The following is a 144,179-nucleotide window of genomic DNA, read 5'->3' as shown; positions in this document are numbered from 1 at the left end:
GATTAAGAGATTCCTGGGTTATTAAAACAACTACTCTATTAATTTAGATATATACTTCCAAATTGCCTGGCCAAAAAGTTGTGGCAATTTAACTTCTATGAACAGTATACAAACATGACAATTTTCCAACACCTACACCAACTCTGGGTAATTTCATCCTTTTTTACAAGTTGATGGATTGTTTTAATTTATATTTCTCTGGTTATTAATAGGGTTGGCCACCTGTTCATGTGTTAATATTGATGATATTTGTATTGAATTGTTTGATTTTTCTTGATTTGGAAAACCTTTTTACATGTCATAGATATTAAATATTTGTCGTTAAACTCTCCTTCCAGTATTTTGTATGTGTTTTGCCAAGTAGAATAAATTCTTGTCCTCTGATTTCAGATTCCTTTCTCTTTCCATTAGAAATCCCTAAATGTAAAACTGGATATTGATAGCTAAAAACCAGGATGTTTACTAGAGAAAAACAATACAAAGGCAATAATTAAATATATTTATACAAAATACCTACTAGTCCAAACTTAAAAAGAGAAAGTAAAAGTCAAATGCTTCCATGACTTCAGACTAAGAAAAAGAACTTTTGAGGTTGAATGTTCCTGAAACTTTTCTTTTCATACAACTACAGACATGATTCCAAAAGTTGATGTCACTAAAAATGTAAGATATGAAAGATATTTGAAGACTCAGAGAAGGTGGATTTTCATTTTAACGAGTCACATATATATTCTAGATATCCTCTTATTTGTAACTAAGAGAGTCAAATCAGATGAAAGAATCTAAAAATGTCCCTTTGACTGTGGTAAGTAGAAGTAGTGGAGGTGTATTGGCCAAACCTTGAGTGTTTGTGAATTAACTCTTAAGGCTATGGGCTGACACAGGCCATTGAAGCCCCAGCTTTTTATCTTTAATTTTAAAATCCCTGAACAATTTATACTAATTTTTCTTGTCCATTATTTCCAAATAATCTTGTTTAAATGCTATTACAGTGCTTGTTCATGTTACTGTTGTCTAACAGAAGGGTATCCGGGGCCTTAAAACTGAGAGACTTAGGATTAATGACTCCAATACCTATGCTTGGACTTCTCCAAAAGTGGGTTCCAACTTCTTGTCCTCAAGTCTGTATAGAAACTAGCAAACTTCCAGAGTTCACAAAAGGCTCAAAGAGAACAGATGTTTTATAGAAAATTCTTAGAGCAAGTTTCACGCATAATGTTGCTGATGTGTGTCTGCCTTTTCAATAAACATCACTATGCTTTATCACAAGATTTAATAAAGCAGCTTAGTTAAAAATGCCATCTGGGTCTCTGGACACATTAAACAAAGCTTAAAATAACCACTCCAGCAACTGGGAGGACCCAGCTGTTCTCACAACCTCTCCCACTCCTTCTACTTCCCCATAAAAAGAGTGAATGAAGACCACAGACTAAAAGCATCCAGAATGAACTGACACAAACAGGGAGATAGGTGGAGCCAAGGGCTCTAGTAAGTTTACTGTTGTTCACATAATAGATTTGCTAATTCCACAACTTGGGGATGGGGATTCAGAAAGGGAAGCAGAAAGAGGGAAGAGAGAATCATGGAAGGGCTCATTCAAGTTTTCTAATGTATCACAAACCTGTCCTCCCTAATGTCTGGACTATAGTAGCCCATTCCACTCACCTATTCTGTAGTGAAGTTCAGTAGAAAATACAAAGCAATCACCACCCAGTTCTTTCTCCCTTCTAGAGATGAGATGTTAGCCACCCAATCCTAGACTCTCAGATCCATTCCAGGAAAGAAGCCCTAGGTATTGAAGCATAGGTTTCCCTCCCTGCTGTCTTCTACCCTTCCTCCTTCTCTCCCTCCCCGAGCCACCACCACATCCCACTTTGCTCCACTTCCAAATCTTTGTTGCTTGGTTTGGGGGCCACGCCAAGATTTGTTCCCCAGATAGTTCTAGTAAACACCAAACCAAGTATATTCTCATTCTTTAGAGCAACCAGCTTTTCATGGCCAACTGGAATCAAATACAACCTGCACAAACATCTATCCGGAGGACAATCCAAGGCTCCGACTGAGCCAGCCTTCTGCATACCACTGTATTTCAACTTCCTATTCACAAGACACTGAGACATTCTTGAATTCTGTAAGGTGCACTGCATGTTAATACATTGCTGCTCATCATGTGGCCAATATAGGGCATGACTAGTCAACAAATTTTCTCTTGGCTAAAACTTGCAACAAAACTGTAAGTTGTTTACCAAGGGGCCCACTACAGGTTATATTCAATACATACAGTCAAATCATAATTATCTGAGGTATATTCGGTTGACCATACGCCTTTATATTTCAGTAAAAGTTCTTTACATTTCCCAGTGCTATCGATGTTACAGAATGCTTTCATGTGCAGTGCTTCATCTGATTCCCAGGATAATTAAATGATGCTGTCATACCTGATTTTTAGATGAGGAAGTAAGTGGTTTCTGGATATTTCAAGAGGCTAACGCATCTGCCCTCCAACTTGTATGTGTAAACCAAAAACAAAATTCCAAGGCCCTTCAACTATCTGAATGGACTTTGACTCTTTTGTTCAATATATGGCAGAGCTAGGAAAAGAAGGTGAGTCTTCCAGCTGCTGATACAGGGTTTTTTCTGCCATACTGCATTACCTCCAAGGCTAAAATCAAAAGACGGTGTGGTTATCACAAGAAAAAAATCTGGTTTGGATTTCCCAAATGTGTATGTAGTGTTTGGTGATTTATGTTAATTTAACCTATTGTTCTTTTGGGTTGTAACAGTCAGACTCCATTTTTGAAAACAAAACAGAATCGATTTTAAATGCTAAATTATTGATCATTGCTGTCTCGTATGGTAGCTACTAACCACTTATGGTTATTTGCATTTCTATTTTAATTAATTAAGTAAAATGCAAAATTCAGTTCTTCAGTTGCTCTAGCCACATTTCAAGTGTTCAGTAGTCACATATGGCTAATGGTCGGGACAACGCAGATTATAGAACAGTTTCATCATCAGAGAAACATCTATTGAACAGTGGTATTACATAATGTCATCTCCAGAGAAAGAAGACTTGTAGAAAAGGTCAGAAACAACTGGGCACAGCGGCTCACAGCTGTAATCCCAGCATTTTGGGAGGCCGAGGCAGGCAGATCCCTTGAGGTCAGGAGTTCAAGACCAGCCTGGCCAATATGGTGAAACCCCATCTCTAGGAAAAATACAAAAAATTAGCTGGGTGTGATGGTGCGCGCCTGTAACCCCAGCTACTCAGGAGGCTGAGGTGAGAGAATTGCTGGAACCTGGGAGGTGGAGGTTGCAGTGAGCCAAGATCGTGCCACTGCACTCCAGCCTGGGTGACAGAGCAAGACTCCATCTCAAAAAAAAAAAGAAAGAAAAGAAAATGTCAGAAACATCTTGAGGCAGGCACAGTGCTGTCATCTGTCCAATATTGAAGGTGATTTAAGAATAAGAAAGAAGAAGAGAACAAAGAAGAGGAAAAGAAGTTACCTTAGGTGTACCCACCCAGAAAAGGACAAAGGCATTCCTGTAGTCATTGTGTTGTATTTTAGCTCTTAAACTTTTTAAGAGATTAGAATAATTTGATACATAGAAGATCTAAACCGCTGAAGAGGCTCTGAAGCAGATAAAAATAGAAAGAAAATAAAAAACTAATTAGTTACCAATTAAGCTTAACCACAATTCATTTAAACTATACTATTTACTCTTTACATGATTGGTTTTTCCCTTGCTCTATAGTATGACATAGTTTATATTTTTAAAGGGGAATTAAAATATTTCTGGAAATTTTTAAATGTAAGTTCACATAGCCACATAAAAACTGCAGAAACAGATAAAAACTATCTTCTCATTTATTCCCTAATCCATTCAAATTAAATATAAAAATCCAAGCATCCACAGTGATATTTTAAAAAGCAAAAGTGAGACAAAACAAAATTCATTTGTCACCTGTGGAGGTGGTTAACTCACTAAATCTTCACTCCAAACACCAGTAATTTTGAAAAGACAGAAAAAAACATATGCTCTGCCTTTCCAGAAGGAACTATGTTTCAGGGTAGCCAAATAACCCAGTTGTGAAGAAAATGGTCTGCTTATAGAAAAATGCCAGCTAAAACATGTAGATAGAATTAGAGAATTAGAAATTCACCATTTTTAAACCCCTAATGAAATAATCATCTCAAGCAAGGATGATTAATAAATGCTAAAACAATCAAGTAGATATTGATACAGAATATAACTAAATATACACAGTACAAAGTTCACGTCACAGACTACTGACTTGACCCAAGGGGGAATATAATGGAGGAGATAGGCAGTGATCACCCTAACCTTGTGATCATCTCAGCATCACTAATGATGGGATATAAATACACATTATTGCCTATGAAATATTCTTTAAAAAAAGAAGTTGAACCTGAATCTAACTAAACCTTGCAATGGGTTGAACGTGTATGTCTTCCCAAAATTAATATGTTGAAATCCTAACCCCAAAGGTACTGGTATTAGAAGGTGGGGCCTTTAGGGGGTCATTAGGTCATAAGGACAGAACCCTCATGATTGGAATTAGTGCCCTTATAAAAGAGGCCCCAGAGAGCTAGTCTCTCTCACTATGTGAGGGCCCAGCAAGAAGGTCACTCCGTGAACCAGAAAGTTGGTCCTATCCAGATACCAAAACTGCGGATGCCTTGATCTTGAACTTGCTAGTCTCTAGAACTGTGAGAAATAAACTTCTGTTGTTTGTAAGTCACCCAGTTTTTGGTATTTTGTCATATCAGGACTAAAAGCCTTTAGAACTAACTTCCAGTTAACCAGAAAAACAGAAAACAGAGTGAAAAGTTAAATGACACCATAAAAAGCAACCAGAAAATTCCAGAAGGGGAAATATTCTACAGGACAACTGACTAGTTTTTCAACAAGTCAATTTCATTAAATAAATACATAAACAAAGAGTGAGGGTACTTTCTAGGTTAAAAAAGTATTGAGCTAAATAATCAAATGCAATGTGTGTCCCTTGATTAGAAGAAACTAATTTGAACAAACCAGCCACAAAAGATATTTCGGGGAGACCAAGCTAGAAGGATCACTTGAGGCCAGAAGTTTGAGACCAGCCTGGGCAACGTAGTGAGACCTCCATCTCTACAAAAACAATAAATTAGCCGGGCGTGGTGGTGTGCACCTATAGTCCTAGCTACTCAGGAGGCTGAGGCAGGCAGATCGCTTGAGCCCAGGAGTCTGAGGCTACAATGAGCTATGATTGTGTCACTGCACTTCAGGCGGTGTGAAAGAGCAAGACTTTGTCTCAAAAACTAAAAGGACATTTCATAATAACTGAGGCAATCTGAATGTGGACTGGGTAACAAATGATATAAAAAAACGATTTTTTATTTTGTTTGAAAAGATGATATTGTAACTATATAGGAAAATGTTCTTATTTTTTAGAAATCTGTACTAAGGAATTTAGGGGCAAAATGTCATTTTCTTCAATATATTTTCAAAGACAAGCAAAAAAATAATCATGACACAAATATAGCAAAATGTTTACAATCTATGTTCTATGTTTGTCTATGAGTGCCATTAATCTCATCTCTCTGCTTTTCTGAAAGTTTGAAAATTTCAGTTTTATAAATTTTTTTACATTCCATAATTTTATAATAAATTTTTTAAAGTTTGAAGCAAATCAACAACTATAGCTTCAAAAATATCCTAAGCCACAATAAACACTGAACAGGGTATATTCCTGCCACTTTCTAAAAAAGTTGGCCCAGGAAGGAGTATGAGAGCTGCCATAGCTCTCCCAAGGCTCATTATTCTCCATCACTCCTTGGGAAATCCCAAAACAAATTTTTTTAAAAATTGTTTAAATTTATGTTTTTTGATTCTACAATTTTATAATAAAATAATTTAATAATGTTTTAATTGTATATTTTAATTTATAAAAATTTTTATACATGTTTATATTTGAAATGTCTATTTCAAACTTTATGAGATATTAAAATATAAGTAATATAGTTCGTCATTTTAGAAATTCCATGTTTTTCTTCTCTCCCAGCAATTACATAATCAAAGAGTAACTATAATTTTTCATAGAACATCGTTTTGTAGGCTAGGCACGGTGGTTCATGACACTTTAGGAGGACAAGGCAGGCAGATCTCTTGAGATCAGAAGTTTGAGACTAGACTGGGCAACACAGAGAAACCCTATCAGTATTAAAAACACAAAAATCAGCTGTGCATGGCAGCGTGCACCTATAGCCCCAGCTACTCAGGAGGCTGAGTTGGGAAGATCACCTGAACCTGGAGAGGTCAAGGCTACAGTGAACCAAGACTGTGCCAGTGCCATTGCACTCCAGCCTGGGCAACAAAATGAGACCCTGTCTCAAAAAAAAAATAATGAAATTTAATTTAAAAAAAGAAAATTGCTTTGTAAAATTAACTTTTTCAATCAAAACCAAGATTTTTCAGATACAAAGAATGCAGCCCACTGGTCAGATTTGTCAGTTCAAAGAGAATAAATTCTAGTTTTCTATTTTTCTAGCCTGTTTATGACTATCCAATAGGATATCAAAAAAGACTAAAGCATTTGGAATACAAGTTCAGTACTCCTGAGTCTAACTCAACGTGCCAAATCAGGAGATAAGCACATTCTTATCAATTTTCAATCATTCAAGACCAATTTTGCTTATAATTATCCAGTTATTTTAGACCATCTTTCTCCTGAAGCCAGCCTTATGGCTATTCATTTCACTTTAGCATAAGACCCCAAGAAGGAGAACAAAATGAGGAAATGATTGGTTAAAATTGGCTGTTTGAAATTCTGAAACATGTCCACCATTCCCTTCACACATGCTCACCCCTCTTAGAAGTAGTACTTTCAGATTATTTAAGACTCGATGCTTCTGTGTGGATTTTAATTTGTCATCTGTCCTCTATAACAGCTAGTAGGTTAAATTTGACTCTATTTTAAGCATAATTGACCTATGCTAATTATCTGCTAAAATAAATTTCACTCTTAGAGTTAATAAAGTGTGTTTGTCATAGAAGACCCATTGAAGTAAGAAACTGAGGAGTCCTTATGGTAAAGTGGGCCAAGAAATAAGACATAAATTTTCCCATGCAAATCAACAACTGTAGCTTCAAAAATATCCTGACACACAAGTATTGGACAGGCCATGTTTCTCTCACTCCCTAAAAAAATTGGCCGGGGAAGGAGTATGAGAGCTCCCATAGCTCTCCCAAGGCTCATTATTCTCCATCACTCCATGGGAACAGCCTTGTCAGAAAAGAGTGAAAGACCATTTGTCAACCTCTCTTCAACTCCCTGATTCTAGCCAATCTTCATCAATCCCAAGAGAGCAGCCAGAGAGAAATGCAAACCCCGTATCTCCAGCATCATTGTCTGCTGGAGTCAAAAATCACAATTCCACCACCCACCCCAACACTACTGGCCCTGTTTCTCCCAATTGTTTTTTATTATGTTTTTTAAAAAATCATCTTTCCCCATCCCTGAGACACTGAGGAGGGGAAATTATAGTAGATAAATATGAAGCATGGAGATCCTTTAAAAATGTTTTTAATAATAAACGAGAAAATGAAAAGGAGAGGGTTGGAAGGAGAAAATTCAAATGCCAGGAAATTGTTCAGTTTTGCTTTTAAATATGTTAACACTCATTTATACATCTGCAAGAGACTTTCCATTAAAGAAAAATTCTATGAGTGTGGCTCTGGTTGCATGAATAAGGATGAAATTACTTTTTTAGACAATGTTTTCCACAGATAATTCAGCGACCCCTGAAATTAGGTATCCCTCTTGTAGATGTCCTTGAGATGCTGCCGGACTTGGGAAAGAGGAAACTGGGATATGGGGCTATACCAAAAGGTGCTTATAGTTATAGGACAGTGAGGAAAGGGGCAGTGGGAGAAAAATCCGAAGTCTGAGAATCTGGATTGCAAAAGAAGACTACGAGGTCGTGGGAGAAAGGAGAGGAAACAAGGATGAAAACCGAAAGAGGAAGAGGCATGAAATGTTGTCAAATGCCAAAAGGCATTTGGAGAGAAGTTGGGAATTGCATTAAGAAAACCACTGCAAATCTCATTTCAGACCATTTAGAGATATGCCTCCTGGGAACTGCGAGCTCAGGCTGTTTAACATCAAACAAATTGATCCACTCCATCCCTACCCTAATTAAATAAATCATTCAATAATTCTACCGGGTTAAAGAACCAAAATATTAAAAACCTTCAGGGCCCACTCTTGCCAAATATGTCAGGGATCGCGTGCGTGTGTGTGTGTGTGTGTGTGTGTGTGTTCTGTGACACCACTACTGTTAAATAAGCAGAGCTAAGACTTAGGGGATTGGGAGATTATTGCAAAAAGGGCATGGGCCGGGGGACTTTGTTGGGAGCCTACGAAAGAAGATTGTGTGGGGACGGTGGGCAGCGAACGTGTTGGGAACAATATGAAAACCCAGGAATTGCCTTGGAAATGACAGGGCCGGGCAAGACAATGTCCGAAAGAAAAATGAGCAGGTGCGGGATGTGGCCAGAGTCGGAGAAGAGTCCGGGCGCCCGGAGTGGCTCCAGGAACGACGGAGACCCCTCAATGTTTTTGGGGGCGGTGGGTACTAATAGAACCCGGCGTCCGGGATGCGCCAGGGAGGCTGCGGGTGCGGCGGGGGTGGGGCGCTGGAGGGTAAAGAAGCCGGAGTGAGGTAGCGGAGCCGGGCGGGGGCCTCCCAACTGGGCCCGGAGGCAGTCGGGGGACATGGGCTAGGAGAGCGCATGGCGGCGGCGAGGCGGGAAGCGAGGGGCATCCGGTCACTCACCCCGTTGGCCGCGGCCATCTGCACCACGATCTCGATGGCCGTCCTGCTAAAGTACCTGCCGTCGCTGCCCACCACCATGGTGCAGCCCTGGCGGTCGCGCAGGTCGATGGACGACAGCACGCTCTGGATGAAGTTGGGCAGGTAGTTGCGCTGGCCCTCGAAGAGGCCGGTGGGTCGCCGCAGACCCCCGCCACCGGTCGGCCGCTGGTCCTCGTAGGGCGCGGTGGGCACCGTCAGCACCGGGATGGGGCTCCCCTCCATGGCGCCTCCTGGCCGGTCTTGCTGCGGCTCCCTGAGCCGGAGGGAATCTGCAGCCTGCCGGGGGGCCCCCACCAGCCTGGCTGCGTGCCGGGACTCCGCCTCGTGCCCGGGCCCCCTCCCCAGCAGGTCGGCGCCCTGCGCCCTGCACCCGCCCGCCGGGGGACCGCCCGCCCCTCCTCTCCGCGAGGCCGCTCACTGACTCCCTCGGCAGAGTTTGCTTCTGGCTTCCGATAAAATTTTCTCCCGCCCACCTTCTCTGCTGCCAGACCGCCAGAGGTGCCCTCAGTTTCTTCCCAAGTTGGACTCACTTTCGGGGTGTCCCAAAAGCCCGATTCCAGGGCCTGCTAGCCCGACCCCGTTGACGCCTCCACCCGCGCCTGGCCCCAGCCTTCCCCCGCGATCGCCGCCCTCCGGGGCACACCCTCCGCCAGAAAACAGCCGGCGGGAAGGCGAGACTTTGGGCAGAGTCAGGGTTCCTCTCGCGCGCCCGGCCCCTCTCCAGGTCTCCCTGGGAGTGCGCAGCCTATACGCACCAGTTTCTCTTCAGAACAAGGACGGGGAAGGAGTTGGGAGGGGGCTGAAACCTTTTGCCATCAGCGAACAGCCCCAGCCAAAAATAACCCTGGAAAGGCGAGCTGAGAATGGTTATCTCCTGCCAGCGCTGAAATCGGAGGCTGGGAGCTGCGTGTGGGGTGTGTGTGTGTGTGTGTGTGTGTGTGTACCCTCCCACCACGACCATTTGTTGAAGGGAATCACCACTGTCAGACTTCAATCCAACAGGACCCACTGGAGCCATCCACACTTTCCCCAGCCTCTTCCAAAACAGCACACTTTCCGGTATGGACAATTCTTTTCTTTTTTTTTTTTTTCTCACTTGTTTGTTTGTTGTGGTGGTTGCAACAGCAGCAACACAGACGACACGTATTTCTCTATTCTTCCCGCCCTTCTCACCCTCCCTACCCAGCTCCTGCTTTAGAAACAGGCTTGTCCTACCCTGTATTTGTCCACACTGTCTGGATTTTTAACTGAATTAATCGTTTTCAATAGGAGGAGGCTAAAACCCTTATTAATGTCCTACCAGGAGTGAACGAATAAAACCAAGTTAAAAGAGAACTGGGTACCAGGTACTGTGCTAGGTTCCTTTGCATGTATCCTTTCATTCTGCTGGAGCTAAAGATTTTCTGCCTCCTCTCCATAAAACTCACCAAAACTCCAAAACCAGGAAATTCTCCATAGAAAATAGGAGTGAAGAGAGAAAAGACTAACAGGATAAAACCCAAAGCAGGAAGAAAGTTCTATCTCCCATTTCTCTCAAAGAATTTTTGGATCCACCAAGGCTACCATCCTGAAATATCTTGCTGCTTCTCCTTCCCCAAATATTGTCCACTTCCTGAGAGTAAGGCTGACTCGCCACAGGGTTATAAAGTGTTTGGTCACAGTAAGACAACTGTGAGTAATAACACACATTGTATACTGTTTTGCAATTGATAAAAGGCTTTGCATCTGTTTTTTCTTTGCAGGTTGAAGAAAAGAAGAATGGTATTCATGCAGTTCCCATTTTACAGATGAAAACAGGAGGACTTTTTCTGTGAAGTCAAGAAAGTGGTTACAATGGTACTTTCAGCCTGTCCTAATTATATATCGCCCCTCCCCTTTTTATTAATAACATTGAAATGTGATGGGGAAAACACTAAAGCTGTCAGTTGAAACCGGCTGGGACATTTTAGCCATTCTCTTCAACATAAAGAATGGGTGTTTTTGGAGGGGGTGAGAGGAATGGAGAAATGTTGTCAAAGAGTACAATGTTTTAGTTGAGACAGGAGAATATATTTTGTTGAGATCTACAGCACAGCATGGTTACTGTAGTTAACAGTGAAGCATTGTATATTTCAAAATTGCTAAGACAGTAAATTTCAAATGTTGTCACCACAAAAAAGATAGGTTTTGAGGTGAATATATTAATTCTCTGGATTTAATTATTCTACAGTGTATACGTATATCATAACATCATATTATACCCCCATAAATACATACAATTTTAATTTGCCAATTAACTTTTTTTTAAAAGAATGGTATGGCAAGTCGGGGGAGGTTGTTTTTGTTTTTGTTTTTCCTCTAGTCTCTACTCAGTCTCCAACATCCCATTCCCCATAAAGTTCCTGTCACCCAGCTGGAGTGTAGTGGCAGAATCATGGCTCACTGCACCTTCTCCCTATTGGGCTCAAGCGATCTTCCCGCCTACAGGTACATCCCACCACGCCCAGCTAATTTTTGTAGTTTTTGTAGACATGGGGTTTCACCATGTTGCCTAGGCTGGTCTCAAACTCCTCAGCTCAAGCAATCTACTTGCTTTGGCCTCCCACAGTGCTGGGATTACAGGTGTGAGCCACCAAGCCCAACCCATAAAGTTCATAAATTTTTATCTCCCTGGGAGTGCACAGCCTACACACACCAGTTTCTCTTTAGAACATACTTGAGAGTCTTGGTTTAGCACTCAACAGACAGAACCTGAATACTTCTAGGGATCTGTGCACATCTCTATGGTGTGGGGTTTTTAAGATCTCTTTCTAATGACATTTTATTTGCAAAGCAGGACAGTTTCATTCCCAGAAGAGCAGGCATGGTAAGTCCTTTGTTCCAGCAATGAAGACAATGATCCAACCCCTAAGCCTCAGAGATGCCCAGAAACCCTCCAGGCCTCCATCTCTCTGCTCCTAGCACCTGCCTCTCTGTTGACATCAACAGCATTCTCTGCTCTCACAGCCCAGCTCCTTCCACAGACCCAGGGACTAGGCATCAGCATCTCAGACTAGATTTTAGAGAATTACCATTCAAGAGGCAATCCTCTTCCCTTGGTTCCAATTTCAAGGTTCTCCAAGACTGGAACAGGGTTAGTTTGAGGCAATATGCCCCACCGCATAGCCAGAAAGAACCTCACAGTGAAAAGGAAAACAATTCTTCCCAAGTAAGGGGGTGCTGATCCTGAGGGAGGAGAGATGGGCAACCAAACAGTAACTGGGCCACCATGTACTTCACACTCACTGATCAAGGCTTTCTAAAACTATTTTTCTTTTCTCTGAATTTATATAGCACTTGTATCACTCATAAAGGAATGTTTTATAGGCTGATAACACCTTTCTATTCGTGCTTATACCTAACGTTTAAGTTAGGATAATTTCCTAACCTCAGAGTCCTCACTATAAAATGGGAATTATTATAATCCCTACCTCATACATTGTTGGGAGGATTAAAATACTTAGTAAAGTGCCTAATAGAAAGGCATTCAATAAATGTTAGCTATTCATGGTGCCATCATCATTATATTTACCATTATTACTAATCTCTTGTATTGCAAGAATTACAGTTTATATTTTTGTAGACCATCACTGTAGCTAAAGGGTCTTTGGGCATAGGTGATATTCCATAAAGGTTGGTTAAACTGATCTGTGGTTTTTGACTATGGAAACTCAAAATTCCCTTGAAATGTACAAAAGAGGTTTACCTGCTAAATAAATCTCTTCAAAACTGACCCTAGGTTTAATTGAATTAATTCCAATGAATTTGTCACAATGATGGAGAAAGGAAACTGAGAGGGCCCCACAGTTGTTTGCTGGTAAAATGAGAAGTTTGGATTAGATCAATGTTTCCCAAAGTATTTTCCTCAGAATATTAGTGCCCCTCAAATCCTGCACAAAGCGAGAGTTTCATGACCTAGTAGCTTTTAAAATTCCTGTATACTCTACTCCCACTCTTCACAATGCACACTTTCGTATTAAGAGTTCTGAGAGGTTCTCAGTAGAAGACATCTTTTTTTTTTTTTTTTGAGACAGAATCTCACTCTGTCACCCAGGCTGGAGTAAGTGGCCACTCCTGGCCTAAACATTTTTTAAACTGGTGCTTCCCAACCTAAACTCACAGGGACCAGTTTTCTTAGTGAAAGAGAATCACGCTGGCTTGTAACCACAGCTGGTGACACTCCCCTGCCCCACTCCTTGTATGTCCTCAGTGGACTAGGTCAGGAACAAATAAATTTTCCTGATTCTCAAGGGCTGGTCATTCCTTTGCACTGAGCTCAGAGCTTCTCTGTAGCATTGGGTCACAATGAATGGTAGCCCTGATGGCCTAGGGTAGCCTTTCAGCCTTCTCTGAGTCTCTAGAGACTGAGGATCCTTGGCATGAAAAAGGAGCAATTGATATATCCTTGCTTCCCCTGGGGACTCTCTTGCTCTCAAAAAGGCATCAGCCATCATCTCCATCTAGAGAATATACTAGCTGACTCAGCTTGACCAGCCCGTCCCAAAACGAGAATCTAGGTAAAGTAAGTGTTGAAACACCTCATTCCTTGTCTTGTAGATTCACAAAACACATTATCATATTAAAGACTGTGAAGTTCTGCAGGAAAAAAAAAAAAAAACCTATTTGACTTCAATCCAACATTGTCAAGTTTTATTTGACCATGGAGGATTTTTCCAAAACACTTACAAACAGATCAAGGACATTAATCTTTCATGAAACACTTTAGATACCCAGAGTCCTCTCCAGTTACATCATTCTGTGATTTTCTTTTTTATTTATGATGCATTAAAAGATTAATCTCTGTCAGACTTCCATTTAGAAATTCACCAGAATGTGCAAAGGCAGCAGGTAAAATTGCCAAAGGGCATTATAAAAATATTCTTCAGTGATTGAGACTTAAACTGAAATATTTATATAACTATGTATTTCAGTTTGTATATGTATGTATATGTGTGTATATAGATTTGTGTATGTATATCTATATCTATGTATATATGGCATTATATCCATTTTACAGATGCAGAAACTGAGCTTTAGACGGGGAGAGCAATTGGTCCAAAGCCACACAGCACACAGGTAGTCACTGATAAAGGTGAGAAACAAGGAGTTGAAACCTGAGGTGTAAGGACACAGAGACAAGTACACAAATGTTTACAAGTTACACATATGACACGTGCCTTTAACATGAAATTCTTGAACATTCATTTAGAGACCTTACAATGAAGGTCTCATTTAGAGACATCAGAGTGGCAGCAAGTTCTGTTGGAATCAGGGGAGCGTGTTCTTCCATACTCCCCTGGCTGACAGGAAAGCACATCGATTTGGCCCATGGTAGTTATACACTCCCATTGAGTCAGGGGCCACTTCTAGGCACACAGAAGGTACTAAAAATATGCTGTTGACTCATAGCCTCTAAAAGCAGAAGAAATGCCAAAAGTATAAGACAAGAGGCAGAAAATCACACGGAAAAATGTCACAGGGCAGTCCTCTAAAGAAGTGCTAGATCACTTTGAAATCTGTCCAAACACTTTCTGGTGCTGGGGAAAGTCAATTATATATTTCAAGCAACCCCACATGTCATACGAGTATCTTGTAAATGTTTGTGTACTTGTGTCTGTGAACTTACATCTCAGACTTCAACTTCTTGCTTCCCACCCTTATCAATGACTGCCTGCATGGCCTTGCACGAGCTGCTTTCCCTCTTCAAAGCTCAGTTTCTGCATCTATAAAATGGACATAATGCTACCTAACTCATGGGGCTTGTGATCACATTTAAAGAGCTAATATGTGGAAATTGTTTGCACAGTACCTGGCACATAATAAGCGTTTAATAAGTGTTTGATGTAATTGTTATGATTATTACTACTATTACTAAAATAATAATTATTACAATAATAATGATTCTTATTCTCTATATTAGTATTATCTTTGAAAATGGGCATGGATTATGTCTATGTAACCCTTTTGGCACAATATCTAGCATTATATCACATACAAATTAGAGAATTCATGTTATTAAGGATGAAAAAATATTTTTACTGACTCTTAAATGCTTTGTAAGTAACTGCAAAAGAAGCCATTATCCCAACACATGAAACAAACAAAAAAAAATCCAGTTCCTCTGGAGTTTGTTTTTGGAGGTAGGCACAGGATACCTAAATTTTTTTCTTTTCAGAGAGACCAAGGGGCTCACTATGTTGACCAGGCTGGTCTCGAACTCCTGGCCTCAAGCCATCCTCCCACCTCAGCCTCCTAAAGTGTTGGAATTACCGGCATGAGCCACCATATCCAGCCTACGTAAAATATTGAATGCTGTTAATAAATCTCCTGAGGCCAGCATAAGAAGTTGATGGGCAAAACTAATGCAGGTATGTTTTCCTGGCTTCTTTATGTATTGGGCCCATCTTTGAAAAGCACTTCCTGTTAATGGCTAACTTGCAAAATTTGTGATTTATTAAAAGCAGATTTTAATTGTTTTACCTAAAAATAATAGCCCTCTGGTCTGCCAAAGATGAAGATTTAATTTCTTGGTGTTCTCTACAATGCCTAGAAACATCAGTGTAATCGATTATTAAAAACTTTGGAAATATTCTCATCAAAGTTCTTTATTTTATAATACAGCAAAAGAAAAGTTTATTTTCTAAAGGCATCTCTATACTTTTTTAATAGTTGAATTTCATTTCTGAAGCCTCCTAAAAAGGGTATAATTTAGATCTTTATTAAAGAGGAAATATATTTTCCATGTTTAATTTAAATTATATTCCATCAGTCATTTGCAATCTTAGCCTACACAGAATTTTTTTTTTTTTTTGGTAGTTTTTATGTTTGGGCTTTAGGAGGGGATTCCCAATAATCTCTATATAAATATTTTAACATTCCAATGTAAATTAGTTTTTTAAAGCTATTTTATCCATAAAAATAATGAATTTGCATGGCTGAGAGTGAAATAATGTGTTATCAGGACCCCTCAGTTTTGGGAGTTGTGAGTAGATCCTATCTTTATGTTCCTCCAGCCCAGCCCAAGCCTGGCTCGGGTCCTCCTCCCCTATTTATCAGGAACTACCATCCCCAGGGATTCTATGTGGCCTGCCTGACCAGTGTTCTCCATCAGATTTTACCAATCTTTTCTTCATTCCCTCAGAGCACAGCTGAGCTAGAGTACACTAATTTGAAAAATTAACTCAAGCAAATAGAGGAACAATATTCCCAACACATTGAATTTTAACATAGGGTTTCCTGGACACACTGTTTCAACCCGAGTTGTGCCAATGGTAGGAGCTCCATCTGCTAAAATATGGCTATCAGCTTCAGAGGGAAATTCATGAACCTCTTCATAGTTTGTTTTTATGTTTCACTTTGCACTGTTTCTAAAATTTCCTCTGAAGCCAAAACATAAGTTATTTCCCAGCACATTGGTCACTTTTCATTTATCATTGGATTGATTTTTCTGACTTACAGTAGGAGCTGATATTGACCAGGAGGTTCTTATCCAACAGACAGCAGCAAAACTCTGTGTATCCGCCTTCCTCTCAACAAATGTGACTTCCTCAATGGCATCATTCATGAGAGTAACACAGAGCTCAGCAATAACATTTCTTCACTAACCCTACCAGGTATCCAACATAGGATGTTACTTCCTTTCACCGTTTTCCGACTCCTGGCAGATATTAATCATTGGGATTTGGGAACAAGGAAATAGAATTTCTGCAAATGCTTGGGAATTCCCAAATTCATATGATTTTCATAACACTTCAAGTTTTTGAAAAATAATATGTGACTATAATAACAAGCCAATAACTGTTTTTTCTGTAACAGGATTATATGAAAAGTTTTAGTAGTCTTCTGTTTTAAAAAGATATAACAAATGATGATTATTATTATGAGCCAATATATTATGACAAGATTATAAAATCCAACAACATTAAGATAATAGAGAAAACATTAAAAAGAAATGAATATTATCACCAAATAAATACTAAAGAAAAGTCCTTTAAAGATTGAAAGGTAACATCACAAATACTTAATGCTTTAATCATTGTTTACATGACATTGTAATACTAATAAGGCATCAATTATATCCTCCAATACTATTTAAATAAGATAATATTCTGATCTCCTGGCAAGACGAACAGCACCAGAATGAAGCAACTGTCAAAATTGCCGATTTAAGGGCATATTTTGTTTCTAAAACTTGGCATTTCTTAGAACACCTCTCATAGGATTTGTAAAACATATACTATGCCTATGAACACATGAAAGTTTATTTGCAGAAATGGTTCACTGGTAGCAGTGGACAAGGCCATGAACACACACTTATAACACAGCAACAGATACAAGAAAGTCTGACTGAGGCTCCTTTACTGCTGCTGTCCAGTTCAGCTTAACTTTCATCTCCACATGTCAGGGCTTCCTCATCTTGAAGTTAGTGCATTTCTTCAAGCCAGTAAGCTCTCTATACTGACTATTAAGCTGTAATTCTCACAGGAAAATTAGAATGTTTCTCGCCATTTTCCTAATTTCTCAACTGATTTTTCTCAGAATTCAGAATTCAGGAATCCATAAATATTGAAATGCCAGGAGAGAATTTCCAAATGGAAATGCTATTCCTTTAGTCCGTTTTCAGAAGAAATCGTAGCATAGTGTTATCCTTCTCTTCTCCAGTTTTTTGTTCTGCAAACTTATGGTTATCACCTCTCTAAGTGCATAGCTCACAATTTTCCTTCCTCTGCAAATGGTCCCAATACAGTGAAGTGGGCCCTCAGTAGCTGTGTCTTTACTATGTAATCCTGCATTTCTGACCATATACAGGGAGGGTGACCTAGGGAAGGATGCCTGACTCAATGCAATTTCTCTTGCTGTCTCTAGAATTTGAACACTGGAACCCAGACATACAGAGGCTGGGAGCCATTGTGGTATGCCATATTGATGACGGCAGCAGTGGGTGGTGCAGGGGCAGTTAATTGACAGCTACCTGTTGCTGATATCCCAGGAACTGCCTGAACCTCCTCTTTCCCAGCCACAAGATACCTAAGATTCTGCAGCATTCTTCATTAAATCCTACCATGGTTTAAGCTAGCCAGAATTAGGTTCTGTTGCTTTCAATCAACAGAACCTTAACTAATACATTATTTCCTAGTTCCTGTTCCTTTAATTTTCCAGGAAAAGAAGGGAAAATGGCTTACTGGTTTAAAAAAGGGACAAGTGACAACATCCCATTTACGCAAAATTTAGAAGCACTCAAAGGAATCTCTGGAAAGTTCCTGAGACACACATAGGTAGGACCAGCATAAAACTTGAACGGTCTGGAGAGGATGTGGAGAAATAGGAACACTTTTACACTGCTGGTGGGACTGTAAACTAGTTCGACCATTGTGGAAAACAGTGTGGCGATTCCTCAAGGATCTAGAACTAGAAATACCATTTGACCCAGCCATCCCATTACTGGGGATATACCCAAAGGATTATAAGTCATGCTGCTATAAAGACACATGCACACGTATATTTATTGCGGCACTATTCACAATAGCAAAGACTTGGAATCAACCCAAATGTCCATCAGTGACAGACTGGATTAAGAAAATGTGGCACATATACACCATGGAATACTATGCAGCCATAAAAAAGGATGAGTTTGTGTCCTTTGTAGGGACATGGATGCAGCTGGAAACCATCATTCTCAGCAAACTATTGCAAGAACAGAAAACCAAATACCGCATGTTCTCACTCATAGGTGGGAATTGAACAATGAGATCACTTGGACACAGGAAGGGGAGCATCACACACCAGGTCCTATTATGGGGAGGAGAGAGGGGGGAGGGATAGCATTAGGAGACATACCTGATGTAAATGACGAGTTAATGGGTGCAGCACACCAACATGGCACATGTATACATATGTAACAAACTTGCACGTTGTGCACATGTACCCTAGAACTTAAAGTATAATAATAAAAAAAAAACTTGAACGGTGTATCTAGATCATGTTTGCCATGGTTGCCTTGCCACAATGAATATCTCTATCAAGATCGTATTTTCTCGGTGGGAGAGAGAGAAAGTGGGCCAGGAAGAAGCACAAGGCAGGACTCACATTCACAGTACTCCTTGTTTTCCAGGAACCATACAACCCAGTTTGTCTAGAGCTGTTCATCTGAAGTTTGTTATCCCACCATAATTATCAATAGAGCCTCCTTTTTCTCTCAAGAATATCTCACTTTGGATGATAATTTCTATGACTACCCATTAAAAACATTTAATAACTAAAGAAAACTGCTTCTCTATATTTTTTGTATGTTTGAAACATTTTATAACAAAAATATCTTTAAAGTTATCACCTACATGGAATATAGCTGCCAAATGCTCCTACTCTGCTATGCTAACCATGAATCCCTTGGGGCCCCTTCCTCCTATGGCACTTGTGAGGATGAAATGAAATAAGCTCTATGAAGTGCCCAACAGTGACCCGCACTGAATAAAATACAGTCACCATACGGTGGCCTTCCTTTATGTTTACCAAACTCCTGATAAGTTATTCAGTGATGTTTTAATCTTAATATTTTATGTAGATTATACATTCATCTGATTCAAAATTCAAAAGGTACAAAAGGGTATACAGTTAAAAGTTTCCCAACCCACCACCATTTATCTCCCTGGAGGCAACTGTTTCCAGATTTTTGAATATCCTTAAAGAACATCCTAGGTATGGAAAAGAAAGATTACATATTTATATGCATCTGTATATGCATTTTCCCATGAGAGGCTCACAAAGTCCCCTTGAAGAGATATCATTATTACAAATACCCTTCAATTTACAATGGGGTTATATTCCAGTAAACTTATGAAAATATTGTAAGCTGAAAATGCATTTAATACACTTAACCTACTAAACACCATAGCTTAGCTCGGCCTAACTTAAACACACTCAGAACACTCACCTTAACCTACAGTTAGGCAAAATCATCTAACAGAAAGCCCATTTTATAATAAAGTGGGCTTTGAATATCTCATGTAATATACTGAATACTGTACTGAAAGTAGAAAACAGAATGGTCGTATGGGTACTCAAAGTACAGCTTCTGCTGAATGTGTATTGCTTTCAAACTCTCTTAAAGTTGAAAAATCATAAGTCAAAATATTGTAAGTCAGGGATTGTTTGTACTTCCACTTTACATGATGACATTGAGCCTTGAAAAGATTAAGTGACTAGCCCAAGGTCACACTGGCAGTTAAATAGTGAAACTTGTATTCAAATTGTTCAGTCACTACACGTATTGTCTTGAAATTTGAAAAAGAGGAAGAGGAATTAACCTACTAAATTGAAGGCATATTTTAGGCATTGAAGAAGCAGGTGCCTGAATGTCCAGGTGATTGTGAAAAGCTCCCTTGCCCCAAAATATGTCTCCTGGTCATATGAAATTCCACTATTTCAGATTTTTACCTGGGGATTTAGAGTAATCTGCTCTTTTCCTAGAGCTCCCCTAAAATAGAAATAGAAATCTTGGAAGGCTAAATATATGCTACCATTGGGAAACTCATTTTCTCCCCTTAGTAAGGCAAGGTACTGAAGGAAGGGACCCTACAGGCTGTGCAGGGACATCCTGGAGGCGTGGGAAGAAGAAACTGAAAGGCAAGGTTGGATGAAACAAAGAATACCGATCTCAGGACTCTCCCTTGAACCTGCCCTAACTTTGTTCTAATAGATTCAGCCACTGGCCTGCTGTCAAAAGACCACAGTCAATCTGACTTGTTTTCAATATAATGATGAATATTGATTTGGTCCCTTCATCCAATATTCTCAACTGAGTCTTTTTTTGACCAAGGATATACATTACTAGGAGAGTACAGGCAGTTAATTCTTCCACACGGGACTTTGGAGTTTCTGAGTTAACCAGAATCACCCACCTTAACATCTGCCAGTTTATATCCCAAGTCCTGAGCAGTGCCCCCTCTCTGCTATGCCTCATGTTTTCAATATAGCATAAAATCAGAAATGAAAGATGAAACATCATAGCCAATATCACAGAAATGCAAAGGATCCTAAGAAATACTAACCAACTGGATTATCTAGAAGAAATGGACAAATTCCTAGACACATAAAACCTACCAAGACTGACTCATGAAGAAATTTAAAAATCTAAACAGACAAATAGCAAGCAAGGAGGTTGAATCAGTAAGAAAATGTCTCCTATCAATGAAAAACCCAGAACCAGATGGCTTCCCAGATTAATTCTACCAAACATTTTAAGAAGAACAAATACCAGTCCTTCTCAAACTCTTCCAAAAAGTTGAGGTGGAGGGAACACTTCCAAATTCATCTTACAAGGCCAGCATTACCCTGATTCCAAAGCCAGACAAGAATATTACAAGAAAGGAAAATTACAGACCAGTATCCTTGATCAACATAGATCCAAAAATCCTCAACAAAATCCTAGCAAACCAAATTCAATAGCACATTGAAAGAATCATTCACCATAATCAAATCATGGTTCAACATTAGCAAATCAATACATATAATACACCATGTTAGAAAAATAAAGGATAGAAACTATATGGACATCTCAACAGATATAGAAAAAGCTTTTGACAAAATTCAAAACCCTTTCATGGTGAAAAAAAAAAAAAAAAAACCCAACAGACCATGTATTGAGGGACTGTATCCCAACAAAATAAAGCCCATATATGACAAACCCATAGCTAACACCATAATCAATGGTGAAAAGTTGAAACTTTTCCTCTAACATCAGAAACAAGACAAGGATGCCCACAGACACCCCTTCTCAGGGTAATTAGGCGAAAGAAAGAAATGAAAGGCATCTTAATAGGAGAAGAAGTGAAATTGTCTCTGCTGACAGCATGACCTTGTTATATGTAGAAAACCCTACAAACTTCACTAAAAAAAGGTTAGAACTCAACACAAAGATGGAAGGAAACAATAGACACTGGAGACTCCAAAGGCAGGAGGGAAGGATGGTGGGAGCAAGGGTTGAAAAACTATCTATCGAGTACTGTGCTCACTGCTTGGGCGGTGGGATCATTAGAAGCCCAAACCTCAGCACCATGCAATATACCTGTGCAAGAAACCTGTACATCTACCCCCGACTCTAAAATGAAATACACAATATTTAAAAAACAAAAACAAATAAAATTTGAAAACTGTTAGAACTGAACTAATAGGTGAAATCAGTAAGGTTGTAGGATACAAAACCAACATATAGAGCCTTGAACACAGCAGCATCCAGCTGTCTGATGTGAAAGTCTCAGGGGCAAGAAAACCTCCATATGAACTCAGAAACAATGAGCTAAGTTGTGTTTATGTCTGAAAGGATGTTAAGAGCTTCATTCATGTTACATCAGAGCCAATAGAAAGAACCAACAGGAAACCTATACCCAACAAGCAGAAATGACAAGATGAAGGGAAAGCAGAAGTGAGGGCTTACCTTAGAAAGGGTAAGTGATTAGCTCAATGTGCAATACAATGTTTGCTCCTGAGTAAAAAATTTGTATAATAATTTGGATCCTACTTGCACAACCAGAAAAAATCAGCCACTCATTAGGAAAATGTGTTTCTGTATAACTCTTAGGATTCAGCTATCTATGATAACATGAAAAGACAATATTTTCATCCAGAATGAATATTTTCATTTGTCTTGGCTGTTATTCTAATGTCAACAGCCTCTAAATAAACTGTTCAAGTACACGATATAACCACCTCTTTCTCCATCTTTCCCATTGCTCCCATAGGGTTTCAATTGTGCAATTTCACCATTAGCAATGCTTTTTGCTGAAATCTGGCTTTTCAAAGGGAGAGTATCCAGAAACAGAAGATGCTGATCTGGGAGGCTCTTCCTAATAGAACTGCTGCTTCAGTTTAACTAGAAAAAGCCCACACCCAGTTCCTAATGACAAACATCTGAACCACCAGGTCTTCCCATGAGCAAGACCATGCTATGCCTCCTGCTCGCTCTGTTCTATAAGCAACCCACAGATTGCTCCCTGTGAAGAGGAGCCTGCCAGGGGAGCAACATTCCACCAGACCCTGATTTAGCAAGATATTTCCATATCATTCCCCCAACCAGCTGGAAGTCCTCCACTGCTCTTGTGTAAAAATCTAACTCATCTCGCTGAGTTTCCTGATTTAAAAGTCTAATTCATTTCACCAAAAGTGTGACAGAAGGAAACCAAAGTACATCATCTCTCTCTTGCCAGAACACTCCAGACCAAAGCTATTGCATGTGCATTCTGGGGGAAAATGGTCCAAATATGTTATGGAGGGGGTGCCAGCCCAGTGTCATCCTCTTACTATTGCCATAGGACCTTGACTGATGGCATCGGACGAAAAACAAGTTTATCGATTACTTTCAGCCATTAAGCTCACTCCTCCATTAAAAATAAGTCACAAGTCCAATGTCTCTTATTAAAATAAGCATTGCAAAATATAAAGGAGTCACAGTTTTAAAATGGGACGCATGTTCTCTAAGCAGTGAGCCACTTTAGAGATGCGCTGTTTACATTGCATAAAGTCCCCTGGAGCCAGGGTTAGGAAGTGCATCTCTTCTTTGGTGTTCTGGGATGAAGGAGAAAGGAAAAAGGACTGCCAGGAGTGAGTGGGAAGGGGCCCATGAGATAAAGGAAGTAAATCCATTTGCTGATTGCAATAATGGTAATACATGGAGCTATACATACACACATACATACGTGCAAACTTTCACATTTTTTAAAAAAAGAACTGAAGGCTTTCACACATGTAATCAGCCCTTACGGACTCTCCTGATTGACTGTAAGGCAAATCTTCCCTTCTCCTGTTTCCTGTACCATCCTGGGCTCCCTTTTCGACTTTTTTTTTTTTTTTTTTTTTAATGTATAAACGATCAGCTCACATTCTGAAGTTTGTAGTCCCTTCCCGCCTCCCCTCTCTCTACACTGCTCATTTACACTGGCAGCTGTCATGCTGCTGGGCATCCTCAAACCCACCAGTTTCCCTTTTATGTTTGAGCAGACAAACATGATCGTGCACTAGGCACCACTGTGCCACTGAAAATGCTTTTTTTTTTTTTTAATTATTGCATCTGAGAGAAATCTCAAGGTTGCAAACCTAAAGGAGTCAGAATTGTCTCCATGTGTCTCAGTGGGAAGAGTATCGTGTGGAGAAATAAGTTGATTCTACTAATCAAAAGGAATTTTTTTTTGATACCAGGTCATCCTCTGAATGCATTTATATTACCCTGTGGAGGTTCACATGAAGAAAATGGTCAAACATCACCACCTACAGCAAGAGCTGAGAAGTGCAGAGGAGCCGGACTGAGTCAGGAAAGAAAAGCGAGCTGGGGCCTGGCTCTGCGGTCTCCCTTCTCCTCCTCTGTCTCCACAGAAAGATTAGGATGACAGTGGCAGGAAGCCTGTGCACCTCATATGCATCACTTGAAGGGAACACACAGATTCCAGCAAACAGTTGGAAGGAAATGTTAATATCAGGCTCTGCTAAACAATAGGAAATGACTCCTGGATGAGAAGGTGACTTTCATCAAAGGTCGGTGATACCTGAAAAGATAGCCCAGGGGATCCTGCACTACATCTGGTGTATGTAAATTAAGTGTTTTGTTTTGTTTTTCCTTTGTAATCAAGACCCAAACACAAACAAAATCACACTTTAGAACCGGCCTATTTCAACTTGTAACTAGCTTGCTTTCAGGGTCTCCAGGTAAAAAGAAATACAGCACAAAGACACTTTCTCCTTAGGGATCATACACAAATTCACTCTGTCCGTTTCTTTCCCACCTGGAGCAACAAAGCCATCAGACCTCTCCATCCTCCCGTTGGGTCCTTCCTGATTAAAGTGAGATAAATCACAGCCCTCTCTCTCCAGATGGCAGGTGACAAGAGGAGGATGCTTGCCTAAGAAGTCTTCCCCATCCCTGTGCATTCATGCAAGCCCGAGCAGAGAGACGCAAGAAATTATGGATGCATTTTAATTCCCCAGACCCTGCAATTAAAAATGGAAATTTTTTGGCCAGGCCTATTGGCTCACGCCGGTAATCCCAGCACTTTCGGAGGCCGAGGTCAGCGGATCACCTCGGGTCAGGAGTTTGAGACCAGCCTGGCCAACATGGTGAAAGCCTGTCTCTACTAAAAATACAAAAATGAGGTGGGAATGGTGGTGGGCGCCTGTAGTCCCAGCTACTTGGAAGGATGAGGCAGGAGAATCACTTGAATCTGGGAGGCAAATGTTGCAGTGAGCCAAGATCTTATCACTGCATTCCACTCTGTGTGACAAAGCAAGACTTCATCTCAATTTTTTTTTTTTAAATGAAAGTGTTATTCTTTCATTTGCAAATGTGTTTTGGTAAAAGAGGGGCAGTTTAAGCAACCCTTTTTATTGTCTACATTGTTTAAATTCATCAGACATGGACTCTTGACTCTATCTTGCCTGGGCAGACCCAATTCAAGCATTTATAACAGCTATAACCTTCTCAAATCAAAAAGAGGAATCAGCATTTTTGCTAAGTTCAAATAAGGTCTTATTTTATTTCATTTTCATTTTTTAATGCAACCATTCCTCCAGGTACTATCATCAGGTAAGATTATCAGTCCTGATTAAGTAAAGGTGTTGTTACAAAATGCAATTCTTAACAATTCAGTGCCTAACTACACTTTTAATAAGCCTTTCCCCCTCCCCTGTGTATTCTCCCTTAGACACCCCTTCTCAAATTTAAAATCACGGAAACTAAATTATGATGCCTAAAGAGAGCCTAGCGACTGCTCAGTCCGGTAATTTGATGAGTGGGAGTACTGAAGCCCACAGGAGGTCAAGTAATTTGTTCCCAATGTCTTAGATAGATAAGAAAATGACCAGCTGGGAAAACCCACTCATGTCAAGCCTGAGGCACAGGGCCACAGACTATGGTTGAATTGTGCCACACTCCTACATCCTTCTTTAGGAATCATAGAACATTCTTATGTTGAGCCAGAGTCACTGACTTCTTTTTCAGGCTCATTGAGTTTTGTCCTTATGGGCTGCGACAAGACGTTTTGGTATTATGCTACACCAAGACCATTTATCTAGTTCAAGAAATGAGCACAGGCCCTAGAGTCCAGCAATTTTCCCCGTGTCCAGTAAATTTAGCTTCTCCATTAGAAGTTGTCAGAATGGAGCCTTCCGACTCCTCTTGATTTTGATTTGTGCAAGAATGAATGGTTGTGCGAAGACAGCTTTCCTAGCTGACAGTGAGCAAAACTTTTTTCTCATAATTTATAGAAAAAAAATTAAATTAGAAGCACAGAGTTTATTTCAAAGCTTTTATCTTCCTGCAATTTTCTTGTGGGCATACATGATTTGTTTCTGTCCTGCCTGCCCCTCCCAATCCCTTTCCCAAGAGACTAAAAGGGTATCTAGTGCAAAGTAGACACTCAAATATTTTTGAATAAACAGTGATCCCAGCCACCTAGTGCATGCTGCCAAATGCCAACCCCATAAATGATCAAACACATCATCTCATTCAGCCAATCAAAATCAAGTGCTACCTATTTTAAGTTTTCATAGCCCTTGGCCATCTGCTTTCTCAGCATTTTCCAAACTTGAGTCATTCTCATCCTGCCTTCATAATTTTGCTCTGTCAATTACCTCTACTATTATTTATTTCATAATTTTTAAATAGCCCTACTTTTGAAACTTAAATACATGCCTTTTAAAAGGAAGTTTTATTACTACTATACATCAAAAGCCATTATTACTTGTTCTAAGTACTCATAACAACATGTTCACAACTATTAAAGTTTAGTAATGTGCATCCACATACTCTCTAAATTCACGGAGCATTTGCACACAATTTAAGAAACAATTCTGCATTACTCACTCAATTTCCTTGACATCCTTCTGAGGCAGGACAAACCCTGGGCCCAAAGAATTGAGGTAGGAGTCCAAGCAAGGTGCCAGCCACGTAAAGGCAGACCTTGGCTTGGAAGTCAGGACTACCAAACCCTAGGTTAATGGTTCATGGTCTTTTCTCTTCTCTCCAAAACCTCGTATCTCCAGGTGTGGTTAGCAGCCCAGATGCAGCAGCATCTCCTAGAGACTTGATAAAGATGCAGAAGGTCAGGCCCTGCCCCAGGCCTATGCAGACTAATTCATAGTAATTCACGTGCACATTAAAGTTTGAAAAGCCCTGATCTAGATCAGCGGTTCTCTAACTTGACAGCACATGAGAACCATCTGTAGAGAGTTTAAAAACATCAGTGCCTGGGCTTCACCTCCCAGAGAATCTGATTTAAGTGTCTGAGGTTTGCCCTGAGTCTAGGTATTTCTAAAAACTCCTCAGCTTATACAAAACTGGCGGGGCCGGGCACAGTGGCTCATGCTTATAATCCCAGCACTTTGTGAGGCCGAGGCGGGCAGATTGCTTGAGTCCAGGAGTTAGAGACTAGCCTGGGCTAAAACTCCATCTCTACAAAAAAAAAGAAAGAAAGTACAAAAAGTAGCTGGGCATGGTGGTGTCGCATACCTGTAGTCCCGGCTACTCAGGAGGCTGAGGTGGGGAATCACTTGAACCCAGGAGGTCACAGTCTGGTCAACAGAGCAAGACCCTGTATCAAAACAAACAAACAAAAAATGCTGGCATCTTACCAGCTAGGGAGGCCTGTACAGCTAAGTTTTCAACATGGGGCTACATTAGTGATTCCAGAACTTTAGCTGCATCAAAACCACCTGGATGGCTTGTTCAGCTACAGAGGGTCTGGCCCTGCCCCTAGAGTTTCCAGCTCAGGGTCTGGAATGAGGCCCGATGATTTGCATTTCTAACAACTTCCAGGTGATGCTGATGCTGCAGGTCCAGGGACCCCATTTTGAGAATCTCTGCTAAATGAACCTTACAAGATCAAAGCTCAAACTTATTCCAAGAACTTTTCAAAGCCCACCTGCAAGTTGTAGTGGAAGTAAGCAACTAAAGGTGAAAAAAAATTTAAATATAAACTAAGGCTTTTTACCTGAGCTCTCAAATGTTCACATTTCTCTCATCAACCTAAATAACAACAGAGAGAGGCTCTCCACAAGAAAAACGTATTCATTTGGAAACAGAGCCTTGCAATGGAAATAGGCAAGCCAGAGTAAACTATGTGCATATTCATGGAGGTAAAGGAAGACAAAAGAAAAAATGAGGAAGATTATATGATCATTTTGAAATGATTATCCTTGGCTACAAAGATCAATAACAAAGGTGATGCCAGGCCCAGGTTGGACAGGCAGTTGTTGGGCAAATATCCTTCAGAAGCATTGTTGTGTGTAAAGTTGCAATGGGCTTTGTGCAAGATTGTGTTTTTTGCAGTCTTCTGTGATAATTTTTTGTTAGCAGGCATACAAGCCCAAGAATACTTTTTTGCATGGCCTTTCCTGGCTCTGTTTGTCAGGGTTTTAGTTGCGGGGAGGGCAGTATTTTTAACACTCAATGTAAAAAATGCCATAAGGTAGGTACCCCAATTGCTTGTTTCATCTTCATAAAATAACTTTTCCACCAGAACAAAGTCTACACAAAAATTGTAAAAATGCCCTGGGATGCAGCCCCTGGAAAAGTCTGGAGTCATTCTAGGGGTTCCCACCCAGCTGGGCAAGCATAGCCACCACGGAGAAACACAAAGTGGGGGTGCCCGCTGGGGTTTGGTGGCAGGCAGTGGCCCTGGTTCTGATACTTGGCTAAAAACACAGTTCCTCTCTGTCATTCTCAGGAAGCCACCCGAAACTGCTCGAGGAATCCTTGAAGCTGATGTTACCACAAGGACTGCAAGTTTGCCTGAAAGTGATTTGCCTTTGCAGCAGATTCATTAAGCCAGAACAAAGAGAAGACCAATGACTAAAAGATATTTCTCCTTTTAAGAATCATATTCTTTAACTCATAGCACATTTTCATTGTCCATCTGGGCAAAGCCGCTCTCTCATTTTGCTTTTTCCCTCTTGTCTGTGATGCTCACACTCATCCTCCCCATCCCATCAGCAACCTCTCTAGTATGTTTGATATGTGTCCTTAAACATTATATCTTGGCCAGGGCACTGTGGCTCATGCCTGTAATCTCAGCACTTTGGGAGACAGAGGTGGGCGGATCACTTGAGTCCAGGAGTTTGAGACCAGCCTGGGCAACATAGTAAGATCTCATCTTTACTAAAACTAAAAAGGAAAACAATTTAGTCAGGTATGGTGGCCTGTGCCTGTAATCCTAGCTACTCGGGAGGCTGAGGTGGGAGGATCACTTGGGCTTGGGAGGTCAAGACTGCAGTAAGCTGAGATGGTGCCACTGCACTCCAGGCTGGGCAACAGAGTGAGACCCTGTTACACACACACACACACAAATATATACATATATGTCTGTGTAGAAATAGGCAAGGTTGTTTTATATGCAAATATGGCTTTAAATTACATAATGACATGATATCATTAAGCCCATTTTTTCTTATAGTTGCACTCAGCATCATGATTTTAAGACCTAGGCATGTTGCTTTATATTTTACCTCATGAGAAGTCACCTTTACACATCTGTTCCTCACACTGAAATCAACATGCTTTTGAGTCAGTGTTTAGGACTGAGTGAGGCTGTTCACTGGAGTTAATCTGACAGCAGATGCGTTTATCCCTCTTTAGGACTGTAACGAATTCCTTTCCGCTCTGTTCGCCCATGCTCACTAGTTGGCATCACAGGTGTTGTCTTTGAAAAAGAAAAATATCTCATCCCTTGGTTTCCTGACAACCACCACCCACCCCCTTGGCTCTTTTTCATGAAATTTGCACCAAACAGCACAGAGGCAAATGTCTCTCTAACATCTATGATTTATCCTTGCTTATACAAGATCACTCCAGCCTATAAAAAAGTATTTTTTAAAAATATGAAAAGTTACCCCAATCTTGGATTACAGAGTTTCACATCAAAATGAAAACATAGTAAAATTGCGTATCAGAGTTTCCTGTTCTTATTCACCCTTACTCCTTTTGCAGATGTGAGTCATAAATCCACAACCAAATCCTCTCTCCTGCGAGGTCAACTCCCACTAATACCCATGAAGAGGGAATTTGGCTCATATAATAACACTTAATTAAAATGTATAATGGCCACATGTACATGAGAGATAAAAATAATGCTTCTTCGGGCATGTTTCCAGCCCAATCTTTCAAAATACATGAAGAATTTCTTAATCTACTATACCCCATAAATGATAAATATAAGATACCAAGATTTAAAATACTTTCAATAACACTTTCCTAGGCCTCCAGATGAGCATTACATAAGTTTATGATAATAAAATATTTAAAATAGCTACCATGTATTTTGTGTTTATAATGTGCCAGGCACTGGACTAAGCATTACTCATGTGTTTTCACATTTTAATCCCCATAAGCCAACAACATAGATTTTTTATCCTTGTTTTAAAGGTGAAAGACCTAAGGCTCAGAGATAAATTTTTTAAAAAAATCTTTATCCCTTTATACAAGATTAGCTCGCTCTCACAAGCCAAAAATAAAACCCAAAACTCCCATATCTCCCCATATAAAGAAATACTCTTTAACTTCTTTCTCCCTCCAGAACCCCTCCTCCCTCTCCTTTCCATCTTCAGCCAATATCTGGAAGGTTCTGTCTATGTTCACTCCTCCGTGTTCCTGCCTCCCTCCTCCCCTCCATTCCTTGCAACCTGGTTGCCTCTCACAGCAGTGAAACAGAAAGCTGTTTCCTTAGCCCATAACCAATTCCAAGTTTGAATCACTGTGCATCCTTGACTGCTGCCTCCTCCTCCTTTAAATTAACTCCCTGCCTTGATCTGCCATCTCTGGCATGCTCTGCTTTCATTCACTCCTACTCTTCATGTCTTTCTGGGCTGCTTTGCCAACTCTTCTTCCTCTGCTGCCCTCATACATCCAGGCAGAGGAGTACAGCATCTGCCTTGGCCTCCTCCCTTAGTTCTAACTGGAGTCCCCTGAGCATCTTGAGCCCCCAGACTGGAGCCGGTGTCCTGGGGTTAATTCCCTTCCCCACCTGTGGAGGCTTAGCTCCTGCCCACCAGTGGGGTTATCACAAGTGCCTGCCTTTTCCTCACACTCCACCTCTTACAGGGTTTCCGTAGGCTGGCCATTTATGAGTTGTGTGACCCTGGACCTCAGTGTCCTCCCATAGAAAACAAGGAGCATGAACTAGATTTATCTCTAGTGTCCTTTCTAGGTGCTTCTTTCTTTCTTTTTAAACAAGGTCTCACTCTGTCACCCAGGCTGGAGTGCTGTGGCACCATCACAGCTCACTGCACCCTCAACCTCCTGGGCTCAAATGATCCTCCTGCCTCAACCTCCCAAGTAGCTGGGACCACCACTCCTGGCTAATTTTTTTATTCTTTGTAGAGATGGGGTTGCAATGTTTCCCAGGCTGGTCTCGAACTCCTGGGCTCCTAAGAATTTTAACATTTGAGTTTTCTTCCAACAAAGAGGTGGAGGAAAATATAACTTTATATAAACATATAGAAACTCTGCTTCCCACTTTAAGCCATAAATTCCTGTGGCAGCTAGGGATGTGAAGAGGCAAGTGAGAAGAGAAAATGTACATAAGACTCTCAGCAGTTTGGAAATAAACAGGGAGGACTGAAGTGACCCTGTGGCTCCAAAGGTGGCTGTTCATTAGCCTCCTTCTGTCCTTAGACCCAACTGGAGCATTGCATGCACTGGCTCCCAGGTTGCAGGGGATGTTAGCAGCTCCAGTTCACCTGATTGATTTCCCTGGACTTCCTGCTTGGACAGTGAATCCCTGTAGGGCCTGGATCCATTGCCCTCTTCTTCTCCTACCCTACCCAGCACTCTTGTTCATGAGTGTGCTTTCTCCTATCTTTTTTTCCTCCACTTTTCATTCAAAACTTGTTGATTAAGCACCTGCTATGGGCCAGACATTTTTCTAGAGTCTGGTAACACCTCAGTGAGCAGACAGATTCTTGTTCTCATAGATCTTCCATTCTAGAGAGAAAGCTGAATGATAAACAAATAATACAGCAGGTGGTGAGGGGTGCTATGAAGAAGGGTAAGTGGGTGAGAAAATGTGCTACTTTGTCCTCTAGAGGCCAGGGAAAGCCTCTCTGTTAAGGTGATATTTGACAGAGATTTGAAGACACTGAGGAAGTGAGCCATTTGGATCTCTAGGGAAAGAGCATTCTTCCCCAGGCAGAGAACAGCAAGTGCAAAGGCCATGATGAAGAACGGAGCTTGGCCAGAGTAAGGGACACAAAGGGCCACCTACAGTGCATGCAAATCTTAAGGGATGAGGTTCCTATGCCCTTGGACTGACCTGGAGATCCCGTGCTCACAACACACAGCCCCAATCATCCTAAAATACATCTATGCTATAGCAATTTGTCCCAAAATTCCCTTTCATCATGATTTACCTTCTAGTATCCCACCCCTGAAAGCAGAAATTTCCTGCTTTCTCCTAATAATTACTAATCTGTCTCCTCCCCCAAAATGTAAGGGCAAGGAGAACAGGGACTTGGCCTATTCATTCACTGCTCTATGTTCAGCTCCTATTTCAGTACTAAAAACCAAGTAAGCCCTCAATAAAGATATTTTGAATTTATTTATTTATTTATTTTGTTTTTTTGAAACGGAATCTCTCTCTGCCACCCAGGCTGGAGAGCAATGGTGCAATCTTGGCTCGCTGCGACCTCCACCTCCCGAGTTCAGGCGATTTCTGGCTAATTTTTGCATTTTTAGTAGAGGCAGGATTTCACCATATTGGCCAGGCTGGTCTCAAACTCCTGACCTCAAATGATCTGTCCGCCTTGACCTCCCAAAGTGCTGGGATTACAGGCATGAGCAGCCGCACCCAGCCAACCCTCAATAAATATTTATTTTCTAGATGAAATGGAGAACCTAACTATGTTACATGGTAATGAGGCAGCTGACTTTCTTGGAAGCAGAAGAGCTAATTCTAGATGTGGTGACATAAAAGCAATAAAGGAAGGACCTCTATAAATCACTCATGTCTCTGAGCTTCAGCTCTCAAAGTGTTGGATTAGAACTAGGGATGGCAAAATCCTGTTACAGGCACAACCACTCACCCCCTTCCATGCCCACTAGACTCTCTAATGAGTAGCTGTCTGTCTCTAGAAAAAACTATGGAATTCTTCCCACCCAATGCCCTTAGCAGCCACAACCAAAGGGTCAGAGGTGACCCTTACAATGAACCCAATTTGCCATCCCTCAATTAGATGTTTAAGATTCCTTTCCACTTTAATGTCCTATGATGCAAATCTAAGCAAGCCTGCTTGTTTGGCCACATGGAGGTACATGTTCCTACAAAATCAACCCCAATAAATCCTCCTGCTCACAGGTAAGCAGGTAACCCCTGCTTCCATAGCAGAGGCAGTCACTAGTAACACTTGTTTCAATTGGGACAAATATTTTTCACCTGGAAACTAATTCAAGACTACCTTTTTCAGGCTCTTTCGAAGGCTGCTAGAATTGGTCCCTTGAGTAAGCTGAGTGTTGTGGTGCCCCTCAGTTCCCATGCCATAGAAAATTGAACCTCATTCATTAATATACTAGCCCTAAGGCTTAAAAACAGTCTGGCCTGGCTTGGAGACTTTAGATCACTCTCTATCTTCTGGCCAATAAGAATGAGCTTCTAGGGCAGGCACGGTGGCTCACGCCTGTAATACCAGCACTTTGGGAGGCCGAGGCTGGCAGATCACTTCAGGTCAGGAGTTGAGGTCAGGACCAGCTGGGCCAAGCCCATCTCTACAAAAAATATAAAAATTAGCCAGGCATGGTAACGCACGCCTGTAATCCCAGCTACTGAGGGAGGCTGAGGCACAGGAATCGCTTGAACCCAGGAGGCAGAGGTCGCAGTGAGCCAAGATCACACCACTGCACTCTAGCCTGGGCAACAGAGTGAGACTCCGTTTCAGAAAAAAACAAAAAATGAAAAAACAAAAGAAGAGTGAGTTTCTGAGGTCCCTGATTGGGTTATGGTCTTCTGGCTCTTGAGTCCTTCAGCTTCACCCCTCCTCAGGCATTTGTTCCTGACCTGTCCCTGACGCCTCTCTGTGTCTCCTGTCTAAGCTTTCTTGCTCCCCATGCCTGATGGGATTTGAATGCTCATTTTCGTACAATGTGCACTCACCCCTCAGAACATGTTCTCTTCCAGTCACTCCAGGTAACAAATCCAGTAAAATCCACCCTGAAGTCAGGAACGCTCCCCACCAGCAGGCCCATGAGATGGGCATTTCTGCTGAGGAAGGAAAATACACAAATATCCAGACATAGAAGAAGACCACAAAGGATGCCCAAACCCCTATGGAGAAATGTGGCATTGTCTCAACTTTCTCCCAAAACCACAAAGAGGAGTTTTTTAAATGACATAATCCCATAAGGTCAAAGAAAATTGGAGAAGTACAAACAGAGGAGAAAATCAACAACATTTTAGAAGCTGAAAGTGGATGAGCAGTGACTGTCCTAGTTAGCCAGAGAATATGAGCTAAAAGAGAACTTTATGGCCGGGCATGGTGGCTCACGCCTGTAATCCCAGCACTTTGGGAGGCCAAGGTGAGCGGATCATGAGGTCAGGAGATAGAGACCATCTTGGCTAACACGGTGAAACCCCATCTCTACTAAAAATACAAAAAACTAGCCAGGCGTGGTGGCGGGCGCCTGTAGTCCCAGCTACTTGGGAGGCTGAGACAGGAGAATGGCGTGAACCCGGGAGGCAGAGCTTGCAGTGAGCTGAGATGGCGCCACTGCACTCCAGCCTGGGCGACCAGCAAGACTCCGCCTCAAAAAAAAAGAGAACTTTATTACATGGACCCTATAACAGGAGACTTACAAATACCACGGAAAATGTCTCCAAATGTCTGTTCTTAAAAGTTGCAGAAACTTTGTTCAGATACTTGTCATCAAAATAACTTCCCTTTCAACCCGAGCATCTTGATGTCACCATCACTGATTATAATCTCTTTCTGACTCCATATCTCACAATGGCGGTGCCCTGGGGTAACTGGAGTACTTTAAATCCCTTTAAACTCCAGTGGCCCACTACCAAAGTCACCCAAATAAACACACGATGGAGGTGAAAATGGTGTGCTGGGTATGCAAACACTGCTCAAGATAACTCTCCAGCTCTCCCACCCTCTACTTCAATTAATTCTGAATACAATACAAACTCTCCCATACAAACTCTGGAGTAACCACTGGGGTCTCAGCCACTGGTTCTTCTTAATATTCCTCCTCAAGTTAGCATCATGGCCCCTTTAAAAGTCATCCCCATGCCTACTCTGAGCAATCATTTCACCTGGGCCAGGGGTCTGGCTCTCAATAGAAGTGGAGGGTATACCAGTAATATTTATTTTTATGGAGGCTTTTCTGGAGTTATGTCGAAGACAGTGCGGTCAGAGACATGCCTGCAAGGATTTGTTCCAGTAGACATAGAGTTTAGGAAAGCTAGAGGCCCAGAAAGTTAATACATCCATTCGATGTAGTCTTTCTGCTGAGTGCGTGGATGCCAGTTAGAGAGTCTGAAATGGCCCCTGAGGGCACTTCGGAGTATACAGGAAGTCGCGCACATTTTGCTCCAGATATCTAGAAGTCAGAACTTATATTTATAGGGGGTAAAAGTCTTGACTCCAACTTGTCCTGAATTGCCCTGAGTTTATGTTGCACGACGTAATAAAAAGACCCAGAGCTTTGGATTTATGGATATGAGTTTGAAACCCAAATCTACCAATTTACCTGTGTGATCTTGCTTAATCATTCTGGACCTTGATTTCCTCAGCTGCAAAATAGAGGCAATAATAATACCGACCTTGCAAGGTTGTATCTAGGATTTTAAATAATATATGTAAAAATTTTTCAGTGCAATGCTAATTACACAGGAGCCCCTCAGGAAGTGATGGATATTATTTTTTTTCCTCACTTAGGCGAAGGCCCATTTCACTTCCAGATGGAAGTGAGTATTCCACAAGAACACTCAAGATAGGGTAAGAATTTTCCTTTAAAAATACCTTTAAGTCGGCCGGGTGCGGTGGCTCACGCCTGTAATCCCAGCACTTTGGGAGGCAGAGGCGGGAGGATCACAAGGTCAGGAGATTGAGACCATCCTGGCTAACACGGTGAAACCCCGTCTCTACTAAAAATGCAAAAAATTAGCCGGGCGTGGTGGCAGGTGCCTGTAGTCCCAGCTACTCGGGAGGCTGAGGCAGGAGAATGGCGTGAACCCGGGAGGCGGAGCTTGCAGTGAGCCCGAGATCGCGCCACTGCACTCCAGCCTGGGCGACAGAGCGAGACTCCGTCTCAAAAAAAAAAAAAAAAAAACCTTAAAATCATCTGACATGTTTGAGTAAGTTTTTTATTTAATTGAGGCCCCACAGTTCTGGGTTCTAAAAATGGAGACTAGGAAAAACAGAAACAAAAACAAAAACAAAAAGGTTTTAAGAGCAGGAGTTACCAATCAACCGCCTTCTCAAAACAGAGTCTCCAATTCCTAAGGAGATGAATTCTTCACGGGACCAGCCAGGATGAATAGTATGCAAAGTGTGCTCCAACTGAAGGGGTCAATCTGTGATTCTCAGGCTTCATAGAAAAAAGCCAAACAATTAATTCAGAATTGCTGGAAATGGGGAATATTTTTAAGAGCTCTCCAGTGACCCTAGTGTACAACCAGTATGAAAAGCCACCAACCTCTTTTTAAAAAATGACCTATTGGATGGAGTATAAGGATTTTACTCATTTAAATATTTGAAATCTCTTCCAAACACAATCACCTAAGTTTCAGCATAGTTGCTGCCATATCACTTTCTGAGAAGTGGACCACGGTCTAATGCAAGAGCCTGTAGGCCAAAGTCATGAAGTTCTGACATGAAGTCATCTGCCTAAGCAGAGTTGCCTCAGGTTATCTGAGCCAAAAGGAGGTAACATCAAGCCCAAAAGAAGAGGCAGGTCTGCAGCTGAAGAAGCAGGTAATCTAAAGTTTCAAAAAGGAGATAAGGCAGAAGCAGAGAGAAAATTTGGCAGTAGGGCTGGTTTGACCGCAAGACATGAAAATGCAGAACGAGGTAGCCACAGGATAACTCTTGTGGGCAGCACACACACGCCACATTAAATGCAGCCTGGGTCAGGTGTGGTGGCTCATACCTGTAATCCCAGCACTTTGGGAGGCCAACGCAAGTGGACCACTGGCACCCAGGAGTTCAAGATCAGCCTAGGCAACGTAGTGAAACCCCATCTCTACAAAAAAATACAAAAAATTAGCTGAGTGTTGTGGCATGGGCCTGTAGTCTCAACCACACAGGAAGCTGAGGTGGGAGGATTGCTTGTGTGGGGAGGTCAAGGCTGCAATAAGCTGTGATCACACCACTGTACTCCAGCATGTGTGACAGAATAAGGCTGGAGTGCAGTCTCAAAAAACAAAACGAAACAAAAACCCTGCAGCCTGCACCACTCCTACTGGTAGGCTTGCTCTGATGTCAGCACTTCAAGCAGGTGATAATGCTATGAGATTTATTTTTAATTGCTAGGTGTGGTGGTTGTACTTCTACGGAGTAAAAATGCACTTCCTTACGCCCTTTGAAGTGAGATGTGGACCTCTGATTTGATGTGGCCAAGAAAGTGTGACCGAAAATGACCTGGACACTTCCAATGGGAGCTTCAAAAGCCAGGGCACAATTTATCACTGATCCTTTTCCTGCTTCAGTCATCATCGAAGCCCAGGTCAGGATGGAACTCCCACCAGCCTGGATTGCTGATTAAGGATGCTCCATGTTAGAGCAACAAAGTAAGTTGTTGTGTGAAACCACAGACATTTGGAGGTGGTTTCTTATTGCAACATAACTAGTCTCTATTGACGGATACTCCGCGGCATGAGATTGCTAATAGGATTTTTCTAGCTCAGAGTTTCTCAATTTTGGTAGGATTGACGTTTGGGGTTAGTTAATGCTTTCCTGTGGGGACTGTCCTGTGCATTGCAGGATGTTGAGTGGCCTCCCAAGCCTCTACCCACTAGACACCAGCAGCACCCCACCCCAAGTTGTGACCATCAAAAATGCCTCCACAGTGTGATTCCACTTATTTGAGTGACCTGGAGTAGTGAAAATCTGGAGACAGAAAGTCAAATGATGGTTGTCAGGGGCCAGGAGAGGAGGGAAATGGGGAGTTAGTGTTTAATGGGTACAGAGTTTCAGTTTTGCAAAATGAAAAGAGTTCTACAGATGGATGGTGGTGATGGTTGCACACCCATGTGAAGGTGCTTAGTGCCACTGAACTATACACTTGGAAATGGTTCAAATGGCTAATTTTATGTTATGTGCTTTGCCACAATTTTTGAAAATGGAAAAAAAAAATGTCTCCAGACATTGCCAACGTCTCCTGGAAAGCAAAATCGCCCCAGTTGAGAACTAGTGTTCTAGCTGTAGTGCAACACAATGAATTGTATAATATGTGTAAAAACATGGGCTTAGGGCTGAGCCCTGATTTTTGCCATTGAGCGTTAGAATATCATCTCTCCTAAAATATTTTTTATCCACTCGGATTTTAGGCCAGGATCAACAGGACAATTGCACGGTTTGATCTAGAAAAAGCCCCTGTCTGTGGACCCAAAACTGGTGTGATAGGAATACACTCTGTAAAAACTCTTACACTGTTTTAAGCCTTCCATCTGATAAACAGAGTGCAGTAGAGATTCCATTTGGGATACTTTTTCCTGAAACTTACTTGTTTTTCATGCTGATTCTACAGTTAAGGGGCCTGGTCTTAAAATGTGTTGAAGCAAAAGAATGGGAAGAGCCAAGGGAGACATCCGGGAGTTTCCAAATGACAGAATTGCAAACCTGCTGGGCAGTCCTCTGCTGAGGAAGAGGTAACTTACACTCTGAACGCATCTTGAGGAGTATTCTCCACACCTGAGGAATAAGTTAAGGCTAACATGGGGGCCTAAATGGTGATTGGCTCTGCTCTTGATGAATTGAATTCCATGCTGGGACTGAGGCAGCAGAGGGCTTCTTACACCCACCTCCATCACCATCACCCTGCCTACGTCATCTCAGAGAATCCTCTTTCTATCTCAGTATTGGGCCTACATTCTTATGCTTCAGCCCTTTTCCATAATGACCCCTCCAGATTGCCACACTCTAGAACCACCACATAAAGGGTGGCGTTACTGCTGTGTGGACACTTCATCTCAAAGTGAGCGGCCAGCTCACATGATTTTCAGGGTTCCTCTCTCTGACCTTCTAAAACATTCTCCAGGTTGAGGCTGAAACTGCTCCCCCAAAGCCCCATAATAGGCATGAACAGATTATCCTCCTCTTCTTGGTTCCCATGGCTAGAATCCTTAACTAATCCTCTCCCCACAAAGTAGGGCTGATTTCACAAGCTGTTATTTCAGCTGCTCGCTCTGCCATCTGCTCTTGATTTGCTTGGTGAACACCTCTAGCATGCTCAGAGCTGCACTGTCACGCTGCGCCCCACTCAGCTTCTGGTCCCCACCCTCAAACACATCTGCATCTGCACACCCCTCCCACACCCCAGTTCTGCCCACAGTCGATCCATCCATCTGCGCTCCAGGCCCCAGCCCCTTGGGAGCTTGAGCTATCAATTACTTGCACTTAGTTCAGAATCTTTAGCCTCTCCATATCCATGGCTATTTCATTTATTCAATGTAGTAACATGTTTAAACCTCTCCCATCCTGGAAAAAAAAAAGATGTCCTACATTTAACCCTATGTCCCAGGATGCCTGAGATAGCCCTGGTTTAGGCCGTGGTCGTGATATAATTACTAACAACACCCTCTTGTCAAAAGTATCTCCTTTGTACAATACATCATAAGGTCACTTGAGGTAGTAGAGCTGTGATTCTCACCCTATCAGGCCCAATTTTCTCTTTGTTTAACAACTATTTTAGAATATCCTATGCACTATCTTTAAATGGAAGTGATAGGCAATAGAAACTGCCAATAACAGAATTTCCAAAAAATCAATGTAATACCCTAAATAGAATGCCAAATGGAAAATGAAGATTTTTTAAAAGTAGCTTAAACTAAAATTGTATGTGCAGTATTTTGATGTATAAATGCTTAGGTAAGTGACTTACACTTCTGGCCAAGATGGAGTAACAGAAACCAAAATTACTTTCTGACCTAAAACAACAAAAATACTGGACAAAATGTACAAAACTATGGCTCTCAAGCAACAAAGGGAATCAATCACTGGAATCAAGAGTCAAAGGGCCGTGATCCTCAAGAGATGAGAAACAAAGGAGGCCATCCCCACAACTGACCTCCCCATCACCTTATAAAAGTTTCCAGGCCACAGCACAGGAAGGAAGAATGCAGATGGAGCTCAGAGATCTTCCTGAGTTGAGAAGACAGAACTGTGAATCTGGGAAGGCCAACATGGCTAGAATTCATAGGGCAGAATATTGAGGAGGAGAAGGCTGTACAGAGACAGAGCTCTGGAAATCTGAAGAGAATACTTACCCTCCTTGACTGTTTAACAGAGTAGTGATCAGAGTATGCAGGTAAGAAAACTGCCTAAAAGGCCGGGCACAGTGGCTCACACCTGTAATCCCAGCACTTTGGGAAGCCAAGGTGGGTGGATCACAAGGTCAGGAAATCGAAACCATCCTGGCCAACATGGTGAAATCCCATCTCTACTAAAAATACAAAAATTAGCCTGGTGTGGTGACACGCACCTGTAGTCCCAACTACTCAGGAGGCTGAGGCAGGAGAATCGCTTGAACCCGGGAGGTGGAGGTTGCAGTGAGCCGAGATCATGCAAAGCCTGGGCAACAGAGCAAGACTCGGTCTCAGAAAAAAAAAAAAGAAAGAAAAAAAGAAACCTGCCTGAGAATAGAAAAAGAATCATCCACAAAGATTAAAGAGATTAGAGGATTCCCAATGCTCACAGGGTGCCAGAAACAGTCACTGTTAACATCAGTCAGAATAGAAAAATCTCATAATTCATTAAGATTGAGTACTTAGAAGGGTTCTGCCTCAGTTGTGAGCAAAACAACCCTAGACCAAATACTATTCTTATCACCTATCAAAGTTTACGGGCAAGATCTGGAAGGCTCAACTTCCAAGTAGCTTAACTGCGTGACAGAACAAAGCTCAGGAATATTTATAGAAATATAAAAACATACAAGCAGCCAATAAGGTAAAATTGGTGAGCTCTGTCATCTAATCAAAAATCATCAGGGATGTGAAGAGGCAAAAAATATGACACATAATGAGGATAAAAATCAATGATAGAATTAGTAGATAGGATAATAAAATTAGCAGACAAGTACACTTGAAGCATTAATGTTACTGTATTTCATATGTTCTATAAGCTAGAGTAAAGACTGGGCCTTTAAACTATGGAAGATACAGGGAAAAACCCAAATTGAATTTCTAGAAATGAACATTACAATGTGTGAGATGAAAAATACATTGGATGGAATTAACAGTAGATTAGACATTGCAGAATAAAATACAAGTGAATTTTAAAACATAGCAATACAAATTATCCAAAATAAAATACAGGGAGAAAAAATACTAAAAAAAAAATAGTAGAGCATCGTCAAGCTGTGGGACACCTTTAAGCCACCTGATACAAGTGAATTTGGAATTCCTAGGAGGAGGAGGGACAGAAAAAATACTTAAAGATAATGGCAGGATCAAGTTCACACATAACAATCTTAACCTTAAATGTAAATGGACTAAATGCTCCAATTAAGAGACACAGACTGGCAAACTGGATAAAGAGTCAAGACCCATCAGTCTGCTGTATTCAGGAGACCCATCTCACACGCAGAGACATACATAGGCTCAAAATAAAGGGATGGAGGAAGATTTACCAAGCAAATGGAGAACAAAAAAAAGCGGGGGTTGCAATACTAGTCTCTGATAAAACAGACTTTAAACCATCAAAGATCAAAAGAGACAAAGAAGGCCATTACATAATGGTAAAGGGATCAATTCAACAGGAAGAGCTAACTCTCCTAAATATATATGCACCCAATACAGGAGCACCCAGATTCATAAAGCAAGTCCTTAGAGACTTACAAAGAGACTTAGACTCCCATACAATAATAATGGGAGACTTCAACACTCCATTGTCAACATTAGACAGATCAACGAGACAGAAAGTTAACAAGGATATCCAGGAATTGAACTCATCTCTGCAGCAAGCAGACCTAATAGACATCTATAGAACTCTCCACCCCAAATCAACAGAATATACATTCTTCTCAGCACCACATCGTACTTATTCCAAAATTGACCACGTAATTGGAAGTAAAGCACTCCTCAGCAAATGTACAAGAACAGAAATTATAACAAACTGTCTCTCAGACCACAGTGCAATCAAACTAGAACTCAGGACTAAGAAACTCAATCAAAACCGCTCAACTACATGGAAACTGAACAACCTGCTCCTGAATGACTACTGGGTACATCACGAAATGAAGGCAGAAATAAAGATGTTCTTTGAAACCAATGAGAACAAAGATACAACATACCAGAATCTCTGGGACACATTTAAAGCAGTGTGTAGAGGGAAATTTATAGCACTAAATGCCCACAAGAGAAAGCAGGAAAGATCTAAAATTGACACTCTAACATCGCAATTAAAAGAACTAGAGAAGCAAGAGCAAACACATTCGAAAGCTAGCAGAAGGCTAGAAATAACTAAGATCAGAGCAGAACTGAAGGAGATAGAGACACAAAAAACCCTCCAAAAAATCAATGAATCCAGGAGTTGGTTTTTTGAAAAGATCAACAAAATTGACAGACCACTAGCAAGACTAATAAAGAAGAAAAGAGAGAAGAATCAAATCGACGCAATTAAAAATGAAAAAGGGGATATCACCACCGACCCCACAGAAATACAAACTACCATCAGAGAATACTATAAACACCTCTACGCAAATAAACTGGAAAATCTAGAAGAAATGGATAATTTCCTGGACACTTACACTCTTCCAAGACTAAACCAGGAAGAAGTTGAATCCCTGAATAGACCAATAGCAGGCTCTGAAATTGAGGCAACAATTAATAGCCTACCAACCAAAAAAAGTCCAGGACCAGATGGATTCACAGCTGAATTCTACCAGAGGTACAAGGAGGAGTTGGTACCATTCCTTCTGAAACTATTCCAATCAATAGAAAAAGAGGGAATCCTCCCTAACTCATTTTATGAGGCCAACATCATCCTGATACCAAAGCCTGGCAGAGATACAACAAAAAAAGAGAATTTTAGACCAATATCCCTGATGAACATCGATGCAAAAATCCTCAATAAAATACTGGCAAACCGGATTCAACAACACATCAAAAAGCTTATCCACCATGATCAAGTGGGCTTCATCCCTGGGATGCAAGGCTGGTTCAACATTCGCAAATCAATAAACATAATCCAGCATATAAACAGAACCAAAGACAAGAACCACATGATTATTTCAATAGATGCAGAAAAGGCTTTTGACAAAATTCAACAGCCCTTCATGCTAAAAACGCTCAATAAATTCGGTATTGATGGAACGTACCTCAAAATAATAAGAGCTATTTATGACAAACCCACAGCCAATATCATACTGAATGGGCAAAAACTGGAAAAATTCCCTTTGAAAACTGGCACAAGACAGGGATGCCCTCTCTCACCACTCCTATTCAACATAGTGTTGGAAGTTCTGGCTAGGGCAATCAGGCAAGAGAAAGAAATCAAGGGTATTCAGTTAGGAAAAGAAGAAGTCAAATTGTCCCTCTTTGCAGATGACATGATTGTATATTTAGAAAACCCCATTGTCTCAGCCCAAAATCTCCTTAAGCTGATAAGCAACTTCAGCAAAGTCTCAGGATACAAAATTAATGTGCAAAAATCACAAGCATTCTTATACACTAGTAACAGACAAACAGAGAGCCAAATCATGAATGAACTTCCATTCACAATTGCTTCAAAGAGAATCAAATACCTAGGAATCCAACTTACAAGGGATGTAAAGGACCTCTTCAAGGAGAACTACAAACCACTGCTCAGTGAAATAAAAGAGGACACAAACAAATGGAAGAACATACCATGCTCATGGATAGGAAGAATCAATATCGTGAAAATGGCCATACTGCCCAAGGTAATTTATAGATTCAATGCCATCCCCATCAAGCTACCAATGAGTTTCTTCACAGAATTGGAAAAAACTGCTTTAAAGTTCATATGGAACCAAAAAAGAGCCCGCATCTCCAAGACAATCCTAAGTCAAAAGAACAAAGCTGGAGGCATCACGCTACCTGACTTCAAACTATACTACAAGGCTACAGTAACCAAAACAGCATGGTACTGGTACCAAAACAGAGATATAGACCAATGGAACAGAACAGAGTCCGCAGAAATAATACCACACATCTACAGCCATCTGATCTTTGACAAACCTGAGAGAAACAAGAAATGGGGAAAGGATTCCCTATTTAATAAATGGTGCTGGGAAAATTGGCTAGCCATAAGTAGAAAGCTGAAACTGGATCCTTTCCTTACTCCTTATACGAAAATTAATTCAAGATGGATTAGAGACTTAAATGTTAGACCTAATACCATAAAAATCCTAGAGGAAAATCTAGGTAGTACCATTCAGGACATAGGCATGGGCAAAGACTTCATGTCTAAAACACCAAAAGCAACGGCAGCAAAAGCCAAAATTGACAAATGGGATCTCATTAAACTAAAGAGCTTCTGCACAGCAAAAGAAACTACCATCAGAGTGAACAGGCAACCTACAGAATGGGAGAAAATTTTTGCAATCTACTCATCTGACAAAGGGCTAATATCCAGAACCTACAAAGAACTCCAACAAATTTACAAGAAAAAAACAAACAACCCCATCAAAAAGTGGGCAAAGGATATGAATAGACATTTCTCAAAAGAAGACATTCATACAGCCAACAAACACATGAAAAAATGCTCATCATCACTGGCCATCAGAGAAATGCAAATCAAAACCACAATGAGATACCATCTCACACCAGTTAGAATGGCGATCATTAAAAAGTCAGGAAACAACAGGTGCTGGAGAGGATGTGGAGAAATAGGAACACTTTTACACTGTTGGTGGGATTGTAAACTAGTTCAACCATTATGGAAAACAGTATGGCGATTCCTCAAGGATCTAGAACTAGATGTACCATATGACCCAGCCATCCCATTACTGGGTATATACCCAAAGGATTATAAATTATGCTGCTATAAAGACACATGCACACGTATGTTTATTGCAGCACTATTCACAATAGCAAAGACTTGGAATCAACCCAAATGTCCATCAGTGACAGATTGGATTAAGAAAATGTGGCATATATACACCATGGAATACTATGCAGCCATAAAAAAGGATGAGTTTGTGTCCTTTGTAGGGACATGGATGCAGCTGGAATCCATCATTCTTAGCAAACTATCACAAGAACAGAAAACCAAACACCGCATGTTCTCACTCATAGGTGGGAACTGAACAATGAGATCACTTGGACTCGGGAAGGGGAACATCACACACCGGGGCCTATCATGGGGAGGGGGGCGGGGGGAGGGATTGCATTGGGAGTTATACCTGATGTAAATGACGAGTTGATGGGTGCAGCACACCAACAAGGCACAAGTATACATATGTAACAAACCTGCACGTTATGCACATGTACCCTACAACTTACAGTATAATAATAATAAATAAATTTAAAAAAAAAAAAAAAAAAAAGAAAATATATTGGGCCAGAATTTAAGGTATAAGTTTCAAATTTAAAAAAAATAAATAACTTTTATTTAAAAAAAAAAAAAAAAAAAAAACTTAAAGAAATAAATGTTGAGGCTGAGCGCGGTGGCTCATGCCTGTAATTCCAGCACTTTGGGAGGCCGAGACGGGCGGATCACGAGGTCAGGAGATCGAGACCATTCCGGCTAACACAGTGAAACCCCATCTCTACTAAAAATACAAAAATTAGCTGGGCGCGGTGGCGGGCGCCTGTAGTCCCAGCTACTCAGGAGGTTGAGGCAGGAGAATGGCGTGAACCCGGGAGGCGGAGCTTGCAGTGAGTGGAGATCACGCCACTGCACTCCAGCCTGGGCGACAGAGCAAGACTGAGTCTAAAAAAAAAAAAAAAAAGGAAAAAAAAAAAAAGAAATAAAGGTTGAAAATTGTGCAAATGCCCAGGGAAAACTAACCTACAAGATGAAGTAGTAGTCAGATGTTTATATTTAAACACATAAATCACTATGGAATTGACAGCTACAGATGCAGACCACTGCAGGAGGTGTTATTTTGGTGACTCGAATTTGAATACTACATGTGCTTTTCTTTCTTGGGTGGGACTGCCTGCTATATTCCAGGATGTTCATCATCCCTAGACCTTGCCTAATAGATGTAGTAATACCCCCCAATCACTGTGCCTGCCCTTTCCCCCAAAAATACTCTCTAGAGTGCAAGGCGATTTCTTTGAGAACGATTAGTCTAGAATAGATCAAGGATCCAAAAACTATGGCCTGTTTTTGTATGGTCTGTAAGCTAAAAATAGTTTTACATTTTTTAAAAATTGTAAAGACGCCGGGTGGGATGGCTCACCCCTGTAATCGCAGTACTTTGGGAGGCCGAGGCGGGCAGATCACGAGGTCAGGAGATCGATACCACAGTGAAACACTGTCTCTACTAAAAATACTAAAAAATTAGCCGGGCGTGGTGGTGGCGCCTGTAGCCCCAGCTACTCGGGAGGCTGAGGCAGGAGAATGGCGTGAACCCGGGAGGCAGAGCTTGCAGTGAGCAGAGATCACAGCACTGCACTCCAGCCTGGGCGACAGACCGAAACTCCATCTCAAAAAAAATAATAATAATAAATAAATAAATAAATAAAGTTGTAAAGGAGGAGGAAGAAGGGGAAGAAGAAAAGGAGGAGAAGAAAATAAAGCAGGAAGAGGGGGAGGAAAAGTGGAAGAAGAGAAGAAGTAGAACAAATAGTAGTACTAGAAGAAGGAAGTGGGGAGGGGAAGGGCAGGAGAGGGGGAGAGAAGCAACAGAAACATGTGGCCCATAAAGTCTAAAATAAGACTTTGCTGACCACAGGTATAGATTCCAGGGGGAAAAAGGATATCAGTTGCCCTTTTCTTTATTTTATTTTATTTTATTTTATTTTATTTTATTTTGTTTTATTTTATTTTATTTTTGAGAGAGATGGTCTCACTCTGTTGCCCAAGCTGGAATGCAGTGGTGTGATGGCAGTTTACTGCAGCCTCAAACTCTTGGCCTCAAGTGATCCTCCTGCCTCAGTCTTCCAAGTGGCTAGGACTACAGGTACATGCCACCACACCCAGTTAACTTTTTTGCTTTGTTTGTAGAAACGGGTCTCACCATTTGCCCAGGCCGGTCTCAAACTCCTGGACTCAAGTGATCCTCCAACCTTGGCCTCCCAAGGTGCTGGGATTACAGGCATGAGCCACTGGCCCCTTTTTTCAAGGTGTCTATAACCTAAGAGGGAATGTATCTGTTAGGATTCAATCAGAGAAGCAGAACTACTATGCATGATATGCAATAAGAAATTTATTATACCGATTAGACTTTATGCAATTGTGGGAGCTGATGAAGAAGTCATGGAAGGCTGATGTCTTTGTGTCTGGTGGTGGCCAGAAATCACTGCAGGTCAACAGGGCCATCAGTCAGGAAGAAAAGCTGCACGTAACATGGGAGAAAGCAAGGACAAACCGTAACCCATGAGAACGAACTAGAACCCACAGAGACAAACTAAAACCCATGTCTGTCTGTCACTACCTCCAATTTCTTTGGTGGTAACAATCAGAATAAGAAGATGGCACCCTCTGCCACAGAGCTCCACACGTGCCTGTCTGGGACTCTGGGAGCTGAAAGATGGGATCAGATAGAGCTATCGGAGCAAGGGTTCTGCCTGTGGACTCATATCTGCAAGATGGGACACAGCTCTGCAGCAACCTGTGCCAGGTGCTCTTCATTGACCTCGGAACATCACAGTTGCTGCTTTGCTTCTGACTTCCAATTCTTGAGCAACTTTCTCCATTGGCCAACCTTAATCCAGAGCCATACAGGGAAAGAAATTCTGGGAAACCTAGTTCTGGTTTAACTAAGGTGAGATAATACAAAGCCATCACAGGGAGAAAAGGCTAGCAATTGTAAAATAATAGGAAAAATACAAAATGAAACAATAATATGAAATGACTGACATGGGTGAGTTCTGAATTTACAGAAATGTGTAGGAAAGGGTGATCAGTGAGATGGCAAGGACCAGGGAAGCTGTCTTAAGGCCAGTGGGATGTGAACAGGGCTGGGAAGGGAGCATAGGATCTGGTCAGAGATGGAGTAGGGTGGGTACTGGAAGCTGATGAAACAACTCAGGGAGGCCAGGGCTGGTAAGTCTTGGGCTAGGACAGTGAGGAGATTGACTGGACCAGAGAACAAGGCTGGAGGCAGAATTTCAAAGGCTGTGCTATGAAAAGCATTGTTGCCCCTCACTTTTCCGGGCCCCATTGTGAAAAGGATGCTTGGAGAGGATGAATCCAGTGCATGGACTGCTCAGAGTCCAGCAGCTTGGAGGCTGTGGTCTGAGGAGGTGAAGGTAGAAATGAACACATATTGAATGCCTACAATAAGTCAGACTGGGTTTTTTTGGTTTTTGTTTTTTGAATCTGAGGAAATGGAAAATGAAAGAAGTTTCCCCTTTAGGTGCTGGGGCCCAACAGGTTCAGGGGACTGGATGAACAGAAAGGGCAAAAGCAGGGCATATCCATGCTAGAACTGAGAAGGATCAGAAAGGAGGGGCTCCCCCAGTGGCTGTGCAGTGGAGGACCGGCTACATGGCCAGGAAGGCTGTGCATGGTGCCAGCAGCCACATGGCCAATGGTTCGCCACACACAGAAATGGAGTTTTTCTGGATTGGGGAAGGGACACTGGCAGGGGCATTCACAGCAGGCTTAGTTAGCAACTGGGAGGCACAAAAGTGTGTAAGCAGGAGCACTGGGGTTAGAGCAGCAAGGAAGGATGGTTCCTCTCCTTACTGAAGGAGAGAAACAAGAAAGCAACAAGCAACAAGAGTACGTCATCCTATCCCACTTTCTCTCATCTTTTTCACTCCCAAGTTCCACCTGTCGGGGTCTATTGACTTCAAGTTATACTACTCCAAGTATTCTATCTTCTAGAACCTTTTATGAAAATTTATGACAAACATACATTTTGCAAAACAATGACACTTACATAAAATGCATCCATTCATTCACAGATCTCTATTGAATATCTATTACGTGGCAGCCTCCATGTTAGGCACTGAGGATAGGACAACTAAGACAAAACCCTGCCCAGCGGCAGGCATAGATCTGTAACTAAGTTTCACCATTAGGGGAAACAGGAAACTCTATTGTCTCTCACTGTGTCCTTAGATCTGCTCTCTGGGGATCTTACTCCATCACCCCCTAAAACTCACGCAGGAGACACCCACCCACCCACTCTGTCCCCACCCATGCGTTTCTGGTCACTGTCAGGAAATATAAAAAGTTCTTTGCCTGTAGAATGGTGATTACTAGGGACTAGGGGGTTGGCGGGAAGGGTGGAGAGCAGAAAGGGGTTGGGGGTTTTGTTTGTTTGTTTTCTTGTTTTGCTTATTATGCTTTAAGTTCTGGGATACATGTGCAGAACGTGCAGGTTTGTTACATACTATAGACTTGCCATAGTGGTTTACTGCCCCCGTCAACCTGTCATCTACATTAGGTATTTCTCGTAATGCTATCCCTCCCCTAGCCCCCCATCCTCCGACAGGCCCCAGTGTGTGATGTTCCCCTCCCTGTGTCCATGTGTTCTCATTGTTCGGAATTTTTTTTTTTTAATGGGTGTAGAGTTTCAATTTTGCAAAACGAAAATGTTCTGGAGCTCTATTGCGAAACAACGTGAATGTGCTTAACACTATTGAACTGTATGCTGAAAAACGATTAAGATGGTAAATTTTATCTTAGGTGTTTTTTACCACACACGTACATAAAGTTATTTAGCTATTTCATGTCATACAATATAGTCTCAATTTAGTAAAATTAAAATATCAGTTCTAAGTAATAGTCAAGACTTCAATTTCGTGTAAGGGTTTGGATTTCTTCCCCTGTGACTGGGGCCAGTTGCAGTTGAGAATCTACCTTTAGCAAAGGAGGGCATGAGGGCGATATTGGCATTTATATAATCCTCTTCAACCCTGGATATTGTGAACTATATCACAGTGGGGTGTACACCTTCTGCAATATTGGGAGTAATATTATTCTCTTCCTTTTTGGAAATTACAAACCACATTACAGGAGTGTTGTATACCCCTTGTGATATTGGGAGTAATATCATTCTCTCACTTGTGGATATTAGGAAAAATATCACACGGGGGAAGGGGTGTACACCCCCTGTGACGTTAGGCATACTATTATCTTCTCCCCCATTGGATATTAGGAACAATATCACAGCGGGGTATACACTTCCTGCAATATTGGAAGCAATATCATCCTCTCCAACACTAGGTATCAGGAACAATATTGTAAAAAGGGTATACACTTCCTACAATATTGGGAGTAATATCATCGTCTCCCCTCCCCTCCGCTGGATATTAGGAACAATATCACAAAAAAGGTGTTCACTCTGTGCGATATTGGGAATATCATCATCCTCTCCCTTTCTATATGTTAGGAACAATATCACAAAAGGGGTGTACACCCGCTGCGATATTGAGAGTGATATCATACTCTCCCCTTCTAGATATTAGAAATAATATCACAGGGGAATGTAACACTCATGCGATATTGAAAGTAATATTATCCTCTTCCCTTTCGGATATTAGGAACAATATCACAGGGGGGTGTACATCCCTTGCGATATTGGGAATAATATCATCCCCTGCCCCCATCGATATTAAGAGAAATATCACAGTGGGGGTGTACCCCCCCCCGCGATACTGAGATTAATATCTATCTCTTCGCCTTCCCGGTTATTAGGAACAATATCACAAGGGGTGTGTACATATCCTGCTCTGTTGGGAGTAATATCATCCTCTCTTCCCCTGCGTATTACAAACAATATTACAGGAGGGTTTGCCCCCATGCAATACTGGAAGCAATATCATCTTCTCCCCCACCCCAAATACCATAAACAATATCACAGGGGGATGTACAACCCCTAGGATATTGAGAGTAATATCATTCTCTCCCCTCCTGGACATTACGAATAATACCATAGGGGAGTGTACACCCCCTGCGGTATTGGAAGTAGTATCATCTTTCACCCCCCTCAATATTACGAACAGTATCACAGGGGAGTGTACATTCCCTGTGATATTGGAAGTAATATCATTTTCTCTTCCCTTGGATATTACGGACAATATCCAAGGGGGACGTATACACAGGGTGTTTACGATATTGGGATTGATATCATCCTCTCCCCTTCCCTGGATATTGTGAACAATATCACAGGGGTGTATACACCCCCTTGGATATTCGGAGTAATATCATCCTCTTCCCCCGCATATTTCGAACAATATCACAAGCGGGTGTACGCCCTCTGCAATATTGGGAGAAATATCATCCTCTCCCCTTCTGGATATTACTAACTATAACACAGGGGGTGTACACCCCATGCGATATTTGCAGTAATATCATCCTCTTCTCTCCTGGATATTACGAACAATATCACAGAAGGGCGTACACTCCTGGGATACTGGGAGTGATAGTATCCTGTTTCTCCCTGGATATTACGAAGAATATCACAGAAGGAGGGTAAACTTGCAGCAATATTGGGAATAATATCATCCACTACCACCCTGGATATCGTGAACAGTATCACAGGGGGGTGTACACCTCCTGCGGTACTGGGAGTAATTTCATCCTCTCCCACCTTGGATATTTCGCACAATATCACAGGAAGGTAACCACTGCCTGCGATATTGGCATTTATATCATCTTCTTCACCCCTGGATATTATGAACAATATCACAGGGGGGTGTACACCCCTTGCAATATTGGGAGTAATATCCTCTTTCCCCTGGAAATTACAAACCATATTAGAGGGGTGATGTACACCTCTTGGGATATTGAGAGTAATAAAATCCTCTCCCTGCTGGAGATTAGGACCAATGTCACAGGGAGGGGTGTAGAGCCCCTGCGATAGTGAGATTAACATTATCCTCTCCTCATTTGGATGTTAGGAACAATATCATAAGGCGGCATACAATTCCTACAATATTGGAAGTAATATCATCCTCTCCCACCCTGGATATCAGGAACAATATCACAAAAGGGGTGCACACCCCCTCTGATATTGGTAGAAATATCACCGTTTTCACCCCCGGATATTATGAAAAATATCACAAAAAAAGTTGTTCATCCCCTGGGATATTGAGAGTAATATCATCCTCTCTTCACTATATATTAGGGAAAATATCACAGGGGTGGTGTACACCTGCTGTGATATTGGGAGTAATACCATCCTTTTCCTCCCTAGATGTTAGGAACAATATCATAGCAGGGGTGGAAATTTCCTCTGCTTTTCGGAGTAATATAATTTTCCCCCCTCCTGGTTATTAGGAACAATATCTCATGGGGGTGTACATCCACTGCGATCTTGGTAGTAATATCAGCCTCTCCCCCTTTGGATATTAAGAACAATATAACAGGGAGGGTGTACATCCCCTGCGATATTGCGAGTAATATCATCCTCTCCACCCTGGAATATTAGGAACAATATCACGGCGGAGGGTGGGGTGATATTGGGGGTAATATCCTTTCCACTCCTGGATATTAGGAACAATATCACAGGGGAAGTGTACTCCCCCTGCTATATTGGGAGTGATATTATCCTCTACCCCGCCTGGATATTTGGAACAATATCACGGGGGGGAGGGGTGTACACACCCTTCCATATTGGGAATAATATTATCTCTTATCTCCCTCAATATTAGGAACAATCTCACCGAAAGGGTGTACACCCCCTGCGATATTGGGAGAGATATTACCCTCTTTCCAACTGGATATTAGGAATATCTCAGCTAGGGTAAACATCTTCTGCAATATGGGGAGTAGTGTCATCTTTCTTCACTCTGGGTATCAGAAACAATATCACAGAGGGGGTGTAGACCAGTTACGATTATGGGAGTAATATCATCCCGTCCTGGATATTAGGTACAATATCACAAAGGGGGGTGTACCCCCTCTGCGATATTGAGAGTAATATCCTCTTTTCCCCGGATATTAGGAGCAAATCACTCTATGTGTATACACCCCCTGTGATATTGAAAGTAATATCATCCTCTCCCGCTTTTTAAATTAGGAACAATATCACAGGGGAAGGATGTACACAACCTGCGATATTGGGGGTAATATTATCCTCTTCTTTCTGGATATTAGGAAAATGTCACGGGAGAGTGTACTCACCCTATGATATTGGGAGTAATTTCATCCTCTCCCCTTCTTGATATTAGGAATAATATCACAAAGAAAAGTGTACACCGCCTGGGATATTAAGAGTAATATCACTCTCTCCCACCCTGCATATTACAAACAATATCACAGAAAGGGGTACACCTCCTGCAATATTGGGAGTAAAATTATCCTGTTACCTCCTGGATATTACAAAGACTATCACAGCGGGGTGTACACTTTCTGTGATACTGTTTGTATATTATCCTCTCCCCTCTTGGACATTACAAACAATATCACAGAAGGTGTACACCTCCTGCGATATTGGGAGTAATATCATTCTTTCCCCTCTTGGATATTACAAACAATATCACAGAAGGGTGTACACTCTTTGCGGTATTGGAAATAATGTCATCCTTCCCTCCCTGTATATTACGAACAATATGATAAAAATTTGTACACCATCCGCGATATTGAAAGTAATATTATCCTCTCCCCCTCCCCCCGGATAATACAATGATATCACAGTGGGGCATTCACCCCCTGTGATATTGACAGTAATATCATCCTCTCCCACCATGGGTATTATGAACAATAACACATGGGAGTGTACACCCTCTGCAATATTAGAAGTAATACCATCCTCTTCCCCCTGAACATTACAAACAATATCATAGTTGGGTATACACCCCCTGTGATTGTGGGAGTAATATCCTCTCCCTTCCTGGATATTATGAACAATATCACAGGGAAATGTACACCCTCTGCAATATTGGAAGTAATATTGTCGTCTCTCCCATAGATATTAGGAACTACATCACAGAGGGGTGTACGCCCGCTGTGATATGGAAAGTAATATCCTCTCCCCTTCTGGATATTACAAACAGTATCACAGCTGGGTGTACACCCACTTCAATATGGAGAGTTATATCCACCTCTTCCCACCGGATATTATAAATAATATCACAAAAAAGTGTACACTCCCTGTGATATGGGGAGTAATATTAGCCTCTCCTTCCCTGGATATTACGAACAATATCACAGGGTGGGGTGCACATCTCCATGTGATATTGCTCCTAATATCCATGAGGGGAGAAAATGATATTACTCGCAATATCGCAGGGGGTGTACACCCTCTTTGGGATATTGTTCCTAATATTTAGAAGGGAGAGGGTGATATTACTGCCAATATCGCAGGGGATGTACACCTCCCTTGTGATATTGTTTCTAATATCAAAGCGGGGAGATGATGAGGAGTACAGTTTCTGTGATATTGGGAGTAATATTATCCTCTCTGCCTTGGAATATTAAGGGTAATATTATGGGGAGGTGTACATCCCCTGCGATATTAAGAATAATATAATTCTCTCGCCCCCTGCATATTTAAAAAAATCACAGAGTGGGTGTACATTTCCTGCGATATGGGGAATAATATCATCTTCTCCCCTTCTGGATATTAGCAACAATATCACTCGGGGTTGTACACTTTCTGCGATATTGGGAGTAATATCAACCTCTCCATCTTTGAATATTAAGAACAGTATCACAGGGTGAATGTACACTCCCTACGATATTGGGAGGAATATCAGCTTCTCCCTTCCACGGATATTAGGAACAATATCCCAGAGTGGGTGTACAACTGCTACGTGGGGAGTAATATCATCCTCTCCCTTCCTGGATATTAGGAATAATATCACAGGGTGGGTGTACACAGCCTGCCATATTGGGAGAAATATCATCTTCTTCTCCGAATATTAGGAAGAGTATCACAGAAGGAGCGTACACTCCCTTCAATATTGGGAGTAATATCATTCTCTTCTTCCGTGAATGTTAGGAGCAATATCACCGGATGGATGTACAGCCACTGCTATATTGGAAGTAATGTCATAGTCTGCACCCTGGATATAGGATCAATGTCACAGCATTGGTGTACACCTACTGTGATATTGAAAGTAACATCATGCTTTCCCTCCCTGGATATTAGGAACAATATCACAGATGGGTGTAAACCCACTGCGGTATTAGGAGTAATATTGTTAGTAATTATTAAGCATTTATTTTAACATTTATATTTACACATATTAATGTCAATCAATATTAATTATTAATATTATTTTACAGGTATCAATATTAATATTTTTGTTAATAATTATTATAATTTTATTATTAGTAATATTCTGCTCATTGATATTAATAATTATATTATTATCATAAGTATAATTATCAATGTTAATAGTTAATATTAATCATTATATTATAAATATTAGCATTAATATGTACTACTCATTTTTAATTATTAATATTAACAATTATTAATATTATTCCTGATATCCAGGGGGGAGAGGATGATTTTACTTCCAATATCGCAGAAGGTGTACACCCCCCATGATGTTGTTCCTAATAGCCAGGGGGTAGAGAATGACATTACTCCAAATATCACAGTGGGTGTACATTCGTTTTGTGATCTTGTTCCTAATATCCGCGGGGGAGAGGATGATATTACTCCCAATATCACAAGGGGTGTAGACCTGCCCTATGATGCTTTCCCTTATATCCAAAGGTGGAAAGAATGATATTTTTCCCAATTTCGCAGGGGATGTACACCACTCCTGTGGTGTTGTTCCTAATATTCGGGGGTGAGAGGATAATATTATTCCCAATATCGCAGGAGGTGTACACTTCCCAGTGACATTGTTTCTAATATCTAGAGACAGAGAGGATGATATTACTCCCAATATAGCAGGGAGTGTACACCCCTTCTGTAACATTGTTTTTAATACCCAGCGAAGGAGAGGAAGAAACTGCTTCCAATATCCCAGCGGGTATACACTGTTTTGTGATATTGTTCCTAATATCCCAGGAGGGAGACGACGATATTAATGGCAATATCGCAGGGGGAGAAAATGATATTACTCCCAATATCTCAGGGGGTGTATATCCCCCTGTAATATTGTTTCTAATATTCAGGGGGAAAAGGATGATATTATTCCCAATATCGCAGGGGGTGTACACACCTCCTATGGATGACAATATCACAAGAAGTGTACAGCTCCTGTGATATAGTTCTTAATATCTAGGTGTGGAAAACATGATGTTACTCCCAATATTGCGTGAGTTGTAAAACCCCATCGATATTTTTTCCACAATCTGAAAGGGAGAGGATAATATTACTCTCAATATTGAAGGAGGTGTACACACCCCCTGTGACATTGTTCCCAATATCCAGGTCGGGAGACGATGATATTATGCCCAATATCACATGGGATGTACACCCACCCTGGAATATTGTTCCTAATATCGAGAGGGGGAGAGGATGGTATTACTCCCAATATTGCAGTGGCTGTACACCCCCCTTGTGATATTGTTCCTAATATCTTAGTGGGGAGAGGCTGATATTACTCCCAATATCGCAAGGGGTGTACACCCACCCAGTGATAGTGTTCTTAATGTCCAGGAAGGAAAAGGATGTTACTCCCGATATCGAAGAGATTGTACACACTCCTTGTGATATTGTTCCTAATACTCAGGGGGGAGTGTATAACATTATGCCCAATATCGCAGGGAGTGTACACCACCCTTGTGATACTGTTCTTAATATTTAGGGCGGAAGACAATGATATTACTGTCTATATCGCAGGGGTGAACAACACTGTGATATGGTTTTTAATATTCAGCACACCCCTTGTGACATTGTTCCTAATATCCAAGGGTAGAGAGGATGATATGACTCACAATCTGGCAGGGGGTGTTCACCCCCTCCATGATATTATTCCTAATATCCAGGGGGGAAGAGTATAATATTACTTCCAATATTACAGGGAGTGTACATGCCCTCTGTGATACTGTTTCTGATATTCAGGGAGGGAGATGATTATATTACTCGCAATATCATAAGGGGTGTACATTCCCTTGTGATATTGTTCCTAATATTTAGGTAAGGAGAGAATGATATTACTCCTATTATCGCAGAGGGTGTACACCCTTTCTGGGATATTATTCCTAATATCAAGTGGGGGAGAGGATGATATTACTCCCAATATCGCACAGGGTGTACACCCTTTTTGGGAGATTGTTCCTAACATCACGTGGGGGAGAAAATGATATTACTCCCAATGTCGCAGGGAATGTACACCCCCCTGTTATTTTGTTTTTAATATCTAGGTTGGGAGAGGAGACAATACTCCCAAAATCGCAGGGAGTGTAGACCCCTCCTGTGATATTGTTCCTAATATCCAGGGAAAGAGAGGATGACATTACTCCCAACAGCGCAGGGTGTGTACACACCCACTGTGATAATGTTCCTAATTATCACATAATCAATGTCATAGGGTGAGTGTATACCTACTGCGATATTAAAACTAATATGCTCTCCATCACTGGATATTAGGAACAATATCACAGGTAGGTGTACTTCCCCGGGGGTATTGGGAGTAATAATATTGTTAATTATTAATGTTAATAGTTATTATCCATCTTAATATTAATTAAAAGTATATTATTAATTATTAATAGCTAATGATTTTAATTATATGCTTATGTTTGATTAAAATTATTAATATTGATGTTATTTGTCAATAACATTAATTATTAATCTTAATATTATTTTAATATCATATTTATTTACTATTGATTTAATTAAGTAACATTACCTACTGATATTATTTTTATTAACAATAACGATATTACTATTATTAATAGTAATCTTTAATATTTATGAATATTAATTTTAACTATCGTTATTATAAGTATTAATATCGATGATATTATTAATTATTATTATAGTTATTAGTATTAATAACTGATATTGTTGTTCCTGACATCCAGAGGGAGAGGATGATATTACTCCCAATATCGCACGGGTTGTAAAACCCCTTTTATATTTTGCCTATAATCCCATGGGGAGAGAATGATATCGAAGAAGGTGTACATCCCCGCTGTGACATTATTATGGGTGCACACCCCCCCGTGACATTATGCCCAATATCCACATTGAAAGACAATGATATTATGCCCAATATCGCAGGGGATGTACACCCACCATGGGATATTGTTCCTTATACCGCCAAGAGGAGATGATATTACTCCCAATATCGCAGGGGCTGTACACCCCTCCTGTGATATTGTTCCTAATATCCTAGGGTAGAGAGGATGATATTATACCCAGCATCGCAGGGGGTGTACACCCACCCAATGATATTGTACTTAAAGTCCACGAAGGGAAAATAATGTTATTACTCCTGATATCGAAGAGGTTGTACTCCTGCCCTGGGATATTTTTCCTAATATACACCCCCTCCTGTAATATTGTTTTTAGTATCCAAATATAGAGAGGATGATATTACTTCCAATATCGCAGGGATGTACACCCCTCTTGTAATACTGTTCTTAATATTTAGGGAGGGAGACAATGATATTACTGTCCATATCACAGGGGTCACATCATCCCCGTGATATTGTTTTTAATATTCAGTTTGGGAGAAGATGATAATAATTTCAATATAACATTGGAGACACCCCCTGTGATGTTGTTCCTAGTATCCAAGGGAAGAGAAATTATATGACTCACAGTATGACAAGGGGTATACAGCTCCTCTATAGTATTTTTCCTAATATCCAGAGGATATTATTTCTAATATTAGAAACAATAATATTGTTTCTAATTTCTAGGGAGGGAGAGGATGATATTACTCCCAATACTGTAGGGGTGCACACCCCTCCCATGACATTGTTTTAATATTTAAGTGGGGAGAGGATGATATTACTCTCAATGTCTCAGAGGGTGTACACTCTTCCTGGGATATTGTTTCTAATATTAAGTGGAGGAGAGAATGATATTACTCCCAGTATCGCAGGGGGTGTACAATCCCCGTTATTTTGTTCCTAATATCCAAGTTGGGAGAGGATAATATTACTGCCAATATCACAGGAGTTGTACACCGCACCTGTGATATTATTCCTAATACTCAGGGGAAGAGAGAGTGACATTACTCCCAATAGTGCAGTAGGTGTACACACCCCTGTGATATTGTTCCTTATATCCAGTGGAGGAGACGATGATATTACCGGCCATATCGCAGGGGTTGTACACTCCCTCTGTGATATTGTTTTTAATATCCAGTGGGTAGAGGATGACATTACTCCCAATATCATAGTGGCTATACACCAACTCTGTGATATTACTCTTAATATCCAGGGAGGGAGAGGATGACATTACTGTCAGCATCGCAATGGGTGGACACTCCTTCTTTGATATTGCTCCTAATATCCATGGGGGAGAGTATGATACTCATCCCAAAATCGCTGTGGGTATACACCCCTTTTTGATATTGTTCCTAATATCCTGGGGGAGAGTTTATGATATTACTGGCTGTATCACAGGATGTGTACACCAGCACTGTTATATTGTTTCTTATTTCCAGCAATGAAGAAGTTGATATTACTCCCAAAATAGAATGGGCTGTAAACCCCCATAAGATATCGTTCCTAATATCCAGGGGGAAAAGGATGATATTACTTTCAATGTTGCAGCAGGTGTATAATCTGCCTGTTATATTGTTCCTAATATCTAGGGTGGGGTGAGGATGATACTACTCGCAATATCACAGAGGGAGTACACCGCCCCTGTGATATTGTTCTAAATATCCACTGGGGTAGAAAATTATAATACTCCCAATATCGCAGGTGGTGTAAACGCCCCCCGATATTTTTTCTAATATCCAGGTGAGGTAGGATGATATTACTCCTAATATCACAAGTGGTGTATGCACCTTCTTTGATATTTTTTCTACTATTTACTTGTGGAGAGGATGGTATTACTCCCAGTATCAAAAGAAGTGTACACACCCCCTATGATATTGTTCCTAATATCCAGGTTAAAAGAGGATGATATTACCCCCAATATCGCAGGGGGTTGGGTATACACTCCGCCTGTGATATTATTTCTAATATCCAGAGGAAGAGAGAATGATATTACGCCCAATAGCGCAGGGGCTGTACACACCTTGTGATATTGTTCCTAATATTCGCACAGGGGCTGTACACACCTTGTGATATTGTTCCTAATATCCAGGGGAGGAGACGATGATATTATTCTCAATATCGCAGAAGGTGTACACAACCCTGTGATAATGTTTCTAATATCCACAGGGGGAGAGGATGTTATTATGCCCAATATCACAAGGGGTGTACACTCCCTTATAATATTATTCCTAATTTCCAGAAAGGGAGAGGATGATATTACTCCCAATATCACAGGGGGTGTACACCTCCCCTGTGATATCGTTTCTAATGTCCAGGGTGGAGAGCATGGCATTACTTTCAAAATCGCGGGGGGGTGTACATCCCCCTTGTGATATCATTCCTAATATCAATGAGGGAAGGGGATGACATTACCACAAATATTGGAAGAGGTGTACACCTTTCCTCTGATATTGTTCCTAATCTCCATTTTGGGAGAGGATGATATTACTCACAATATCGCAGGGATTGTACACTTCCCCTGTGATATTGTTCCTAATATCCAAGTTGGGAGAGGATGATATTACTCCCAATATCGCTGGGGGTGTACACCCCTTCTGTGATATTGTTCCTAACATCCACAGGGGAAAAGATTAATATTATTCCCAATATCCCAGGGGGTGTACTTCCCCACTGTGATATTGTACCTAATATCAAGGGGTGGAGAAAACAATATTACTCCCAATAGCGCAGTGTGTATACACCCTTCCTGTGATATTGTTCCTAATATCCAGGTGCTAAAGATTGATATTACTCCCAATATCCAGGGGATAGAGGATATTAAACCAATTATCGCAGTGGGTGTACATAACCCCTGTCATATTGTTCCAAAGATCCAAGCAGGGAGAGGATGATATTACTCAAAACATTTCTGGGGGTGTACACACCCCTCTGTTATATTGTTTCTAATATATAGAAAGGGAGAGGATGATATTACTCCCAATAAACAGATGGGTACAATTCCCATGTGATTGTTCTGAATATCTAGGATGAGAGAGGATGATATTACTCCCAACATTGCAGAAGGTGTAAACACCTTCTGTGATATTGTTCCTAATATCCAGGATATTGAAAGTAATCACAGGAGGGTGTACACTTTCCCTGGATATTAGGGAGAAAGAAGTGTGCACACCCCTGTGATATTGTTCCTAATATCCGGTGGAAAGTGTACACCCTCCTGTGATACTGTTTCTAACATCCAGAGGAGGAGATGTTGATATTACTCCAAATATCTCCAGGGGTGCACACCCCACTTGTGGTATTGTACTTAATATTTAGCGGGAGAGAGGGGGGTGATATTACCAATAACGCAGAGGAAAGTCAAACCCCCCCCCCCATTTGGGGAGTAATATCATCCCCCTCTCCTCCACTGGATATTATGAGCCATATGACAGGGAGGTGTCCACCCCCCACCATATGGGGAGTAATATCACTCCGCTCTCCCCCCACCTACAGCTTCTTTCTGCTAAGGTCCCCTTGCCCCTCCAGGTGGCTTTCTTGGGCAGGGCATAAAAGAAATTATGTCGTTTTCTTGCCCAGATTTGTTCGCAAGTCCATGAGAAATACTCAGCGAGTCTTGCAAAAATCCAGTGTTATAGCAGAAAAGCCAGCCAGCTAGCCATGCCCTACAGTGGAGATGTCATGTCATGATTCCCCCCTCTTTTACCTGCTGACTCCTCCTCAGCCCTCCGGACTCTGCTTAGGTGCCTCTTCCTCCAGGTTTACCGCTCCTGTCCCCATGCTTCCTTACCTGCTCTCCTAATACCATGGGCTGACCCAGCGCAGCATTTCTCACACATCTTACAGCTGCCTGCTTCCTTGTCTATCAGGACTCCACAGCCTGGAGGTGAGGGCAGCATCTGCTTTGATCATGATTGTATCCCTTGCTCCTACCACAGCACTTAACACAGAGTAATTCCTCAGTCAACATTTTCCAAATAAATCTACACATCAAGTGAAAATTAGGCTGAGCAGAAATGAAGTAAGTGATAAAGTACAAGAGAAGGACATACCTGTTATTCTAGGCATGCTAATTCTCATTTTAGAATTGCTGTGGCTATTTCATGTTACTCTGCCAGGCTTCAGTGTTAGGCAAGGGCAGTTCTCTGTGTGAGCAGGGACAGCCCTCCTGAAAGGTCCTGTTGGTCCTGAGAAGTGATGGTACATGTGACTCATTCCTCACACCAGAAGGCTAAGCCAAACTAGCAGGAGAGCTGCAGCAGGAACCTTCTGGCAGGAAAGAAACAGCATGCTCTGTATACCAGCCGTGTGTGCCTGGAAATCAAGGATGCCCACCATGTGAAGACTGACCAGGATGCAGAGAGAAGGACGTCAGGCGAGATCCCACCCATGCTTAGGGACACAACATGTTTATTAGCATCATTACATACTAACATGTATAGGGCATTAAGCATGTGCCACGCACTGTGCTAAGCACTTCACAGACACTATTCCATGTCATCCCTACCATGGCCCTGTAAGGTGAAACTTATACATATCACCATTACGTAGATGGGGAAATTGAGGCTTGGAGAGATTAAGTTGTTTGCCTGAGGTCACAAAGCTAGTAAGCAGCAGAACTGAAATCCAAACCAACAGAAATTCCATCTACAGACCCAACTCCTCACTGCCATCTATCCTTGGAAACTAGACTAGTCCCCAAGGAAACATGACTCTACATTTTATTTCAACAAATAAGAGCTGTTTCCTTACAGTAGGTATTTAAATAGTTTTAATAAAAATTTAAAATCTATTCCAAGATTAAAGTTTCAATGCCATCAAACATCAAATATATATATGAAAATACGTTTGTATAAATTATAAACAGATATATCATGTGCTATGAAGTGCTGGATCCAGTGCATCAGAAAATACACGCAAATAAACAATACCCGACAGCATTACATAAAACATCAGTTGCTTACCAAATCGGCATTAAATACTTAAGGACTGTGACCTATTAATTAAAGTATTACAAATCCAGCCTTATCTAAAAATGTCTATTTGTCCTAGGAAAATAATACTTTTTTAAAACAATAATTTAGTAATTTGAAAATATTTAGATCTATCTGAACTTAAAGCCTATATATATATACTACCCTTTTACATGCTTACCAGTATTACAGACACAATAAATTTTATCATGTATTTTTGATAATGTGCTAGGAATTGTTTGAAATATAAAGAAGAATAAGATTTTGTTTTCACCATCTCAGAGATTGCAGGTAGTGGTGCACACAGGAACCCGTGAAAATAACAGCAGGATGAAACAGAAGAAATTATAGAAGCCAATGCAGCATGGAAAGATGGACATGGAAATGGAAATTTTATTTCACGTGCATACTCATTAAAGAAATAAGAAGCCTAAAAAAGTTAGCTACCTTCGGTTTTTATCACTTATGTCTTAACACTCAAGTGAACTTTTTAAATGTCTAATCTAATATCGTTCAAATCCTGAGTCCCTTTAATTAAGTTATCCTGAAATGAATTATGAGCACAGAATTTGTGATATTACTCTATCTGCCCCTCATGGATACTACCACATTTTAGATTTTGTTTTAAAACACAAAACAATATAAAACCTAAAGTGTTTCGTTTGTTGTTGTTGTTTGTTTGCTTGTTTGTTTGTTTGTTTGTTTTGGAGACAGAGTCTTTCTCTGTCACCCAGGCTGGAGTGCAGTGGCACCATCTCGGCTCACTGCAAGCTCCGCCTCCCGGGTTCACGCCATTCTCCTGCCTCAGCCTCCCCAGCATCTGGGACTACAGGCGCACGCCGCCAAGGCTAATTTTTTTGTATTTTTAGTAGAGACGGGGTTTCACCGAGTTAGACAAGATGGTCTCGATCTCCTGACCTCATGATCCGCCGGCCTCAGCCTCCCAAAGTGCTGGGATTACAGGCGTGAATCACCACGCCCGGCCAAAATCTAAAGTTTTAACATAAAATGTCTTTGGATCTTCAACTAAAATATTAAAGATATAAAAAACTTTATTCTTATCAAAATAAAACTAGATTTAAAATTTTCAATGAAATAGTTCGTCATTTATTTTTCTATAAACATATGGAAAATCATCTGTTTTTTAATTGTAAGACATTACAATTTTAGATTGTATTTGCATTTAGGAAAATTTCACGTAATCTTTCCCAGATCCATGCTTACTCTGATAAAAATTTGTTTTTCAATAGTTGATTCTTCAAAATACTTTTACTAATACTTCTCCCTCTACAAACAATATTATTATTTGCCAACATTCAAAAGTCTGAATAAAAGACCTTATCCCTGGGAATATTTTGCCAAAAAACTATTACCTGCAGCTACAAAGTCCAGAATGTCTAGTTCTTCAGAACAAACAGTTCAGTTTCTCCCACAAAAATGCAAGGGGGAGAAAAAAGAGGATTGAGGAAATCTAAAAGAGATATAATAGCCCATATCAACCAAACACAATACATAACCCTTATTACCATTCTAATTCAAACCAACCAACGAAAAAAAAGTTTTTAGACAATTGAGGATATTAAATATTGCCTGGATAAACAGATGCTATTAATGGATTATTTAGGTGTGATAATGGTATTGTGGCTACATGGATAGGAATCTTCTTTTTTATAAATGGGGTCTTGCTATGTTGCCCAGGGTGGTCTTGAACTCCTGGCCTCAAGTGATCCTCCAACCTCAACCTCCCAAAGAGCTGGGATTACAGGGAGGAGCCACTGCACCCAGGCTTATTGATGGGATTATCTTTTAGAGCAATATTCAAAAATATAATACAATGATAGGCTATCTGGGATTTGATTCAAAATAATTCAGTGGGGAGAGGACTCTCAGCAGATAAAGAAGACAGAAGATTGGCCCAGAGGAGAAATACATAGAGGTTAATTACACTAATCTCTTTAAACTTCAAGAAAATATAAACATTGTTTGAAATATGACATAATGTATCCTATACAACTGATACCTTGAATAACATAATAATAGTCCCCTTAATTTTAGGAACTACTGGTCATAAATATGCTCTTACATATAGACATCTCCTCTATACATAGCAAAATCACATTATTTGACAAAAAGGAAATATCTTAGGCTACATTTAATCTTATTGTTCTCTTTGCCTGGATTTGGGAATGAAACTGCTCCACTGGCTAAGCAAACCATAACTGTCCCAAAATATTCTTAATTACTGATTTCAATAAACATATCCCTTCGTTCTCAGAACAACTAAGAAAATGAAGTTTATGTTCAGGTAAACCTGACAATGTTAAGGTACTTGAGTAACAGGGAACTAATGATTAACTGAATTTCATACTGGACTCTCAAATCCTTTTTCTTTTTCTACTCTAATGCTTTCTTTGGATGGGGCGAATTTTTCTATTGTTAGCGATCACCTATGAAAGTTTTTTGCAGGTGGTGTATATGGAATCAATGAATGCTTAAAATCCATTAAAAAGAATTTCAGTGATTACATGAAAACATAACTAGAAAAACTAAAATATTTTTGTAGAAATTACCAGAAGGTTACATTAACAATTAGAATAAGGTTACTATTTAGACTGTTAATGTGGAAAGAAATTTCTGAGCATTTTTCCAGAAGGCTGGGGAGGAATGAGAATCATGACTCCCCACACTTCCAACAAAATGTGGTGAAGGACTGGTGCAAACTCTCAGAAGCCACCATTTGCTAAATCTCCCCTCCAGCCTTGTTAATCCTTACTGCCATTTGTTTCCATTATTTGTCTCGTGGTTTCTGCTGTTTCTCTAAATTTTCTAACGACCGTTATTAAGTAAAAATGAAAGGAATGGCGCCGTGTGATCTAGGCAGCCTAGAGATGAGATTTTGGAATCATAAGCTACTTTCCAATGTATAAACAGACTTTATTCATTTTGGATACTCACCGTACACAGAATCGGGACAGTAGAGTGTTACCGCCGTGCCGGAAGGCACCTGCTTGGGACTTGCTGGCAACCGACAGGCCCCTCTGCTTGCAGCCCTCGTCCAGCCTCCGGAGACCCCTAGTTCACCGGTTCCTGGACATTCTCTTTCCTCTCCAGGGGCCACCACCTCCACTCCTACTCCTGTAGACTCGGACCTGCTGACCTGAGGGTACGCAGAGGGCTGGTCCTTGCGACTGCCCCGCTTCCCCCGACCCCCTCATCTCTTGGGCCTTCACCCCAGGCCAGCGCAGCGCAGCTTCCTGGGCAAGTTTCACGCTGCCAGGATCCAGTGCGGGGCGACCAAGTGGAGAGCTGGATCAAGACTGCGGAGAGGAATCCGGCTTCGCGGGGCGGCGCGGAGCACAGAGCTGCCCACCTCCGCCGCCTTGGGAAGGCGGCTGGGGTTAGGAGGTGGCTTTGGGCCTGCAGGGAGTCCAGGGGAGGGATTCCCGGTACCGACGGCGCCTACGTCGAGGGGTGCCTGGGTTCTTGGGGACCACGAGAGGAAAAAGAACGAAAATCACACCAGGGAGGAAGAACGCACAGAACGCTCCGCTCTGAAGCAGAGTGCTCTAGTCAGGCGTGGGCCGGAACGCGGTCTAGGGGAGTCTGGCGGCGCCGTTTCCCGCGCTCGGAGGCTTCCAGGAAAACCCACAACCCGGGGCGCCGGGGTATGGAACAGACCGCGCGAGTCTTTCGGCGCGACTGGGTCTCAGGGAGAGAAACGCGCTTCCTGGCGCCGGGGGTCGTGGGACAGAGGCCAGGAGGAAGAATTCGGGGCCCTGGCCCAGGTCAGGCTTCCACCCCTGCGACCCGCAGGAGGCCCAGGCAGGAAAGGTGGCGTGCGCGCGTGGAGTTAGCGGTTCAGAAAGCAAACCCGGCCAGGTGCTACCGCCTGAGGGTCCTCGGGAGAGTTTCTTAATTTCTCCGAGTTACCTATTTCTAGTCTGGAAAATGGAGAAATCTACAGTGTCTTCTTCAGCGAGTTCTGGGAGTGCTAAAGGAGGATCCGGTGCCTGGCAGACCGGAAGCAGGGGGGAAACCGTTACTGTTATTAGTGAGATTAGCGGGCAGGACAGTGTAGGGCGAGGGGTGAGGGGGCCTCCCCGCGCCTCCCAGCCCGTCGCGCTCGGCTCCAGCTCTTCTGCTTCCTTTCCTGGGCAGCTCTAGGCTTAGCTATCAGCCAGTCCTCAAGAAGACCATCCCGAGGGTCGACGACCACCCTCGACCCTCGACCCTGAACCCTTCGTGCAACTTGGAAGAGCCGCGATTTTAAAACCGAGCCTCACGGTTACAGAAGCCCGGAATCTGTGAGGTGTCCGGGACCTCCCTGCAGAACCGCGGGGACCCGGCCTGGGGTCCAGAGTGTGGCCTCTTATTCTGTGCAGTCAGGAAGGCGGCCAGGTCTGGTTACCGAGCCAAGCACTACGCGCCCCAGGGACGCGTCCTTGCCTAGGGGGCTGCGGCGCCTCCACAACGCCTGGTCTGCCCGGCAAGGGCTCGGTGTCGTTGGCGGGTTCGTAGCCGCGCCAGGTGATCGTCCGTTCAGCCAGCCGGGCAGGGCAACCCCTGACGGTCACACCCGAAGGCCGTACCTCTCCACCCCGCCTGGGTGCTTCCAAACAGGTGGACCCGAAGCTCCTGGTTGATCAGAGAATAATGAATGTTTAATTTACTACGCCACTGAACTGATTGTTTAAATATTCATCTTTGGATATGGTTTCATTAGACAAAAATTAGGAGCTTGGAGGCCGTTCCGGGACGGGGTCTGACCCTCTGTCACCCATGTTCGTAGCTGTATTGGTCTGGCCTCGGGCAAGGGAAGGAAGAAAATTCGGAGGGTACCAAGAAAGCCTAAAGAAAGTCCCTTCTGTGTTCAGCGGCCGGCTGCAGCCGCTCCCCCAGGACGTTTGTTGAAAATAAATGAATGAAGGTCAGCCTGGAGACGTTTTCGCACAAAGGGGAGAGGGGAGTTGGAACGTGAACCGGTGAGAACCTGGCATGAAATAGGACCCCTCTATTCTCAGTTTGTTTCCAAACTCTGAGACTGCCCCAGCTCTGCCGAATTTGCTAAAAGTGGTCTGTTTCGGACCCTGGTGGTGCTATGGTGCTAACGGCTACCTGTGCAAAGAAGAGGGAAGAGTTGGAAGCTGGGGTCGGGGCAGCTACCAAGGGTGGGGCTTGGGAACTTTTCAGAACGTCCTCAGAACCGCAGGAGCCAGGAGGAAATCTCCTGTAGGGGATCTCAGGTAGGTCATGCCGAAGAAATTCCAAGAGATGGGATGGAGAAGAGAAGCCGGAGTAAAAATCGGCCAATTAGACTTCTGTAAAAATGTGCGTCTCCATTTTTGTCCTCCCTCCTGAAGTAAGAAATTCATAGCTGGGGGTTGGGGAGTAGATAGGGGCTGGGGGAAAAACTTTCTCACATTCACAGAGCAGCTTCCCTCACAGCGGCACGGAATCAGGAACCCCACTCAGAACAGGGGAAAACAGCCGAGTTCCTAGAAATTTGTTTTCTTTGTGGGCAGCAATTCGTGATGGGCGTTCTTGTCTGGTTTCCCCCCACCCCGTCCCCTGACGCCAAGTAACAATTAAACCTTTCTAGTTGCAAAATCTTCAGAATTTTTTTTTTTTTGAGACAGAGGCTTGCTTTGTCGCCCAGGCTGGAGTGCAGTGGCACAATCTCGGCTCACTGCAAGCTCCGCCTCCCGGGTTCACGCCATTCTCCTGCCTCAGTCTCCTGAGTAGCTGGGACTACAGGCGCCCCCACCGCGCCCAGCTAATTTTTTGTATCTTTTAGTAGGGACGGGGTTTCACCATGTTAGCCAGGATGGTCTCGATCTCCTGACTTTGTGATTCGCCCACCTCGGCCTCCCAAAGTGCTGGGATTACAGGCGTGAGCCACCATGCCCGGCCCAGAATTTTTTTAAGGAGTAAGTTTTGAAAATTCTAATGCTTTAAAACATATATATAGCCTTTTATTTTCCCCGAGTAAATGTTGGCCACTATATTCCAAATTGATCTCAAATTGTTTTCCAGCTTGTTGGGGGGTGATGAAAAATATATGGAGAATATATTTACATGCCCTCCTATTTTTTTCTTTCGGAAGTCTCATAAATAGTAAATTTCCTATTTTAAAACCCAGGACATTTTCAACCTCAAATATTTGGAAGTTTTTAAGGCCATATTAACATGGATTACTTCTGCTATCTATAATAAATATGAATTGTGAAAATAAATTGAGAGAAAATAATGTGGGTTTTAAAAAGTTCCATTTAGAAAGGGAAGAATGAGACGTAACAGAAAATAAACAGTGTAGTGTAGTGACTTAGCATTTTATTTCGTCTATATAACTAGGCTTAATTTTAACATTAAAGATGGCACGTCAGACACGTAGATAAGAAATCGATGTTCTGAAATTAATATGCTACTTACATTAAACATCCCTATCAGGAAGACAGAGAGCGGAAGCATTTTGCACTTGACTTAGGAATAATACTTCCAGTTCCAAGGAATTAAAGAAGGGAACATGTTTGGCATCGGAAGCTGTGTTTTTGTTTGCTTGCTTTTCTTTTAATGCCAGAACAAAATACCCCACTCACGTTCATAGTCCCCCAGGAAATGTGCAAATCGGGAAAGCCGTAGAAGCCACAACCGAAGGCAAGAAAAAACGACTTGACGCCCTGCGAAGGTTACATTCAGGTGGTTTTTAGAGGAACGTAATCCAGCTATTTCTTTCTAACCATTTTGCAGGGAACAGAAGTTCTTGTTTGCTCTGCAGCGGGATTCAGATGCACAAGCCCAGTATGGGCCGCACAAGGTGAAGAGAGCAGCTGCGGGTGGCTCCGCGCTCCCACCTGGCTCTTGGAGGGCCTTGCGGAATTGGCCAGGGAACTGGGCGTGGGTGATACTCAAAAAGCCGGTGAGGTCCCCTCTCCGCCCAAAGGAGCAGCCAGCGATGTCAGCCAAGAGCCCTCTGCCACTGCCTGATACCTCAGCAGCGCCGAGGCGGCGGACAGGTGCCCGCCCAGCACCGCGCCCTTGGTTGGAGCGCAGCCATTGGCGCAGTACTCCTCCTGATGCTGCTGCTGTTGCTGCAAAATTGTCCGAGCAGCGGCGGCGGCAGACACGTGCAGCAAAGGGGCAGCGGCCTGGGGATGCAACAGGCATGATGGTCGCTGGAGCAGGTGGCAGTAGCTCCACGCGGTCGGGGACAAACTCTGCGCAGCTCCTGTACCCCCTCCCCTGACCCCTTGCATAATACTCTCAATGCTGAAAGAGATGCATCCGCCTCCCGGTCGCGACGCCAGACCCTTGCCCTCCTCCCAAGACTGGGGACCAAGGGAGGGCTGTAGCACGGGAAGGGTGCCTGGGGTCTCCAGGTCCCCGCCTTGTGCTTTCTTCGGTGCCTCGGTATAGGTCGGGGCCGAGAGCAGTAGGTAGCGAAGAGGATGCGGGTGCAGCAGAGCGCACGGGCGTCTCCCGGGGGCGGCGGTGGGGTAGGCCCCCGGGACAGGTTGAGGCGGGGCAGGGGCCCCAAGCAGAGGGCCTGGGTGGGGGTTGTGCAGGGCGGCGTGTGCAGCAGGTAGAGGGAAGGGGTGGGGCAGGTGGGCTCCTGGGGTCAGTTGGTGGCGCTTGAAACGCTTCCTACGCCGGAGAAAGCTGCCATTGTCGAACATGTCCTGGGAGGCGGGGTCCAGGCTCCAGTAGTTGCCCTTGCCTGGGTGGCCCGGCTCGCGGGGGATCTTGACGAAGCAGTCGTTCAGCGAGAGGTTGTGGCGGATGCTGTTCTGCCAGGCGGGGAACTTGCGGCGGTAGTAGGGGAAGCGGCCACTAATGAAGGCGCAGATGCCGCTGAGCGTGAGGCGCTTGTGCGGGCTTTGCAGGATGGCCATGGTGATGAGCGCGATGTACGAGTAGGGGGGCTTTGCCGGCTGCGTGGCGTCTCCAGAGGCCGCCGCAGTCCTTGGCGGTGCCCTGAACTTGGTGCCAAACTCCCAGGGGTCGCTCGGGCCGCCGCCACCCTCGATGTGCTCTCGGGGAAGCGCACCCCCGCCCCACCGTGCCACCTGCAGCCCCGGCTGGAGCGACTGCTCTAGGAACGACCGGCTCGCCTCCTTCTCCTCGTCCTCCCCCTCGTCTTCATCTTCCTCCTCTCCCAGGATATCGATTTTACCTTCTTCCCGATCGGAGTCCCGGAAGCTGCGCTGAGGTGTGCAGCGAAGGCGCTCAGCTCTTGGCGAGTTCATGAAGGAGCAGGTGCTTCAGTTGCAGGGAATGTGGCGGCCGGCCGATCACCTGGCCTAGGGTGGGCTCAGCTGGAGGCCCGAGATGAATGTTGCAAGAAGCAGGAACGCTAGTGGTTACCCTTTGGGATGTTTTCGTCTGCTTGTTTCTACTCCTTTCCAACAATGTCCGGCAAAGATGCACTTTTCCTTTTATAAAAGCTACTTCAAGATCATGTGTGGTGGACTCTCCGCTTTATAACCCTTCTTCCCCTACCTCGGAGCTGTGCCACTCCCTCCTGACGTAGTCCAATGATGAGGGTCTTCTGGGCAAACACCAGAGAAAAGCCTAGGCCCCTCCTCCTCGCACTCACTTGCCACCAAGGAAGGTGCTCTACTCATCCCGCGCAGCCAGCCAGTTGGTCAGCCTTTGCATGGGTTCTGTTAAGGTGCATTTAAAACCGCCCAAATAAAAACGAGACAGGAAAGTATGATACTCAGCAATCTTGGCCAGGCTTTGCATGGGTTAAGGCACATTTAAAACCGCGCAAATAAAAACGAGGTAGAAAAGTATGATACTCAACAATCTATGACCACCTCGACATGCAGCCTTCCCTCCTGGAGAAAAGAAATGGTGGGGCGGGGGGCTGAAATGTACACGGTTGTTTGTAAAGGAATGTGTAACCGAAAAAGTATGTTTTAGCGTTTCACAGCTGGTAATCACCCATTTTCATTGGTAGAGTCTGTCCTTACCCAGAATGGTGAGCTGAATTATATTTAAGATTCTGACAACATGCCCAAGCTGAATAGGGGGCTTCAGGGGGTTGTTGCTTTGCTCCTTCTATCTTCCTCCCCACCTCCCCAAGATGCTCTCCCTGACTCACATTTTCAGAAAAGGTTCAAATGTCCCAGCACTAAATTGTGTAAGTTTATTCAGGCAAGGCAGGAGAGCTCATATGGAGTCCTCTGTCCCCTTGCAGCAGTGTTCTCCAAATTCTTTGAATATTTAACCACAGTAAGAAATAGCTTTTATATTACAATCTTGCACATACAGACATAATATATATCTAAGATGGGTTTCACAAAACAATATATTTACACTATAGTGATCACTGATATTTTGTTTTTAAAAAAAATGGTCATAACCAACTAATTGATTTCACCCATACCAGTGTGGGCCTGGTTTGAAAATTCCTGTTCTGACAAAGTGGCCCCACATACAAGAAACGCACATACAAGAAAAGGGCTTCTCTCTCTCCCTTTCCTCCTTCTTTTCTTCATCCTTTTTAACCAATTCATTTTTAGAGACAGGCTCGGTCTATGTTGCGCAGGCTGGCTTTGAATCCCTGAGCTCAAGTGATCCTCCCACCTCAGCCTCCTGAGTAGGTGGGACTACAGGCGTGCCACTATGCCTGGCTCTGGCTCTTCATTCTTTTTTCCCCTGAGATGGAGTCGCTCTGTCACCCAGGCTGGAGTGCAGTGACACAATCTAGGATCACTGCAAGCTCTGCCTCCCGGGTTCACGCCATTCTCCCGCCAAGGCGCCCGCCCACCACGCCCGGCTAATTTGGTTGGTTGGTTGGTTGGTTGTTTATTTATTTATTTATTTATTTATTTATTTATTTAGGACGGAGTCTTGCTCTGTGGCCGGGGCTGGAGTGCAGTGGTGCGATCTCAGCTCACTGCAAGCTCCGCCTCCCGGGTTGATGCCATTCTCCTGCCTCAGCCTCCTGAGTATCTGGGACTACAGGCGCCCGCCACCATGCCCAGCTAATTTTTTGTATTTTTAGGAGAGACGGGGTTTCACCGTGTTAGCCACGATGGTCTCGATCTCCTGACCTCGTGATCTGCTCGCCTCGGCCTCCCAAAGTGCTGGGATTACTGGCGTGAGCCGCTGCGCCCGGCCTCTTCATTCTTTCAGAAATGTCAATATTAAGTGCTTTTACCTTAATAAAAAAACTTGGGACTTCAATGAGGCAAGAAGGGGCTGTAGTGTTGCCTTTAAATCAGTGGGTCCTCATTCACTATCTGCACTGGGGAGGGGCAATATGACAGCAGAATTGTTCAACTCACTCACTCGACATCCTTAGAAGTAACACGAGTTTTAGATTGGCTTCATTAAAATTAGCTCAGAGACTAAAGTAGCACTACAGGGGAATAAAACTTAATATTTGTTATATTAATAAGGATCTTATTAAAATACTAAGTAAGATACTATGCCACAGTATATATTAATAATTTAAAACCCACCTACTTGGGGAAACTTTGAGGTGCCATCTAATAAAAATGCAGCATAAAATAATATTATGCCATTGATTGTCACATAGTGTCTATAATTATGACAATGAATGTTCAGTGTGAAATCAAACGCCAACTGCAAGCGCAAAATATGATAAAAAAAAATAGCTTAAAGTAGCTAGTGCCTTCAGGATAAAATCTGGAAAACAGTTTTCTTGATCATCTTTTTTTAAAACTTCGCTACGCCTGAAGTTTCTATCCTTTAAGGCTCCTCAGTTTATATGCAGCTTGGAGGGGCAAATAACAGACAGGTTTGAGCCTAACAGATTTGTTTGTATCCCAAATTTACCAATGACTGCTTGTGTGACCTACTAAACTAAGCTCCAGCAGGGCCAGGCCAGGTGTCTTATTCAACCACAAAATCCCAGATGCCTCCTCCCCAGCGCCCCCGGCATGTGAGGCACATTTCCTCCATCAGCATAGGAATCGGATGACCTGGGAAAGGGAGTATTGTTAGTTTTCCTAGCGCCAACTTCTATAGGGATTGGGGTTATTTAAAACATGAAAGGAGAAAAATAAGGAGGCGCTCAAAAACAAAACACAAAACCCACATTGACGGAGGTATGTCAAAGGGGGAACAGGAGAAAATGGAAAGAGTTCCCAATGGCCAAAGCTGGGATAATTTGAGCAACAAAATAAAGTAGTATTAAATTGTAACCCAAAGTATAAAATATTCATGTGTCCACACTGATAAACATAAATGGTCGAACTAATAAAGCAAAAGCAACAACTGTCCCTTGCAGAAATATTTCAATTAATTATGTAGACACTCCACTCCCAAGAAATTACACTACAACTCCTCATTCTTTTAGTGTGCACGTTGCATAGTGATTTCCTTCCAAAGAGCACAGTATGAAATGGGGGAAAACAGCAAGTTTACAATGGAGAAATCTGACAAACACTCCTTCAGCCAGGTGATCAGGTGGCCAATATCAACATCAATAATAGTCATAACCTTTTATTTCATGTAATAAAATGGTGACATTTACTTGTTTTAAAAAAAATTAATAACAATGTAATCATTATATCTCTGCAATCAGCTGAAGTTCTAAGAAAAAATGATAATGTTGAAAGTTTTATCATCGTTATAAACTTTCATATTCAGTGTATGTAAACTCCAAAGTCAATTTCAAAAGATATTTTTGTGAAATGCCATTTTTAAAAAAAAAAAGGTATTATATATAATTGTATGAATGTTAAATGTTTTACAATACTGATTTGCTATATTTTATGTATGCTGTAAAATACCATTTTAAAGTATATTGGAATTCGTAACTGAAGTAATAAATAAATGCTTGAAATATATCCAGTAGAAACTTATTTTTATTAGCCAATCCTTTTGATAATAAATGCGTCTAGTGTTATGTACAAACTTGATCTTCTTTGAAATGTGTTGTCCACCGCTTTTCTGTTTCTGTCACAGTAGCTATAAATAGCTGTTTAAGGATATCCTTATCTAAATTCCTGCCTGCAAACAAAACGAAATATGACATGATTACATTATGCTTATTAAAACGACACAGTTCACCTATCAATTGCAGTTCATTAAATGCTTTATGGTGTTTAGAAATTTACAAAAAGAATAGTAATTGAGTAATTCTATCCTTAACTTTCTAGTTAAGTATATCAAAACCACATTGGTGCTTGGATTAATCACTTTTCTAAAACTGAAAAAGAACAAAAGTCCTAAGAAGGTTTTATGAATGCTATAACATGATAAAGACGAAACATTGACCACAAGCTCATTTAGTTATAAAAGAGGACCTGAATGGTTAATCTGTTTAAGTGGCACGTGATATCCCTTTCAAATATATTTTTCACTTCGTTTTAGAAGTGTTAATCCTTTGTGACTTACCAATGAGGACCAATCGATTTGTTCTCTCAGTGTCATCCTTCCAGCTCACTGGAGTCTCCTCCAGATCATAGAGCTCATGGACACCCTGGACAATCACTTGTTGTGGTTTGTCTTTGATTGACACCAATCCCTGCTCAAAGGAGAATTGACTGAACATTAATCAGCCTCAGTTCAAACTTAAAAGCAGAAATAGAGCATCAATGTTAATGAATTATTGATATTCACTTAAAAAATACAAACTGTTAAGCTGAGAAAATTACTTAATTCCAATTATTTGTGAATTACAAAAAGTTTCTTAATATTTTTAATTTTCAAAAAAGGTTTCTGTGTATTGATTTTTTTTTTGAACAATCCCCTTTTCTAATGATAAAGTTAGTACATATATTAGGATGGTTTTTCAGTGTTATTTATCACAACCAAAACCTGAAACAAAATGATGAAATCTATATCATATCCTATTGATTAAAGATTTTATATAATGTTTCACAGTTTTAGTGGGAAAAGTTGAGAAGTTAAAGAATTTTGGTTATACTAAATTAAATAATTTGTTTTAGAAATGGGTTGCAATCAATGAATAATCATGAAATAAAGAAAAACTATTATATTTATCTGAATAAAAGTTCATTTTGTATTGATTTGCAGAAATGAGAAACAAATTATCTGATAAACTGGCTCCTATGGGGATGAAATTAACTTACTTGAAATAATGTTCTTAATATATCAAAAACTGTGCACACTTGCGAACACACAAGAGTAGACACTCAACTGATGACGGTTAAGCATACACCTAGAATCACTGCTTCCTGGAAGAAATACTGTTCATGACTTAAATACCCAAATTTCAAGTAATGTGAGTGGGTTTCTAAACGCAGAACAAGAATTCTTCTAGTCCTTTGTAACTTTGTTTAGAGTATGACAAATGTTTAGTGTCTGCTAAATGCATCAGGAAGCATAATGTTCAGCAGAAGTGAGATTTGCAACATTACTTCTCTGTACTCGGGCAGAGAGAGCAGAAGGTAACATTTCAAAGCACACAGGTTGTTCTGGCTGCAACCCTAAAGGAAGCTATGCAAATAAATCATGCCTTATGCAGCGATTTCCAAAGCTCCTTTCCAGTCATGAAAATAATAAAGAAAAATGAAAGTAGACAAAGATGATTTGTACTAAAACCAGTGTTTCTGTTTAAAACCAGTTTTTGTAACAGCCAAGAAAAGGACTTCGTTCGAAAGTCTACAACAGTAAGCTGTACCTTCAGCCTTATGACCTCCATGCAGTGATTGTCCTTGTTTCTCACATTCTTTTCCCACAGGAGATTCTGCAGCAAGTGACATATTTTAATAAGACCAACCATTGCTAATAGCAACAACTATGTAACAAAACCATTGATAAATCATTAATCAGTTAAAAATTGCATTCACCTGAATAAATATATTAAGATGTTCTTCCTTTGCATTTCCTGGTACTTCAAATGTGATTGTAACAATACTCTGTAAATCAAGGGAAATAATCAATAATAATTCTTTATAGTCATATCAATGTATTTTTAAATCACAAATGTTAAGATGAAAAGGAACATATTCATGGAATTTTACATTGCCTAAACCATATATATTAGGTATTATACTTTCCTCAGCATGTGTGCTGTTTTTTTGGAATTAGCAACTCCATTTCCTACATTCTGCAGAGGTACCAATGGGTTTAGTATTTATACAAACTACTACTTTGTATTTTTAAAAACCCACTCAAAAACCCTGATGAAAGGGTCCTCATTATTTAATTCATTCTTTCGTGGATTCTCAGCAATAAGAATATATGTAACACATACAATGTACTCACTACACAGGGCCAGATACTTTTGCCTGAGTCACCTCATTTCATCTTTTGACTTCCTCTTCATAACAATCCTGGGGAGTGAAGATAACTATTTCATTTTATAAATTGGGGGAAATAAGAGTCAAAAAACAAGCTACCCAGAGCCAGGAATAAAACTCAAAACCAAAGTAAATTTGTTCTCTTAAAAAAAAAAATACAAAAGAAAGGCTTGGCTTATCTTTAACTGAACAAGCATATGCCAAGAGGAGAAGAGTTCTTAGTGATGAGAATGATAGGATAATGCCCTCTTTGGCTTTAGTAAGGGTGACATCATCATGTATTGAATATTAACTTTAGGATTTATTTTTCTTCTTTATCTTGATAAATCTCTCACTGTCTACCCTAAAGAAACAGAAGCTTAACATTTCCTCTAACAGGTCACATAATTAAAACTCAAACCTCCCTTTGCCAATATAACCCCAAATTTCAAACTCAGAGATGAAAATACACAAGGGCTAAGCATAACATTACAAAAACATAAACCCCATCTTGGAAAACAGAGGCTCAAAAGCCAAGCTCAAAATGACTTTAAAAAGGTAGAACATAATATACTGAAGCACAGCTTTGCATAACTTCCTAGAACTGCATATCTGGCCTAGCAATTTTACTCACCATTACATAATCATATAGGCTTACAACAGAAAATACAAAAAGAGCAAAACTATTTTATAATCCAAACTCAGAGAATCGCTAAAGGTAAGTATTAAAGACTAATTGAAGCACAAACATGAGACATTTCTTTCTTTCCATAGGTTATTGGGGAACAGGTGGTTGTGGTTAACTTCTTTAGTGGTGATTTGAGATTTTGGTACACCCATCACCTGAGCAGTATACACTGCACCCAATTTGTAGTCTTTTATCCCTCATCCCCTTCTCACTCTTTCCACCTGAGTCCCCAAAGTCCAATGTGTCATTCTTATGCCTTTGCATCCTCATAGCTTAGCTCCCACTTATGAGTGAGAACATAGCGATGTTTGATTTTCCATTCCTGAGTTATTTCACTTAGAATAATAGTCTCCAATCTTACCCAGGTCACTGCAAATGCCATTAATTCACTCCTTTTTATGGCTGAGGAGTATTCCAGTGTGTGTGTGTGTATGTATGTGTGTGTGTATATATATACACACATATACATATAACTGTGGTATATGTATATATAAAATATATATTATATACACACACATACTATACACACACATACATACACACACACCACAGTTTCTTTATCCACGCGTTGACTGATGGGCCTTTGGGTCGGCTCCACATTTTTGCAATTGCGAATTGTGCTGCTATAAGCACGCATGTGCATGTTTCTTTTTCGTATAATGACTTCTTTTCCTCTGGGTGGATACCCACTAGTGGGATTGCTGGATCAAATGGTAGTTCTACTTTTAGTTCTTTTTTTTTTTTTTGAGACCGAGTCTGGCTCTGTCACCCAGGCTGTGGTGCAATCTATGCTCACTGCAAGCTCCGCCTCCCAGGTTTACGTCATTCTCCTGTCTCAGCCTCCCGAGTAGCTGGGACTACAGGTGCCTGCCACCACACCCGGCTAATTTTTTGTATTTTTAGTAGAGACAGGGTTTCACCGTGTTAGTCAGGATGGTCTCAATCTTCTGACCTCGTGACCCGCCCGCCTCAGCCTCCCAAAGTGCTGGGATTACAGGCGTGAGCCACCAGGCCTGGCCATACTTTTTTCTTTAAGGAATCTTTTTTCTATAGTGGTTGTACTAGTTTACATTCCCACCAGCAGTGTAGAAGTGTTCCCTGTTCACCACATCCATGCCAACATCTACTATTATGGCCATTCTTGCAGAAATAAGGTGGTATCACACTGTGGTTTTGATTTGCATTTCCCTGATCATTAGTGATGTTGAGCATTTTTTCATATGTTTATTGGCCATTTGTATATCTTCTTTTGAGAATTGTCTATTCATGTCCTTAGCCCACTATTTGATGGGATTGTTTGTTTTCTTGCTGATTTGCTGGAGTTTGTTGTAGATTCTGGATATTTGTTCTTTGTCAGATATATATATATATATATATATATATATATATATATATAATGAAAGATTTTCTCCTTCTCTGTGGGTTGTCTGTTTACTCTGCTGACTGTTCCTTTTGCTGTGCAAAAGTTCTTTAGTTTAATTAAGTCCCAGCTATTTATCTTTGTTTCTATTGCATTTCCTTTTGGGTTCATGAAATCCTTGCCTAAGTCAATGTCTAGAAGGATTTTTCCAATGGTATCTTTTAGAATTTTTAGTTTCAGGTATTAGACTTAAATCTTTAATCTATCTTGAGTTGCTTTTTGTATACAATGAAAAATGAGGATCCAGTTTCATTCTCCTACATGGCTAGCCCATTAACCCAGCACCATTTGTTGAAAAGGGTATCCTTTCCAAACCTTACCTTTTTGTTTGCTTTGTTGAAGATCAGTTGGCTGTAAGTATTTGGGTTTATTTCTGGGTTCTCTATTCTGTTCCATTGGTCTATGTGCCTATTTTTATAACAGTACCATGTTGTTTTGGTGACTACGGCCTTATAGTGTAAGTTTGAAATCAGATAATGTGATGCCTCCAGATTTGTTCTTTTTGCTTAGTCTTGCTTTGACTATGCGTATGTGTATGTTAAACCATCCCTGCATCCCTGGTATGAAACCCCTTGATCATGGTGGATTATCCTTTTGATACATTGTTGGAATCAGTCAGCTAGAATTTTCTTAAGGATTTTAGCATCTATGTTCAAGGATATTGGTCGGTGGTTTTCTTCTTTGGTTATGTCCTTTTCTGGTTTTGGTATTAGGGTGATACTGGCTTCATAGAATGATTTAGGGAGGATTCCTTCTTTCTCTCTCTCGTGGAATAGTGTCTTTAGGACTGGTACCAATTCTTTGAATACCTGGTGGAATTTTGTTGTGAATCCGTCTAGTCCTGCACATTTTTTTTGTTGGTAATTTTTTAATTACCATTTCAATCTCCCTGCTTGTTACTGGTCTGTTCAGGGTAATTCTTCCTGATATAAGCTAGGAGGGTTGTATCTTTCCAGGAATTTATCCATCTTTTCTAGGTTTTCTAGTTTATGTGCGTAAAGGTGTTCATAGTAGCCTTGAATATCTTTTGTATTTCTGTGGTGTCCGTTGTAATATCTCCCGCTTCATTTCTTATTGAGCTTATTTGGATTTTCTCTCTTCTTTTCTTGGCTAATCTTGTTAATGGTCTATCAATTTTATTTATCTTTTCAAATAACCAGCTTTTTGTTTCATTTATCTTTTGGATTTGTTTTGTTTTTTGTCAATTTCATTTAGTTCTGCTCTGATCTTCTTTCCTTTCTTCTGCTGGGTTTGTTCTTGTTTCTCTAGTTCCTTGAGGTGTGACCTTAGATTGTCTGTGCTCTTTCCAACTTTCTGATGTAGGCATTTAGAGATATGAACTTTCCTTTTAGCACCACCTTTGCTGTATCCCAGAGGTTGATAGGTTGTGTCACTATTGTCATTCAGTTTGAGGAACTTTTAAATTTCCATCTTGATTTCATTTTTGACCCAATGATCATTTAGGAGCAGGTTACTTCAAGTATCTGCATGGTTTTGAAGGTTCCTTTTGGAGTTGATTTCCAGTTTTATTCCACTGTGGTCTGAGAGAGTGCTTGATATAATTTCAATTTTCTTAAAATTTATTGAGGCTCATTTTGTTGGCTATCATATTGTCTATCTTAGAGAAAGTTCATGTGCTGTTGAACAGAATGTATATTCTGTGGTTGTCAGATGGAATATTCTGTATCTATCCTTTAACTCCATTTGTTCCAAAGTATAGTTTAAATCCACGGTTTCTTTGTTGACTTTGTCTTCATGACCTGTCCAGTGCTGTCAGTGGAGTATTAAAATCCCTCACTATTATTGTGTTGTTGTCTGTCTCATTTCTTAGGTCTATTAGTAATTCTTCCATAAATTTGGGAGCTCCAGTGTTAGGTGCATATATGTTTAGGACTGTGATACTTTCCTGTTGGACAAGGCCTTTTATCATTATATAATGTCCCTCTTTGTCTTTTTAAACTGCTGTTTTTATCTTTAAAGTTTGTTTTGTCTAATATAAGAATAGCTACTCCTGCTCACATTTGATGTCCATTTGCATGAAATGTCTTGGTCCACCCCTTTACCTTAAGTTTACGTGAATCTTTATGAGACTCTTGAAGGCAATAGGTGGTTGGTGAATTCTTACCCATTCTGCAATTCTGTATCTGTTAAGTGGAGCATTTAGGCCATTTATATTCAATGTTAGTATTGAGATGTGAGGTACCATTCTATTCATCATGCTATTTGTTGCCTGCATACCTTGTTTTTTTGGTTTTTGTTTTTGTTTATTTAATTGTATTTTTGTTTTCTAGGTCCTGTGATATTTATGCTTTAAAGAGGTTCTGTTTTGATGTGTTTCCAGTATTTGTTTCAAGATTTAGAGCTCCTTTTAGCATTCTTGTACTGGTGGCTTGGTAGTGGTGAATTGTGTTTGTCTGAAAAAGCTGTATCTTGCCTTCATATATGAAGCTTAGTTTTGCTGAACACAAAATTCTTGGCTGATAATTGTTTTGTTTGAGGAGGCTGAAGACAGGGCTCCAATCCCTTCTAGCTTGCAGGGTTTCTGCTGAGAAATGTGCTGTTAATCTGATAGGTTTTCCTTTATAGGTTACCTGGCACTTTTGTTTCACAGCTCTTTCTTTCATCTTAGATAACCTGATGACTATATGCCTACGCAATGATCTTTTTGTGATGAATTTCCAGGTGTTTTTTGTTCTTCTTGTATTTGGATACCTAGGTCTCTAGCAAGGCTGGGGAAGTTTTCCTCAATTATTCCCCCAAGTACATTTTACAAACTTTTAGATTTCTATTCTTCCTCAGGAACGCCGGTTATTCTTAGGTTTGGTCATTTAACGTGATCCCAGATTTCTTGAAGGCTTTGTTCGTATTTTCTTATTCTTTTTTATTTGTCTTTATTGAATTGGGTTAATTAGAAGACCTTGTCTTCAGGTTCTGAATTTCTTTCTTCTACTTGTTCAATTCTATTGCTAAGACTTTCCAGAGCATTTTATATTTCTGTAAGTGTGTCCATTATTTCCTAAAGTTTTGATTGTTTTTTATTTATACTATCTAGTTCATTGAATATTTCTCCCTTCACTTCTTGTATCATTTTTTTGATATCCTTACACTAGGCTTCACCTTTCTCTGGTGCCTTAGCTTAACAACTAACCTAGTAAATTCTTTTTCAAGTAAATCAGGGATTTCTTCTTAGTTTGGATCCATTGCTGGTGAGCTAGTGTGATTTTTTTGGGGAGTGTTAAAGAACCTTGTTTTGTCATACTACTAGGGTTGGTTTTCTGGTTCCTTCTCATTTGGGTAGGCTCTGTCACAGAGAAGGTCTAGGGCTGAAGGTTGTTGTTCAGATTCTTTTGTCCCACAGGGTGTTCCCTTGATGTAGTACTCTCCCCCTTTTCCTATGGATGTGGCTTCCTGAGAGCCGAGCTGTAGTCATTACTATCTCTCTTCTGGATCTAGTCACCCAGCAAGTCTACCAGGCTCCAGGCTGGTACTGGGGGGTAGTCTGCACAGTCAGGAAATATGAACCATCTGTGGGTCTCTCAGCCGTGGATACTAGTACCTGTTCCAGTGGAGGTCGTACGAGGGTGAAATGGACTCTATGAGGGTTCTTAGCTTTGCTGGTTTAATGCGCTATTTTTGTGCCAGTTGGCTTGCTGCCGGGAGGTGGCACTTTCCAGAGAGTGTCAGTTGTGGCAGTATGGAAAGGAACAGGTGATGTGTGGGGCTCTAGAACGCCCCAAAACATATGAGATATTTAATCTCCACTGTTACTAGTAATAGGAAAAGCAGAAAAGTGCTTTCTTGCTTGATATGAGAAGTACAAGTAAACTAAAAAAAGGTTCAAATTGAACTTGCAAATGTGAGACTTTTAAAAGTACTTATTTTGTCACAACAGTCAAGACACTAACAACCACCTAAATGTTCAGGACAGTTGAATGGATAAAATAAATGTGGCAATATATATACAACCAAATATTATGTATCCTTAAAAACATCCTGTCATATGCTACAACATGGATGAATCTCGAGGACATTACACTAAGTGAAATAAGCCACTCACAGAAGGACAAATATTGCATGAATTCACTAATATCAGGTGTCTAAAACAGTAAAACTCACCAAATCAGAAAGTAAAATGGTGGTTACCAGGGGCTAGAGGGAGACGAAAATGAGGAGGTGCCATTCAATGGGTATAATTTTAGTCATGCAAGATGAAAAAGTTCTAGAGATCTGTTGTTGTATAACAATGTACATACAGTTAACGATACTGTATTGTACCCTTAAAAATTTGTGAAGAAGGTAGGTCTCATGTTAAGTGTTTTTTACCACAATAAAAAATATACAGTCATGGATACATAAAGAGAAATGAGTTGTTGGGCGATTTTGTTGTTATACAAACATGATAGTGTACTTACCCAAACCTGGATGGTATAACCTACTACACACCTAAGCTATGCTGTATATAGCCTATTGCTCCTAGGCTACAAACCTGTACAGCATACATTTTACTGTACTGAGAAGTGTATGGAAATAATAACACAATGGTAAGTATTTGTGTGACAGGAATTTTTCAGCTCCATCGTAATCTTACACAGTCTGACTAAAACGCTGTTATGCAGTGCATGGCTATACTTATTTTCAAATCTTAATAAACATACTCTATTTTTAAATTATTTTTATAGCTTAAGGTAATAATAATATGCATTTTTAAATGACAATTATTTTCTTTCTTCATTAAAGAAATCACTACAACAACTAAAAGTCCACATAAAAATATACAGCAAAAGGTTGTCAAATGAAACATTAACTGTCAGTTTAAAAAAAAGAAATTTAGTCTTCAAAAATGTTTAAAATGTATTTTAATGCAAGTTGGAAAACTATATTAAGAATGTCTCAAAATACGACTCAAAATAAATTTATTGTTAAAGATTTTAATTTAATAATTTTTTTTTTTTGAGATGGGGTCTCACTCTGTTGCCCAGGCTGGAGTACAGTGGCACGATCATGGCTCACTGCAGCTTTGAACTCCCAGGCTAAAGCAATCCTACCACTTCAGCCTCTTGAGTAGCTGGGATTACAGGTACATGCCACCATGCCTGGCTAATTTTTTGTATTTCTTGTAGAAAAGGGGTTCCACTATGTTGCCCAGGCTGGTCTACAACTCCTGGGTTTTTAAGCCATCCACCCACCTTGGCCTGTCAAAGTGCTAGGATTACAAGTATGAGCCACCACACCCAGCCTAAAGATTTTTATAACGATTTTCGCTTTTGTCAGGTTAAGCATGTGACTTACTATTTTTAAGAGGTACAATAAACTCCAGTATGAGGCAAAAAAGGCTTTAAAAATTAAGATAATGCATCATGGGGCTCAAGAAGGGTGATCTATATTTTGGAACTAGATGTTTTCCTACACCAATAAACTATTTTCACATTTCCAATGTGAAAAATTAAAAAAAAAATCTATAATTCCCAGTGCAGAAGATAAGGGTCACAACTCATAGTTGGTTCTAATAATAAACTAAACATTATTTGTCACTTGGGTTTTCTCATTCACCTTCCCACTCTCCAAACCCAGGTAGGTGTTCCTTATGGGGAATAAACAAAGAATCCATGAAAAATAGATAACTGCATTAAAAAATCAGGGATAGAGCCTTAATAACACATACATACTATGTCCTAGGTATTACCCATTGCAGACTTTTTTTTCCAGTTTTTGTTTTGAATCTAAAATTAATTCCTTTTTCCATGTATACGGACACAGAAAGAAACAGAAAAGTGAGGCAATAATTCAGAAAACTAAAGCAAAATAAGGAATTGTCTCTAAAATAAAATTTAAGAACAATTTACTCAGGTTTGTTTATTTAGTCTGCTTCTTCTTTAACCCACTGGGTTATTTCTCCATTTTCTACTCTTTTGCAAACAATAATACCTAATATGCAATAACTTCTATATGTTTTCTTCATCCAGAACACTAAGCCCCCTAATGTGCTTAAACTCAAAATCTGTACCTTCACACTCTAGCCCTCTGTTCTTCTTTGCCTGTATAATATCTATACTATAATATCTGGCCACCAGGGACAACTGAATATATGGCATTATCATCCAAATCACTTTGCCTTCCCAATTTTTCTATTTCTAGGTTTCTCTAGTCAATCTAGGCTTGTTTCCCATCACCGCTTCGTTTCTTTCTGATCCATCCTCAGTCAGACAGGATATTCAGGCAAGTCTACCAGTGAAACAGCTCTGGATTTATCCCATTTCTAGTCTAATTGTAACCAACATGTTTTAGGCCTTCATCATACAGTATCTTCCCACATGGTCTCCTGACTCTAAAGTCCAATCTAGCTTATATAACACTCCTAGACAGCAGAGCTTGAGTTCTCTTTGTCTAGCAAATTAAAACCTAATACCTTAGACCGGGATTCCAGTACCAACTCTCCACTAAGACTTCTGTACCAGAGACCTACTCATCTGTAAGATTCTCACCTTCACATTTTTAAACATCCATATTGCTCTTTTCCTTACTTCTTCCTGTCAAAAAAATCCTACCAGTTCAAGGCTATTTTCTGTTAAGTAAGTCAGACTAGCACTTAACCCCCCTTCTTTGACTGGGAAGGGGCAAAAAAGAGCTCTTTATAATTTTGGATATCTTTTATATCTTGATTTCAGTGGGAGTTAGAAGGATATGTGTTTAAATGTGCATATAGACAGATATATAGGTACAAATATACTTAAAAATACATTGAGGCCGGGCACAGTGGCTCACACCTGTAATCCTAGCCCTTTGGGAGGCCGAAGTGGGTGGATCACCTGAAGCCAGGAGTTTGAGACCAGCTTGGCCAACATGGTGAAACCCCATCTCTACTAAAAAAAAAAAAAAGAATTAGCCGGGCATGGTTGGTGCATGCCTGTAATCCCAGCTACTCGGGAGGCTGAGGCATAAGAATTGCTTGAACCTAGAAGGAGGAGGTTGCAGTGAGCCAAGGTCGCACCACTGCACTCCAGCCTGGGTGAGACTCCAGCCGGAGTAAGACTATGTCTCAAAAAAAAAAAAAATCCAAACATTGAATTGTACACTAAAATTACACATTTGCATGCTTTACTGTATGCAAAGAAATAAACCAAACCAAAACAAACAAACAAAAAACTATCTTCATGGAGCATTTGATGGGGTTCAGGACATGCTATTCCAAAATATGGCACCTCAGTATTTGAGAAAATGGCAGAACCAGGAAGGTCACTCTCACTTTCTCTCCTGAAGCAGGTCATAAAACCTAGGAAAGATTTTCTGACCTTCCGCTGATGCAGGTTATAAGACCCTCATTTAAGAGGTGCCCTCTCTATACACAGAGGAAAAGAACATCCTTAAGTCTGAATGTGAAGGGTCACAGAGAAAAATCTGAGCAAACAGGCCTTGCTAAGTTCTTCCCAGTTTATTATTATTAGATCATACTGTTTTATCTAATTATGCTTCTCCATTACTATCCTCTTCCATATCGTAACTAGCATAAAACATACATAGGTATGTTTTATGAAGGCTCCTGTGTCAAGTAAAACTTACTAAATTGGTATGTTGAAATTTCTCTTGATAGTTGGTCTTCTGTTAGAGAGATCTCAGCCATTAATCTAGTGATAGGCGAGGAAAAGATACATTTTCTCCCTTACACCTCAGATCCACTGAACCAAACGAAATTGTTCATGCCTCTGAATCCCATAGCCCTTTGCCTGTGATACTATTTTTCCCTATGTTTATATTATCTAAAGCAGGACAGTGCATCAGAATCTCCTACAGAGGCTTCAAAAATACAGACATGCCCTATTTAGTAGTAAAATGATATAATGTCTGGAATTTGCTTTCATACACTCCAGCAAGGGCAACAGGTACATACAGGCTCATTATACTATTCTACTCTTATGCACGTTTGAAATTTTCTATTAAAAAAACATTTGTTTTTTTAAATACTCCAGGCAAAAGAAATGTTGGGAGGATAGGTGAAATAAAACCAGCTAAATGTTGATGCCATTTAAACTGGGTGATGCACAGAAGGGGTTTACTTTACTATTCTGTTTACTCTTTTATATCCTTGAAATCTTCCAAATAAAACATTAAAAATATACATTAATATACACATACCCAAGTCCCAATCCTGGAGATTGAGGGGTGAGAACTACTGAGTTATCGTATTTTTTTTAAAAAGCTCCACATGTGATTCTGACTTACACGCCATTTGAGAAACACAGCTTTTCATTCGTTTAACAAATATTCACTGAGTATCCACCAAGCCCTGTCCTAAGCAATAAAGATTTTACATTTAAGGAATTTATAGACTAATGCAAGGCAAAAGCATTTCAACCAAAGTACAAGGCATCATAACTGCCACAATAGCGGTTCATTCGAGATTCTACGGGTGGAGACACTGGCCGCTCCAAATGTTCATGGTAAGTGAGTACTGCATTTTCTTCATCTTTTCATCCCTATGATTCTTGGCATCATGTTCTTTACCCAGAAGCTCAAATGTGCTTCATGTTCATCTATATGACAGATATCGACTATCATAAAGAACTGGGTTTGTTTTTTTTTTTTAACCATAAATTCTATCTCCAAGGACTTGTATTTCTCTCATTTATTCATTTTAAAGAGAAGAGAAGAGGAATATCCTATTAACAAAAGTTTCACAGGGAAAGGTGTCACAAACATAGTAGTAAACCTGCTCATAAATATGAACCAAAATGAATACAAATGCAAGTAGCTGTTATCTTGGCCCTATTACAACCAACAGCAATTCAAAAACTGAGTGATCACTTGGAGACAGAGGAAGGAAGACTAGGCACACTGCTCACTTACACATCCCCCACTCCACCCCTCAGGGTTTTAAGTGGAACAAAGAAGTTATCCTAAAGCTCTACGATCTATGATCTGCTTAACAGAAACACAAGTACGGTAAAATTATATTTAATTTGTTCCTAGCATCTTAGATATTTACCTTAAGGATTAATTTTAGAGCATTAAAAACATCTTCAGAAGTTCAAATTTACAGTGCCCAGCTGGTTTCACCTGAAGGTGAAACTCAAAGTCAATTTTTATTTAAATAAGCCATGCTTATATCAGACCTTTCCTTAAACAATTCAACATACTTAAAAACAGACTGCCTATAGAACCCCCAGGCTGCTTTTAAGGAGTAATCCCTATCAGAACTAATCAATATGCTAAGTAATCTACAGAATTTAAAGGCTAGAAAGCATGATTTCCTCAGATTCTAAAACAAATCTGGTTTGATGAATTCCTATTATGTGTTAAGAAATTGAATTAGACTATGTCAAAAGCATTTAAGATTCCAAAAATTATCAACATAGTTCAAAAACACCATTTTAGAAAAAGTTTACAATAAAATAGTCCTAAACATAGCCAATTTAGTTAAAGAGGTCCTTTAAAAACATTCATTAGGAATTTTGGATTTAGATTTTTTTTTTTTTTTTTTTTTTACCTGATCAAGGTGAGGTTGTGTTCCTGGCACATGCTGAAGTTTTTTCTGCAAACTAAAAACCACTGATTAGAAATTCAGAGATGAATACACTTCTGATTTAACTTTATACGTTATTTAGTGACACAAGGATAATGAAGTGACTTTCCATAACTGACTATTTTACTATTCTGTAATTCCAATTTTACATGTTGTTCACAAATTCCAATAGAGAAAAGCTGGAAGATTAAGTTTTTTAAAAATTTCTTTTAAAAAAACACACATTCATATATATACATATGCACACAATAAAGAAAAAATTAATCTTTTAGCAACACTATTTTGTGTGGTTAAATATGTCAGTAGATTTCTTTACCATTCCAACAGGTTTAATACAAGCTTAAATATATATATATATATAAAACCATTCTAGTATTGCTCAGAGTTCCTTAATTTTCTCCTGCTTCCTAATGTGCAAATAATGCTGGCACCTAAAGAAAGTTAAAGGATAAATTTTCCTTTATCAATGTTTTCCCCTGAACTTATTTAAAAAACAAATAGTATTCATAAATTTTCTATATAGTCAGTTACCAGTTGAGAGAAAAAGAAAGTCAGAATGTTAAAAATGCATTGTTCTGATATGAAAAGCACAAGAAGATCAATATGGCTTAACAAATTACAACCATAACAACTGTAGCATACATTTCAACACTGATGGGGACAGGACAGGAGGAAGAAAGGACTTAAAACCTTGCAGATGTTTTGCCTTGAAGAACAGTGAGGGGTAAATTAGTAACAGCAAGTTTAGGAAAGAGAAAGAACTTATAGGAACTATTGGAGGGAATGAGTCTCTTTGGGGGGTCCTAGTAGGGAGAATGTCAAATTAAATCCTTCCCAGCTGGTTGCTCAGGAAAAGATTCTCCTGTTTAGCAGCTAAGCACACACAAAAAAGTCATGCAACGGCCTTCTCTATAGTGGTGAGATCACATTAAATAGCTACTTCAAGTGTCACTAAAGCATTATAACTGCTCTTAAGTGTAGAATGAGATTACTTTAGAAAAACATTTTGAAAAATCATATGCTTTTCCCATATGTTCAGTATTTAATGTTGTTGGACAATGACTGCCTAAAACTTCCTATGCAGCAAAAAAAAAAAAAAAAAAAAAAATCTAACAACGAGCATCTTAAGTTTAGCTCCCAGTAAGTCTCAGAATTTCATGCCCTCTATTTTTTCCCTGTCATAAACATTTTTAAAAGACTAATCTAGTGGATAAGCATAAGCTACCACAACCTGAAATTCACGAATCTGAAATCATCTTACACATTAACTTGTAATCTTATAACAATTTGCGTCTCTGCACACATAAAATGTAAATTCTGTACACATAAAATGTAAAAAATCTCAAAGAGTTTAGCGTTTTATATATTTAACCCATTATGTTCTATAAGAAACAATAATTTAGGTATTGTCAGTAAGATGGAATTAGCAACATTTCTATTTCTCCCAAGTAAAAATATGGAATGATATAAAGAACTGGATGCCTTAATGAAAGTACCTGTATTACAGCAAATTACAGCAAAAGATAGAAGTAGAAAGGAAAAACAAAAATTGATATACTGAATATCAAGGTGAGAAATTATTTCATACTCTAATTCTTATTAGTGAAATAAAGCGCTAAAAGATACAATATGTAAAGGGAAAAAATAAAATTTCAACTAAAAAATATTTCAGTGTTTAACATATTAAATGACAACCAACTTGCAAGCTCTTGGACCGAACAGAGATAAATTAGTTTAAGAAAGGCAAATTGTGCTGGGTTCAGTGGCTCAGGCTTATAATCCCAGCACTTTGAGAGGCCAAGTAGGAGGATCATTTGAGGCCAGGAGTTCAAGATGAGCCTGAGCAACATAGCGAGAGCTTGTCTCTACAAAAAAGTAAAAATAAAAAAAGTAGCCAGGCATGGTGGTGCAAGCCTGTAGTCCAGCTACTCAGGAGGCTGATAGGAGGATCACTTGAGTCCAGGAGTTCAGGACTGCAGAGAGCCATGACAGCCACTGCACTCCAGCCCAGGTGTCAAGAGTGAGACTCTGTCTCAATAAAATAAAATAATTAAATAAATATAAAAAAAAGAAAAGGCCAAGTGTGGTGGCTCATGACTATAATCCCGTTACTTTGGGAGGCTGATGTGGGCAGATCACTTGAGTCCAGGAGTTTAAGATCAGCTTCAGCAACATGGCAAAACCCCATTCTCTACCAAAGTAAAAAATTAGCCAGGCGTGGCAGTGCGTGCCTATAGTCCCAGCTACTCAGGAGTCTGAGGTGGGAAGATGGTTTAAGCCCAGGAGGCAGAGGGTACAGTGTGCCGACGTCGCACCACTGCACTCTAACATGGGCAATAGACCCAGACTCTGTCTCCAAGGAAAAAAAAAAAAAGAAAGGCAAATTTCATGCAGTATTGTTTCATTTTTTCCCCTCGTAAACATATTTAAATGTATCACAGGATCTGTAACTATCAAAACTGCCCACAGCATCAAATTAGTAGTTCTAATCCAGATGTGGAGGATGAAAGGGATCATGGCTAACTAGTGAAAGAGCACTGATAGCCAAGTGAAGGGCTGGAGCCTTGAAGTAAAAAGAAGAAAAGGATCATCAAGAGAAAAGTTAGGATGGACTAGTCTTCTGGTTATTTCAGAAATGGGTAGCAAAAGACAAAGGCTCTTAAGCTCCCAGAATTAGATGACAACCTCAGCCAATCCATCTCCCTAGTAAAGCCAGAACTAAGATGGGAAAAAAGGACCATTTTTAAATGAACAAGCCAAATTTACGCTTAGGGCTGTATTAGTTTAATGGAAGAAGAGTCATTTCAAAATTAGTAAAACAAAAGTTTCATATGAAAAAACATAGCATAATTCTGAATGATTTTCATACAATCATTATCAAGCATAAGTGATACTGGACACCTGAAGCTGACATGAGGGAAAAAGGCTCAGGGAGATTTCACAACTTTGTACAGCAGTGGCTTGAAAGGATATAACGATATTTACCATAAAACAACAAGTGGTCATTTTTACCTTACATAATTTATAAGAATTTTTAGAAAAATAGAAATAACTCACATGTAATTCAGCGACACCAAACTTTTCTGCCTTCCTACTAACAGGAACTAGAAAAGCAAAATGCTGATTTTTTCCAGGTACCCCGAAAATACCTTTATAATTTTAGCCATAATTTGTTTAGTCTAAAAAGGTACTGCTCCAATACCAGAGCTACAGGTGAAAAACATCTCTCTCAGCTGAAGACAACTTCTTGAATAACACTGTCACTGACAAGTTTACCCTCCGAGCTTCAGTTTCCAAACTGAGAAGGAGGAATAACCGCCCTGCCTATCCCAGACTTCTGGTTGCTGAAATAATCTCAATCACTTTCTTTTTTCTTTCTTTCTTTCTTTTTTTTTCTACAAACTACATGCAAATTTAATTTTTCCGATTTATAAAGTAAAAGGGGTCCAATAAAACACTATCGTGTCCTACCTCACAGGTTACTGTAGGTATTGTTTTCAAAATGTGAACAATACTACAGACTGAAGGTGAAAAAAAAAAAAAACTAGTTGAAAATAGAATTAGCTTTTAAGGGCATGGCTAAGGCAAAATTAGAAATATATATATAAGGCTGGGTGTGATGGCCCACACATGTAATCCCAGCACTTTGGGAGGCTGAGGCAGGAGGACCACTTGAGCCCAGGAGTTTGAGACCAGCCTAGGCAATATAGTAAGATCCCATGCTTACAGAAAATTAAAAAGAAAAACAGTCAAGCATGGTGACACATGCCTGTGGTCCCAGCTACTCGGGAGGCTGAGATGGGAGAATTGCTTGAGCCCAGGAGGTCGAGGCTGCAGTAAGCTATGTTTGTGCCACTGCACTCCAGCCTGGGTGACAGAGAACCCCATCTCAAAAAAATAAATAAATAAAAAAGAAAAGAAATACATATAGGAATGAGAATTAGAAGTCTCAAGTATAAAGCCACCCACCATGCCTACCCTTAAGCAAACCTGCCCCACCAATTCAAAATGCCCAGAGAGATGCCCATGTTCATGATCTTATATGGACATATATGAGACTTATGAGATATTCATTGCAGCATTATTTGCAATAGCCAAGCTGTGAGAACAAGTTAAATGTCCACTAACAGAAAAAGGGATAAAGTAAATGTGGTATATGTAGAAAATGGAATATTATTCAGCCTTAAAAAGGAAACCTTGCCATATGCAAAAACATGGATGAACCTTGATGACTTTATGCTATGTGAAATAAACCAGTCACAGAAAGACAAATAATGCATGACTCCACTTGTGTCAGGTAATTAAAATAGTCAACCCCACAGAAAGAGTGTAGAATTGTGGATGCCAGGGGCTACAAAGATAGGGAAATGGGAAGCTGCTATTCAAGGGGTATACAGCTTCAGTTATAAAGAGCGAAACGTTCCAGAGATCTGCTGCACATCCTCATGCCCATAGTTAGCAATACTGTACTGTACACTTAAAAAATTATTAAGAGGGCAGATCTCATGTTAGATGTTCAGACTATAATAAAAAAAGAAAAAGATACTGATGCACAAGAATAACTAATCTTTCTTCCCTCCCTTACCAAAAAGATTCCCCACAGAAGGCAGAAAACTAAGACATTATTAAAGTGAAGAGAGTTATTTGTGTCAGAACCCTAAGCTAAACTTTTCTATGTATTTCATGCATTTTCTCATGGAAAGAGTGTTATACATAGTGTTTAGTGTAGAAGTGTTAACGATTAGCCTCTAAAGTTAACTATCATTTACACTATAATTTCTACAGGGAAATGCAGTATGATTTCCAAACAACCAATCAGTAAAACTTCCAAGAACACATCTCATTAAGAATGGTCTTGCACGCCAAAGGAATGGCAGGAAGCTTAAATCAAGGATGCAATTGTGCAAATCATTCCCATTAACTATGGGAAAAAAAGGTACATAACAGTAAAAGTAAGCAAATTATACAAAACATACCTTATTCCAGAGAGACTATCAAAGGCATGAAGATCTAATACATTAGAGAGATCAACTCTAAAAGGAAGAAAACTAACATGAGAAATTCTGTGAAAATACATCCAATTAATCAAGAAAAAAAATCTCTGACTCAAAAAATTTTATACATAAAATTCATAGAAGTGAGCAAATGGTATAAGATTTGAATCACAGTTGAATCAAGATTGAAAATTATTTGGTTATTACTTCAATGAATTAGCTTTTTTTTTTTTAACTTTCAATTATCTTTTCAATCCTGAAATTTATGAGCTTTCCAAATACATTTTTATAGCTAAAAAAAAATCAGCTAAAGAACAGAAACTTTTCCAAGCAGTTTATTACTCAAAAGATGAAACAAAAGAAATGACAAATAGAATTAACAAATAGGTACATTCCAAATACCTCTGCAATTTTTGTATTTCTTTTATTCCCCCTCCCCTGATATAACATGTAATATAAAAACGAGAAGTCAAATAACCAATGTACAAAATATTAAGTTACTCTAGGACCCTGATCTTCACATGATTTGATTTCATTCATTCAGAATGGGGCTGCATGTAGAAAGAAAATTCCCGCCATCCGAATAGACGTTATTTCTCTTAGAATTATTTAATGATAATTAAACTTATTTAATTGAATCCAATGATTCAAATCAGGTGAGAATAACATCACAATTAACATTAGGTTTGGTTTAAATATAAAAAAGCAAATTTATAAAGACTGGTGATTGAGTTATAATTTTAACATAAGCTCAGAAAACAGCAGAGGACAGGCCGGGCACGGTGGCTCATGCCTGTAATCCCAGCACTGTGGGAGGCTGAGGCAGGTGGATCACAAGGTCAAGAGATCAAGACCATCCTGGCCATGGCCAACGTGGTGAAACCGTGTCTCTACCAAAAACACGAAAATTAGCTGGGTGTGGTGGCACGTGCCTATAGTCCCAGCTACTCGGGAGGCTGAGGCAGGAGAATCACTTGAACCCCGGAGGCGGAGGTTGCAGTGAGCCAAGATTGCACCACTGCACTCCAGCCTGGCACAGAAAAAAAAAAAAAAAAAAAAAAAATACAGCAGAGGATAGTGATTTCTCCATAATCAAAGTTAAGGTGAAGAAATGTTTAAAGAAAATGACAAATGTATAATTTCAAATTTAGATTCCAGAAGCTTACCAAACATTTGTTAAATTTTCTTACAAGGAAAAAAAAAATCATTGGTCAGATTCAAGATTTTTTTTTTTTTTAATGCACAAACATATAAGAAAAAACATCTCCTTTATCTTAGGACTGACCAACTGCGCCTGCTTTGTTTATTCTCAACAGTCTATCACATACTCATACTCGTGGCAACAATACTGTGTTAGATTATGAATGCTTGTCTTGGCAAAAGGCAGACAAATTCCCATCTTATTACTCCAAAGTTCTATGTTAATAGACTATAACAACAACTCAAATTCTGGGCATTTCAGACGTACAGAATTAGAAAAATGATCAAGCAAAGAAGCAAATGTTCTATGAAGAAATTTTTGAGTATCAGTTTACACTAAGAGGCCAAAGTCTTAATATTAAACATATTTCCTTTTTCACCCCCCGCCCCTCCCCCCACTACTGAGCATATTTATATTGACAGGTCACAAATGAGGGGCACAGTGGCTCATGCCTGTAATCCCAGCACTTTGGGAGGCCAAGGTGGGCAGATCACTTTGAGGCCAGGAGTTTGACACCAGCCTGGCCAATGTGGCGAAATCCCGTCTCTGCTAAAAATAGAAAAATTAGCTGGGTGTGGTGGCGCACACCTGTAATCCCAGCTACAGGGAGGGTGAAGCAGGAGAATTGCTTGAACCCAGGAGGCAGAGGTTTCAGTGAGCCGAGATCGCACTACCACACTCCATCTTGGGGGACAGAGTGAGATTCTGTCTCACACCAGAGTGAGATTCTGTCTCAAAAAGATAAAAAAAAAAAATAAACCAAATGAATGGAGTTTCCCTCCAAGTTTGTCATCTTCATCTTAAGAAACAGCTTAAAGTTTAATAAAGTTTACACATGCCAATTTTGTGAATATCAAATTCAACAATTTGGAAACACAAGCTTCTAAATAAATTGTTTCACTGTGACAGTGTCCTTGAGAATACATGTCATCCAGAGGTAATTCTGCTTTATACTCAGATTCTTTCCATACTTCCAAAAAAAGGATCAATATTAGATCTGTACAACAAATTACACTCTTTTACAGAAAATAATAAAATATCCAAGTCTCTCACCAAATTTTCAATAAAGAAGAAAAGTGTAAGCTTCCAGATGAAAGTTTCTATAGCTTTCCCCAAATTTAGTACCACCATGAAAAAGAAATTCTTCACTCATTCAAGGCATATGACTAGAAAACTAATTTCCATGGCATCAAATTAATTTCCTCCTTTGGAGATAAAACCATCAGATCTTTTCCAAAGCACTAAAATAGCCACACACACACACACACAAAAACAAAAAACAAAAAACAAAAAACCATTACCAGCATTTTAAAACTGAGTAAGAGAATGAAGTAAACAAAAAAGGGAAAGAAAAAGCTTCAAAAGTTCATTTTTCCCCTAATTTCTTGAACTCTCTATTCCAGAAGTACCTAATGTTTTTCCTAAAAGAGATGCTTTTAATTTTCCCTATGTCTAAAAGCTGCTTAAGTAGCTTAAGACCAAGGACAGGAGAGTGAAAACAAAGAGTGTTTTGGCTCTCCAAGGTGGGGCTGGAATTGCAGCTACTACTTAGGGATATTTTCCAATGATCATCTCTTCAAACTCCAGTGAGTCTCACAAACAGGGTGCACCAGCCAATCCAAGTATCATCTACAATGCAAATTGTAGATACTATCCAAATTGACAGTAGATAGCTCAGTAAATAGCTGAGCAAACTGCAATGATAGCTCAGTCTTGAACTCTAGAAATAAATTTCCAAATGCCTTCCCCAGTGGCACTTCGAACTCAAAAATGTTTACAAAACTAATCACATTTTCCAAACCTACTTCCACCACTACCCGACCTATTGCTCCTCTTTCCTGTATTTCCTATACCTCAGAGATTAGCCCCACATTGAATCTACCTCCCTAGAGTCATATTGCTTTTAAAACCCTTCACTAACTCCTTGCTTCCTACAGAAGAAAATCCAAACTATGTAGCATGGCATTCGAGACCCTTTGTGGTAAGTTCTCTATCTCTTCAGTCATACCACTTTTTCTGTGCTACATAATACCAAGTTTTCTAGCCATTCTAAAATATTCAAAGGTCCCTGGAATACAAAATCTTCCTTATACCTGGAAAGTTGTCCCTACCCTAGTCCATCTGTAAAAGCCTTACTCGTTATTTAAGACTTAGGTCAATGACTGCCTTCTCAGTCAATATTTTCCTGACTCTTTTTCAAGAAAAGTTGAGTAATCATTCCCTCTATTTTCCTATTATTATAGAACTCTGTGCTTTTAAAATTCTTGTATTTATATTAATATCTAATATGTTGCCTTTTTGTTTGTTTGCTTCTCTGTTTCCCCCCAATGACTGATCTCCTTAAAGGCAGTTTTTGCCTTATCCGTTGCTTAAATAGTCCTTAAAATGCTATGAAATGCATAGCAGGCAGTTTGTCAAATTAATTTAACTTATTATTGACCAACTGTGTTTTGGTTTTCCTCTGTTCAGTCCACTTACATTTCCAAAAATTAGGAAAAAGTCTAGAGAAGATTAAAATGACACATCTTCTCATCTTTTACTCCTACATCTGAAATCTATGTGGTTCACTAGTACTTCCATTTGCTAGTAAATCAACTTAAGTCTTACCAATAAGACGATGCCACACACTATTCCTTTTCCTTACTCTTAACTACTCAAGGTGAGCCTTTTTCTACACATGCTTATAGCAGTTTATTGTCAGTACTTGTCAGCTACACAATGGTAAAATTTTTTAAAAAACAATAAAACAAAACTTCTGTAAGAGTGACTTTGACTATTTTGTTAACCAAATCTCCAGGTTTTTTGTTTGTTTGTTTGTTTGTTTGAGACAGAGTCTCGCTCTGTCGCCCAAGCTGGAGTGCAGTGGTGCGATCTCAGCTCACTGCAAGCTCCGCCTCCCGGGTTCATGCCATTCTCCTGCCTCAGCCTCCCGAGTAGCTGGGACTACAGGCGCCCACCACCTCGCCTGGCTAATTTTTTTTGTATTTTTAGTAGAGATGGGGTTTCACCATGTTAGCCAGGATGGTCTCAATCTCCTGACCTCATGATCTGCCCACCTCAGCCTCCCAAAGTGCTGGGATTACAGGCTGAGCCACCACACCCAACCCAAATCTCCAATTTCTAAACTGGTAAGCTCAAGTTGCTATGCCTCAAGGAATTTGAGAGAATATTTAATGTAAGATTCAGGACCCAATAATAAAAATTCTACTCAGGACATCTGATCTTCATTGAAAAGGATTCTAATCCAACTTCAGTCCTCATAGCAAGGAAGTACTATTTCAGAAAGTCCCTAGATTCTCAGATGCATTGGCAACCTCCATACACTGAAGAAGAATTCACAGAAGATTTTAGTCACTTGCTCACTCATCCACTTGAAGTAACAAAAATCAATCACTGCATGTTTACTGTTCTATAATAAAGCAAATGTTAGAAATAAAAGTTAGAAATGTCAAACAAACTAAATTGTTACATAATAAACTAATCAAGATGAAACTTTTATTCAGGACATGGATATTTCCAAAATGAAAACAAGAGAAGAGACTTGACTGAAAATGTTTATAAATACGAATATCAAGACAGAACCAAAGCTATTTATGACCATTATTTTTAAAAGCTTGTTTAAGTATTATGCACTTGTCTGTGTGACATTTTGTAAAGAGGAGAAAAATTAAGGAGAAAGGAATTGTAGAACACTAACAGGAAGAAGACAGATACTGAGGAATGGCTCATAGTATAAATGAGATTATCAGAGACTTTCTACAGTGGAATTTGAAATGCGGGGAGCACATTTGGTGTATGGTTGTAGAGGACTTACACTAAGAGCATTCTTCTGCTACCTCTGCCAGCAGATGAGTGGCTCCTGAGAATGCATACCAAATTCCCCAGCTGTTCACATGCATATAAGCAGCTGCTGCTGCTGCTGCCTAACACTTATGGCAGTCTGTCAGCACCTCTAATCTCTGCCATAGCAGACAAGCCACTCACCTAAGGCCTCTACTGTACTTCCAAAGAAAGAATCTCTCAAGTAGAGACTGAGTTGAACTAGACTGCCAGCTGTGAGTCTCAGAGCTCCTGGCTGCCTGTTGCTGAGTCTATCAGCTGCTGAGCCTTTCTCACCAAAAAAAAAAAAAAAAAAAATGAGTTTAACAAAAAAAACCCTGCACAGAAATTTTCTGAAATTAAGATAACATTCAATGGAAAACAGAGTTTAATCTACAGAAACACACTTCACAGATGTTTTAGGAACAGAACCTAGAGAAAATGAAAATCAAAATTTAATAAAAGAATTTGTCAGGAACTTCACGGTAAAGACTCCATGTATTTTTTGGCAACTATGAAACACTAAGAAGGCTTTTAAAATATTAAAAAGCCATTTAAAGACTTCAAATTAAGAGAAGATTCCTCAATATACTTCTTCAGATTTCTGTACTGAGTTATCCTCTTGAGTGTTTAGAAGTCTTTTCTTCCTCCTTAAGCAAACACTTACATAGTGTTATCATGGCTTTGTAATCTTAGTTTTAAAGACAGGCAAATGTACTAGCTAAATATGCCAAACTAACTTATTAAGAGCATTCCAAACAACATTTTGGATCCAATTCTTTTTAAATGCACTTACATCTTTCTTATATTAGAATCAAGCGTATTTGTCAATTACTTAATGTTTATTATTAATAACTAAAATGATTTGTTGTTAGTATATTAGGAATAGCTTTTTAAAAGTACCTTGATCTTTGTGTTTCTAAGATTTGTCCTAGTCCATTTATGGATCTGAAATAAATAATAGATGAGGAAGACAAAGTTTAAAAGTAAAAATTAACTTTTTAAAAAAGTATACAAAGTACATTATTTCTAAAACAGGAAATAAGCATACACAAATACATCTGGAACCAAAAAAAAATTAAAAACAGAAAAACAAAACTTGCTTTAAAATATAATTATGATTTTCCTTCAAACCATAAATCACATATATTCCACTCACACATCAATAAAACATATATACAAAACTTCACACAACTGTCAGATTAAGGGCTACTTTGTGATTAATAAAAAGATGCTTCACTTTAGAAAAAGTCATTCATAAGTAGTCAGTTATCCTAATGTTCTTAAAAATGAGTAGATACTCAAAATTTTTACGGTGGTCACTTTTTTCCTCAGGCATACATAGTAGAAATGGCTATATACACACTAAAAATAAAAACCTGGTTGTAAATGGCTTTGCCCCCAGCCTGTCCTTAGTATTCACAGTAATTCTAAGTCACACATCCCAGGTTCCTTTATAGAATAACCTCTTCAGTTCCCTAACTAGGTTCTCTACCTGTTACGCCTGTTCTCCCTCTTTTGATACTATAGAATATGGCTTTGTATGGCACCAAAAAGTACCTGTTAAAATCTTTTCAACATACTGTATATCTCATCTATTTATCTTTTCCATCGTCTATCATCAATCATCAATTCTCTATCATGAATTCAATTGTCTTTAGGGTTACTTACCCAAGATTCTTGCTACTTGTTCAAGTTTGTTCCCATGAGTAAGGCTTCCCACATATAATGATTCTGAGGCAAGTCTCTCCACTACTTTACAAAATTCTTAATCTTCTTTTTTGAATATACTCTATAGTCTGATGGCTATTCCCTCTCAAACATGTTTACCTTTGTTCAACTCCCCAAATATGATTCTGAGTCAGTCACAAGTCTGATATAAAGGGAGGGTAAAAGCCAAAAGGGTGTGTAATTTATCAAATTGCTTCTTCCAAATTCATTTCTAGTACTGTTAACAAGCTGGGTAATAGTCAATATTGTCAGTGTCAGAGATTTAGCTTAGGTCTCTATAAGGATATAAAAGCCACGTAATAATTATCATTCCTTTTATGCCAAAAACGTTTGCTAAATAGATTGTGTTCTTCTTAGCAATCACAATGGTGCACAAGATTTTTGAAGAGAAACAAGATTAGAAGACCAGTGTCAAAAAATGTAAAAGCAATCTTCATTCATCACTTTTACCTTTTCAAAATCAGCCATCTTTTTTTTTCCCTTTTTTACTATACCTTGAACTTACTATGTAAGCTAAGAAAAAAATTACATAATAATAGCTAACAGAGCACTTACTATGTGTCAGCACTGTGCAAAGTTTACCAACATTGTCTCATGTAATACTCAAAACAAACTTATGATAGGCATTATGTCTTTTACAGAGGAGGCTTTCAAAGGGTAAATAAGCTCCCTAAGACAATGAGAAACAGACCAAGGATTAGAACTCAAGCAGATTCCAAGGTCCATGTGATCTTCAACACAATGCAACAATACCTACCCTTCCCATGGAGACATTATATTTTGTTTATAGTAAAGTTTAAGGACTTTACTATTAAAATAAGATGAAATATGTGGAAAAAATATGAATTTCTTTCTTCCACAATCATTAATCATTGCAAATAATCTAATGAGCCTTACCTTTATTGATTCAATTTATAATATGTACTATATGAACTGAGATGACAGATTCAAAATCTGATGTCAGTAGAACTTACAAATACTAAGAATAGTAATTTTGAGCCATCACGCTCAAAGCATTGTACACATTAAAGATAACCAATAATAATAGCTACCAAATGTCTCTCTGTATAGGGCTTTTGTTAGTTCAGGTCTTACAAAATAATTCAAAACAAAGTGCCTGAACTATAACCTCATTTGAAAAATCTATCTTTGTTTTCAAAAGGAATGGGAGCCTCCAGAACAGTCAGCAAAATGACTGTTAGCACATATTTGAGCATCATTCATATTGTCCTGATTGTCCTATGCTGATCTGCCTTGGCTATGGACAAAGAAGATATTAAAGCAAGCTGGGGCCAGGCGCGGTGGCTCACGCCTGTAATCCCAGCACTTTGGGAGGCCGAGACGGGCAGATCACGAGGTCAGGAGATCGAGACCATCCTGGCTAACATGGTGAAACCCCGTCTCTACTAAAATACAAAAAAAAACGAGCCAGGCGTGGTGGCGGGCGCCTGTGGTCCCAGCTACTCGGGAGGCTGAGGCAGGAGAATGGCGTAAACCCGGAAGGCGGAGCTTGCAGTGAGCTGAGATCGTGCCACTGCACTCCAGCCTGGGCGACAGAGCTAGACTCCGTCTCAAAAAAAAAAAAAAAAAAAACCAAGCTGGAAGACAAGGCATGGTTGACAGTTAAGGAAGATGAAGTCAGTGAGAGTTCAGGGAAAAGTGAGACCACTTGAGTCAGGGAAGACTTCACATAGGCGTGGGGGAGAGACAGAATAGGCTCTATAGAATAAATTATTTTTTTTTAAAAAAAAAAAAAAAGAAAGAATTCAGAGATTGGCAGAGGGAGAATACATTATGAGTAAAGATAGGAACTGGCAGGATGCATCCATGGGAAAGTGAATTAACTATCCTGGGTAAAGTTGGGGAAGACTGACATTAGGAAAGAGTCAAAGAGAAGACAGGAGAAGGATGGAGTGAGAAGACCCTGAATATCAGTCTATTAACTGTAAACTATATTCTGCAAGCACTGGGGACTAATTTTATGCATTACTATTTATATAACAATTAGCCATCAACAACATATGTGATTCCCTAATGGTTCTTGAAGCAGGTCAACCTTGTACCTTAAGTTTCTACAGGGCAATAATCAGAGTAAAAAATATTCTGTGTATACAATATGGATCTGTAGGCACTTAACACACTTGTCATTTTGTACCTAATTGTCATTCTTAATTTCTTTACATCTTCTTCTGGAACCAAGTCTGTTTTATTGATGAGAATGATATCTGCCAAAGCAACTTGCCTAAAATAGCAAACAAAAAGAAATATTAAGAAATTTAAAATAATATACACACATGCAGATTAATACATCAAAAGAGAAATGTTAACAAATTAAAAATGAATAAGAACACCTCATGTAGATCAATATATCAGTTAAGAATTATATAGTGCTCTATAGGAGTGATTCAGTTTACTCCTAATCCGCTGATTTTTCAATGGGAATGAATTGCATTCATTACTATACAAGTTCAGATTTCACATTACCCATTCGCAAAGTATTTACTAAGTTCTCTTACTTGCTACTCTTGTGCTACAAAGATAAGTCTCAAAAAGTTTACAATCAAAAGGATGATTTTAAACTCATAATTTTCTTTGTGAAGAAAAGCATAAAATTCAGATATCCAATATGGTGAAAATAAGAAGAGTTTACATACTAAAATACTGTAATATTTACCAAAATTTTCAAAGACATAGAATAAGTTCACTTAATACTAAAACTGTATTAAACAGGTTTTTTGAAACCTATACTTCAGAGCTGGGCACGGCAGACCATACCTATAGTCCCGGCTACTTAGGAGGCTGAGGAAGGAGGATCCCTTAAGCCCAGGAGTTCAAGTCCAACCTGGGCAACATAGCAAGACTCCATTTCTTAAAAAAAATAAGCTATACTTCACAAGATATATCAGGATATTGCAAAAATTTCTTCTTTATCACTATAAATATACTGTATATTATCTCTGTAAAGAATCCAGTCGACTGAATGCTAGATAACAAAGTAGATGATAATAATCAGAAGCTCTATTTTCTCTTAACAGGATAGTAAAACTGGAAATTCTTTCAATTTTCCTTAGTTTTTTCAGGGTCTTATGCTTTATCTCAAAGAATACAACTAAATTCTCAAAATTAACTTTAGTTCACTGAAAAAGCAGGTTTCAATAGTATGTACATCACAAATCTAATTTTGCTATTTTCTATTTGGCTTATTTATATTTTCTATAATAACCATATTTTCATAAGGAAAAAAGTTACAAAAATACTTAGGTTAGGCCGGGTGCAGGGGATTCATGCCTGTAATCCCAGCACTTTGGGAGGTGGAGGTGGAGGTGGGTGGATCACCTGAGGTCAGGAGTTCAAGACCAGCCTGGCCAACATGGTGAAACCTCATCTCTACCAAAAAAAAAAAAAGAAAAAGAAAAAAAAAAAATACAAAAATTAGCTGGGCATGGCGGCAGGTGCCTGTAATCCCAGCTACTTGGGAGGCTGAGGCAAGAGAATCGCTTGAACCTGGGAGGCAGAGGTTGTAGTGAGCCAAGATCTGCTGTACTTCAGCCTGGGTGACAGAGTGAGATTCTGTCTCAATAATAATAATAATTATTATATATATATATAAAAATATATATATATATAAATCTTCAATCACAAAGAAATTGTATAATAAAAATATATTTTTAAATGTTAATATTTCCCGAGTTCCTCAAAATTACAGAACTCCTGTGTTCAGCATTCACTTTATGCTACGACAAAAATGATTTTAAGTAAAAGTTTAGTTATCAGATCATTATAAATAGATAGCAATAATTCAACTATGGGAAAAAAGAAAATAAATTTTCCTTGACTATGTTTTAAAATTTCTTAGTTCGTTTTTGGTTTTCATCCTAGTGATTTTTCTCTTTACAATTAGCCAGTGATCAATATATACTTTAAATATGAATACCTAGTGGCTTCATTGATAAGGCCATCGGGTTTCTCTTCTGTTAAATGCTAAACAAAAAAAAGTTTGAATAAAGTTACTACAATACAATAAAAAATCTAATGTCAACACAAAGGATTTTACTTTATAGACATCTTCTTGCATCTAATAAAAATTCAACATGTTCTGTTACTGGGTACACAAATTCAAAACTAACTTTTCTAGCTGAAAGCATTTTTCTTCCCCATTTGCAATTTTTTTTCTACAAGTGAACCTGTAGGGTCTTATAGGCGGAAGAAGAGGGTTTAGGATTTCATACTCCTGACTTTTTCTTTTACTTAAAAGGAAAACCCCTTTGATTCACATAATGTCATAAAAACACAGAAGATTACAGTTCAGATTTTAGGTATTTTCCTTCTTACAAAACTGTTCTTGTTCTAAATATTCATTATTACTTATTTAAAAAAAAAAAGGATAACCACTGAAATACAGTTTCTTAGAATCTAATATACTTCCCTTCTCCCCAGCCCACAATCGTGTATCACGTGAACTCAGTACTAGGCCTTTCAAACACCCTAGAAACAAATAAGTGGTGGGAGGGCTGATTCAGCTCTGATTCTAGCCTAAAAGCAGTTTATCATTTAGAAACCCATACTTGCTAATCTGGCCTCTCAGTGCAACTAGTTATTTTACTGACCTCTCCAGAGTCAGGCTAACTCCAAAAAATATTTTGACACGGACTTAGAGCCCATGTGGTAGTTTTCATTTCTCTGGAGGCAAGGTTTTTTGTGTTTCTTTTTTTTTCCCCCTCATAATCCTGTTTACATCCCTAAAGTCATCAACGTCACAAGCTTCTTCTCTGGGAAATTACATTTTTACCCTCATTACCTCAAACCTCAATAGAGGTTCCCTGTCACAATAAAAAGCTGGCTACTGAGATTTAGAGGCAACTAGATTATAGTAATACTCTATATTTGAAGCCAACTTTACAAATTAATTAAATCCTTGAATTTAACTTTATAAATTATATATATTTCTCATTTAGCTTTCATAACAATTATGAGAGAAGGATATTTTCATCTATAAAGGAAGAAACTAAATCTAACACCCTCATCATCACAGGATACTATATTTTATATACAATCACATGGACTATTTTTTTTTTAATTGAACACACACCCATCAAGTAAAATGAACATAATTTTAAAGTCTTTGTGAAAACTTTCATGTCACATAAAATCAGTCTGTGTACAATGCTACACAAAAGTTAATAATCATATATCAGAGCCAAGCCCGTTTCATAACTCATGGGGAGATGATCATTAGGAGTATCTGAATAGTTTGGAACCTAAGAGCAAGCAGGTAATAATTTTATTTAACAAGCTTGATTAGGTCTATAGAAGAAACATCTTTTCCTTCTAAAAGTTTAGCAAATTCTATTTTGAGGAAAACAAAACTGAAATAAAATCATGGCAATGATGCTTCAGGCAAAATCTTGTTCAACTGCAGACCCACTCTGCAATTACGGAAGTCACAGAACTTGGCAAGTATTGTATCAAAAATCATTCCATGCCAAAAGACCAAGTTTAATATTTTTTTCATAATTCATCTTTGCCTGAGGCTACAACAAGTCCTACTGTTATATACTCTGCCTCCAGATAGTAAGGCTGTTAACAGACCTTGGAATGGTGCCTGGCACACAGACTCAACAAATATTTGTTGAATGAATTATAGTTAACACCTCCTGTTGTGGGGATACACAAAAGATGTTACATGAAAAATGCCATCTAACATGCAGCAACAAATCTCTGACCATTTAACAGTAAATCTACTTAACAGATATATTTTTGGCAAGGCATCAGCCTCTGAATGATCCTATAGTACTGAAAGTCTTTTTAAACTGAAATATTTTTCAAGATATTATATTATTGACCTTATGGAAGTTTTTTTAACATATGAAATTGGGGCTATTTGGCTATGAATTTGTGGGGCATAAAAATGATATGACAAAAGAATTACAGATTCGTTTTTGCATTTCCATGCCTAAATGTAACTAATAAAATGGTAGTTTCACATGGTAATGTACAATGTTTTAAATGCATTTACCTCTCCAAAATATTAGAATTCTTCACTCAAAGCTAACAGTGGTAGACTAACGTTTTACTGCCTCCAGGCAGTGAGAAAGTATCAAATACAAAAATAAACGAAAATCACCCCAAATGAAAGCCTGCCAATATTTACAACTCTATTAAAATTCTATGTAATCATATACAACTATAGCAGAAGGGATAAATGTTCACTTCTACGCACACAGGAAAACTATACAAACATTTAAAAAAATAAGTGCATACTAACATTTATTTTCCTTAGACATCAGCCCTGCATTTCCCTCATGTGACTTCCTACCTTCCCAAGTCAAACTCTGCAAAAAAGTATAAAACCATTGTCTTCTATTCAAAAGAACATTCTCCAATAATACATTATATACCATTTGGTCATTAAGTCAGATGACTTTCATTTATAAAATAAAGCAAAATGGAAATTTTGGCATTCTGTTCTACTTGTATAAGTAAATGCAGAAAAAATGTTTGCAAAATCTTTTTAAAATATTTTATATTACATAGATGTCCAAATTCTTCCTTATCTCTGCTTAAGAACTATAGCTTTTGCTTATATATCAAAAAAGACAAAAATAATTTTGGTACTAATTAATCCAACATATTCAAAAGGCTAAGGTTCAAAACCCCAATTTAACTTACCACAAGAAACACAGGAAATTAAAGGGGAGTGGTGTGACATGTTGGTCAAAGAGTACTAAGTTTGTTATGCAGGATGTATAAGTCATGGAGAGCTAATTACAGCATGATGACAGTAGTTAATTCTATTGTATACTTGAAATCTGCTAAGAGATAGATCTTAATTGTTCTTACCACCCCCTCCCCCGAAAAAAACAATGTGAAGTGATGGATATGTTAACTAGTTCGATTGTTTTATAATGTAATTCACACATTGTATACCTTAAATATATATAATTTTTACTTGTCAATTATACCTCAATAAAGCTGGGGGGGGTTAGGGAGAGAAACAAAGGAACTCTCTGAAATAACACCACTGTAGACATAACTTCATGAAGGGCTACAGAGTGTCCTTTTCTGCAGAAATAAAGAAAGAAGCTGGACCGAAAAAAGAGAAAGAAAGAAAAGAAAAAACTTATCTTAAAATTCACTGGCTATGAAAGAACACTACTGTTGACCAGAGTGGAAATAAATCTAGTGTCAAAGATGTCTGGTGTCATTTTTAAAACGCAGCAGCCGGAAGGAACTATTTCTTTCAAATGGATTGGTTACAGACCTAACACTATTTTAGTTTTTAAAAAATTATTGCATAATGTCAGTCTATTTATTGTTCTGGCCTTTTCCAAGCCAACTGTTTTCTGACTGAATTGTTTCAACAGATTGTGCAATATAACAGAGGAACCAAGAAGAAACCTCTCACTTGACCTTTTCTGGGTAACTTCATTCATTGCTTCTATTGCATTAAATGCTGTCACATTTGTAGAACTGAAAAGAACAATGTCAGTAGCCTGGGTGTCAAGTCCTGAGAATAGAGAGCTGTCATTTTAAGTTGTCCAATTCTTTGCCTATGATTAAAAAATGAATATTTCAGATCAATGGGTGACAATCCCATTAGAGTGATACCCCATGATATCAATTACCACTTCAGTTTCAATTTGGCTGGCCGGCCACAGGGTACCATTTCTCAGCTTTACTTGTGATGGGCTGGCTCTGTGAAGCATGACATTCTTAAATTGCTGCCCATTATCCAAGTGTCATTACTTGTACTGCCTCAGAATTCTCTGAATCACAAGCAGCTACTGAGGTCAAGCTTTGCAACCAGAGGAATTGGACAAGTTGGAAAATTCTTTACATCAAGGCAAAGTTATTTATCTGGCATCCGACTTAGAAAATCTAAAGTTTCCATTATCCTGACAGTGTGTCAGTTTTGTGTAGGTATATTGATTTAATAATTTAAGAGGTTTTATCAAGGTGGCAGGAGGTTAAACGTTTACTGTGTTTGCATTATTCAGAATGTTGCTTTGTTTTTTTGGCCTCTATCATGCTGATAATAGATTCTATTTAACTCTTTTCTATACTCAACTACACATACAAAATTATTCCTATAATCATAAAATACATAAACAGTTTGACTTTCAGCATGGCATTCTAAGTCTATAAAAAAATGTCTTAGCAGTTATCTGTCACATAGGTATATCATATTTTGTAATAAATTTATGGAAGAGATAGATTCAAACATGTCTATAATAAACACTCAAAATGAATAATTTGGGGGTTTTTGCTACCTCCATAAGCATTTTGCAGGAAATATGATTTCCAACAGTCATTGGAATTTTTCTGAGTGAAACTGTAATACTGTATTTGGGATCATTCTTTGATTCTTACATTATATTCATAAATTCATAAATTGAGATTTTAAACTCTAAAAAAGTTGTCTTCCAAGCTTTTCAAATTAGGGCACTCTATCAACGAGGGAGAGAAGGCCCAGTGAAGAGGTATTGGTAACTATTTGACAAACCTGACATATCCCCTGAGAGCATAATTTCAGCAAAGATTTGGGGAAAGAAAGCAAACTTAAACATTAACAAGTTCAGGCCAGGCGCAGTGGCTCACGCCTGTAATCCCAGCACTTTGGGAGGCTGAGGCAGGTGGATCACTTGAGGTCAGGAGTTCATGACCAGGCTGGTCAACATGGTAAAATCCCGTCTGTACTAAAAATACAAAATTAGCTGGATGTGATGGCGTGCACCTGTAAACCCAGTTACTCAGGAGGCTGAAACAAGGGAATCGCTTGAACCTGGCAGGTGGAAGTTGCAGTGAGCCAAGATTGTGCCACTGCACTCCAGCCTGGGCAACAGAGTGAGACTCTGTATCAAAAAAAAAAAAAAAAAAAAATTAACACATTCAGATACATTATGAGGTTGGATACAAAACAGACACAAATTTTTAAACACTGAATTTAAACTTCTAAGAAATTACTGCTTTGGGCCCTATCCATATGCTCAGATTGGGACCAAATCAGTGGGTGGGATAATTTCATTCTCTTCTGCCTTAAGTGGTATTTCACTCAGGGAGTTGAGAAATATCATTTTACTGTATGTAACAACATACTTTTAAAGATCTTACTAAATGCATGTTATAAATTAAACTTCATTTAAATGCATTTAAGGACTTTAGAAGTTAACAAAAACATTCATAGCAGGATGTCTTTTACACTCGATCTTAGCCAAAAGACCAAGAAGCGATGCAAGATGCCTTTTAATGGACAGAGTCTTCTTACTAATCCTACGTATATATCCTAATTTTCTTCAATATGTAGTTTCTAAATTTTAAGTTCCAGGGTACATGTTCAGGATATGCAGGTTTGTTACATACGTAAACGTGTGCCATGGTGGTTTGCTGCACCTATTAACCCATCACCTAGGTCTTCAATCTTTTTAAAAAACTCATTTCCTGTGTGTGTTTAATAGCAATTTAACAAGAAAAATAAGATCTCAGATGCTTTATCAATCTCAGTCTCTTCTATGGAACAGAAAAACTTATCAATATTGGGGTTGAATCCTTGTGAAGAGTTATATATACTAAACTCTATCCTAACCCCATATGCTTATTACAAATTATAATTCCAAATTTTATCACCAAATCAAACTCAGAGTAATAGACAAGAAATATTTAACACGAACTAGTAATTAAAACACAAATTTCACCTATTCTTCAGGGTATATTTTTGAAGAAGGTTTTTGTTAAAGAAAATTTCAGATACAAACATAAAGAAAATTAAACAATCAACCCCCATATTCCTAGCTCTCAATAATGAGCCACTCATAACAATCTTTCAACTTACTTTTAACCCATATTTTGAATCCACAATAGTTATGATACCTACAAAGGAAAAAACATTTTAATCACCTTTTTTTTAAAAAAAGTGTTTATTAATATTTGTGCAACCATACTTGAGAATGAAAATTAAAACGAACCTATTTCAGTTCACAAATGCTACTCAATAAAACAATGTACTGTTTTTCTCTTGCCAGTGCTGCCATTTAATTAAATTCCAGTAATAAGTCAATGCATTTCAAATATGTACTGAGTGGCTAGAATTATTTTAAGGCACCAGAGATGATATCAAACACATAAAAATTTTAAATTAAATAAATATGAAAATAAGATTTCCTTGGCACTGAGAAAGCTTACAATCCAAAATATAAGTCAAATTTCATAACATGGTCAAATGTGATAAGTACTTAAGACAGGTTATTTCTAGTTTATTTTCACATAATCAAAATCAAGATTTTCTTAACATTTAAATTATTGCCTAAATAATGAGACATCTTAGGATATCATTCCTAACATCTCTCACCAAATCCAAATCCAACTCATAAAAACGTTTTACATAACATATGCCTAAGTTTCCAGACTACTGATTCATTTAGCAATCTCTGAATACATGCTGATAACAACAGAATGAGTTTAATTATGCCTAAGGAATTCAACCAGTTACACGCCATATATATTAGAGCTCAATGATGGGGCCCATTTAATAATTCTTAAATTTCTTAATGGTTCTTAGTTTTGAAAAAGTAAGAAAAAGACTGGTTTTTAAAAACGTGAAAAAGGGAAAGAGAAAGGGAGAAAACATAGTTGCTTAACTAAGAAAGCTTCTATTTTAAATGAAGGCATATCATTTATAAGTTTATAAAGTAGACTGCCCAAAAGTGTTAAGGTAAATAAAGTAAGGGAGGAGTATTTAATTCTTATCTTCAAGAGAAAATAAGAGCAAAAATATGATCTTCATATTGCCTGGTAGATTAAAATAAAAGACTCTAACATTATAGTAAGTACAGAAATCAAACAACAGAGGATACAGAAAATCCTTTTTTTTTTTTTTTTTAAAGAAAACCTTAGCAGAAGCACTAAATTGGGAGTTGAGTGACATCCAGTTCCACCACTGCCTGGGGTTTTTTAATCTATATGAACAAAGACTTCATCATTAAACTAAAGTGTGAAAAGAACAACAATGCAAGGAATTAAAGTTATAATATGAATGAACAACAATAAGCTTAACCATAAAGATTTTTCTTAAAAACAAAGAGGCAGGGTGTGTTGGCTCACGCCTGTAATCCCAGCACTTTGGGAGGCCGAGGCTGGCGGATCACCTGAGGTCAGGAGTTCAAGACCAGTCAGGCGAACATGGTGAAACCCCGTCTCTACTAAAAATCCAAAAATTAGCCAGGCACAATGGTGCGCCAGCTACTCGGGAGACTGAGGCAGGAGAATTGCTTGAATCCGGGAGGCAGAGGTTGCAGCGAGCTGAGATCATGCCACTGCACTCCAGTCTGGGAAACAAAGCAAGACTCTGTCTCAAAAAAAAACAAGAAAAAAGAAAATTGTTTTTTAACTTACCATCAAGATAAATATCACTCCCTAATTCAGCATCAACCCAAAACATAGAAGCCACTGCACCTGAAAATATATAATATTCATCAAATAAAAATATTTCTTAACACTGAGAAACATGATTCTATCCATGTTTTAATTTGTCCTGATGAAATTAACAGGTAAACACATATATCTTCTTACAGAAATTATAGTGATAGAAACTTTAACTATTTCTAGCAAAAGGGAATTATAGCGATAGAACCTTTTACTATTTATACCCATTCCATTTCTATCCCTCTTGTTATTTCCTTTAAAAAAGACTAACTTTTACCACATATAAACAAAACATCATTCTTCTACCGATGCCATAATAATAACAGATATTATCAAACAATTTGAGCAGTATGGCTTTGTGCACATCAGACTTATTTTTATTTTCTCATCTCTTTAATATGATAATCATTCAGATCATAAACAGTGAATTATCACTCTAAAGGAAAAGGAAAACAAAATATAGATAATTCCAAAATCACTTGTCCAAAAAAATTTACTTGTAATCTGTGTAGAACTAGAAGTAAAATTATATACTCTATGGCATTACTAATTATTTCTCACACTATTTATTTAGTACTGTATAAAAACCTGGGTCTGAGGAAAAACTATTCCTAAATAATAAATTAAAACTTGTTTTTGACAGAAACTGGTTCAGTACCAAACCACATACCCTGATTAGTATGCCATAACACAAGAAAAAGAAAACTGACAGCAAGGAAAGTATTTGATTTTTCAAAGCATCATAGGCCCAGTTAGTGACAGGGCTGTCTAAAAGAATGAGTGTAGGAGAAAAACAAGGATAACCAAACTCATTCCAATGTCTAAAGCTGTCCACCTACTCTGACAAGATGTGGTCCCTCAAGCATCACTCTGTGTCAACAATGAAATACCTGTCAGCTGTTTACAGTGATTACTCATGCAAGATATAGCAAGGGCCACAAGATCTAATGGTTTCCTGATACCTATTGATTTTTTTCCCAAAAACTTAATAGTTTTCCAATTTGACTCAAATAGGATTTGTGAGTAACAGGGGCTGAATCAATGTCCGTTCTTTTCAAGGAAATTACTTTACCATGACAATTATTTAACTGAGAACTGGAGAGTGTCAGTCTCCGAAACGGGAAACAACTGAATTGCCAATAAGAATTTTGTTCACTTTCTTGACTAAAACACGATTTTAATTAATGAGGGGGAAGAATTAAATCTACTATATCACTACTCCAAACAATAAGTCATTTAAAAAAGCATTATTTTTTTTCACTCAGTAAAATATCTAACACACATAAATCATTTTGTAATTCTAAAAAATTCATTGATTTTTATTCTAATAAATAGTTCATAAATCCTACTGTTAATATTTGCCTCTTAAGTTGAAGTGTAAGAGTGCATTAATGCTTTATTGTAAAACTGGTATTTATCTTTGATATAATACTTGCCAGACTATACAAGAAAGATCTACTTAAAATTTGGATGTAGGTATTTAGGAGCAGGAGTAAAGATGAATGAACGAAATTGATCAATGGCTCTCAAACCGGGGTGCTTTTCTCCCCAGGGAATATTTCGCAATGTCTGAAGATGTTTTTGGTTGTCTTAACTAGGGGAATACTACTGGCATCTAGTGGGTAGAAGCCAGGGATGTTGTTAAATATCCTACTCTGCACAGGGCAACCTCCTCACAACAAATAATTATCCAACCCAAAGTTATTTGTGCTGACGTTGAGAAAACCTGAACTAGATTTTAGAATCTCCCTTCTTCAAAATCTAATAAAACAAAAAATAAAAATAAAAAATAAAACAAAAAGGCCAACATTTTATTAGCAGCAACCAAATATAAAAGGGCCTGCCAAAAATTTTGAAGCCTGATAGTCAAAATAAGAAACAAAGTTATGTGTGATTGATGGTCATTCCCAACTCTACCCCGACCTCCAATAAGAGGTTGTAGGGAAATAGCTTACAAAATCCTAAACACTTACCAGAAATACATTCCAAAATGGCAAAAAGTAGAGCCAAGGAATGAATAAGCAATACAGGGAAAAGTCAACAAAAAAATGTCCAGAGTAAGTTTTAACCATCTCCATGCTTTGGGAAGGAGAAGGTCAGGTCACATTCTAGGGCTCAGAGCAAACAGAAATGAGAGGTCTGAGGCCGAATGATGTCCCCATACAAGGCATAGGAATTTTATTCATAAGCAGTTGGGTAGACCCAAGAGTACATCAAGAGAGCAGAGCCTAAAAGCCACATTGCCCCATCTGGCTCTCTCAATCACCACTTTTCCCTTCTCTTTCCCTCCACTCCAACAATATATAGCTTTCAAACTAGGGTTCAGGAGAAAAGTAAATTTGGGTAAGGAGAGTGGAGCATTACAAATATTTCCCATCAGCACCACATATAAGTTCTCCCATATCAAGAAGAAACATGTATGCATATGTATTACAGCCTGACAAAAAGAAACACACACATACAGGGAATAAAAGGCAAGAAAGAACAAAAAATGAAGAAATGAATAGGGCACACAAGGGGCAAAGAACCCACTCTGGAAGGATACATAACCCAAAAAAAACTAAAAAAAACTCTCAGCAACTTCATCATAATAAAGAACTTAAAAACAATACAACCCTATAAAAACAAGCTCAAAAGCAAGAAGAAGCAGAATAAGATGAAAATGCGTTTGTAGTGCTAAAGAAACTTAAAGCCTATATAACACAATGACTTAACCAATTAATTTATTTAAAATATCAAAAACAGAACAGACACTGGAGAAAACAGAATTATTGACAAAAAGAGAGACTTCAGATGATCACAGTAAATGCAAAGGTAAAAGACAAATCAAAGCAATTAGAATACATACAGAGAACAAAAGAAATTTCAGTATTAAAAAACTGGTGTCATGAAGTAGAGGATCCAATAATTTGACCAAAAAAAAGTATTCATGGTAATAAACAAGGAAAATGTTCTTAGAAGAACTAAGGGCAATAGGAAAAAATGATTATAAGTGACACTTTGATATATCTTGTTTATATTACTGAATTTCAAAAATAAAGAAAAAACTCTCAGGCATTTTAGATTTAAAACAACAACAACAACAACAACAACAAAAAAACAAGCGCCTTCAAGGAGGGAGGGGGAAAAATCAGACTTTTCTACAGTAACACTAGATGTCCCAAAAGAATAAAACAGTGACCACAAAGTTCTAATGAAAGTGTTCCCAAATAAAATTACCTCCTGCCAAGTTATTTTTCAGGAATGAAAGCAATAGGCAGACATTCTTAAGCATTAAAGAAAACAGCAAGCATTGAAACTCAGAGACTCACAAATTCTTCCTAATAAAAGGAGAAAACATTGGACAAAGAAATCTAGCTAATCAAACACTAGGAGATTATGGAACAACATTTACAAAGTTGAGGGGGAAAAAAGTGTGACTGATAAATTTTATACCCAGCCAAGTAATCCTTCAAATAATATAAAAACAAAAGACAAATATTTTCAATCAATGAAGTGTGTAAGAACCCAAAGAATGCTGTACCTATAACTTGAAAAGATTGCCTGACAATGAAATTCAATCAGGAGATGAACTAACTCAGAAATGGAGAAGCAACAGTACTGGTAATGAGCACCAAAACTAATAAAACATAGAATTAAAGAATTATGACAGAACCATGACAACATAAAGAATATGATCAACATGAAACTAGGCCAATTAATACACTACAATGGCCCCTAAGTGTTCAAGTGAAAGGAACAGTCACCTGTTTCTCACTTTAAATCAAGAGCTAGAAATGGTCATGCTTAGTGTGGAAGTTATGTTGAAAGCCAAGAGAGGCCAAAAGCTAGGTCTCTTGAGCCAGTTAGCCAACTTGTGAATGCAAAGGAAAAGTTCTCGAAGGAAATTAAAAGTGCTACTCCAGTAAACACACAAATGATAATAAAACAGCCTTATTGCTGATATGAAGTGGTCTGGATAGATGATCAAACAAGCCACCACATTCCTTAAGCCAAAGCCTAATTCAGATCAACCCTAACTCTCTTCAGTTCTATGAAGGCTGAGAGAGGTGAGGAAGCTGGAGAAGAAAAGTTGTAAGGTAGCAGAGATCGGTTCACAAGATTTAAGGAAAGAAGTCATGTCCATAACATAAAAGTGCAAGGGAAAGCAGCAAGTGCTGACACAGAAGCTGCAGTAAGTTACCTAGAAGATGTAGCTAACATCATTCATGAAAGTAGCTACAGTAAGCAACAGATTGATTGTTTGATTGATTTGAGATGGAGTCTCGCTCTGTCGCCCAGGCTGGAGTGCAATGGCTCAATCTCGGCTCACTGCCACTTCCGCCTCCTAGGTTCAAGCCATTCTCCTGCCTCAGCCTCCCGATTAGCTGGGATTATAGGCGCCCGCCACCACGCCAGGTTAATTTTTGGTATTTTTAGTAGAGCTGGGGTTTCTCTATGTTGGCCAGGCTGGTTTCGAACTCCTGAACTCGTGATCTGCCCACCTCAGCTTCCCAAAGTGCCAAGATTACAGGCGTGACCCACCGCACCTGGCCAGCAACAGATTTTTAACGGAGATTAAATGGACTCCTTTTGGAAGAAGATGCCATTTAGGACTTTCATAGCTAAAGAGAAGTCAATGCCTAGCTTCAAAGATTCAAAGGACAGGCTGACCCTCTTGTTAGAGGCTAAAGCAGCTGGTGACTTCAAGTTGAAGCCAATAGTCATTTACCATCCTGAAAATCCTAGGGCCATTAAGAATTATGCTAAATCTCCTCTGCCTGTTTTCTATAATAAAGCCTAGATGACAGCACATCTATTTACAGCATGGTTTACTGTTTACAGCATGGCTTATTTTAAGCCCACCATTGAGATCTACTGCTTAGGAAAAAAAAAGATTCCTTCAAAATATTATTGCTCATTGACAACGCACCTGATCATCCAAGAGCTGTGATGGAGATGTACAAGGAGATTAATGTTGTTTTCATGCCTGCTAACACAACATCCATTCTGCAGCCCATTGATCGAGGAGTAACTTTGACTTTCAAGTCTTATTTAAGAAATATATTTCATAAGGCTATAGCTGCCATAGACAGTGATTCCTCTGATGGATCTGGGCAAAGTAAATTGAAAACCTTCTGGAAAGGATTCATCATTCTAGATGCCACTAAGAACATTTGTGATTCATGGGAGATCAAAATATCAATATGAATAGGAGTTTGAAAGATGATTCCAGCCCTCACAGATGATTTTAAGGGATTCCAGACTTCAGTGGAAGAAATAACTGCAGATGTGATGGAAACAGCAAAAGAACTAGAATTAGAAGGGGAGTCTGAAGATGTGACTCAATTCCTGCAATCTCATAAGAAAATTTTAACTAATGAGAAGTTGTTTCTTAGGGACGGGTAAAAAAAACGTGGTTTCTTGAGATGGAATCTACTCCTGGTGAAGACGCTATGAACACTGTCAAAATGACAACAAAGGATTTAAAATATGACAGGAGTTTAATTGATAGAGCAGGGTTTGAGAGGACTGACTCCAATTTTGAAAGAAGTTATACTGTGGGTAAAATGCTATCAAATAGCATCATGTGCTAAAGAGACATCTTTTATGAAAGGGAGAGTCAACTAATGCAGCAAACTGCATTATTATCTTATGAAACTGCCACAGCCACCCCAACCTTCAGTAACCACTACCCTGATTGGTCAGCACCCTAAATTGTAGCAAGACCCTCTACCAGCAAAAAGATTATGACTTGCTGAAAGCTGAGATGATTGTTAGCATTTTTTAGCAATAAATATTTTAAATTAAGGTATGTTTTTTAGACAATTCTATTACACATTTAACAGACTACAGTATAGTATAAACACAGCCTTTTTTTTTTTTTAAAGAGATGGGGTCTCATGCTGTCATCCAGGCTGGAGTGCAGTGGTACAATCACGACTCACTGCAGCCTGAAACTCCTGAGCTCAAGTGATCCTCCCAAGTAGCTGGCACTACAGGCCAAAACGTGTAACTTTTATATCCAATGGGAAACAAAAACATGTGTGTTACTCACTCTATTGTGATATTCAGTTTACTGTAGTGATGTGGAACTAAGCCCACAATATTCCTGCGGTATGGCTGTACAGTATAAGAATCACCTGAAGGGTTTATTAAAACAGCTTGCTGCACCCCCTCCCTTAGAGATTCAGATTCAGTAGATCTGGGTTGGAGGTCAAGAATTTGTGTTTCTTTCTTTTTTTTTTTTTTTTTTTTTTGAGATGGAGTCTCGCTCTGTAGCCCAGGCTGGAGTGCAGTGGCCGGATCTCAGCTCACTGCAAGCTCCGCCTCCCGGGTTCACGCCATTCTCCTGCCTCAGCCTCCTGAGTAGCTGGGACTACAGGCGCCCGCCACCTCGCCCAGCTAGTTTTTTGTATTTTTTAGTAGAGACGGGGTTTCACCGTGTTAGCCAGGATGGTCTCGATCTCCTGACCTCGTGATCCGCCCATCTCACCCTCCCAAAGTGCTGGGATTACAGGCTTGAGCCACTGCGCCTGGCCAAGAATTTGCGTTTCTAACAAGCTCCCAGCTGAGGCTGAGGCTGAGGCTGAGGCTGCCGGCCATTCAACATACTACCAAGTAGCACTGGCATAGAGAGATCCCCGGAATAAAATTTACCTACTTGTGTGTGTGTGTATGTGTGTGTGTGTGTGTGTGTATATATATGTATATACATATATAGACAGTCTTGCTCTGTGGCCCAGACTGGAGTGCAGTGGTGTGATCTCGGCTCACTGCAACCTCCGCCTCCCAGCTTTCAAGCATTCTCGTGCCTTAGCCTCCTGAGTAGCTGGGATTACGGCCTGCGCCACACCACCTGGCTAGTTTTTGCATTTTCAGTAGAGATTGGATTTCACCATGTTGGCTAGGCTGGTGTTGAACTCCTGGCCTCAAGGGATCCACCTGCCTTGCCTCCCAAAGTGCTGGGATTACAGGTATGAGCCACCATGCCCAGCCCCTATTTGTATATCACAATAGTGAGATGACTACTTTTCAACTTTCTTCTTTGTATTTTTTAGGTATTTAAATTTTTTTTACAATGAATGTTCCATCTTTACCCAAACAATAACATCATTATTGTAAAGAAAGTTAAAAGCAAGAAACATTAACATTTTTTACAACTACATTTTGTAGAAAAGCTTTCTCTGTGACCTTTAGTTTTTCTTTCTTCCTCTGAAAAGCTGAATCGTGTTTAATTAAAGTCTCTCAAAAGTATCGAGTTTTTGTCTATAAAGTGGCAAAACTGGCTATGATGAAATAAACTGATATTTGCTATTTCTAATAAAAAGCATACAATATATCTTTCTTTCTTACCAGATTCAAATAATATTTAACACCAACATATTAGTCCAAGTCCTATCATCACTCAGATTTATCAGAAAGGTATGAAAAACCTATGCCTACTATAAGGACCAAAATAGCCTAATTCAATACTACTTTGTAAACATGGGGATGATGTTATTATGTAATTGTTTTAAGTACAATAACCACTGATCACATCTGAACCCTCAGGATACTTCAGTATTTCTTTTGGACAACTATGACCTGTTAGTAAATTACCCCCAAATACTTTAATGGAGTTTCACAAATTGCCCTAATGCCAGAGACCCAGATTAAAAAAATAGTAATAATGGTATGGGTGAGATTCACAGAACAAGCACTAACTGTTATGCAAACTGAAAATAAAGATTTTATCTAAAAGTTATTTGGGGAAAATAAGCAGATTTTATCAAGAATTGGAGCTTGGTAAGAAGGTAACAGAAACCCATTGTTAGAAACAGGTTGACTCTGTAGCTTTCCATAGTAGAGTTTAGAGTTTCTTGTCATGATTCCCTTATCAATGCAGTCTAATAACTACTTACACAGCACTTACATTGTATTAGGTATTATAAGTAATCTACAGATGATTTAAAGTATATGGGAGGATGTGCATAGGTTATAGGCAAATACTACACCATTTTATACAAGGGACTTGAACATTCATAGATTTTGGTATCCTCAGAGGTCCTGGAACTAATATCCCATGGATGCCAAGGGACAACTGTACTCAGAGGTAGAACGTCTCTGCTTTTCCTACATGTCCTATTTTTAACAACTTCTGTTCTTACAAATAATCCTAAGTCAATCAATAAAACTTCAAATTCTATTAACAGCTTAAAAGTACCAAGCAATACTCTGATCATTCATTCATCTGCCAGAGAAGATGACAACCGAGTACTTTTCCTCTTTTAAACCAAAAAAAGTTTTAACCCTAAGGAAAGCTTTAATACTCATTTTAGATATTCCTCTAATACATCTATTTATAATATATCACAGAACTATATTCTGGTTATTAATAATCTCACTTCTTACCAGGATCTGCTAATCCAGTGGTCTCTAACAGTATGTAATCAAATTTCCCCTTCTTCTGCATCAAATTCTCAATGGCTCTAAGGCCATTGTCCCTGGAGAATACCAAAACATAATTTACAGTTGATTACCTAAATATTTTGAAGTGATTATTATACACATTTTAAAACATATTCAACAACTCGAGACAAAAGTATCCTTAGGAATGTGAAAATTTAACTCACTACTAACCTAACAAAATGTCTGTCCCATATTTACCAGTGAGAAAACAATAGATGCATATATATAATAGGTAAAAAGAAATCATATACATAATAATACTTTATTAAAATTAAAAGCAGAGGAAACTTTATCTGACCAAGTCAGTATCTTTTTATAGCTTCATGAAATTTTAAAAAACCAATATTCAAAATAATGATAAAATTTATTAACTATAGTAGTTTAATATAATAGCTAAAGGGACACTGATATTATATACCACTTAATTCTATTTTGCATTAGGATACAAGGTTTTAATTTCCTTTTTTTCTTATTTTATCAAAAGTGAAGGAAAATACTTAATAGATTACATTTTGGTTGTTCAAGAGTCTGTTATAATTTCATCCTTGCCAATACATTTGAAACAAAGTCAAATACCTAAGGGGGTAAATGATGCCGAAGAGATTTAATTCACTAGAATACACAAAATTAACAATACAAGCAATCATTTTTATAATTCATTCAACAAATACTTGAGTGCTACTATGTGTTGGGTAATTCTTATAGGGTCTATGGTAGACTAGTGAACAGACACTGTTCTTGGAAACTTAACTAGTGGAACATAATGTAAGGTTTTTCTCTTTTTTGACAGTCATTTACTTTTTGTTTTTATAAGGTTGAACACTTGGGAATATGACCAATGACGTATTAATTCAGAATAATCATTTTTTACATAGGAGACTTTCATGCACTAGAGATTAATTAAATAAGCCCTGACATCAAAAGCAATAAAAACTCAATAAAAGGACCAAAACATTTGAGCAGATAGAAAAGACAGCAAGAAACACTTTAAGAAAATGCTTCCTAATAAGTTTATTTTCTATAAACTTTCTATTTGTTAAAAAATACAATGAAGCAAACTGTGTAAATTCAGTTAAATTACTCAAGAAAATTAAAGCTGGAAATATAATCTAAACATTTCTAGTAAACCATAGACATAGTAAACACATTCCTCACTTCACTGAACAGCAGAGGCAACCGTTTCTAAGTTCCAGCCACTCTTCATAGAGCTCTCCACCTTGGCTGACAGCTAAGGATTTCTCCAGTGCACTTCCTAGAATAATTAACAAACAGCACTCTTTACCTTATGTTCATTAGCCAACAAAAAACAAAGATAAGGATAACTCAGTAATGGAGATCTTAAAGCAGAAACAGAATTTTATAACATATTTTTTCATTTTATTCATGCAGTCTCGATATCTAAATTACAGTACACTATTTTAGCTTTTATTTAAGATGACTTAAGCCCTTAAAAAGACACATCCTAAACTGATAAACATACCTACTTTCTTCTCAGGCCTCTTACTTGGCCACCCCCATTTCTTAATAAAGTAGCTATCTTGAAGGCATTTTATTCTTGTTCAGGGTAAACTTTCTAAATAAACTAGTATGTTTTATATACTGGACTTTGTATGCCCTTCAACCTCTTAAGAGATTGCCTTATCTATCTTTTTCTTTTCACTCTTCTAAATTGTTTCTGTTAGACAAATGGCTGAATATTCCCAATGAGTAAAAACCCCTAGTTCATCTTGAGGAAGGTTTTTGGCCAGTGTATCATGTGCTCATTTAAAAATTAAACTTATAGGGAGGCCGAGGCAGGCGGATCACGAGGTCAGGAGATGGAGATCATCCTGGATAACACGGTGAAACCCCGTCTCTACTAAAATTACAAAAAATTAGCTGGGCAGGGTGGGGGGTGCCTGTAGTCTCAGCTACTTGGGAGGCTGAGGCAGGAGAATGGCATGAACCCGGGAGGCGGAGCATGCAATGAGCTGAGATCGCTGGCACCACTACACTCCAGCCTGGGCGACAGAGCGAGACTCCAAAAAAAAAAAAAAGAAAATTAAACTGATAGGCCGGGTGCCGTGGCTCATGCCTGTAATTCCAGCACTTTGGGAGGCCGAGGCGGGCAGATCATCTGAGGTCAGGAGTTCGAGACCAGCCTAGCCAACATGGGGAAACCCCATGTCTACTAAAAATACAGAAATTAGCCAGATGTGGTGGCGGGTGCCTGTAGTCCCAGCTACTGGGGAGGCTGCGACAGGAGAACTGTTTGAACCCGGGAGGCGGAGGTTGCAGTGAGCCAAGACTGTGCCACTGCACTCCAGCCTGGGCAACAGCTTGGGTGACAGAGCGAGACTCCCCAATCTCAACAAAAAAAAATTAAACTTTTAGTTAAATTCACATATTTTCCTAGCAATACTTACTTAAGAAAGAATAAACTATATTTGAAATGCTTGTTATCTATAAGAATTATTTTAAATGTTTTACTTTTCCTCTAATAAAGAAATATACCAAACGGTGAAGAGTTCTAAAAGTCCAGTAAGCAAATGAGCCCCCATAAAATTGAGTAGTTTTACACTTCCATAGTTTTTATCATATTTCAGCTAGGTATTAATAAAGAGCTTCTAAAGGGATTGCTACAGAATTCAGACTACATACAAAACATTAATGAAACATGAAGCAAAGTGTTAAGAATGCCGTGAAAAATAAAATTGCGAAAATGATCCAGGAAAAAATAAAGAAAATAGTAAGAATAAATGTAATCAGTGTGCAATAGGTTATTTAATAAGATGATGGAAAAAAACAGTCTGTTATTAGAAATCTCAGGATTTTTGCCTGAAAAGCACTTTTCTCTATAGTTTATTAAAACTAGAAATTGAATATAACAGGTTTCCCATCCTGTTCATAAAACCTAGCTTTTTTACTTTTTACAACTGAAAAAAATAGTACACTTTAAAAGAAATTGTTTAATAGATATTGTTTTTTGGCTAGAAGTGAGCTTTGATTACAATTCATACTTATGAAGAAAAACTCCTATAAAGATAATAGAAGTATTGTGTCTAGCACTATTTTTTTAACTACAGTTTAATATTTGAGTTGAGAAGCTAAGCACACTTATTTTCACAGATAATTTAAGATACATGAGCATAAAGACCATATGTTTATCTTATTTTTAAAATCTTGAGTTTTAACTGCATTGCAGATATAAACATTAAAGTAAACTTAGAAGCATTTTCAAATATTTTTCATGAGTTGCAATAAAGTCCATACAGAAGTGTCTTTCTAGTTCCTAAAAAAAACATTTTTTGGCTGGGCGTGGTGGCTCACGCCTATAATCCCAGCACTTTGGGAGGCCGAGGCAGGCAGATTATGAGGCCAGGAGCTCAAGACCATCCTGGACAACATGGTGAAACCCCATCTCTACTAAAAATACAAAAATTATCTGGGTGTGGTGGCACGCGCCTGTAATCCCAGCTACTCGGGAGGCTGAGGCAGGACAATCGCTTGAACCCGGGAGACAGAGGTGGCAGTGAGCTGAGACTGTGCCACTGCACTCCAGCCTGGCGACACAGAGAGACTCCATCTCAAAAAAAAAAAAAAAAAAAAAAAAAACCGTTTTTTCATACGTCTAGATTTTTACTTCTGGAGTCATTTATTTCATGTAAAAATCTAGTTTAATTCTATTAATAAGAATTTCAAAGTTACACAAAATAAAATTTTATTAAAACTAATTTCAGTATTTTCAACCCATATAAATCTTAACAGAAATTAATCTAATTTTTCCAAAGCTATCCACATCAGTATAATACCTTGCATTTTCATTTTTAAACATGGAATATCAACTCACCAGAGGAAGAAAGTCACATAAAATCTTGGAACACGACATTTAACTTTACTTACCTTCCCCAAATTCATTTAAAATGACTGCTACTCTTTTACTATGTTGCTCTGTCAAAATATAGTTCAGAAGTGTTGTCTTCCCAGCACCTACAAAACATTTTTTGTAAATAAAAAATTCAAAATAATTTTAAAGATATGAAAAAGATATAAAGAATCCTAATGTTTTTGAGAATTTGCATGCTATTTTTCATATATTATTTAAGTACAGTATAGAACATCCTAGAGGATAAGATTAAAGCACCCTTTGAAACCTATTGCAAAATACTTTATGTAGACATACAATTTTATAAATATTTACAAATACTCCTACAAGTTGAAACAGTTTCTTCAACCTAGCCTAACGTTTCCTAAAATTTACACACAATGATCTTTTATTTATAATGACCTTTTATTTCAACATCAACCAGAGGCAAATTCAGGCTGAGTATATGGCTACTTATAGTATGCTTTAAACAATCTATAGAAGTTTTTATGAAATAAGAAATAGAGGCAGGTAGTGTCAACAACGGACAGAATGTTCACTAAAGATAAATTCATAGAGCTATACCAACTTTATCCAGCAGGTGGCATGTGAAACCTAATATGTCAATCTTGAGTAGAAGAGTCTTGTGAACCATACACACTAAAGTTCATAGAGGAAAAAAATAAAACCCTAACTGCATAGTATTGTAGTTCAATTGTATGACTATATCATTTCTTTATCTTTTTTTGTTGGACATCATTTCCAGTCTTTTACTATTACAGTGCTGCTAAAAACTTTTACATGTAGGTGATATACATGTCTTCTGAAATATATTAAGTTTTCTAGTATACAACTAGATCTTCCTATAACTAGGAAGATTTTACGAAGTATTAGGGTATTAATATCTTTGAGGTCATATTCCTTTCAAAGCTTTTTAAGAGATGGAGGCTTACATTTAGAGTACTTTAGGATGCTCAACATCACAAAAGTATGAAGTATAGAATGGAAGAGAGAGACTTTGGGCAATGAGAAAAATCTTAAAATCAGTCCAAGATTGAGACAGAGGCCCTGAACATGAGTGTTTCACAGGGCACTGATGTGAAAACTGAAAGGAAAGGGTGAATGTAAGAAATCTCCTAAGAGAAGACTTATTAGGGCTTTTTAACCATATTATGAAGAAAAACACTTTAAGACATAGTTCATTCATTCCAAGGTTTCTAATATGTAACAGATTTATGCTGGGCCTTGGTGAAAAAGTGAACAAGACAGCCTCTGCCTTCACAGAGCTTAGAAATATCAAGGGAAGCTGGGAATGCAGGGGAATTCAGTGAATAAGGAGGCAATTCTGTCACAGGATGACATATTCAATAGATGTACGAAATGCTATGGAGAACCTAAAAGGGACATCTAGCCAGAGGAGTCACAGTAAAAAAGTACCTATTCCAAGGGGCGAAAATACTTGGCACCTTTGAAGTAACATTAGTTCATTGTGCAGGGCCAATTTGGCAGGCTGGAAAGGTTGGCAAGATCCAGATCCTACAGGTCCTTGTAATTCATGTTAAGGAATTTGAACTTTAACCCATATGGACGCCACTGAAAGGTGTGACGCAATCGGACCGACATAAAGATCATTAAGGCTAATTAAGGCAAGGAATAAATTAAAGGGCAACAAGACTCCAGATTAGTCAGGAGGCTTTTAGAGTATTCCAAATGGTTGGGATCACAGGAGCAGGATTTGGGGGGATGGTAACGGATGAAGTTTCAGACATGTTAAGCTTTAAGTTGTAGGACATCAAAATAGAAATTACACAGATGTGTAGCTAAAGATGGACAAAGGGGGAAGGAGGAGGGAGCCTTAAAAAGAAGCCAGAGAAGCAGGTGGAAAAATCAGAAGAAAAATGTAATAGAAGTCAACGGAACAGTGCTTCAAAAAGGGAAAATGGTCAGTGATAGGAGTGAAACTATCCCTAGATTCAGCAACAGGTTTGCTGGTATTAGTCCTCACTCCTGAGCTTCAGATCATTTTCTCCAATGATCAGCTGATCTACCGGTGAGCAACACACGGGAAAGGCCCGAGGGGCACGTTTGAAATACATTGTTTTGGACAAGAAATTCGTTCATCTTCTCAGTAGAGCAGCCTCTGAATAACTGGGGAAATGCCAAAAATCCATTCCTTTATGAAATTACTTTCGAGCAAAAAACGGGAATAAACTTACAGTCTACAAAGTTAAAAAAAAAAAAAAAGTTCGTATTTTTACATAAAAGGTCATGAGGTGGCCCAAGTCTGTACCTGTCTCTAGCAACACCTAGGAATATTATTTCTCTGAAACAGTACCATTGTATTTACATTTCTTAACTTTTTTCAAACTTTTAATACAGTCATATATTTGTTCTAGCCCTTTTATTTAACAGTAAAGTTTAAAAATATATTTCTCAAACTTTTCCAGTAAGAAATTTCTACTGTAAGTGCATAAACCGCCCTTCACGAAACTACCAGGTTCACAAACTTGTGGTTTCGAATATCCCTGTACACTCATAAACGTTCTTACTTTGAGAAATAGTCTTGGAGGACAGAGATTTTATTCTTACTTCCTACGCAGCGGTTTACACACAGACCTCAAAAAAATAAAAAAATAAAAAAAGGTGTTTGAGATAGGAGCACTTCCCGCTAACTGGCTGGAGGACTTTGGCTCGTGGGGAAGCGGAATCTACTGAGGAAAGCCCCACATGTCGGGCATTTTACACACGGGACGTCCTTTAGTGGCAATAGGTAGGTGGTTCCGGCCCTATTTCACAGGTGACAGGTATTTTTGCCATTTTCAGGTGAGGTGGATGAGCGTCAGGAAAGTAAGATAGCTTGCTAAGAGGTCACAGAGATAATCAGGGGGGCGTGTCTGAGCTTCAAAGCCTTGTTTCAAAGGCTAATTTCTATCTCACTTGAGACACGGGAATCTAACGCAGAGGGGACCGGGCATCACTAAACTCCCAAGATGAGAGGGAACCCATACCAGGAGCAAGTGACCCAGCCCCTACCTCAAAGCCATTTGCTCTTGATCATGAGGCCCCAATGCCTCAGGAGAAGAGGCACCGGCAGCCCCCAAAATCCCAGGACACCAGAGTTCACGGCATTTTGTGACCGGGATGGTTAGTTACCTAAATACCCGGTGATAATTGTGACTGGGATCTTGGCGCCGAGGCCAGACTTTTCCTCCTCCTCGCTTTGCTTCGTCTCAATGGGAACCAATTCAGGACAATCTTCCTCCGCAGGATCCTCTTCTTCATCCACAGATCCGACAGTCGGTAACATTCCGGCCTACAGCACGTCCGTACCTGCGCTGAACCGCTGGGACCAACACTTCATACCGCAGCCGCGCACGCCCAGCACGCCACTCCAGGCCTGGCCCGGGCGTGACGTCATCACACCGCGACGCTAGTTGATCCCGCCCCGATTACCTGGGCTCTGGACAAGAACTGCCTCTTCCCTTAGCCGCACCCCCCAGGGAGGTGGTCTCTCCCCGACGGAAGCTTGACACGCCCCTGGGCGTGTTCTGTAAACCTGAGCGACGCTGCGGAGAGTCCTTAGGGCGCACTGACCACCTGTCTGAAGTTGTCACAGGCGCCTATAGCCTTAAGCTACCGGCTGTGGGTAGGGCTGAGGCCAGCCTGCTGGAAATCTGGAGTGGGTAGCCTGACCTAACCAGTTCCCACAGGGCGTAGACTTTATCAACCTGACCTTTTAGTCTCGTTTTTAAAAAAAAAGTTTTAATTCATAGGGGAAAGAATGGAAGATTATAACATTACAATTTTAATTGTAATTTTTATACCTGAAGGATAACCAGTGACACTTTTTTCTTTTTTTATTATTACATATTATATAGGTAATTCCAAATTTTTGGTATTCATGCATTACTTTTATTTTCTTTTTTCTCATTATTTATTTGGATCTCAGGTAACCTAAGTTCATTAATTATATTTGCTGGTTAATGACACTCTCATTACTAATCCATAGTAGCCCTCCTTTCTAATATAAATTTATAGTGAACTTCTTTGATCTGATCCCTAACCTAAGAACATTACCAGTAAGTTACATGTACCTGCGTGCACCAACCCTGCTTCCAATCTACAGCTTGTCCTGTAAGATAGTAACAATAATCATGAATTGGTTTTGGATTGCCAATCATTCCGTCTTTTCTTTTTAGTTTTATCACATATATCACGTATGTACTTAGATAATATGTTGTTTAATTTTGGGTGTTTTTGAACTTCATAAAATTATCCACATACTATATAAACTCCTGAGGCTTGCTATATCTTTCAGCATCACTGCTGTCTTGTATTCTATTGTGTGGCTACAGGGCAATTTATTCATTTCCTCTCGATTGTTCGAGGTTTTGCTCTTATGATCAGGGCTGCTACGAACATTTTTCCTGATGTATGTGTGTGCAACTTTCTCTTGGGAGTCTGTGTAAGAGTTGAATTGCTGGGTCCTAGGTTATTCAAATGTTATACTTTGCAAGGCAGTGCACAATTATTTTTCAAAATGTTTGTACAAATTGATACATTTTCCCAGCAAATTATAAGAGATCTCATTGGTCTGTATGTCAATATTATCAGGCCTTAATTTTTCACCGATCAGTTGAGTACAAAAGAAGACTTCATTGTGATCTTCATTTGCATTTCCTTGATTACTAACAAGATTGAGAACGTTTTCATGTGTTTTGACAATATTTAATTCTTAGAATGGCCCTGTGAAGTGTTATCCCTCTTTCAAACATGAGGCACCAAGAGTTACTTGTCCAGGTTAGGTCATAAAAATCTATCTGATGCACAAATAGAATGTTTTACTACTATCCTGGTGCCAAATGAAAGGTTGACTTTTCCTTCCTTCTCTGAAATTCCCCATAAAATATACTGTGTGTATTCCATTAGTTCTACTGATAAGGATATATAACTTGAAAGTTTTCTTTGCGGTATTTATCACACCTTTTGCAGAACACAGTTAAGACAGGGGGTTTATATTTGTGCAAATGAGTATAATATATTCACACATACACTCAGTCTGAGAAATCAGGACTTGAATGCTTTGCCAGCTTTGACAATGTAATCATTAACCACCTGAGGAAGAAATGAGGCAAATACCTTAGGCATGGTGGTTCAGTTCACTTTATTCTACCAAAGGAGAAAAGCTGTGATGGGCAGCCCAAAATAGATTGTGAACCTAAACACAATGGTTCACAAGCTTTTTCATTTCAGGAATGCTATGAAGTATTGATTTTTTTTGACAACCTAAAGGAAGGAGTAACATTGCACCCACAGGCATCACACTATTTGCTTGATGTCCTTTCAGCACTGCATTACTGCCTGAATAGTAGCTATGACAGCCCTCACCACCTTCTTTTACATATTTTTTAAACTACATTCTTGTGGGTTCCCAATATGGCACTGGCTGAATGTTATGCTAAAATCCTTCTTTCTGTTTTTTGAGACAGGGTCTCACTCCATCGCCCAGCATGGAGTGCATTGGCACGATCACAGCTCACTGCAGTCCTAAACTCCTGGGCTCAAGTTATCCTCCCACCTCAGGCTCCCAAGTAGCTGGGACTCCAGTCATATGCCATTACATCTGGCTAATTTTTGGGTTTTTTTTTTTGGTAGAGACAGGGTCTCACTATGTTGTCCAGTCTGGTCTAAAGTCTCATCTCTAACAATGAGCAACCTGTAACCTGTGAGGCCAGCTCAGTCAAGTTGACCTAATAGCATTATTGTAACAGTATGTAGCCTCAGTCAGAGCAAAATAAGTTTTACACATTGGCCAAAAATTAAATGCACCACAAATATCTATCAACTGATAGACAACCAAAATATGACAAATGGATAAACAAAATATGATCTATCCATACAATGGAAAATTATTTGGCAATAAACAGGAAAAAGGACTGATACCTGCTACAAAATGAATCAATCTTGAAAACATTATGGTAAGTGAAAAAAGCTATTCACAAAAGACCACATGTTGTATGATTCCATTTATATGAAATATCTAAAATAGGCAAATCTATGGAGACAGAAAGTACATTAATGGTTCGCGGAGTGGAGGGCTGGGGAGAGACTACAATGGTTTTTGGGCGGTGATGAAAATGTTCTAAAATTGATTATGGTGATGGTAGTACAACTCTGATTATACTGAAAACCATTAAATTGTACACTTTAAATTGGTGAATTGTATCATATGTGAAATTTATCTCAATAAAGCTGCTATTCTTAAAAGAAGTAAAGGCCTATCTGTGCATCAAAATGGGGTGCCTGTGTGCATTTGTAGAGAAACACTGTCTTCAGCAGTTTCAAGTTCTGGCCTTAGGTACAAGTATAAAGATTACAGCTTGATAAAATTTTTCCTTTAGTCTGTTCCATATTCCTCTTCAGTCAAATTTTTATCCATGGATTCTGTGGAGTCCTGTCATTTTATTTTCTCAGATAGATTTATAATCTCAGTTCTCCCAAAATAGCTGGGCATGACTTTTTATTTTTATTTCTTTTTTCTTTTCTAGATGGAGTCTTGCTCTGTTGCCCAGGCTGGAGTGCAGTGGCATGATCTTGGCTCACTGAAACCTCTGCCTCCCGGGTTCAAGCGATTCTCCTGCCTCAGCCTCCTGAGCAGCTGGGATTACTACTACTCCCACCACCACGCCCGGCTAATTTTTGTATTTTTAGTAGAGACGAGGTTTCACCATGTTGGCCAGGCTGGTCTTGAATTCCTGACCTCATGATCTGTCTACTCAGCCTCCTAAAGAGCTGGGATTACATGTGTGAGCCACTGCGCTGGGCTTTTCTTTTCTTTTTTTTTTTTTTTAAACTTATAAGAGGGTTGTCTATTCTGAGTGAGGCTTTCTCATTGTTAAATTTAAAATACCTTTTTAAATAAGTATGAAATTTCTTCATTATAATATTTTAGGATCTATTACAGTTTCTGATGTAACTTAAAAATTCCTCCTCATTTAGCTTTGCTATTTTGTTTCATCTCATTTACTTTAGGTTAAAACAACAACAATAACAATAATAATAATGTGTTGAGCCTCTAAGCATCTGATAGGCACTGCCTTAAGCACATTAAATGCATTATCCCACTTAACTCTCCAAGGTAAATACTATTTGTTTGCCAATTTTATAGATGAGGAAATTGAGGCTTAGAAAAGACAAATACCTTGCTCGAAGTCATACAATCAGTAAATGGCAGCCCTTGGGCTCAATCCAAATCTGCTTGACACTAAATCTCATGCTCTTTTAAACCAGAAGACCTGCAAACTTTTCTGTAAAACTAGATGATAAATATCTTAGTCTTTACAGATCAAAAAGCAAATTTAAGGACATTGTGTAGGTACTTATATAATAAGAGAGAAATCGAATGTCTACAAGTTTGAAATTTGAATTTCTGTATTAAACAGAGGCCACTGTTTTGGACTGAGCTCCTGCACTAGTCCCAAGTAGACCAGTCCAAACCAAAATGGAGTCACTCATGCTAAGCACCACAAAATCGAACTAAAACTTTAAAAAGCAGGTCCCAAAATAGACGAGTTTTTTTTCTTCTCCTGAAAACAGGAGATTCCAGTATAATAAGGAAGTCCCCTCTGCTCTATCCCTTACAGAAAAGTAATCCGAAGTAACAACAGATTACTTACAAAAAACTAATCTTGGCTGGACACAGTGGCTCATGCCTGTAATCCCAGCACTTTGGAAAGCCAAGGCGGGTGGATCACCTGAGGTCAGGAGCTCAAGACTAGCCTGGCCAACATGGCAAAACCCTGTCTCCACTAAAAATACAAAAATTAGCTGGGCGTGGTGGCACACGCATGTAGTCCCAGCTACTCGGGAGGCTGAGGCAGGAGAATCACTTGAACCCGAGAGGTGAGGTTGCAGTGAGCCAAGATCATGCCACTGCACTCTAGCCTGGATGACAGGGTGAGACTCCATCTCAAAAAAAATAAAAAAGTAGGCCGGGCGCGGTGGCTCAAGCCTGTAATCCCAGCACTTCGGGAGGCCGAGGCGGGCGGATCACGAGGTCAGGAGATCGAGACCATCCTGGCTAACATGGTGAAACCCCGTCTCTACTAAAAATACAAAAAACTAGCCGGGCGTGGTGGCGGGCGCCTGTAGTCCCAGCTACTCGGAGGCTGAGGCAGGAGAATGGCCTGAACCTGGGAGGCGGAGCTTGCAGTGAGCCGAGATCGCGCCACTGCACTCCAGCCTGGGTGACACAGCGCGAGACTCCGTCTCAAAAAAATAAAAATAAAAAAAATAAATAAATAAAATAAAAATAAAAATAAAAAAGTAATCTGATGTTAACCAATCCGTTTTTTTTTTTTTCCTATTCTGTCTCCTTGTTCCCACCTTACAAAACCCAGTGTTCTGCTATTTTCCAATGGGATTAGAGACGAAATAACTCTATTTATGATGATAAAAAGTGATGTCAATGCCTAAAGTTTTGGGCAACCTCAAAATTAATCATCCTCTCAAAATTGAGAGGTTGACCAAAAGGAGGAAACGTTAAATTCAGTGTGGCCTAAAGCTGCCTCCTTACATATTTTAAGTTTGCCCTAAAGGTTTCCCAGTACATAAAAAACTATAACTCAACTTGATATGTAAAACGGACTGTAACCTACTCTTGTAACAAGTAGTGAGTCTCAGCCAGTCACAGCAGCCGAACTTCAGCCAACACAGGCAGCCAACTCTTCAAACCAGGTTCAAATAAGGTAAATGCCCAGCTGTAACCAACCCTAGTCTGGTTCTGGGGGCTGCCTAATTCACAAATCATTCTTTGCTCAATTAACCTCTAAAGATTTCCTTTCAACACGTATAATTTTCACATCATGAAATAATAGTCTTCTTTACTTTTTTTTCCAGTGTATTAAAAATGTAAAACCCATTTGCAGGCTATACAATAAATGGTAGCAGTTTCCCAACTCCTGATCTAAGCTAATATAATATACTGTTTTCTTAAGCAGAATTAAATGAAATTTTGCAAAATTGGATCCTCCTTGCTATTTTAAACTCAGTTTGTAAATCATTCACCATTAAAACAATCCTGGACCCTCAAAGGGTTAGGTACCACTGTTACCATAGTGCTAATATTCAGAGGAAGATCTGAAGCTGAGAAGCTTAAACTTTTTTCCCAAGGGCACTAATACCTGGCCTGGGAAAGACCTAATTAAGGTGAAACTTGAGTCTTTGCATTGTAGTAAGAGTCCTCCTAGGTGGGAGAAGAGCAGAGCAGATAAGCTCTTAAACTTCTGGATTTCAGCAGCTCAGCTTTTTGACAATAACCTTGCCATATGTCCTTTGGCACAATTCCCTACTAATTCCCTGCTAGTCCCCTTTGCTTCATTTTTCTCTCTTGAATAGTTAAGTTAATCACCATAAGAAAAAGAACTGTAGCTATATCCAAATAAGAAGAAAGCTAAAAATAATACCAACTTGGTTTTGTTTTTTGTTTTTTTTCTTTCTCATTTTTGCAACTTCCTGCAAAGGAAACGACATACTAGTGGCCAGCAATAGCTACTGGTTTAGAGGAAAGGAAACTGAGAGTTTCAAAAGTAACCCAGTTCCTCTTATCTAGCTGTGGCAAGTAAATAAATAAAATATTTTTAAATGTTTAAAATTTATCAGTTTATTTAACATTTTTCATTGGGTACATATAAACTTGTTGGAAACATATCTAAAAGACCAGAGGCCAATGGCTTGTATTCTTGTGACTGCTTTGGTTAAGGTAGAATATCAATATTCAAGTGTCATACAGTCCTCTTTTAAGATATACAACCACTGTAAGGACAGGAAAGAATGTTTCCTCTCCAGAATATTATTGAAGATGACTAGCAGGTGAAAAATGTGCATTTCAATGTTTTTAGGAGCTGTGATATTAAGGGCTGTAAGTAACATTGTTTGAATTCATTATCTTTGGTGATTAAAATAAATCTTAGCTTATAATTGAGTCACTTTTAAGTCAGCTTGCCATGAAATAAAAAAAAAAAAAAAGAAAACACCATTCAAAGCCCTCAAGCTGATGAGTTGAGTGGTGCACCATTCTCTCTAACAGAAACTACATTTTAGATACTATAGGAGTGGGCAGAATGACAGGAGTAGAAGTTGGGCAAAATGGAAAAAAAATGTTTTGCAATGATTGATGGTGTAATAGTTTAGGAGAGAGTCTACATAATTTCTTCTATTGTCATTAGAAATTTCAAACTGACATTTGTGGCTATAAGTTTCACTTTCTAGTTTTTATAGTGTTAGAGAAGCATATTCCAAAAATCCATAGGCACCTGCTCATAATTCCTTAAATGTAAGTAAAAGGCATGAGACAAATGATCCATCTCCATTCTTCCTTCCCCTTTCTAGTCCCTCAAAGAGTGTTTAATCATACTTTATTGAAATACCATGCTACTGGCAAAGCCAGGTCTTTCTGGCTTCAAGACCAGGGTCTTTTGAGTCTTATAGCTCTGTCTCTCAGTCATTGTCTTAGACCTTTTGTGCTGCTATAACAAAATATCCAATACTGGGTAATTTATAAGTAATAGAAATTTATTTCTCACAGTTCTGGAGGCTATGAAGTCCAAAATCAAGGTGCCAGGAAGTTTGTGTCTAGTGAGGGCTGGTCTCTGCTTCCAAGATGGTACCTCAAAAGCTGTGTCCTCCTGAGGGGATGAACACTGTGTGTTCAACTGGTAGACGGAGACAAAAGTAAACTTCCACATTGTTTAAGTTTCTGTTTATGCCACTGAAACTAATCCTAACCAACTTATTTGATTAATTGTTTTTTAAATAATATAAGTAGGCTGTGCACAGTGGCTCATGCCTGTAATACAAGCACTTTGGGAGGCTGAGGGGAAAGGATCTCTTGAGGCCAGGAGTTCAAGGTCAGCCTGGGCAACATAGCAAGACCCTGTTTCTACAAAAATTTTGAAACTTAGTTGGGCATAGTGCCATGCACCAGTAGTCTCAGCTACTCAGGAGGCTGAGGTGGGAGGATCACTTGAGCCTAGGAGCTCGAGGTTACAGTGAGCTATGATCATAGCACTGCACTCCAGCCTGGGTGACAGAAAAAGACCTTGTTTCTTATTTTAAAAAATTTAAAAAAATATATATACACACACACATATATACTATTTATATATAAATTATATATTATACCTGAATGTATTATAATTATAAAAAATTCAAACAGTAGAAAAGTATTAGGGTAAAATGTGGAGTCTCTTTCACTAACCTCAGTTTTACTTCCCTTCACCAATATTATATAAACACTGTGAGCAATTTAATAGACATAGGTCCAGATCTTTTTGGTCCAATATTATGTTTGCCCCTGCCGTGTTAGATATTTTTCTGTAGGAGAAGCAAGATTCCTCCTGAAAGAATATTCCTGTTTAGACTAAGTCTTATGTATATGAATATATGTATTTGCATACATGTGCATTCATGAAATTATAACAGAAATGTACATTTGATACATATGTGGCTTTTGTTTTAATAAATAGGAACATACATAGGTTTTGCTCTGGAGATTGCTTTCTTCATTTGACAATATGCACTGATACTCTTTCCTTCTCACTAGAATTAGAAATACATCATTCAACTTTTTTTTTTTTTTTTTTTTTTTTTTTTGAGACGAGGTTTCGCTCTTGGTATCCAGGCTAGAGCACAATGGTGAAATCTTGGCTCACTGCAACCTCTGCCTCCCAGGTTCAAGCGATTCTCTTGTCTCAGCCTCCCAAGTAGCTGGGATTACAGGCGCCCGCCACAACACCTGGCTAATTTTTGTATTTTTAGTGGAGACGGGGTTTCACCACGTTGGCCAGGCTGGTCTTGAACTCTTGACATCAGGTAATCCACCCGTCTCGGTCTCCCAAAGTGCTGGGATTACAAGCGTGAGCCACCGCGCCCGGTCATACATCATTCATTTTTTTTTTTTTTTTTTTTTTGGATAACGCTTCGGAGTAAATTCTTTAAGTTCCTAGGCAGGTTTTACAGATCTCTTTCATCCATGATAAATGGTTGCTAAATTATGATTCTGCAAAAGTAATCCCGTAAACAGACATCCAGGTAAATTTTACAACCAGTGAAATTCTTAGGCCAAAAAACAAATAGCCAGACAAATCAAACCTACACACTATGAATTAAAATGAAGCCAGTGTTAGGGTTTCTAAAAGAACCAGAACAGGAAAGATTATTCAAACAGAAGATCCTCATCCTTCTCTTCAGCTGGAAGATTAGCAGGCTCCAACACCTCTCCAGCTGCTCTCCTTTGTTCCAAGTCCTTCTCAGATTTTTCCTTTAGAATCTTTTTCTTCTCCTGTATTTTCTTTAACCTATAGCACTCTTCTCACTCTCTCTCATCCAGCTCTGTGATGATATAAGCAAGAGTACGTTCAATCCGGGGAATGATGACATATTCAATGGCATTTACATGCCTGTTGGTTATCTTAATAGCTTCATCCAAAGTAACAAAAGAAGTCTGCAGCGAAGCTAGTTCCACCAGTAGTTCCACTGCTTTGGCATAATTCCTCTTTAATTTAGCCAACTGTTCCCCACCTCTGGCTAAACCAGTCAGTTCATAACTGTCAGTTCCTTCATGGTAATGTTCAAATACTGGCAAAGTAACACCTGCTACATTATCTTTCTTCTCTCAAATCTTCACTTGGGCTTTATTTACATTTTGGATGACTGTAGTGCTGAAGTCACCTGCTGTGAACTTGGCTTCAGCTAGTGAAAAGGCAGCTTCTCTCATCACTTCGCCCATCAACATTTTAGTCTCTATTATCTTCTTTAGGATCTGTTGAAATCAAAGAGTTAAGGCGTCAGATTTTTTCTTCAGGAGGTTTCGACCTGTCTGTGCTGCCTTTAAACGAGCCTTCATGATGGTTTGTGCCATTCGCGAGGGAAAGATTTCAGTTCGGTCTTTGCCTGACATTCTGAAGATAACTGTTTGACTCGGGTCCCCGGCCGGGCAACTGAGGCTACAACAGCTCCAGAACTGGCCCCCACAGTGACTTCCGCTACGGGAGTCAGCTGGTTGTGTCACTTGACCCCTCTCGTTGCTATGAGACAGCCTATCATTCATTTTTTAAACCACTTCATATTATTCCATAATCGAGATGTAACTATTTCATCATATCTTCACAAGGGACATAAAGATTGACTACCTCTTCAAAACATGCTCGAAAGGTAAATTCAACGTATTATCAAGAAATATAAGAAAGTATGTTGATTAGCTGTAGCTTCTATGTTTAATAATAAACTTTATTCTTATTCTCCTTTGATATTTTAGACTTCTTAGCATGGCTTATTAAATTAGTTCAGGTATGGAAATATCAAAGTTCAAATTCAGTAAATTTTAATATTAATTTCTTATTAACAGTTCTGGTTACTTATAAGTAATATGATTCTACCCATGTATTGTATTTTTATAGCAAACTCATATTTTGGATTGTGTATTACTATCCATAAATTTACACATGTACTTTCATAATTTAATTGTGGTTAGTGAGTTTTTGGCAGCAGTATACAATAGGTAGATTAAAATTAATTCTGAACTGATGCTAGAAGAAAGATTAGTTCACATATTGCATCTTGATAATAGTGCTGCTTTGTGCCTAAGGTATTGCTTAGCTATTCATATCCCTGGGTAATACCACTGGTAGGCTGGGTACGGGGGCTCACATCTGTAATCTCAGCACTTTGGGAGACCAAGGTAAGTGGATCACCTGAGGTCAGGAGTTCAAGACCAGCCTGGCCAACATGGTGAAACCACGTCTCTCCTAATAATACAAAAATTAGGGCTGTATGCGGTGGCTCACGCCCGTAATCCCAGCACTTTGGGTGGCCGAGGTGGGTGGATCACAAGGTCAGGAGATCGAGACCATCCTGGCTAACATGGTGAAACCCTATCTCTACTAAAAATACAAAAAAATTAGCCGGGCATGGTGGCAGGCGCCTATAGTCCCAGCTACTCAGAAGGCTGAGGCAGGAGAGTGGCCTGAACCAGGGAGATGGAGCTTGCAGTGAGCCGAGATCACGCCACTGCATTCCAGCCTGGGCGACAGAGAGAGACTCCGTCTCAAAAAAAAAAAAAAAAAAAATTAGCTGGGCTGGTGGCACACTCCTGTAATCTCAGCTAGTCAGGAGGCTGAGGCAGGAGAATCAATTAAACCCAGGAGGCGGAGGTTGCAGTGAGCCAAGATCATGCCGTTGCATTCCAGCCTGGGTGATAAGAGAGAAACTCCATCTCCAAAGGAAAAGAAAAGAAAAAAGAAAAAAGAAACCGTTAGTAAGCAGAATATTAATCTATATGCTTTCACATCATAATGGTTCCTTTTACTTCATGTATTTTTGTTTATGAAATTCTGTAAATCATACAAGCTACAGATGGTGACAGCAGTAGAAATATAAACTTTAGCACACTTGTGTATGCATTAATATGTTCAAAATATATAAAGAAATAGTATTTATATAAATAAATACATATAATTTTTAGATCATAATCAGAGGTTAACATGGGTTACCTTTGAGGGAGAGGAAATAGGAAAGGTGATATGCTTGGCAGACAAAGAGGATATGGAGAGGTAATCTTCCACTGTATTAGTCTGTTTTCACGTTGCTGGGCAATTTGCAAAAGAAAGAGGTTTATTGGACTTACAGTTCCACATGGCTGGGGAGGCCTCACAATCATGGTGGAAGGTGAAAGGCATGTCTCACCTGGAAGCAGACAAGAGAAGAGAGCTTGTGCAGGGAAACTTCCCTTTTCAAAACCATCAGATCTTATGAGACTTATTCACTATCACAAGAACAGCCTGCCCCCATGATTCAATTACCTCCCACTGGGTCCCTCCCACAATACATGGGAATCCAAGATGAGATTTGGGTGGCAACACAGCCAACCCATACCATTCCACCTCTAGCCCCTCCCAAATCTCATGTCCTCACATTTTAAAATGAGTCATGGCTTCCCAACAGTGTCCCAAAGTCTTAATTAATTCCAGCATTAATTCATTTCAGTGTTAACTCTAAAGTCCACAGCCCAAAATCCAAAGTCTTATCTGAGACAAGGCAAGTCCCTTCCACCTATGGGCCTGTAAAATCAAAAGCAAGTTAGTTACTTCCTAGATACAATGGGAGTACAGCATTGGGTAAATACAGCCATCCCAAATGGGAGAAATTGGCCAAAACAAGGGTGATACAGGCCCCACGAAAGTCTGAAATCCAGTGGGACAGTCAAATCTTAAAGCTCCAAAATGATCTCCTTTGCCTCCATGTCTCACATCCAGGTCATGCTGATGCAAGAGGTGGATTGCTATGGTCTTGGACAGCTCTGCCCCTGAGGCTTTGCAGGGTACAGCCTCTCTCCAAGCTGCTTTCACAGGCTGACATTGAGTGTCTGTGGCTTTTCTAGGTGCACAGTGCAAGCCATCCATGGATCTACCATTCTGGGGTCTAAAGGATGGTGGACCTCTTCTCACCGCTCTACTAGATGGTGCCCCAGTAGGGACTCTGCATGGGGGCTCCAACCCCACATTTCCCTTTCACACTGCCCTAGCAGAGGTTTTCCATGAGGGACCTGGCCTTGCAGCAAACTTCTACATCTTCTGAAATCTAGGCGGAGGTTCCCAAACCTCAATTCTTGACTTCTATGCACCCACAGGTTCAAAGCCATGTGGAAGCTACCAAGGCTTGGGGCTTGCACCCTCTGAAACAACAGCCCAAGCTGTACTTTGGCCCCTTTTGTTCATGGCTGGGTTGCAGGGTATGAAGTCCCTAGACTGCATACAGCAGAGGGACCCTGGGCCCAGCCCACAAAACCAGTTTTTCCTCCTAAGCCTCTGGGCCTGTGATGGGAGGGGTTGCCATGAAGAACTCTGACATGCCCTGGAGGCACTTTCCCCATTGTCTTGGGGATTAACATTCAGCTCCCCGTTACCTATGCAAATTTCTGCAGCCAGCTTGAATTTCTTCTCAGAAAATGGGATTTTCTTTTCTAGCACATTGTCAGGCTGCAAATTTTCCAAACTTTTATACTCTGCTTCCCTTATATAACTGAATGCCTTTAATAGCACCCAAGTCACCTCTTGAATGCTTTGCTGCTTAGAAATTTCTTCTGCCAGGTACCCTAAATCATCTCTCTAAAGTTAAAAGTTCCACATATATCTAGGGCAGGGGCAAAATACCACAAGTCTCTTTACTAAAACATAACAAGAGTCACCATTGCTCCAGTTCTCAACAAGTTTCTCATTTCCATCTAAGACCACCTCAGCCTGGACTTTATCATTCATATCACTATCAGCATTTTGGGCAAAGTCATTCAACAGGTCTCTAGGAAGCTCCAAACTTTCCCGCATATTCCTGTCTTCTGAGCCCTCCAAACTGTTCGAACCTCTGCTTGTTACCCAGTTCCAAAGTTGCTCCCACGTTTTCAGGTATCTATTCAGCAGCACCCCACTCTACTTGTACCAATTTACTGTATTAGTTCACTTTTATGCTGCTAATGAAGACATACCTGAGACTGGGCAATTTGCAAAGGAAAGAGGTTTATTGGACTTACAGTTCCTCATGGCTGGGGAGGCCTCACAGTCATGGTGGAAGGTGAAAGGTATGTCTCACATAGAAGCAGACAAGAGAAGAGAGCTTATGCAGGGAAACTCCCCTTTTTAAAACCATCAGATCTTGTGAGACTTTTTCACTATCCCGAGAACAGCATGGGAGATACTTGCCCCCTGATTCAATTACCTCCCACCGGGTCCCCCTACAACACATGGGAATTCAAGATGAGATTTGGGTGGGGACACAACCAAACCATATCGCCTCCCCAAAAAAATCCTGTTTAGATTAAGTTTTATGTTTATGAATATATGTATATGCATGCATGTGCATGCAGAAAATTATAACAGATAGAGTATTACATATATAAATGTGTATTTTTTTATATGTACTGATTTGTAGAATAACAAGTATAAGTGGTATGAGGTGAAAGAAGCAGTTTGTTCATAAGTGTGTAGTATGATTCCATTTCAGCAAAAATTAACAAAAACATGCTTGTATGTGCATGGGCATATAGTAATATGTGCTCATATATGTATGCTATACATATATATGCTATACATATATATATGTATGCTGTTATATGTGTGTGGAAGCAATATGTTTGGGATGATACACACCCTTGCAATAACATGAACTACCTCAGGGAGTAGTATAGATGACAGAGACAATGGGGGAAGAGGAGCAATGTTACCTTAAAAAAAATCTTTGCATCCTATTACTGGTTACAAGAGGCATATAACATTATTTTTAAAATTTTAAATAAATATGTTAGCAACCTTTGCATGGATGGAAAATTTTAAATAAGTATGAAAATACCGATTGCATATACCTTTTGAAATTCTACTGATAGGGATTTATCCTACATATTTACATATACAAACATTTATGACACTCATAGCACCATTGTTTTAAAGGTGAGATGTTGGAAACATCCTGGCTATTTAACTACAGAGGAATGGCTAAATAAGTTTGGCTCATTCAAAGGATACCATGGAAGAGCAAGGCTTTGCATAGTATTTTGATATGAAACTGTTAGAAGCACCTTTATTTTGAATAGCCTCTAAGAAGAAGTTGGATAGAAAGAGTGTAAATGAAATATTCTGATTAATAACAGAATCTATACTATAAGATGGTGAATTTCTGATCAGAAAGGTGAAAAGTTCATCTACAGCTTAAGTGGACAAATTTAATTTTCTATAACATTCATATCTGATAGATTGAATAAACAGGTACGATTTCCTTAAGAAACATGCTTTATAAGCATTATGGTCATTACATTCTTTAAAGTTAAGGGTTACATTCCTGGGAGATTAAATAAAAACTGAAAAGTTAACAGCTGACTTGCCTGAGGAGCTGCTTGTTCTTCCTCAGCAAATACTGAAGAGAAAAATAATGTAATATAACAGAAACAGAGCAAGCATCTGATAAACATGTAACGGCAACAGGGAACACACAGGACTTTGCCCTACCTGGGTGGTGTCCTTTGTTCATTGTACTTCTGAGGTTGCCAGAATGTAAATGTTCATTTCACTATCTCAACTGAGCAGAGTAATAACCAGAATCGTACTGTGAATTCTAAAAGCTCTTGGATCAAGAAGATTGTGTCTTTCCAAGGTTTGCATCAAATATCATTGTGACCTATACCATTTTTTTTTAAATATTAAGTGAAGCTTAATCAAAATTTTAGGTTTAAAATACAAGAGTCATTAAAAAGATATATTGTTAGGTAGAAAAACATGCAGAATAGTATGTTGTTTCATTTGGAGGGGAGAAAAAGAAAAGAGAAAATGCTTAATATAACAATTTTTATTTGTATTACTTCATGTAAGAACTTCTCTACAACCACTGATTTTCTTACTTGCTTTCTGAGCAATGTAGAATTTTAGTCGTCACTTCACCATTAATTTCTTGTTATTAATCCATTGCCATTTTCCCAGCTGAAAGAGGAAACTTCCTTTTAATTTCCTAACTCATTTTGAAACAATTTCAACTTACAAAAGTTACAAAAATAGTAGAGATTCCCATATACCCTTTACTGTGTTTTCCTGAATGTTAATGTCTTACTATCACTATAATGATCAAAAGCAGGTAATGAGCATCGATACGTTACCATTCACAAAACCAGAGACCTTATTCACATTTTGCCAGTTGTCCCACTGAAGACCTGTTTCTGGGCCAAAATCTAATCCAGGATCCCACATTGCATTCAGTTGTCACTTCTCAGTCTACTTTAATCAGAAATATTGCTCAGTCTTTGTCTTCCAGTACCTTGACACTCTTGAGGAGTACTGGTCAGTTGTTTTGTAGAATGTTCCTTGACTTGGGTTTGTCTTCTGTTTCAGCATGATTAAATTCAGGTTACGTATTTTTGGCAGGGACACTACAAATTGATGTTGCATCCTTCTCTGTGCATCACTTCAGGAGGCACTGACATCCACCTGTGCTTTTACTAGAATGTTAACTTTGTCAGCAGGGTTCCTCTACCATAAAATTATTGTTTCCCTGATGCAGTTAATAAGTACCTCATGGGGAGACACTTTGAAACTATGTAAATGTCTTGTGTTTTCATCATACTTTAGCTCACAGATTTGATCATCCATTATTCTTTTTCAAAATTACAGCTTTATTAAGGCACAACTTAGCCACTCATTTAAGTGTACAACTCAATGAGTTTTAATAACATTTATACAGTTGTGCCACAATCATCCCAATCCAGTTTGAGAACACTTTCACCATCCCAAAAAGTTCCTTTGAGTCTGTGTACAATTAATCTCTTTAGCTCAGGCCCGAGGTAACCATTGGTCTGCCTTCTGTCTTTGTTTATACAATACACTGAATTTTTTCTCATTATTTACTTGCTTGACTTTTTACTCTGAAAAAATATTAGTTTATGAATAAGAAGACAATTTCTAACACATCGTTTGGTATGTGACACAGGAAGGACACCCACCAACCTGGAAGTCAAGAGAAATGATGGATTTTTTGGTGTCAGATTAAACAGAAACTTTGAATATTCTAGATATTAGCAGAACCTAAATTTTCCAGTTGCCTTAGATCTTCAGTTAATTCACAAAAGTAATTC

At 39.4% G+C, this 144,179-nt stretch overlaps 4 protein-coding genes and 1 pseudogene across 15 annotated transcripts in view; 1 reads left to right on the top strand and 4 right to left on the bottom strand.

Moving 5' to 3' along the window:
- Positions 1-9,713, bottom strand: part of PGM5 (phosphoglucomutase 5) — a 189,196-nt gene extending 179,483 nt beyond the window's left edge. The window contains exon 1 of the mRNA XM_025359939.1: positions 8,841-9,713. Coding sequence (XP_025215724.1) covers positions 8,841-9,101 — 261 coding nt within the window. The 5' untranslated portion in view covers positions 9,102-9,713. The remainder of the gene's footprint in view (positions 1-8,840) is intronic.
- Positions 8,379-11,037, top strand: LOC112608194. Of its 2 annotated transcripts, none has more exons than XM_025359941.1 (2): positions 8,379-8,632; positions 10,622-11,037. In XM_025359941.1, exons 1-2 carry the CDS (start codon positions 8,396-8,398, stop codon positions 10,691-10,693), a joined length of 309 nt encoding a protein of 102 aa, XP_025215726.1. In that variant the 5' UTR covers positions 8,379-8,395; the 3' UTR covers positions 10,694-11,037. The 2 variants fall into 2 exon arrangements, 1 of the variants encoding a protein (XP_025215726.1); XR_003115958.1 differs by lacking the exon at positions 8,379-8,632 and adding an exon at positions 9,881-9,938.
- Positions 11,038-70,220: 59,183 nt separating this feature from the next.
- On the bottom strand, positions 70,221-71,784 carry LOC112608256 (forkhead box protein D4-like 6). The gene is given in 2 exon segments (XM_025360049.1): positions 70,221-70,595; positions 70,597-71,784. Coding segments are annotated over 2 exon segments (1,254 nt in total). The 5' UTR covers positions 71,476-71,784.
- A 2,907-nt stretch (positions 71,785-74,691) lies between these two features.
- On the bottom strand, positions 74,692-141,248 carry LOC112607609 (COBW domain-containing protein 3). 10 transcript variants are annotated; one of them, XM_025358656.1, is made up of 17 exons: positions 127,670-128,367; positions 126,565-126,664; positions 124,555-124,641; positions 121,828-121,924; positions 120,616-120,707; positions 112,213-112,272; positions 110,654-110,691; positions 108,230-108,374; positions 104,759-104,805; positions 102,980-103,066; positions 99,997-100,041; positions 94,056-94,112; positions 89,044-89,095; positions 77,023-77,091; positions 76,854-76,919; positions 75,605-75,734; positions 74,692-75,217 (listed from the first exon to the last, which is right to left on the bottom strand). In XM_025358656.1, exons 8-17 carry the CDS (start codon positions 108,251-108,253, stop codon positions 75,111-75,113), a joined length of 684 nt encoding a protein of 227 aa, XP_025214441.1. In that variant the 5' UTR covers positions 108,254-108,374; positions 110,654-110,691; positions 112,213-112,272; positions 120,616-120,707; positions 121,828-121,924; positions 124,555-124,641; positions 126,565-126,664; positions 127,670-128,367; the 3' UTR covers positions 74,692-75,110. The 10 variants fall into 10 exon arrangements, with proteins under 10 accessions (XP_025214441.1, XP_025214436.1, XP_025214440.1 ...); XM_025358651.1 differs by lacking the exon at positions 108,230-108,374; XM_025358655.1 differs by lacking the exon at positions 126,565-126,664.
- LOC112607611 lies at positions 136,496-137,565 on the bottom strand (annotated as a pseudogene). Its single transcript, XR_003115886.1, has one exon. The product of XR_003115886.1 is annotated as a V-type proton ATPase subunit D pseudogene (transcript).
- Positions 141,249-144,179: the final 2,931 nt, after the last annotated feature.

This window comes from Theropithecus gelada, chromosome 15 (genome assembly GCF_003255815.1).
Source record: "Theropithecus gelada isolate Dixy chromosome 15, Tgel_1.0, whole genome shotgun sequence".
NCBI lineage: Eukaryota > Metazoa > Chordata > Mammalia > Primates > Cercopithecidae > Theropithecus > Theropithecus gelada.
Note: the sequence above shows the minus strand (reverse complement) of the source record. Positions and strands in the feature narration are given on the sequence as shown.

Coding starts and splice junctions, on each gene's coding strand:
- LOC112608194 (XM_025359941.1), top strand. CDS start 8,396: ATGGGCCGGGGGACTTTGTTGGGAGCCTACGAAAGAAGATTGTGTGGG. Junction 8,633..10,621: donor CCTCAATGTTTTTGGGGGCG/GTGGGTACTAAT, acceptor TTTTCTTTGCAG/GTTGAAGAAAAGAAGAATGG.
- LOC112607609 (XM_025358648.1), bottom strand. CDS start 127,823: ATGTTACCGACTGTCGGATCTGTGGATGAAGAAGAGGATCCTGCGGAG. Junction 103,067..104,758: donor CTTATCAATGAAGCCACTAG/GTATTCATATTT, acceptor TTGCTATTTTAG/GCAAGTTGCTTTGGCAGATA. Junction 75,735..76,853: donor TGGAGGTCATAAGGCTGAAG/GTACAGCTTACT, acceptor TCCTTTGAGCAG/GGATTGGTGTCAATCAAAGA.